Source organism: Dipodomys spectabilis, unplaced genomic scaffold (genome assembly GCF_019054845.1).
Source record: "Dipodomys spectabilis isolate Male_0828 unplaced genomic scaffold, ASM1905484v1 ptg000273l, whole genome shotgun sequence".
Classification (NCBI taxonomy): domain Eukaryota; kingdom Metazoa; phylum Chordata; class Mammalia; order Rodentia; family Heteromyidae; genus Dipodomys; species Dipodomys spectabilis.
The window spans coordinates 580391-708297 of record NW_024870950.1 but is presented as its reverse complement, the minus strand read 5'-3'; the positions used below and the strand labels follow the sequence as shown (position 1 = coordinate 708297).

Sequence of the window (127907 nt, the reverse complement as noted above, 5' to 3'; positions counted from 1 at the left end):
TAAGATGAGGAGGGTGAAGAAGCACCCACAGAGAGAGAGACACACCCAGAGAGAGAGAGAGAGAGAGAGAGGAAAACAAGATAAGCAAGGGGCTACAGGTTAACGAATGCAGGTGGCACTGGAGGCTGGGAAAGGCAGGGAATGGACCCCTGTGCCCTATCTCCAGGAGCCTGCAGACAGAACTCAGCCCTGTCTTGATCTGAGCACTGTGGGGCCCATTTTAGACTCTTGATCTGCAAACTCAGAGGCCGGCACATGCATGATTCAAAAGTCAGTGGCAAGTTTGGTAGCCCTTGGCCACCTCCTCATTGCCTTCCACTCATTCCTGGTCTCCCAGGTTCCCGCTGACCCCTTCTTGTCCATCTCCTGCCCCGCAGACAACGTGGGCCAAGTAAGGTTTATTCACAGATCCTATCGCTTTGGTCCGTGAAGCCTGCCAACGGCACCCATCATCCTCAGAACGCCATTTCAGTTCTTCGTCAGGGTCTGCAAAGCCCTTGGTGGCCTGGTGCCTGCAGACCTCTGAGCACACCCTCCCCCTTGCCCCTGGGAACCCCGCATGGGCCTCTTCGCCTCTCAGCTCTGGGAATCTAAGAAGCTTTCTGCTCCTGGAGTTGCCCAAGCTCTTTGTCACCTGTGGACATTTACTCCTTTGCAGGAGCACTGTCACCCATCTTTGGCCTTTCTGGTCTCATCGGGGGTCCCCTCTGATGCATGCCATGTTCAGGAAGTCCCCCTGTCCTCGGCACATCTTGTCCTAACTGCCTCCTGTGTTTTCTTCCTGGTTTTTATCAGCAACTGAAGGGAGCTCATTGGGAATGCTTCTCTTCTGAGTGTGTGGATGGCAGCGTCTGCAAAACTGTCCTGTCTTTGGGAGCTTCTTGCTGCTTCTCAGTCTTCTAGCACAGGGCGACGGCTCGTCCCCAGCAGCACTCAGCTTCCCCAAGTTCGAGTGTCTAAATGAATGACCGATAAATAAGCAAATGAATGAACATCCCGGTTGGCACCCAGTCCGGGCTCAACAATAGCTGTTTATTGAACGCTGCCCACACTGGCAAGAGCGCAGTGGAGGAGGCAGAGCCGTCAACACCGCCATTCTGCACACAAGCGCAGCTTCCTCATTCACTTCACTCACTCCCCAAAGGGCAGAGCTGGCTAGGATCACGGTGGGTCTCAGCACCCCTCACCAATAGGTTGACAGCCACAGAGGCCTGGGGTGCGTGAGGGAAGTCTGGGCTGGTGGAGCCTGCCGTGGTGGACACAGACCAGGGCAGAACGTCCTGGACAAGCTGCTTGAGTTATTTCAAGTGCAAACAGAGAGGCAACAAGCGCCCACTTCTCAGCGTGCATGTGCACAAACACACACGTCAGCCCGGGTCCCAGGGGCGGATGCGGGCCTCTGCGGGCGGCTCCCTGGGCGCCATCTGGAGCGACCCTCCCATCATTAATACTCCAGGCAGCTGAGCACATGCTTTTTATTGGGATGAGTATAAATAAACTGCAACAGGAGCCCTGAAAGAAATGACCCCCAGAGGAAACCCGATCCACAGGCAATTAGGGCGCTTCTGTTCAGATAATTGACACCGAAACAGCGAGCTGGGTGCCAAGCTGCACCAGGCGCCAGGTCCGGCCACCCCGGCAGATCGCAGCCCCCCAGCCCGCGCTGCTCTGGGAAGGACAGCCTGTGTGCCATTCCCGGCACATCTGTGATGCGCTCCCAAGGGGCAGTTCACACACTCACTCACACACACACACACACACACACACACACGGGACATCCGGCAATGTCTCCAGACATGTTCAGTGCTTCAGGCTGGGTAGAGGGAGAGGTTTTAAACATCCTGCAATGCCCAGGACAGCCCCCACCTCAAAGAAAGTTCCAGCTCAAGCATCGGCTGGGCGGTGGTGAGGCACCCCAGGTGAAGGCAGAAGGTGCAGGCACTAGGGACCACCTCTGTGGAGCGAGCCCTGGGCAGACACGAGCCCATCGCCGAGTCCCCACAATCTTGCCAAGAGGTCTAATTACCACCCTGATTTTACAAATAGGGAAACACAGGCCTGAATCAATTGTTTAGAAAGATTTTAAGCAACTTGTCCAACATCCTACCACGACTCAACGCGGAGCTCAAGCCTGAGCTTTCGCCCAAGCTCGACTGTCACCTACAGTTATAAAGCCAATATATCATCATTGGCGCTAAAGGAAGTGTGAAATTTAAAGCAAACACAGCTTTTGGCTTCCTATGGCTACTCCTGACTGAAATTCAGGGATGTGGAGGAGTGGAGGGCTAGGAGGAAAGCTGGGGGGTGAAGGAGGGAAGGGGAAGGGGAGAAGAGGAGGGGGAAGCAGCTCACCTCTGAGCCAGACAGAACCTTTGAGTCCCGATTTCCCTTTATTCTCTCCAATTTCAGGAAAGGTTGAATTTTGTTGATAGTGAAGACCCATGATCTTCTGCCTTCTTTAAAAAAAAAAAAAAAGGAAGAAAGAAATTTTTGTTAAAAAACACAACAAAACAACAGAATCTGAAAAAATTCTCAGCAGGACTAAGGTGAGTCTACAGGTCTGGGTTGGTGTGGGGAAGAGGACGGGAGCTGCCAGGCTGCTTTGGCTTTGGGCCTGTTAAAGGGTTCAGAAGAGTCTGGGCACATGGCAGCACACACGTGTGCATGCATACACACACACACAGAGGCACACGCATCACAGAAGGGGAAGAGAGTTAATACATGCTTATCACCTTGTGATACTTGTGATACAGCTCTTCCAATTCTCCCACAAACCACTTACGGTCATAGTGCACCCATCTCACTACTGAGGCCTAGAGAGGTTTTATTAATTTTACCGGTTTCACGTCTGGTGACGATGGTGACAGTGCTGATGATAATGATGACGGTGGTGATGGTGATGATGATGATTGTGGTGTTGATTTGCTGTTGATGATGATGGTGGTGATATGTCGATGATAGAGGTGGTGATGGTGACAGCGGTGGTGGTGGTGATGTGATAATGACAGGTGGTATTGATGATGGTAATGGTGGTAGTGATGGCGGTAGTGATACTGGTGATGGGGATGATGATTATGGTAGTGATGATAGTGGTGGTGTTGATGGTGGTAGTAGAGATGATGGTGGTAATATAATAATAATGGTGGTGGTGGTGGTGGTGATGATGGTAGTGATAATGATGGTGGTATTGATAATGGTGGTGATGATGATAATGATAGTGGTGATCTAATCATGATAATGGTGGTATTGATGATGGTGGTGGTGATGGTTATAATGGTGGTGGTAGTGATAATGGATGGTGGAGGTGGTGGTGGTAATGATGAGGGTGGTAGTGATGTTGATGGTGGTAGAGGTGGTGGTGGTGGTGATGATGATGGTGCTGGTGATATGAAGACATTATTAGTGGTAGTCATGATGACAAGGAAGCATAACGGATATAAGAACAGAGATTTGGACTCACTATCTCTGGATTCAAATCCACATTTCACTACTTACTGTGGGACTGTGAACAAGTTTCTTAGCCTCTTTGGATGTAAGACTTTTCCTTTAGAAGCCAAAGCTAATTAAGAGCAATCTCCTAAGATGACAAAATATTTAATAAAACACACAATGCACATAACACATGTTAGTTTTTATTTATAATCTTTCACTGCTATTCAGCCGGGGCATACTATTTCCCAAATAAATGGCCTGTGCAATCTTGCTCTCATTCTTATTGGACAAACAAGGAAACTGAGGTTTGACTCAGTTTAAACACTTTGGCTCTGTTCCCAGAACCAGGGTAGGGCTGTGACTTGAACCCCTGTCACCTTGCTAGCTGCAGGTTGCTTCTTAATTGCCAGTATGCAATTAGAGCTAGAGATTAGCACACTTGCTGCGGCCTGGAGGAAAGAAGGAACATGTTGGTGCCTACTGTGCAATTTGGATAAGTCACTATGCTTTTCAGAGCCTCCCATGTCTCTCCATAAACGATCATGTCAGTCCCTGGAATCAATGACATGGAATCACCAGAGTCAGTAACAAGAGTCCATGTAAAATTGTCCATTGTTCTGGCCCAGAGCAAATGCTCATCGTCACCCACAATGTATGCTAACATCGAATCATTTGGCACAGGCCTGGCAAACAGTCAGTACTCATCGCATGCACCCCCTGCCCACCCAGGAGTTTTCTGCTTCATGAGCGCTAACCTCCACCTCCTTTACATGGGTAGGCCGAGAAGCATGCCACTGCCCCACTGGACACCTCAATGTCCCTCGTGGACCCCCATGGGGAGCTCCCAGCAGCAGGGCTCTCGGGCTCATGCCACTCTTGTGCTGCAGAGCCAGCCCAGGTAGAGGGGACCCGCCAGCCTCCATTAGCACCCGGTGAATCTGCATGCAGATGCTCCACAGAAAACATCTGAAGTTACTGGTGCTCAGCTGGGGTGGGAGCCGGAGAAGGTATTTATAAACTTGGCACCAGCGTCTGAGCCCTCAGGAATCGAAGAGGGCAGCAGCTTCCCTGCCCGGCGGGGAGACCAAGAGAAAAGCCCAATGTGCTCAGCTTTGGACTTCAGTCAAAAGCCAGGGAGGGAGAGTCCAAATGCCCTTCTAAATTTAGAACATTCAGCCAAACCAGTTCTCTGGCTCACCCAGCAGGCGTCTCCCCCTGGGCTGGACCAGGATGTCCTCCTAAGAACCAGATGGAGCCCAGATCCAAACTTACTTGGTCCCCGTTGTTGTTCTCCTCCCATCCAAGGGCCTCTCTCGCGTGTGAGACAGTACTGTGGGGTGAAAGACGTCTGAACTTCAAATGTTGCTGCTGTCTGCTGGCTCTAACTAGTCTAGATTCATAGTGTCTGAGGTTCCCTTCCTCTGGTTTCCTTCACCTATCAGTGAGCAGAACCATGGGCAAGTGGCTTTACCTGAGGGAGACTTTATTCCAGCAAGTTTAAGAACAAGACTTAACCAGGGAGCTTCCTGTCCCTGAGCCTGTTTCCCTGCCTTTCCTGAGGGGAAAACTCACATAAGAAAAATGCCAGTGAACTCAAATACATTGGTCAAGAAGGCCAAATCCAAAGACCTAGATCAAGCACCCAATCTACGTGGGCAGAATTGAGATGGGACCAGGAATGTGAAAGTCCCTATTCTGCACCTTTCTCTTTCCCTGAGTTCAGCACGCTTATTTCAATATTACCAAGCCCTATTACTACTAACCCAGGTTTCTATCCCTGAGGCCATAGTAATTATGACCAAAAGATATTTCTCTATCTGACTTGATTGCTATGGTCTGGATGCATGTGCTCCCCCAAAATTCATGCGCACAAACCTAACCCCCAGGGTAAGGCTTTGGAGAGATTAGTTTATGAAGGCAGATCACTCATCAATGAGATTCATGTCCTTAAAAAAGAGATCCAGAGAGCAGCCTTTCCAGTTCCACCATGTGAACATACCAAAAGGGGCTGTCTGTCTCACAGAAGATGGTCCTTCATCCTACACTGAATCTATCTTCCATGATTTTGAACTTCTTCGACTCCAGAACTCTGAGGACAGATTCCAGTTGTTTATAGGTTACGAAGTTTATAGTGTTTTGTCATAGTAGTGAGAACTGGCTAATACACCTATCCTGAGATGGGAGTCATTGAGTCCATGAACTTTCTGTTTGGAAACTCCTAGTCTATTTTTAAACTCCCTCTGCCATTGATGGTACCATTACCTTTGTTAATAATTATTTTAAAAGATAGTATTATTAGATAAGAGCTGTGGAGCACTATGAAGAGACATGAATTATCGTATAATTCCATTCAGCTATCAATAGCTATATAGCTCAGGACTAGAGTTTACTTGATTCAACTGATATGCGTTGGTAGAGAAGCAGCCAATCAGGGAATTGTGGCGTTTAGAACTTGCAGATGGCAGGATAAACTGGTAAACCAAAACCAGCCTGACAAGGAAATGGGTTCAGGGGGCTGCAAAAGAATGAGGAAGTAAGAAGGACAAGAGAATAAGGAAATACAGATATGAGAGTAAATCTTTACCATAACAACCTTACAGAAAACAGAAGAGACCCATCAATCAGAAAGCCACCCAGTTCTCACTGTTTGACCCAAGGCCTAGCTCTGTAATGAGGAAGATGGCTCCAGATGGCAGGGATGGGCCGAAGTGCTGTCTCTCTATGGCATGTCTAGGCCATGTGCTCTCTTTCTTTGGCATATTTCTCTTCTAACAAACTTTTCTGTCATCATTACTTACGTTCAGATCTTGCCTGAATTCTCTTGTCAGATTCTCTTGGCTGATTTAACTGCTGTAAACTTTCTAGTAACATCTTTGGTGCACTGGGATCAAGTATGTCTCTTTCTGACTTGACTCATTGAACCCAACAATAAAAAGTATAAAGTTGTGATGCCAATACCAATACTTTTATTTTCCGACATGCTTCCCATCAGCCCTGATCACTCTCTCGTCAGTTTAGTTGAGTTCACAGAGGCCTTGAAAACTCCTCTTGGGTGCTCCATGGAGCTATGAAGAAGGCCACTCCAGCTGGGGACGTACCAGTCCCCACTCCTGACGTAGTTTCCCCAGTTACAAAACCATCGCAGCCTTGTGCTCTCAATGCTTTACCCAGTTTTGGTGTGAAGCTGCTCTTTAATTTTTGTTGTTGTTGTTCAGGCCCCACTATACCTGCTTTGCCAGGGGGAATGTCAGTGGGTACCTGCATCTGACTCCTATCAAAGATCAAACTTCTTCCCTATGAATGCTCTTTTCCACGAAGATTCTAGCTAGAAACCTTCATGATGCCATCCACTGTCCTCTAGACTTTCCCCAACTCCAAGCAAATTCAACAAATTATGTCCCCAAGCCACAACTTCCATTCAGAACAAACTGCTGACCAGCAAGTGGAAGCTTCAAATGTCCAGTTGTTTTCCTAGTGCTGGACTGGTTTTATAAAGACTCATGCACAGCCTCTTTGCTTTTTTGTCACTGTACACTGTAAACGTTACAAGCGTCTTTCTGTTTGTTATGATTGTTCAATAAATGCTCCATGATTTGGGTGACACTTTATTCATGCAGTCACACAGTTACAAAATACTCTACTCTGCACACCCAGGGGTGACCCTGTGAGGGCTACAAGGGACAATGTGAAGAGTGAGATATAGCTCTAAGTTTCAAAAATTACATGTGTACATGTACTCATTACATTGTGTGATATGAAAATTCACATAATAGAGCTGGGAGAATCGAATAGTGCAGATGGGCAAAAATATGGCCCCAAATCCAAAGGTAGAAGATAGGAAATGCTGGTGAGGTCCAGAGGGTAGAAGATAGAAGACATCACAGAGGAAACAAGATGTGGAGAAACATGAGAACTCTGGCAAAGACTTAGTTCCTGACAGGCTGAAGGACTTCACGTGGAAGATTAAAAATCAAGCAACAAGAAGGCAACTTCATGACCTCAGCCCTCCAACCCCATGTTCCTGTCTCACAGGGCCAGCAAAAGGAGGACGAGGCTCTGAATTATCCATCAGGAACTCCAAGACCAAGTATGCTTGGGCTCTGCTGTGTTTACGGAACGACTGACCCTTGCTGGGGGCCAGCCTTGCACTTAGTGAGAACAGTGTGGCTTGGAGAAGGGCAGATCCACAGTGTCAAGAGGGCAGTGGGCAGGTGAAATGCTCTTGTGGGCAATAGCCAAAGCTACCGGGCTCCTAGTCAGATGAGTCAGCTCCCCTAGCTACGGCCTGCCACGCACCACCTCTGGAGGGCATGTGCTTGGAAAGTTGGTGACATTAGAAGTTTTGGTCTTAATCAGATTTGTTTTTGGCATTTCTTTTCCGGGTAGGGAGCTGACAATTGGGTATTTTTTTCAAAATTGTCTAGAAGGAATACCACAGAAAATTCCCTAAGCTAGACTTTGCTAAAAACCACAGCTCAAAAAGCTACAACTTGCACATTCATCTTGTGGTTGGAGCATTCACCCCAAGAAAGACGAGACTAAGTAAAAACTAAAGCTAAAAATAACAAAAGAAAGCAAAGAAACAAACAACAAAAGACCAGACCAGAGGCCCTGAAGGCATGAAGCCAAGCTATACTTAGGTTAAAAAAAAAAAAAAAACAAATAAAAATTAAAAAAGTTTCTCTCTCCTACTTTCATGCTCAGCTCTGCCATCTGCCAGGTGTGAGATGGCAAGATCTCTCTCTAGTTGTTTCTCATATTAAACGTTGGGGCAAATTTGATTAGTGGAGCATTTAGCGATTACTCAATATGTTTTAGTCACGATCATCATTTTTTTTCTTTTTTTACTTAAATTTTATTGTTAAGGTAATGTACAAAGGGGTTAGAGTTACATAAGTAATGAGTACATTTCCTTTTGAACAGTGTCACCCCTCCTTTGTTTTCTCCCAGTTTTTCCCCTCCTGACTTCCCTCCTCCCTTCCAAGTTGTAGGGTTCATTTCTAACATAGTGTCTACTAGTTTCACTGCTGAATCGGTCTACCCTTTCTCCCACCATATCTTTGCTTCCCCTTCTCCTCCCCAGATCAAATAAATTTATATACAAGACAAAAAGTACAGAAATCAAAAACAGTGGCAAAAGGGAGAGGGAAATAACTGCAAACAGTACAATAGAAAACCTTCGTTTCCATTTCTTGGGAGTTCAGTTCACTAAGCATTTTGTATGATCATATGTACCTAGCTACTGAATCCTTGTGATTCTCTCCTAAGAATATCTATCCTTCTTTGTTCACACTGTGTGGTTTAATTAATCATGTCCGGGTGTAATTATTGGTCTTTCACATCTATTAGATGTACTTGTAGATTTATAGGCACACCCTAATAGTAATCATCGTGTGTGTGTGTGTGTGTGTGTGTGTGTGTGTGTGTGTGTGTGTTTGTGTGTGTGTGTGTGTGTGTGTGTGTGTGTGTGTTGGTCATGGGGCCTGAACTCTGCTGACCTTTTCAGCTCTTCATCTCAAGGCTAGAACTCTACTACTTGAGCCATAGTGCCACTTCCAGCTTTCTCAGTGTATGTGGTGCTGAGAATTCGAACCCAGGGTCTCATGCATGAGAGGCAAGCACTCTATCCCTGAGCCACCTTCCCAGCCCCGTCAGGATCATTTTGAGACATACTTTGACTCTCATCATCGGCATTCCTCCAGTTATCACATCCTCTTTCCTGTTAAGAAAACTTCTGGGACCTAGAACAGCCAGACTAATGAGCTGCTTTCCTTTGAGTCAAAGTTCTAGACACCTCATGAGTGTTACCTGTCAACCAAGAACTGAGGGACTATCCAATGCAACTCCCAAAGAAGTGTGTTCAAACTAATCCTCTCTTTTCTTTCATGACCTGTGGTATAGAACTGCAGCTCTCAAAGTGTGGTCTAGGTACTCTGTAGGGACAGAGGGAGGTTGTCCCTAAGGCTCTTCCTGGGGACCTACATCATGATGGTATTGTCATATTAATAATAATAGCATGCTATTGTAAACAGTCATCCTAGCTCATGTGTCTGATAGTATATTCTAGATATTACATAACCTAAGATGCCACAACAGATTGAATGTAGAAACTGATATAAAAATCCATCCAGCCTGATGTTAAAGAGATTTGAAAAATTGCAAAAGAATGCCACTCTTCTGTTTTTTTTTTTTTTTTTTTGGGTTCGGTCGTGGGGCCTGAACTCTGGGCCTGGGCGCTGTCCCTCAGCTCTTCAGCTCAAGGCTAGCGCTCTACCACTTGAGCCACAGCGCCACTTCCGGCTTTTTTCTTATGTGGTGCTGAGGAATCGAACCCAGGGCCTCAGGCATGCAAGGCAAGCGCTCTACCACTGAGCCACCTTCCCAGCTCCCTCACTCTTTTCTTATCTGACAGGATACGATGATTTTTCATGAAAAATGTTATGTATAGCTAGGTGCTGTGGTTCATACCTGTAATTCCAGCTGCTCAGGAAGCAAGAGTTCAGAAGGACTGGAGGTGGGACTAAATGTTATCAATAAACCCTGCGTGGTGGTAAGCACCCATGATTCCAGCTACATGAGGGACCATAGGCAGAGGTTGGCAGTCTGAGCCTGGCCCTAGACAAATGCAAGATTCTACCTGAAGCCGGGCGCTGGTGGCTCACGCCTGTAATCCTAGCTACTCAGGAGGCTGAGATCTGAGGATCGCGGTTCAAAGCCAGCCCGGGCAGGAAAGACCTTGAGACTCCTATCTCCAATAAACCACCAGAAAACCGGAAGTGGCGCTGTAGCTCAAGTGGTAGAGCGCTCGCCTTGAGCTGAAGAGGTGAGGGACAGCGCCCAGGCCCAGAGTTCAAGACTCACGACCGACAAAAAAAAAAAAAAGATTCTACCTGAAAAATACATAAGAGGAAAAAATGGCTGAGGTGTGGTTCAAGTGGTAGATCACCTTCTTAGTTATGCTAATAGTATGGGGAAGCATGCAAGGGCTTGCAGGGGGTAGAAAAAAGCTTCATAATCAAACAAAAGTGTAGCTGAGGAGAGATCCCACCTTAAAGACATGACTGTGAGATTCTTTTTTTTTTTTTGGTCGGTCATGGGGCTTGAACTCTGGGCGTTGTCCCTCATCTCTTTAGCTCAAGGCTAGCACCCTACCACTTGAGCCACAGCATCACTTCCAGGTTTTTTTGCTTATGTGGAGCTGAGGAATTGAACCCAGGGCCTCATGCATGCGAGGCAAGCACTCTACAACTGAGCCAACCTCCTAGCCCAGACCATGAGATTCTTAAAAAAAAAAAATTGTCAACCAGGCATTAACCTACAACATCTGAATTTTCCCCTCTTTGTTGCCACCCAATTGCCCGGAACAGCAGCTCATGTGTCTCTCTGTTAAGGAGAGGGTTAACAATGTTATAGGTGGCATCCTGGGACACCATGCACGCATGAAGTTAGACCTACCAGGTATCCTGTCACCTGGGTACCGTGCACTCGCAGAGACAAAGACTCTGTGTTCCACGGTGGCCAGGACCAGCGGTTCCTGCAGTCTCCCAGGTGCACATCGCCGAGTGCCACAGGGATGCTGGCACCCGAATGTCTCTCTGCACATAGAGCTAAACCTACGGACGCCAACCATTCTGCAGCCACAGATCATTTTTAAGTCCCTTAATCTAGGATGTTATTAAGTTACATCCCACAAGGCACCATCTGGCAGGGGGCTTTTCCCGGGGGGGGGGGGGGCGGTCTCCTGACACCCTTCAACTACTTCGGCTTGGGTGTCAGTCCCTGATGGCAACCTTGCGGAGGCGCGCTGTCTCCCAGTTTGCTCCCTGCACTCTTTCCCCCACCCTCCAGCCAGGTTTCTGTCGCTTTTTTGGTAAAGAGAAGATGAATGTGCTCACTCAGAGGATGCTTGCTATGAGCCAGTTCCTCTTCTGGGCGTCCTCCAGTTAGCCTGAATGAGCTTTGTAATAACTATAGTGGGTATTACTGCCCGTTGTCCAGATGAGGAAAGGTGTGTGACACAATCAAGAAGAAAACTAATTGGAGAGCTTAAATACAAGGTTGTTCTGCTCCCAACTATGCTCTTGCTCTCTAGACACTTGGCGGAGTCAGATCTCTACACGGTTGTTCCAACTGATGGCTGGCAGGACGAGTCAGCCTTGATTCACACACACAATGGCACTTCCTGTCCACCTGGTTCCTAGAGCCGGCTCCCGGTCCACAAGCCTGATGGCCGCAGCCCCACCAAGTGCCCGTGTTCTGCCCCACACCTGTCCACGTCACACAGCCTCACAGTGGCTCTTGTCCCTCTGCCACTCTGGGCCCTGGCTTTTCCCAGACTGATGCTCTGTTCAAGTCTCCTGATCCTGACTTTAGACTTGACTCCAGGTCCAGTTTAGGAACGATCTTGGTGCATCCTTGCCTCAATACCACTGCCTCCGTGTCTCCAGGGAGGAGTTTAGATAAAGGAGCATTGACAACTTCTCTAGAAACCTCAGCATGCAGGAGTCGCCAAAGCACCTCTATGGAATCTCAGGGACACACACGCACACCCTGGATCCTCAAGACTCCCTGAGAGAGGCACTGGGAGGTCTAAGTACAGAAGAGAGGAGAAGCGACAGCCCAGCTCTGCCCAAGGTATCCTGCAGTGAAGTCCTAGTGTAGCTACTGCTATTACATGGTGGCAATATACTGTGCCAACAAGTGTCCTGAAGCTGTGGGCGTTTCGATGTATCTGACTACTATTGGTACTTTCAGTCAATCTAATACATAATTGTATGCATATATGTAAACCTCATTTAATTACTGATTACTTGCCAACAACCAACCGTTCTAGACATTTTTATATATAGAAAAATTGCAAGTATGTATGTGTCTCACTTAAATAAACCTTTATGTGTGTGTAAATCTCATGCACATAAAAGCTCACACATATGCACATATGTGTATCTTATTAAGTCATTGTATAACGACTGTTCATAACATAAAAATTATACACAATGACGTATTTTATATGAATCATATGTTCATTAAAAATGACTCCCTGCCCACAAGAGGTTCATATATACAATCAATGTTATTTCCAGACTTCAATACATCTCAAATGTGTGAAATTACACACAGGCACGGACACATCCATACATATGCATGTGTATGTGTAAACTTCCTTTCATCATTCAAAACCTCGCCAGAGGCCCAGGCCACCATCCTCAGGCTGAGCAAGGCTGCACACCTGCTACCTGCTGCCTGAGAAGCCGGGTCTCAGCCCAGCCTCTGGCAATTTCACTCACAGCAACATTCTTTAGTCCCACCTCCATCCCTGCATCGGTTAGGGGAAGTTTCCTCTGCCAGACCCTTGAGCTCAAGCTCAGGTCCACCTGACTGACTCCCCAACTTGCCAACGAACCCACCTGCAAATCTTGATCTGTCATCACCATAGACGGGATCTCACTCCTCACCACCGCCTAGCTGCCTGCCTCATCCCTGGTTCAAGCCCGAGTCAAGGTACAATCCCAAGTCTCCTGCTGGCGACCTTGCTTCTGCCCTCCCTGGTCTCCTCTGCTGTCCTGGAACAAATCTGTGAAAGCTAAGTCAGCCAGGGCCACTCCCCCTGCACCCTCCAGGGCCCCCCGAGTCCTGCTCTCATTACAACCCCCAAAGCCCTACAGCCTGCCTCTCTTAGGAGACTCGCCCACACATTGACATCACTGTTAGAACCTGACTGATGTCTACCTGTAATCTGTGCCTCTGTGCATCCAGAAGGGTGTGTGAGGAATATTCTTCCCAGACTCCTTGGGACTGTTGAGGTGAAAGGGAGATGAGTATTACATAGAATTAATTGACTCAACTACAGGGACTACCCACTGTACACTTAGGAGTTACCAAGAAACCCATGAAATTCTGAGAGTCGAGAATGAACATCTTTGAGGCCCACAGAACAAAACCCCATCTGACATCACCATTCATGCAACATCTTTCCTGCTGTCTGCATCCAGCCAGTAAAGGCAAGCATGTGTCAGCAAAGCTATACTCTTGAATACAGCTGAAAGGACTTCTAAACCCAACATGGTAATTGTGAATGAGTTGAGTCTGTGACTCCTAGAATCTATGAGAGCAGAAAGATCCAGAAGTACATTAGGACTTCATTCTGATCGCAGAAGGACTACCCTGTCGCCTTACTAAAGCAGGCAGACCTAAAGGGACCTGGAGAGGTAACAGAAAGTTGCTTTTGTGCTTATACTTCATTACTGAATCTCCAGTGTACTAGGTATCATCTAATTGTTGGTATTCTGGCCAAGCAGGGAGTTTCAGTTCCATCACTCATTTTCCTCTCTCCTATTGAGGAAGGGGCTCGTTGAGCAAAATATCACATCAAAGAAGCCTTTGAGTGACAGTATAAACAGGGAGTTTTTTTGTGTTTACAGATGTTACAACCAACGTTCAAAACACTCCTCCAACCTGCAGGAGGACCGCAAGACACTGGAGGCAAAGGACTTTCAGGCTTGACTTGGACCACCTACCTAGGATGGAATCAGGACCTTGAAGAGGAAGAGGTACTCATAATCACCACCATGAAGATATTGATGAGGGCACTAAGGAAAAAGGAGCAGAAATGCAGCTGAAAAAGACTGGTCCACACAAACTAAGTGACTCAAGAGAATATGGACCATGAGTGACACACTATCTTCTCAACTTCAAAGGTGATGGTTTCTGAGAACATGCCCTCTGCAGGCCTGGGATGTGGACATCTTGAGAATCACCTTTCATACACGACGAGATCCAAGGTCATTTATACAAGAGCTGTCTGAGGAATCTGCCTCCCAGCACCCGTACCGCTTGATTCACAGTGGATGGGGTGGTCAACAATGATTGCTGCCAGATGGGAGACTGAATGGACAGACAGGTGGACAGGAAGATGGACAGGTGAGTGGGCAGACGGACACATGGGTAATCTTATGCAAATCCCTTTTGCAGTAGCCATTATCTCAACATCCCGAAAGCCTTCCTCTTTCTCGTCCCTGCAGTCCCATGTGTTTGAATTTAGCCCTGGAAGCCAGATCTCTCCTCAGAGCCATGTTGTACAAAGCAATGAGATCATGCCATGAAAGGACATCATCCACAGTGACCAATATTGTTGGTCATATGTAGCAGCTTGGGTTGTATGAAATCAAGCTCTATGGAAGGCTGTCCACACTGAAGAGGGGGACCTGTGTGAGAAATGCTTCGAGTGAGTTAGGGAATAGATAAATGTGTGAGCCCCACGTGTTCTCTCCATTTCTAGGGTCCCCTCACTTCCCCTACAACTATCTCCCTGAATACCTAGAGCTTCAGGTGAGAGCTGGGTAGGGAAGCCAGGGGCCCAGGGCTCGCGAGAATCCAGACATAAAACCAGAGACTTCTCTACTCAGAAACCACAGAGCTTGTTTGTGAGCTTTCAGTACAGACTGCCAAAGTGGGAACACAGCAAATGGAGGCGAAGTTTCAACCTTTTTATTCAAAGCAGCTTCTCACAATGTATAAATACTGCGTATTAGCACACATGAAAAATACAACTTCTAAGGCACCCAGAAATGTGTTCATACACGTTACAGGACCATTCACAAAGAGAGTGTACAATTTGCTCTAGACAGTCAGCAGTTGATAAATCTGATTATTATCCTCAGTACTGCACCCAGTTCAGGGAAGTATTTACAACGTGGTGAGAATGAGCCAGCTGTACCTGCTTTGTAACTCTATGAAGTACTCATACTTACAAGTATTCAGAACTAGTTAAAAGACTTTCTCATGATAATCTGGCAAAATAAAAACAAGTAGCCTAATTTGCAAAGGTCTCCGTGGATTTGGGTGTGTGTGCTACATCCATGATCAAACCCAAACATTCTGAGAGTGGGCTGGATTATGTTTTTGGTAGCCTGCTTCATTATCAGAAGTTTGGTAATAAGCCTTACCAACAGAATAGCACTTCATCAGCATCCTTCAATTGGTTAATGGATCAATGATTTCATCATGAATGGAATGGAGTAACACCTGGTGTGAGAACTGAGAAAAAGCTCTCCTCTGCCAAACAGGAACTGGAATGGGTCCATGTGGAACAAAGAGGTGGACGTCTGGCAGTTGCAGGATCCCACTGCTCGGGGAGACACATCTGCAGAGCTCCTGCTGGAGGCTCAGATGCAAATGGATGAGTCTACACTGGTCATATAACCTGGGGAAATGCCAGACCTCCACTACTTATGATATGAATAAAGACATAGGACTACACAGCAGAAAACATCCACCTGAGATACTGAGTTCCAATCTTAGAAACTCCTCTTTCAGAGCCTTCTCCATGTGACAACAATCCTCTCAGTATGGCCAGCCAGGGGAAAGCAGGAGATTGGGGGAAACTGAGTGGTTTCTCTGTGCCATCAAGCTCACACATCTGTCCAGATGTGCCTATCATCTACGATAACTTAAGTTTTGTTGGAATAATGGAATTCTTTGGTCCTTGGTTTTATGAAAGGCAATTATTTTCACAATCCTGTCAACACAGACATTGGCAAATGACTTCAAGTTGGGACTAATGGCACAGGGACAAAATAAATACTAGGTGGAAAAGCCTGTATCTCTAAACTATCCAAAATCAACATAATGAGGTCCAGGATCAAGAGAGGCATTGGGCCACCAAGTTGAGGTCAAACCAGAGAGACATCAGAGAAGAAGTTTAACATCAGACTTTGGTTCTCTCTCTCTCTCTCTCTCTCTCTCACACACACACACACACACACACACACACATGCACGCACGCACCCACACACAAACACACACACTGAAGAAATGGGAAGCAAATCAGCAAATCTTCATGCAAATGGGTGATAAAGTGACAATGAAAACTTACTAGAGGTGGACCATATGGCTTCAGCTACACTATAGCCCTGGACTAAAGCTCCTACTTAAAGTGTTGGTGAGAATATTCAATGGATGACTACTGGAGTATGGCCAACCAAAAGGAATCATATTTAAATAAAAATAAATGTGAATCTTAATTGGTTTTATGAGATCCCAGACACAGAGAACACATCGCTGATAATTTCATGACTATACTGTCTCAGCCCGAAGAGACTGACACAGCTGGTGTTCCTGTTCTGCATCTAGTCTGCCTTCATCCTGCTCCATTCCACCTTCGTATGGCTTGACACACAGAGACACAGAGGACACGTGGAATGCTGATTGTGGAACGAAAATTGACTTCAGATTGTCTACACAGTAAGACTCATATGTAAACTTTGTTAACATCTCTCAAGGAGTGCTGAGCTCAGCCAGAATGGACATTTCCAGATCATCCACAAGGAACCTGCGGTCCACCACCTGGGTCAGAAGCAGGAAATACCATTTGTTCAAAACAAATGATGAACCAGCATTCCTCCTCATGACCGTCTCTGAACTATGCGAATAGTACGGAAGTGGCTCTAGAAAACCTGTCCCTGGTCCAATCGGAGGGCTAAAGACCATCACTAAGGAATCTACCTGGTCCCTGCCACCATCAATTAAACCACACTCTTCAGATTAGCCATGAATTACAGACTGCACTGAGCCCATTAACATGGTTACATGGAGGAAACAACCCGTATTACCCTATTTGTTAATATATATATCTATATATTTGCAACAAGCTTAAGGCTCTGTTCCCAAACTCCTTCAATAGCCACACAATGAGAACTTATGAGACGACCTTAAACTCTACACATAGTTGCAAAAGTTGGAAAGTTTAACTGATCCTAATGGTAAGGCTTATTCACAAATTCAGTACATTTTCAAATGATACTTCAAACCCAATAATTTCTTAAAAAAAAAAAAAGAAAATTAACCTCTGCTCTCTAACAATATAAGAGCATTATGCTTAAAAAAAAAACACATTGGCACCAAACCAGTATGCTATTTTTAAAAAGAACAAATGATATTAATGGAAAAGATTGCCTAAAACGCATATCTTAACTTACCACGGAAATATAAAAGTTTATATTCTGAAAATATATACTGTATTAAAGTCTGTAAGCATTTTAACCCAAATTTGCAGAAAGAACTAAATAACACTTATCTACAACAAAAGTAGACATGCAAGACAAACCCCAAAGATGTATCTACAAAGGCAAAGTGTAGATTTTTTTAAAGATTTTACAAAACCATTTACAGAGAATAAAATAAAATACTTAAGAAATCTCATTTTGAGTCTTAAATACTGTGTATATTAGCGAGAGTATCTTGACTAATATATACAACAGATCTAAATATCTAAATACAGAAACACATTAGAGACGCAATTCTGCATCTTAACTATTTACTTAGGAAGATCTGCAGATGTTTCTATTTGTTTCTCTTTGTTAAAAAAATTTTCTACAGAAACTAGATTGAAAAACTGCATGAATGTGACTAAATTCCAAATTAAAAAAAGTTTACAAACTTTTAAAAAGTGTCTTTTTTTAGTTTTAAGACCAACAGTTAATAATGGGAAATGCAATTCAGCGTTGGGTCAAGGCTATTTTTAAATGTGGCTATTCAGAGATAGGGTTGCATTGTTCAAAGTCTATTGTGATTACTACTTTCCCATCTTCATACTAAACTTCACGTGGGGAAAATGTATTTTCATGCTTTGGAGAGAACATTTCCTAGTTTAATCTACACCAAACAACAAGACAACGTTTACATTAGTTCTCTACTTCCTTCTTTCTCATAGTAATCCAATTTCATTCTTAGCAAAAAAAAAAAAAAAAAAAACCAACAACTTGGTTTTTATGCACAGACATTATTTCTAAGCAGGAAGGGACACGCATTCGAATATGACCTCCACATTAGGCTCTGGCTTCCAATTGATGAGAATGTCTGAGCATCTTGACAAAAACTATGCAAAAGAAAAAGGTCCTCTGGAACAAGGCTTTCACTCCAATGGCTTCATGACAAAATTATGAGAGAGATCATGAGCACTGAGACAGAGCAGGAAGGAAAGTTCCCAGGGCAGAAAAGAAATGGAGATGGTGGTTTGCTGGGGTCCTTGGTAAATAGAGGCCCTCCCAACTTCCCACCATAGCTGTTTACTTAGGAATTCCACAAGGAATTCTGGGATGGGATTGCTAAATCCAACCACAACTCCTCAAAGATCCTTCCAAGCCCCAGGAAGGGTGGAGGGAGCAGGGGAAAGAAAGGGAAAGAAAGGAAAGAAAGGGAGAAAGCACTCTAGGGGTGGAGAAAAGATACTGGGGTGTAAGATTATAAACAAGTCTGAGTCCTATCATGAGAAAGCTATCCTTTGACACAACCATAGATCTGGTATATGTTGCCCAAACAACTATTTGAAAAGTAAAAATTTTAACGGTCTCGTCTAACCTGGAGCAATCACATTTACTAACTTTTTCTCTGTTGGTAGAACTCCCCTATTGAATTGACTTTATACAAACAACCAAAATGAAGTCTTTAAAATAAAAATCCAATTGCACCCAGAACCTAAAAATTACCAGCATGAATTCTACCTTAAAGAGGGGTTCACACAGCTACCATAGACATTATAAATCCCTGGCGTGTTCATATACTTGGAAATTATGATATGCCCAAAGCTTAAACACTTCCGCTTCTTTCAGCAGAAAACAAAGGTACAGACTGATAAAAAAGAAAATTCAAAACATTCCCTTTCCATTTTCAGTGGGATTCTGTAGACGTCGAACACAAGCACCACCCTCATCAGACGCTAAACAGCAGAGATGAGATACAGCAACGGCGATGAGTCTCTGCCACACATACAAGAATGAAGTTTACCTAAGGGCTTGGGGGGCAGCAATCATGAGCCTCACTCAGGCACTGGGGCAGAAGCAAGCATTTCCCAGTGCTCGTTCCTATGCTCCAGGTACACGGCTCCTATGGGATTCTACAAGGGAGCTAGGCATGACTTCAATCCCAACTTCCTCTGGCTGAACATAGCCAAGGAGGTTGTCTCTTCTGGCCCTCAAAATGGCACAGGCTGGAGGAGAATGGCAGGGAACTTCCTCTTCCCTGGACTGAAAAGGTTTTCTGGTGAAGAAAAGATCATCTTAAGAGTCAGGAGGCTTGATATCCGTGAGAGCCACTGTTTCAAGGGCCGTATCTCTTGCTCTAGGGTAGACATTCAGCTGTGAACTCAAAGCCCAGGACCATGCAACCCCTCTACCTATGCTGCCTGGAGCACCTGGCCACTTGTAGGAAAAGGAAAAAGACCAAAGGACCACAGGAGGCAGAGAAGGCTCCCCCTGGCTCTTCCTCTTTGTAGCCAACCAGCTTCCTCTCTACCAGCTGTGCCCAACTCTTTCGCCACACTCAGGGTTTCAAGAAAGAGCCAAGCAAAGACTGGCAACTCAGAGGAAAAGGAGGACAGAGAACAAAGAAATACTTGAGGTTGTGACTAAAAATGAAAAATCCCATCTCCCTAAGAATTTTCGACTGGTGCAGAGCTGCTCCAGCCTCAGTGCTCATACCGCTCTTCACCGACCCAAACCGCAAACCAAAAACAAACCCCAAACGAGCGCCTCCCTCTTGCCGCAGATCCAGAGACTTTAGGCGGATGGTCTGCGTGCAGATGCTGGAGACCTCTTGCTGTCCAGGGGCACTGGGGCAAAGGTACCTCCTCCTGGCTGCTGCTCTTTTAGGTAAGTGAACAGCTAGAAGCAAAGAGGTATCAATTTCTTTCCCACCTCCTGGAAGGCAAAAACCAGAAATCACTGAATTTCTGCAGAAGGGAGACGGTCTCTACAACCCAAGTTCAGTCAGCATCGCATTCTGGGAAATACACCATCCCCAGCAGGGCCTCCTCTCCTCCTCCCCTAGCACACAGTTAGGGACTGGGTGTGCTCTGGGACCACGCAGGCTGGCAGAAACCTTTGCCTCCTTAAAGACAGCAAGTGAGAAGAAGACTCCACCAGGATTTCTCCTAAGAACAAAACTGCAGAACTGGTATTAGGACATTACAGCTACACAAGAGGGCCTAATGCAGAAATCCTTCTGTTTTCATCTGTCTGAATTATCTTTCTATGTGGTTCATTGCTAGAGTCCACCAAATGACATGAACTTTGAATGGTATTTGGTCCAGGGCACTATGAAAATAAGATCTGTGTGAACATCAGACATCATAATATATAAACAAAAATAAATAAATAAGCCCAAATAAAGAAAAAAAATTTCCTAGTAGTTCACATTTTGCAAAACTAGCTTTACATATAATACACATAAATTATCAGAATTTCCACGTACATTGTTTTAAAAATATATATTTAACAAAACATTTCTAAATGTACAATATCTGGGTTTGTGAATCGCTCAGTTCGGTTTTAAGACCAAAGCCCTAATAGTCACACAGAATTGCATTGGAGAGGAGACTGAGGCCGGGTCTACACAGTGGCTTGCTCACTGGTCTGAGAATTCCCTAAGACAGTCAACCCCTGGCCACAAATCTGCACTGAACCAGAGGTGGCCTCTAAATCAGAGGCACTGTGTAGACACAGCCTGAGTCAGGACAAGGGAGAGTGGTCTTCCCCTCGTGGACCATGGCGGTGCATTCCAGCAAATAGGGAAAGGACAGCAGAACCCAACAGAGCCTTGGGAAGATGTAGCCCTCGACAGCTCTGTGGCAAATTGGGGCAGCGTGTGGGGAGGTCAGGTGTGCTGCGCTTCCTTGTAAAACGAAAGCAAACCAATGAGGAACAACCAAACACAGGAATGGACACAACCCTAGGTGTAAAGAGACACCCTGATGAACTCTTGGCAGGGGCAGGCCCTGGGCTCCAACGGCCAGAACACAGGGCCAAGCTGGAAGTCAGGTGCCCATGAACACGGGGGCAGGTGACCTAGGGCTCTTTAGACCTCGTAGATTTTGTCCTGCAGGTAGCTGAACAGGGAATCCAGGCCTTTAGAGGAGCTCCAGAGCTGCTTGAGCATGAGGCACTCCTTCTCATTCACATCTTCCAGTACTGACTTCAAGAAGCTCCGGACCAGGCATTTGGACTCCTCTAACACCTGGAAGGGAACCGAGAAGCTTGGTTAGCTGGCCCTGGGACTACGTGCTGGCCTGTGAGACCTTGGTCTGCCTCAGATGGAGAGGTTCACCAGCCATGGCCTGGGCTGGCTGGTTCTGGGTTCCAGCAGTGGTTGAATGGCTTCCAGTGGTCAAGAGAGTGAGCCCTCCATCCCCATGATGACTGAAGGGAAGGTGGGGAAATTATGGTACTGTAGACCACAAGAGCGTCGCCTTTTACCCGAGAGAGACATCACCATAGTGCCATTTGCTGTAGGCGCTAGGAGAGTTTAAGACATTTTCACAATGTGTCAGGGGCAATGGCACCTAACTCAGGGTCACTGGGAACCCAGGGTGAGGTGATGAAATGAACTCATGGTTGTCAAAGCAGCCACATAACCCACCCGACAGCAATGGCCCTTTTAGTAGTAAGAGCAGTAGTAATCGTTGTACTGATGAGTGATAATAACTGTAGCAATTATCATCATCATAATTGCCAGAATACACAAAAGTTGCATCGATCAGTAATAATCATGGCAGCACAGTACTAATCAGAGGAATGAATAATACCACAGCAATCACAGCAATGATCATAATAGAGTAGGAATTGTAGCAATGCGTGGTAATAATGGTACCACCGTCCCTTGCTATATCGCAGTTCACTTAGTGTGGCTTTGCTGTATCACAGGTTTTTAAAAGGAAATACAGAAATAGTGATCCCTCACCTATTGTGGGAGCTACGTTCTAGAGATCCCCCATGACAGGTGAAAATCTGTGAAGTAGCAATAAGTGAACCGCAATATGATGGGGGGCGACTATATAATGCTGTTACTTGGGGGATTTTCACCTATCACAAGGGTCTCTGGAGCATAACTCCCCAGATAGGTGAGGGATCATTGTAGTACTCACTATAGTACTGAGTATTAGTAAGGTAGTAATCACCACAGTACTGAGTGATCGCAGTGCTGCATCTACAGTATAACAATGTAATAATCATAGAATGAGTAATACTCGCAGTAATAGCTGGGCACCAGTGGCTCATGTCTACAACCCTAGCTACTTGGGATATGGAGACAGAGTCATGGTTCCAGCCAGCACAGGCAGAAGAGTTCCTGAGATGCCTTCCCTCTACAGGATGCTCATTCTCAGCTGGGCACAGTGGCCTGTAACACACCAGCTACAGCAAGAATCGTCTCCTCCTATACTCAGTTACTGTGGTGAGATAAAATCAACACTTAATTAGTAACTGGCACCTCTGTAGAGGTGCTATTTCTCTTTTCTTCAATGCTTCTTCAGCGTCAAACGGTGGAGTTTAGACATGCCAGGCACTCGGTGCACAGAAGAGACCAAGTGTGGCATCACTGTGTTCTGGGCTAGTCGCTGTGAGCTGTCCCACACCCTGTCCTGTATTTGCCGGGGTTTCTCCTCTCTCTGAAAGCTGAAGTGTTTGGTGCTTTGGGAGGGGGTGCAGGACTTTCTCTTAAAGCAGCACACACTAACCCAGATTATGGAATCTCTTTGATGGGGCACAAAGAATCTGGAACAATGCTGAGCAACACCTGCTGACTTAATCTCTCACCTCCCTTGTCTATGGCATCTGGAACGTCAGTCCCTCGCGCCTGGTGGCTTCTTCCTCTATAAAGGGAATGGGCATACAGAGGGCAGGAACTCACCACGGCACTGCAGGAGGCCATCTCCTTGACCCGCAGCATGACCTCCTGGCTGAAGGTGGTGGGCCAGAAGACCTGGGACACCAGGCCTCTGCTGCAGGCCTCCTGGGCTGTGAGCTTCCGCCCACAGAACAACATCTCGTTGGCCTGAAAGAGCAAAGGCAGGGGTGGGCTGAGCTCCTCAGGGAAGACGGAGACTCCTGTGAGGAGCTGTCTCACAACAGAAGGTTAGTATGCTGGGTGCACTGCACCTGGACACGTGTGACGGCGCGTGTTAAATTCTCAAAGGAGCCAGGTTATTTCCTGTAGCCTTGTGTGCCTAGGCTCGGTACCTCTCCCACATCTGGAGGCAGACTCATGGTCCATACCACGGTCTGGGTCCAGGGTATTGATGTGATGAAGGCAGATGAACCCAATGACAGGGAGAAATGTAAAAGGACAGAAGGAAGAAATTAGAACTATAAAGCCCTCCCTAAAGAGATTTCAGAGCGCCTAGATGGATGGGAGTCATCCTGGTTACGAAATGGGTGGCTGCTGACAGCCAATCAGGAATCAGGGTAGAGGCACCATTTCCTTTCAGTAGGGTGGAAAAGTCGTCAGAAACCCTGGAGTCCTTTCCAAAGAAAGAAAAATTCACAACAGACAGATGCCAGCGTGGAAGGGCGGAAGTCACTCTCCGGGGCTGTGGAGTCAGTAGGGCCTTTGGGCCTGTCGTCTCGGCTGAGCTTTGGCAGCTCTGAGGGGGTCTCTGATGAGCTCAGGTGACTGCTGGAGGGTGGCTGTCAGTCCCTGGGCAGACCGCTCCTGGGGGACTGCCTGCCTAGCTTTGTGCCTCTTGCCTGGCTCCCTCTCATCCATTCTCACTGAATGCTCACCGACCTTCATTCCAAGCCCTGCCCAGCTCACTCTCTGCTCAATCTGACTCCTTTTCCATGTCTATCCAACTGCCTTCCTCCCGGGCCATGCCCAGCCGCGGCACACAGTGAGTGCTCTCCACTGTGACAGCAGTTCCTGACCTTAGTGCTGTGATTGGACACCAGCCCCACTGATCCACCCAGTGACATGGCGTGGCAATCTTAATGGAAGAATCTGCAGCATGGAGTCTGCTGTGTGATCAGCACAGTCCTTTCCCGTCTCTTGCCAGGTGTGCAGCTAAACCATGCTTCCCACCTCCCCTACCAACTGGAGCAGCCACACGATGATGTCATGGCCAGTGATGGAAAAGAAGATGTTCCCTGCAGGCCCAACCTACGAAGATCTCCTGGGTAAGATCTCTCTGTCTTCTTCCTCTGCTAGGGGTGCAGACAGGGGCGCAGGGCTGAGACAGCAACCATTTAGACAGAAGGACTGTGTGTTTTGGGTTATCATACACAGTCCTACTGAGTTACTGTGAGGAATAAGGTAATACATGTATAGTTTCGTGGCACAGAGTAGGTGCGCAGTGAGTGGACCTCCTCCTCCTCCTCCTCCCAGTTCTGCTGTTCCCATAGGCAGATACCTTGGAGACCCCAAGACCAGACCAACCTCAGTTCTGGCTCTTCTGGAGTGGCAGAGGAAGCTGAAGATTCTGCAGGTGGATAGGAACCTGCATTTCATCAATAAGAAGCCACAATGGAAGAAGGATCCTATAAGGAGCCAAGTGCACACACCCTGCGGAGGGAGGTTGCTAGGGAAAGAGGATGCTTACCAGTGCCACGCCCAGGATCTGGGGGAAGGTGTAGGAGGAGCAGCCGGCTGGCGTGAGGCGGATGGTAGCATAGGGTGTCTGGAACCAGGCCTTCTCACTGGCCCACACGATGTCACAGAGGGGCAGGATGGAGGCTCCCAGGCCCAGTGCTGGCCCGTTGATGGCTACCACAATGGGCTTCTTAAACTGGATAAAGGCCTTCACGAAGTCCCTGGACAAGAGAGAAGTCCCTCTTTAACAGATGCCTGCGGTCATCAAGACCGCAGAGCCCCATAATTCTCCCACGCACTACGATGCACATTCTGGTCATCAGAGGTGAGCAGGGACAGGCAAGGGCCTTACTCACCCAGACACAGAGCCACCAGGCTGCGTGATATCTCACAGGGGACTGACAAGGGTAGATATGCATCCCTGTCAGCCAGTTCATGCCTGATATCTCCGAGCTACTCTCAGTTTCCATCACCTGCTCCCACTCTTGAGAGCCATGACTAGAACAGTGAATTACGTGGACACCCCAAATACTGACAAAGTTGTACACATTGAAGGAAGATGACCAGAATGTTATGGTTTGGGGGCAGAACCAGAGGAAGGTATTCCAAAGAGGCAAATTGCAACTCCAAGAGACAAAGAATGTTCTACCACCACTGGCCCAAGGAATGAGATAGCTTTAAGAGGCAGAAATGCCTCATTGCAGGAGTTGTACTTTGGGATTCATGATCACATTTGGCGATGCTGACTAGACAGGAGTTGAAACTTGATGACATCTATGATTTCCTTCAATCAGGAATGATCTGATTCTGAATAATCCACAGGGATACTGAGTCATGGAGGGTGTAGTATTAGAATGGCTTTGTCTAAAACTGAGGAAGGATGCTTGGTTTCCTATGGCATTTGACTTCTGCCCTCATGGCTGGATCAGCCTTTCCTGGCCCTGCCTGTCTGCGCCGAGCAAGCTTACAGCATGCATCTGCACTTATGAAGCAGAGCCACCTGCCACAATCTCATTTGCCTTTCTCTTAGTTGCTAGATAACATCTATAAAATTTTAATTTTCATCTGGAGGTGGAGAAAAGATTCAAGGTATGTAGTAAAGCCAGAATTCTTCATTATTCTCCGATGGAAGGTTGACAGCTACCAAGCACTGACAAGGATAAAATCCAAATGCTCATGACCCTGATCTTCCTTGGCTCGTGTCATTCTTGATCCTGCTGCTCACTGAACATGGCCAAGAAGGCTTCTGAGAGGTCTTACAGTCAATACCATGGTTTGAAATTACCCTGCTAATGATTTTCTTACTTCCTTATCTTTGAGTCCTTTAACACCTTAGGGACAACCACAGATCTACATGAGGCATTGTTTGGCTTCCACCGATATTGAAATTGGCACTCAGTAAGCAGCTACTAAAGAAATACACATGTCCCTGAAGGAGAGTTTCTTGGAGCAAGTATAGACCAGCACTTCACCAAAGCTGTTTTCCCTCCCTCCCTTCTTATTACTGAGGTTACTGGAGGACCACATTTCCTAGCCTTTCTTACAAGTGGCTGAGGTCAAGTCACCAGATGCTAGCCAGCAGAGCGGGAGCAGGAGCCATGTGCAGCTTTTACAGGTACACACGAAGTCCTCCAAGCTAAGTCACGTAGATGAACACAGAAGTCTTGGAAGACCTTGGTGGAGCCATAGAATAGAAAGGCCTGGGTTCATAAATCATGGTTTGGAGGAGAGCCAGGAGCTGACTGGTGAGATCTGGTTTAGATTTCTATATGCAAGTAGTAAATTATTATCACAGTTGAGCCATTCCATATTATATGGGATTTGTTAAAGCAGCTAATACTTAACTAATACAAATATCCTGCTGACTTATCCCTTTCTCAGTTGACAGTGCTCCTCCTTCTAACCATTTTGAAAAGATACAGGTACCATCATGATTTGGTAGGACCTGAGACAGCTATGAAAAGACTGCTTCACATTCTTCTGCATTCTCTATAAAGTCATCAGGAAAGTATGCGGCTTTGACTTAGGCTTACAACATCATGCTGCTTGAGAAGGTAGAAGCACTTTGGTTATGGCTGGCCTCACTATCTCTCCCTTCCCCCCCCCGCCCCCACTCCCGCAAAAGACCAAAAAACAAAACAGAAAAACACAAAATGCAAGTCTTGGTACCATGGCCATCACTCCTGGTTTTTAGTAGCTTTCTCCTGGCTTTAGTGGCTTTCTCCTTAGGATTTAGGATGTGTGATGATCACTGGCTTATATTTTATTTTTAACGAATGCAATCTGGAATCTGTAGGGGACGTGGGGCTTATTGGTAAGTCCTTGAAACCCTGAGCTTTGGGTGATTTTCATCAGAGATCCTTTTCTGAGTGCCTTCATGTAATTTCAGAATCTTAAGACTTCAGGCTTGGGAAAGACAGACTGATCAAGCTAAATCTTCCACTCAGTACAGAATTCCTCCATGCCAGACTGAGAATGGATCGCCTGCCTCTGTCACCTCTCCAGTACCAGAGCCCCTAGTTTCTCCATCAGCCTTGCCATTGGAGGTCTCAGGTGGGCCTCATGTTTTTCTAGAATCAACTGCAGGCCTCACCCTCTTCAGGACCTCAGAGCTTTCACTCTGGTTTCCAAACTAAATAAATGCTATATAAGGACAACAAGAACCCTAGAAGAGCTCGTGCAGAGCGCCACCCCCATCCCCAGCCGCTCCTGTTTCATCCAACCTGCTCCTCATTTCATTTCCTTCATATAAAAATGTGATATGAACACCGCCCCCCCCCCCCCCCCGCACAAGCCTTTCTCTCTCACCTCAGGCAGCAGATCTGTATCACAAGGCCCCATGGACGTTGGAGCCAAACAGCAAACAGGATATTGCATTACAGACCTGTGGCTCAGATACCTGATCTGAGAGCACTGTCTGGCGGGGGAAGGGGGAGGACGGGACTGTATGCCACCTTCCCCAGCACCCAAGGCCATCAGGGGGACACTGACTTTCACAGTTTCTTCTATACAACCTAAGCCCTCTATGGCTCCTGCCTGACCAAGATGCTGCTGTTGGCAGAAAGGACAGGAACTGGAGAATCTGACAGATTTGGGGTCCTCAACAGTGGTCAGACCTTGGAAAAGCTGCCCCACCTCTAGAACCTCATTTTCTCCCTCTGTAACATGGAAATGCTCATGCCACTCCTCACGGGGCTGTGTGAAACCACGTGATACTGTCCATGACACTACCCACGCAGGCCACCAGCACAGTTCCTGATGTCCAGGGAGTGGCAACTGGACCATCACTGTGGGTTGTACACATGTATGTCACAGTGGTCTGTGATCATTCCCAGAGGCTCCTAAAGATGCAGAGCAAGTCTCTGATGGTGTGATGTCCCATGTCACCTAGGGCAATTGTTCCACTGAACCAGAGCCGTAGAAGAAAGTCCTCCCGGGCCAACTCTCACAGCCACACGCAGCCTGCGAGCACCAAATGCACACTGTGATCATCACCCCAGGGCACCCGAGGAGTCTCCAGGAGACCACACCATAGTCAGACTGAGCTTAACTACAACTCTGGCGCTGGAAGTAACAGCTGTCACAGTAACGGTAATCATTCTTTACACCTATTGTAAGTGCTTAGCGTGTGCCAGAAATAGGCTAGGATGGGTATCTGGCTGCTCTTTATCCTAGCAATCCACCAGGGAGGCCAGGCCTATAATTTTGATGGCTTTTGTTTTCTGGAAAATGCAATAGGCTTGACAAGATGATAAGCTCAGAGCTGCACCATGAATGAGCATGGAGGTGGGTGTTGAGCTCAGGTGGCCGCTGAGCTCAGGTGCAGCTAGCCCTCCCCACCTTCCTGAACAAGCCATCACGGCACTGTGCTGAGGGCAAGCGTGCACATCTCCCTTCCCCTCACAACGGTCCTGCGTCCAGGAGGCTGCTGGTGGATGAGTCATCTGTGCCCCTCCACCCCCCACCCCATCTACTCATCCAGCATGTGCAGAGGGAGTCAGGGCCCAGTCCTGTGTGTGCCCTCTTTAAGCAATGACAAAGTCTGGGCAGGAGCACCAGGCCAGGTGCTCATCCCTGAAGAGCTTTTAAGAGAACAAGAGGCATCCATAGGCTATGTGAGATCAAGGACATGCCACGTCCACCCAGTTCTGTTGGATTAAGAACAAACTTCTTTCACAAGAGATTTCTCAGCCCCATAAATACATAAATATACCTGGGGAGGGACTTGTAGCATCAACCAAACTCTCAAGCTCTACTTCTCCCCCGAGAGGCTAGGATTACATGCAAGGTCCTTCTCTTCTGCTTTCATAGGGCAGTTCTCTCTGGGTTTGGTGTTCACTCTAATCCAGGATGATCTCATTTCAAATTACTAACTTCATTACATTTGCAAAGACCTTTATTATGAAATAAGGTCATCATTACAGGTTCCCAATACCTTTGGGAGGTAAGGCAAGGGGTGGGGTTTAACTGCACCCAAGCTTCTCATGCACCTTCTGGAAAGAATTCTGCAGTGGGAAGCAGGTGAGTACTTTGGAGCGGAGCTTCATGGTGGAGAGGGACTCAGAACTCCACACGCAAAACAGCCTGGCATCGCCTCTGTGCCAAGTCTGAAATTTATGCTTAATTCGACAGCTTGTGTTTTTATTTCCTAATTCTGGTGAGCCCAGACAGAACCCCAAAGCTCACCTGATGGCTTCTGCAATGCGAGTGCTCTCCTTCCGCCGGTCACTGGACAGCCGGCCGATCAGGTAGGAATAGTCCAGGCCGCTGCAGAACACGCTGCCCACTGCGCTCAGGAGCAGCAGCTTGCTGTCGTCCGTGGCTGCATTGCACAGTGCTCGCCGCACCTCCTTCATGATCTGCAGGTAGAAATGCATTTGCAGGGATTTCAGTGTCTATCCTGAAAGTCAGCTCGAGGCCTGATCCCCGAAGAGCAAGAGAGAGAGAGAGGGCTACTTTGTTTCTCCCTGTGCAGGGAGCCTCCTGAATGCAACAAGCACATGTCTAGAACAGAGAAAGAAACCTTATCAAAGCCAGAGCCTCCTCACTCCATCCCCAATACAGGCTGAAGAACTGTAGTTGCTCAGGTCTGGGAGTCGTTCTAGCCCTGTCAATCTCTGCAAACCCTCTCCCAACATTTGCTGGCTGAGCCTTTTCCAAGGTGTGGGGAACCATGCTGTGCCCAGCCCAGGTGAGACTGGCCAGTCCTTTCTTGGCTTAATTCTCCCACTGCTCACTCTGAGACGTCTGCGTGGCTTGCATGTGGCCCATAGAGGTAGGCTTGGCATTGCAGCAGAGCCAGGGCTAAGGTCCTGCTGCAGTGTGAAGCATCTGGCCCGAACTGTGGCTCTGTTGTGTACTGGCCATGGAGCCTGAGACACACCGGCCACTGTTAAGTGGGGAGCCAAATCACCCACAGCGACATCACCATAAAGAATAAATGCAAGGACATAAGACATTATGGCTTATGGCCCTTGGCAGGTTCACATTCTTGGGAGGTACAGTGAGTTCTGGATAAAGGCCATCTTGTTCTTCTTAATGTGGCTACAGGAGACCAAACCAGCGCTGGTCTGTGATGCAAATAATGACAAGAAAGATGCTTCTCTGATCCCTCCCTCTGTTCTTAGAGCCTGACACCGTGTCTAGTATCCAGTGAACACTCAATAACAGCTAATTTCATTGTATACTAACTCCTGAAAGTCTTTTCCCAATCACAGAAGAGAACTAGCCAGGCTGCTTCAGTGCAGGCCAGGCTGCTGCCCCAAAGCCACTTGGCCTTTGATCTAAGGTTCTCAGCGGAACAGTACAGTCTAGCTACAGGAGCAGCAGGGCATGAGCTCTGTAGTGCATAGGGAAAAGCAGAGTCTTCTCAAGACTGCAGAAGTCATGATAGAATAAGGGACTCGGCTGCCCGCCCTCCCGCCCACACACACACACACACACACACACACACACACACACACACACAGAGTGCAGAGGCCGCGCGCGCACACACACACACACACACACACACACACACACACACACACACACACACACACACTGAGTGCAGAGGCCGCCCACACACACACACTGAGTCCAGAGGCCGCCACACACACACACACACACACACACACACACACACACACACACACACTGAGTGCAGAGGCCAAAGCACTTTGCGGGACCTCAAAGGCTGGACACAGTGTGAACTGGCCCCTTACAGCCCTTCCACTCCCGGAATCCCAATGGCAGCCTTGCAGCAGACACTGTCCCTGCTGTCTACACCATTTCTTGGGAACTTGGACATTCAGGGTGACACATGACAATAAGGTGAGCCTGCAAAAGCAGACTCAGAAAGCTTGTATTGGAATCCACTGGATGATTAACCGGCATAGCCCCTCCGATCCTTCTGCCACCTACTCCACAGTCAAAACGAGCTACTCAGACAAATTTCTTGTAGGAAAAATTTCCCATGAGAACTTCAAACTGCTCTCTCCACGGAGTTGAAGTTCTAAGTTATCATACCAGACAGGAGAGAAATCCCCAAGTTAAAAAAAAAATTAACATGGAAATTGGACATGGGCTCGTGATATCCCTGAGGTATTTCCCTGAAATGAATGGAAAAGTACTCCGGAGAGAAACAGAAGCCTAGACTGCATGAGAATTGCATGGGAAAACAATCTCTGCTGCAGATGAGCTCACAATTGAAAATCACAAGCACTTGAGGAAATATAAATCAGCACACTCAATTAGTGGGAGGGTTTTAATAATTATAATGTTGATCTAAGAAAGATGATACCATAAAAAATTCAAATAATCAAAGAGAAGAAAGGACACGTGTGAACGATAAAGAAAGAATGAGAGCGAATGGGAGAAATAGATTTTAAGAGGGAAAGACTTCTCACAATAGAAGATAAGGTCTTGGGTGCCTGCTGAGATTACGTGGAGATAAAGGGAGAGTAAGAGAACTGAAAAGTCTGAAGCAACTGCCCTGAATCTACAACAGAGAAATAGAGATGGGAGCTATGAGTGAGAGGGTAGAGACAGGCCAAAGTCAAGAAGGTTTAAAACAGGTGCTGAACCTTCTCTGGAGGCCACAAACAGTGGCAAAAAGGCAATGGCTAAAGAGATAAAGGGAGAGAATGGTCTAGCAGGGCTTCATTCCTATCCCGAGACCTTAAGGGAAATGCTATTTCCTCTAGAGCTCCTACAGATACCTACATTCCTTAGCTCCTGGCCCCACCTTCACAGCCAGCAGTGGTCAGCCGAGTCATTCCCTCTTTACACTTTGTTTCACTCTAACACTGACTCTTCCACTCTGCTCTATTGTTAAGAAACCCCTGACAACACCATGGAGATGATGCAGAATTATCCCATCTTACGGTCATGGATGAGCTTAATTCCTCCTGGCATGGAAGCTAACACATGCCTAGCCTGTGGGGATTCAGATATGGAGGTCTTTGGAGAAGGGATATCGGTCTACATTACACAGACCTGAAACTCCAGAGCTACCACAAAAAGTTAAGTGGAAGAAATGGCAATAAATGAATGCCAGCATCTACCGCTTTAAAATTTCACAATGGCAAAGACAAAACAAGACTTTAAATATATTCTTGGGGGGCTGGGAAGGTGGCTCAGTGGTAGAGCGCTTGTCTTGCATGCCTGAGGCCCTGGGTTTGATTCCTCAGCACCAATAAGCAAAAAGAAAAAAGCCGGAAGTGGTGCTGTGGCTCAAGTGGTAGAGCGCTAGCCTTGAGCTGAAGAGCTGAGGGACAGCGCCCAGGCCCAGAGTTCAGGCCCCAAGACCAGACTCCCCCCCCCCCCCCCCCCCCCCCCGCCGACAAAAACATATTTTTTTTTCTTGGGCAAAAGAAAGCTTACCAGAAAGGACAAACATTTGCCTGGAAGCCATAGTTCTAAAACTGCAGAAATAAATGCCAGAAATAAACAATAGATAATAAATTTCAAGTATCTGTCAAATTCTTGACCTGGCTAAATAACAACTCAAAGGTGAGGGTAAAAATTGGCATTTTCAGCACAATAAAATTTACCCCTTTCACAAAAATAACTGAAAAGGACGTGCTTCAAGAAGAAGAAAAAACTGATATATAAGGAATAACAGACTTCAGCAAAGAAACTGAAAACTGTGGTGTTAAATCAGTGTGAGATCTGACTATAAATAATCATTGAATATATAATATCCAAACTGCAATAGATCCAAAATATAATTTGGATTTGAAGTGTACACCAAACGCTCATATGCTAAATAAAAGACTTGGTTGCTGGTCTGTGGCACTACTGGGAGACTGGGGAACCTTTAAGAGGTAGGGCCTTTTAAAGGGAGGAAGTTAAGCCCTTGAAGAGGTCATGAAATCCTAGTCCTTCCCCTTCTCTCCCCCTTCCCTCTCCACACACCCATCTTTTTCCCCTCCTTGCTCCATCCCATCCCAGCTTCCTGGCCACCATGAGATGAAGCAGCTCTATGCCACCATACACTACTTGCTAATATGTTCCCCCAAGAACATGGAGCTAAGTGATCAGGGACTAGAACCTTTGAAATCACTAGACAAAACAAGCCTCCACCAACTAATACAATCAAGAAGCTGGCACTGACTGCTTTGAAGGAGTCAGTTTTCCGCCTTGCTTTATGCAAGGTGGAACTATAAAATCCATGACAGTGTTGTAAAAGATGGGGGGGGGGGACTTTAGAGAAGAGCACACAAAGGTTATCTACGTTGGACTGGTGTAGATGGGATGATTGCATTTACATTTAGCTTTGTGAACACAAATTAAAAACACATTAATGACGATGAATGAGAAGATGAAATTAATCTCCACTGTAAGATCCAACAGAAGCCAAGGAAGGAGAAAGTAAACAATGCCTACCTGGGCAGAGCTTAGAGTCTATGAGGAGAGGCAGTAGGCAAACAGTCTTTCAAGGGTTGTTATTCATGATTCAGCAGGGCGCTGGAGGAGACATTCTGAGAATTATTCTTTTCAGAGGATCCCACTTATGAAGGACTTTAAATGAATACCAGGATTGCAGCAGGTAACTGGCTCCTCACCTTAAATCCCAAGCAAGATCCTTCAAGGTACACAGCAGGACCCTAATCTTGCAAGGGGTGCAATGGTGACCAAGTGAGGAGCCAACAGCTCCAAATCCAGGCCCACAGCCCTTCACCTTCTACCATTTTGTCCTGCAGGAGAACTTAGAGCAATGCGCGTGTTTCCGTGGAGAAGGCGGGCCAGGTGTGCTTCATCTGGAGACTCTCCAGGCCTGAGCTCTGCTGGGTGGCAGAAGATGCACACTCCTCACTGACAGGGTCCAAAGCACAGAGTACATTCCCAACCGAGAAACAGCAAACAGGCCACTGTCTTGTGGATGCTTTAATCCATCTGCCTCCAGAAATAGACACACTTTCACCTATATATGAACTCTGTTGCTCTGAGAGGCAAATAAAGAAAAGCCAGCCACAAAGAGATGAGCTGTGATTCCCTGTCTGACTTGCAGAGGAGCCCCTGACCAAGGCCAGGCTTGGCCATGTAGTACAAACATCGCCAGACAAGACAGCCACCTCCTTCGTGAATTAAAACTAAATCTGTGTTTTATTGATATAACTAAAGCACAGATTACATTTTTTCGTATTTAAGATTTATACCTAGGACCAGGTATAAGACCCCCATGCCTATAATCCCAACTACATGAGAGGTGGGGAGGACCAAGGTTCAAAACCAGCCCAAGCAAAAAGCGAGACCAACAAACTTGGCGTGGTGGTGTATACCTGCAATCCCTAGAGCTGCAGTTCAACGCTCTGAGCAACAGTGAGACCTTTTCTGAAAAAGTTCACAAAAGCAAAAAGGGCTGGGGGCATGGCTCAGTGGTAGAGCTCCTGCCTCACAAGCAGACAGACCTGTGTTCAAACCCCACAACTGTTCCAAAAATTAACTGGTTAATCAATTAGAAGGATCAAGAAAGAAAAAAAATTATAAACCTTCCCTTTGCTTTTTAAATCTGAAAAAACAGCTGAGGTTCCATCTTCTTGAAGAACCCCAAATTTTATAATGTAAGGTGTTTAAGGTGAAATGTTCTGAAACCACTACATGCTCTTTCCCTCTTTCACATTTGTTCTAGAATATTCTGGCACATGAGACCTAGTGCTCCACTGTTGCCTGCTTGCCTACAACAGCTCCTCTGCCTTAGAGGCCTCTTCCATGTGACAGTAACAAATGGCCACAGATCGCTGTGCATTTTCAAGTCCTAAATGTGTCCTTTACATTTATTGCCCTTGTTAGAGACTTCCCGGCTGCTGCTGCACCTGCTGTTACCGTCTGCCAGGGAGACTCTCCCTGAACATCTTCCAGTTTCCAATCTGCAGAGAGTTTGGCCTAGGTAACCCAGTGTGAAAGGAACCAGACCAGTCCTCTCTGCCTTCATCTGAACTGGCTGACATCCAGGCCCATCTCAAGAGCAATCACTTTCCTGAGGAACTCCCTCAAGTCCCCACCTGGCTGCACACTCCTCTCCTAAGCCCCAAATCCTCTCAGCCCACACTGAGGCTCACAGGGCCCCTCTCAAGCCATAACTACCCATCTCTGCCTCTTGAGTAGCTGGGGTTACAGGTGTGAGTAACTGTGCCAGGCTGGGATGTTACTTCTGAGACCCAGCGCTATCTTAGCCATCTCTTTTGGGAGCTGTTGCTCTGGAGGAAGCTGGCTGCAGGGCGTAAGTAGCCCTGAGGCCCATGTGCTAGAAAGTGATTCTACATCCAGTGAGGACTGAGGCCTGCCGAACACCACACTGGTGAGCCTGGAAGCAGAACCCACCCTACCCCCGCAGCAAAGCCCCCACTGAGACTGGGGCCAGCCAGCAGCTCTACTGTGGGAAACCCTGAACAGGGAGTATCCAGCCAAGCCCCACCCCTATTCCTGACCCACAGAGACTAAAATAATCAATGCCTGTTGTTTGAACATGTTTGAACATGCTCAGTCTAGGGCAATTTGTTACACAGCAAAGGATAACCAATATAATCCCTTAAAAGCTCAAATAGCACTTTTCTCTCCTATAAATCCCTTCTAGTAGCTGGTTCAGAACTCTCCAAGTGGTGGAGTATAACTCATGACTACAGAACTGAGAGAATGTGTAGTCTTTATGCCCCCCAGGCTATGTCATCTGATGGGGGAGGTAATCAGATTTTGAATAAAGTATCACAAAAATACATGTACACGAGTAACTATGAGTTTCCATAGGGAAGATGCTTGTATGAGAGAGATGGAAGGGAAGACTTCATCCTGGAGTGATGGGCAAGCTGAGACCTGAAGAACGAGCATCAATGAACGATGCAAGAAGAGAGGGAAGCTGGTCGGGTTAGTTGTGTGGGCACATGCAATGGTCTTTTGCCAGGTGAGCACGAAGGAAAGCCAGAATGACAGCAGTGCAGAGGGATGTGAGATACCACGATGAGGTCAAACTGCGCTGGTCTCACAGGCCAGAGGAGGGATCTGAGCAATCAGAAATTATCCGTGTGTGTGTGTGTGTGTGTGTGTGTGTGTGTGTGTGTGTGTGTGTGTGTGTAAAGGGGCAACTTGAAAAAGCTTGTTTCCAGCTCATCATTCTCACTACCTAGTGAAGAACTGAGTAGAGAACTTGAAGTGTTAAGGCAGGCAGAGTTCTCAGCATGTTATTACAATGGCCCAGGATAAAATGGATTTCAGTGCTTCTTATAAAAATGGAAGTAAATATAGCAGAGAGGAGGACGCTAAGCATGATGGTACACACTTTGCTACTTCGGAAGCGAAAGTCTACCTTGGAGGATCATGGTTCAAAACTGGCTGGGATAAAGTTAGCCAAAGACACTATCTGGGAAAGAAACAAAGTGCTAAAGGCCTTGGGTTGAGAGGGCTGTGAACAATGATGACAGGGTAACATTGATGAACATGCATTGAACTTAGAAACTCATTTGTTGAATGGCAACCTTTTAGTACAACTACATAAAAGATAATAAAAATATAATTTGAAAAATAAATAAAAGGTCTAAGGCATGGATCAAGTGGTAGAGCTCATGTCTAGTAAGCTTGAGACTCTGAGTTCAATCCCAGTACCAAAAACAAGAAGGAGGAAGGGAGAGAGAAAGGGAGGGAGGGAGGGAGGGAGGGAGGGAGGGAGGGAGGGAGGGAACAGAAGCGGAGGGGAGGCAGAGAGAAAGTTAACGTGCTTTGCGGGTTTGGATGAGAGGATATAATTAAAGGTAGATGGGGCCTCACATGGCTGGGCTGCCCCTAGGGGTGCGATAATGACATTAACTGAGGTTGAAGGCCCTGGAGGAGCCAAGAGCTGGGGCACTGCTCAGGGTCCTCTCCTGGCAAAGAAGACAAGCTTTTAATCATATCTGATACCCCTGCTATTTGCTGGCTCTTTCCTTAGGGACATTTTTGTTAATTTCCCAGTTCTCAGCCATACCCCATACAAGAGAAATTATCGCAACATATCTACTGGCCTCAGAATCTAGTTTAATTCATCCACTAATGTCTGAATTCTGCTTGTGCAGCCAATCCAACCGATGTCACACATGTGAGTAGGAAGAGAAATTCAGTCAGGAAGAGTTCCCTTCCCTCTCCTCCATTAACAAGGCAGGTGGGCCCCAGGGTACAATCTCAAGAGCATTTATTGATTACCTCCTATGTGCCTCTCTGGGAGCTCTGCATGCTTGGATTCTAAAACGCCAAGCTGTTTTCCTGAGGACGCTGAGAAGGGAGAGTAACTTTCCAGGGTAACAGAAATGGCAGAGATGGTGAGGGCGGGATCCAAACCCAAGTCTGCTAGGCTCTAGAATCTGCATCTGCAGTTTAACACCGTCTGTTGATTTACTGGACGTCTTTCTTTCTTTTTTCTTTTTTTTTGGTCGGTCGTGGGGCTTGGCCTGGGCGCTGTCCTTCAGCTCTTCAGCTCAAGGCAAGCACTCTACCACACTTGCGCTACAGCGCCACTTCCGGTTTTCTGGTGGTTTATTGGAGATAAGAGTTTCATGGACTTTCCTGCCTGGGCTGGCTTTGAACCGTGATCCTCAGATCTCAGCCTCCTGAGTAGCTAGGATGACAGGCGTGAGCCACCGGCGCCCGGCTTACAGGACGTCTTTCTCGGGGCTCCCCTACCCAGGCAGTCAGCCCACTCACAGCCAGTCCACTGGGCTGACACAGCTGGGACTACTGGATCAATGACTCTCTCTTTTCCTCCCATCCCGAAGCCGACTGAGGCTGATCAGCCATGGAATCCCCCATCCACCATGGCCCAGCTGGCAGGAGAAGGGGGTAGGGGAGGAGGGGGGGAGCGTGCACACCTCACACCAGTGGAGACCCACTTCGTGGAGTGAGTAGGTATAACAGTTACCATGCAGAGTGCTCCACACAGGCAGAACAAATGGGGAGACATTGTCACCATCGCTCGGTTTACCGAAGGAAAATGCTGTGCCTTTTTAAAGCATGCTTTAAAAAAAAAAAAAAAGTAGTCAAGTAGGAAAAAACCCAAGACGCATCAGCCTCGTGTGGCTGTGTCATGATGAGCTTAAAATAACATGGTTTCCAGGTGTGTGAGCACGTGCAGAACCCATGCTCAGCGCCTCCAAATCCCCCGTTCCACCTGACAGCCTCCGGAGAAAGCTAGGGGAGCAGGGTCCCCCTAAATGTCACTCTTGAAGGAGGGGCAAAAGAAATCCCAGCTCCCCAGACTTCCAAACTATCAGCCGTGGCCCCTCCCTCATGACCTGCCAATCATCCCAGACTGCGTCACCCACAATCCTAGGAAAAGAACTATCGTCTATGTAAACAGTAATGTTCAAGGACACAGCACCTCCCCCCTGGAGCCCGCACCCCTTTGCTGTGTCCCATGGCCTGTGGCTCACCCTCCCTGAATGGGACTATTACTGACAAGAGAATGCAAGGACAGAAGAGGATCTGAAGTTGACGGCCATTCCCCCCCTCGCACCCCCACTCCAGCCCTCATCCTCCATCTACCTCGGGCGTCAGCGAGTTGTTATCCGAGGTCTGGCTGGACAGCAGGATGTGCGTGAACCCCTCTTCCTTCCTCACGACAATGTCGCGAAAGCGACAGTTGCTTTCATTCTGGCGGACGCTGTACCTGAGCCTCTTGTCAAAGACATAGTCCTTCTCCGCCTCCAGCTTCCTCTTCACGGAGCTCTGCAGGTTCAGGCCCCCGTTGGTCAGAGCAGAGCCTTCCGAAATCAGATAAGCAAAGTGAGAAACTGGCCCAGGCCACCATGCCACAAAAGCACAAACACAGAGCGTCTGGATTTTCAAGATGGGCTGAGAGCCATGCAAACTCCCTTCTAGAGGGTGGGAGGCTGATGTACAGTCTGGGGCTTAAATGCTGCAAGTCCAATTCAGAAGAGGACCTGGGACCCCGGCAGTGAAGGGTCTGACCCTCTCTCCAGCATCTCAGCCTGGGAGCACCTCACTTCTACTTGCATTCCCACCAGTAATGGCCACACTGAGCAGGGGAAAGGGGGAGGGGACAGACCTGTCCACAGGACACTTCTGAGTGACAGACAGTGAGCAGCAGCCAGAGAAAAGGAGTGGCCAGCCTTTATCCAACCAGTACTGCATGCTGAGTCCCATCCTAAAGCACTCAGGATGAAAACCTGAGATGGGGACCTGAGACCCCAGTGCTTTCCAGGAGGCTGTGTCTTGGTGAGGACCAAGCAGGTCCTCCTCTGGTCCCTCCTCTCCTTTTCCAACTCAATTGGACAGTGATGCATTTTCATGCCTCACAGATAAGCATTCATTCACAAATGGCTGGAGAGCGCATGGCTACAGAATTGAAAACGAGTAACAAAATGCTGCAGACGTGATGCTTCACCATCCCCAGACTCCCAGCGAGATACATGAGGGGCTCCCGGGTGTCCTAGAGAAAGCACGCACAAGCCTGGGCCCTCGGTGCCCAAGCAGTGAGGCTCTGGAAAGGAGCTCCAATGTGTGTTTTGAGAACACTTCCCAGTGAAGAAAACAGCAAATAAAAAAAGAGAAAGAAAATACAAATGACCAATATCAGATATAAAAGAAGCCTCACTGCTATTGATCCTGTGGGCATTAAAAAGATAATAAAGACATACTATGAGTAACTCTCTGCCTTTTTATTTGACAGCTTAGATGAAATGGGCCAATTCCTTGGAAGACACCAACTTCTAAAACATGTACATGGGGAAATACATCATCTGAGCAGTCCTATAGCTGTGAAATAAACGGAATCAATAATTAATAACCTTCTAACAGAGAAGGCGCTGGGTCCAAGTGAACTGCATCAAACATTAATAGAGGAAATACAACCAATTCTCCACAATCTGTTCCAGAAAACACAACAGGAGGAACACTTCCTCATTCCACGAGGCCAGCACTGCACCATGACAAAATCGAACCAAAGCTGGGTGTGGCAGCTCACACTGTAATCCCAACTCTGTGGAGGGCAGAAATGAGAATGATGTCCCTTCAAGGCCAGACCCCACATTAGCCCATAGGCTGGGTGTGGTGACATGCACCTGCTTGCAGCTAAACAGGAGGCAGCTGGAGGGCTGCAATCCAGGCTGACCTGGGCAAAACAAATACAAGATCCTATCTAAAAAAAACAGTCTAAAGCAAAAAGGGCTGGAGGTGTTGCTTGAGTGGCAGAGCATCTGCCTATTAAGTGCAAGGCCCTGAGATCAAGCCCCAGTACACACTACCAGAAAGGGAAGGCAAGGGAAGGGGCGAGGGGAAGGGAAAGGAAAATGAAAGGAAGGGGAGGGGAGGGAAGGGGAGGGGAGAGAAGGGGAGGGGAAGGGAGGGGAGGGGACGGGAGGGGAAAAGGGAAAGGGAAAGGAAAAGAGAAAGGGAGACAAGAAAGAAGGGAATAACTAATATCTCATGAATAGACTGCAGAACTCTTCAACAAAGTATAGTAAATCAACACCAACAACATAAAAGAGTTTATGCTATGAGAGGAATGAAAGCTGGTTCAACATATCAGTAGGCTAAGGAAGAAAAGTTATATAACCCTATCACATTCTGATGCCAAAAAGACATGTGACAAAATTGAGCAGAAAGCATTTTCCTCAACTTGCTAAAGAACACCACAAAATACACTGGACAAAACAGTGAGACACTCCTGCTACACATCTGCCCTTAGGAAAGGATACTCTCTCTTCAGGTCAGTTCACCTTGGTGGTCCCAGCTAGTGCATAAAGACAAGAAAAGGAGACACTGAGCAGGAAGAAATGAAATTACTTTGGTCTGCAGATGGCAAGATCATTTATGTCAAAAGCACCAAAGAATTCAAGGAAAAGGACACCAAACTCTTTTAGAAAGAATAAGCAACCCCAGCAGGGTCATAAATGCAAATTAATATGCATGTCAGGTACTTTCCCAATACCCCAAATGATTAAGTAGAACTTGACAGTTAGCAAAGAGTACTATTTACAATAGCACCCAAAATGTGAAGTACTTAAATACAAACATAATAAATACATTAAAAATACAAACCTAATGGAGATTCTGATTGTGAGAAATAGAGATTCTGATGGTGAAAAGATACCACAAGAGAGGCAAATAAATGGAGAGTTAATTACACTGTGTTCATGAATTAGAATACTTAACATTTGTAAGTGGTGACTTCTTCCCAAGGTGCCCCATAAGCTCAATGAAATCCCAATCAAAATTCCAACCAGCTATTTTGTAGATGTGGTCAAACCAGTTCTAAAGTTTCTCTAGTTAGGAGAAAGACCAAAAAGTAGGCAGAATAATACTGAAGAATAATAAGAACAAAGTTGGAAAGATAGGATTGTGGCTCAAAGCTAGCCCAGAGAGAAAAGTCCATGAGACTCTTGTCTCCAATTAACCAACAAAAAGCTGAAGGTAACAGTGTGGCTCAAGTGGTAGAGTGCCAGTGGCCTTGAGCCAAAAATCCAAGGAACATTGCCAGACAAGGGTGTGGCTCAAATGATAACACCTTTCTTTTAAGTGCAGGGCCCCAAAAATAAGTAAAGGAAAACAGGTAGGAATAGCACTTGTCTGTATCCCAAAACTATGAAATAAAACCTGCAGCTTTATCCATAATCAACAAAAGCTGGAATAAACCAATATTTCCTTTTATGGTAAGAATGGGTCAACAAACTAGCACAACCATACAATAGAACATTATTCAGTGATAAAGAAATTAGCTGTGCAGCCACAAGATTTGAATGGATGTCAGATGTAAATCGCTAGGTGAAAGAAGCTACTGTGAAGATTCAGTACATTCTGATTCTGATTCCACGACAAGCTTCAAAAGTAAAACTATAAAAACAGTTAAGGGTCATGGATGCCAGGAGTTCATAATAAGAGGAGGGCTGGAGAGGTGAACCACAGGGGAAGGGATTCTTTATGATACTATAATGGAAAATACAAGACTTAAGCATGTGTCAAAACCCAAAGAGCTTCAGAATGCAGAGCACAGCTGCAAGTATGCAAATCTAAAAAAATGTGAAAAGTTGCGGGATCCCAGGATGGACTTCAGAGCGTCAGGGAAGGATGTCAGGGTGTAAAATAGGAAGGTTGGGGGAAGGTGGCAACAGAAGTAACCTTAGAAATGACAGTGTATAAAACTAAAGGAGCAACATGCTGTGTGTGTGCGTGTGTGTGCGTGTGCACGCATGTGCGCGCATGCATGCACTCTGGGAAGCCAGCTCATTCCCGTGAAGGTAGGTAAGACTGACAGTTCTGCTGCAGCTGCTCCTGTGTGCCAAAAGTGAGCAATTCGTGGAAAGGAGGCAGATGGGAGGATCAAGGTCTCCGGCATGGCATGGGAGCGACAGGGAAGGAAAGGGACGGGCTCCAAAGGGCCCTGTGATTGAAGGGTTAGACTCGGTAGGCACACTTGGGCTGGGCCTAATCAGACCAGATGCCTCCATACAGAACTGTCTATACGTGCATGTACATGCACACACAGGTTTGTGCACACATGTGGGCTCTCGCTCTGACAGCTGAGAGGGCCCAGAACCAACACATCACAACAGCAAAGGGTACACCTGAGTCCAGAGCTGGATCCAGTGCCTGACTGCAAGTAGGAGGACTGCAGGATGAGGCCCCGAACCGCCCAGGAAAGATGGATCGGAGAGCAGAGTGGAGGTGGGAGAACGCAGTCCCAGGCCAACCCGGGAAAAAGTGTGAGAGCCTGCCTAAAAACTAACTCAATGGCTTGAGGGATAGAGAGCTTCGGGAACAACTGTGAGGCCTTGAGTTCAAACCCCAGGACTGCCAGAAAAATACACACACACACACACACACACACACACACACACACACACACACACACACACACACACGTATCTTCAAAGATTCCAGCAATGGTTAAACAGCAGCTGGGAGCTGCTTAATAATCCTCATATCATTATTTGGGTAATTTATACCACGGGAGCCTCGTTTTTCTGGTGGCCTCTCTTCGAGGCAGGCCATGGTGCCCTTACGGTCCTGGCTCAGCATACCACCTGTGGCACCTGTGAGCCCACGGGCCCTGTGTCGGACACCTGCAAGTCCCGGAGGCCTCCTCTGGGTGAGGTCACACTCTTGATTTAGACCATGTCAAGGACAGGGACCAGGAAATGCTGACCCCTCCCTCTGCCCTCTCTCCTGCAGCTGGGGTGCTAGGAGGCAGGTTGCCCATACGAGTGGGGGCTGTGCTATCAGAGCCACATGGCACCATGGAGGAGCCATGGCATCTCTGAGCTTCTGAGAAGCCTCATTTTGTACCGTTCGATGTCTCTAAGCGAGCAGGCTTTGTCAACCATCAAGGGGCGGCGGTGACACCTGGCAGGAGGATTTAATGAACTCTGGAGCCTGGACCTGGGCACTTCATTAAAAGGCTGGTGGCCAGGGAGCTGGTTCTTAGGCTTCACCTTGAACCCTCGGCAAGATGGAAGGGTTCTGTGTGCAGAGCGGTCTGTGTGCAGAGGGCTCTTTTTATGGGGGCTGCCTACCAGAGGCAGCCACCTGCTGAGACGCAGACACCAAGACTGTTGGTGTGCCTACACTTTCCAGTATGGGCCAGGTCAGATAAACGCCTGTGGTCTCCTGGGGAGTCACAGCTCTGCTCTGAGATCTTAGGTACTCGCAGCCATTGGGCTCCCTTGAGTTGCCAGAGATTTTAAATGGCAAACGCACGGCTGGATCTCTCTTTCTCTCTGCCTCTCTCTCTTCATTCTTTCCTTCACAACTTAATGACGGGTGGAGCACAGTGGGGTATGGCGCTTGTCACCCCAGCTAGAGATACAGCTGCAGCTGATGCTCGGGAGAATCGTGGTTGGAGGCCATCCTGTGCAAAAAGTTGACAAGACCCTCAACTCTCAACTCAACAACCAAGCTGAGCACAGTGGCTCACGCCTGTGATCTCTACTTGTGGGAAGCATGAACAATAGCACAGAGGTATCTGAACTCATCTGTCCCCTGGCAGGGGCCTGGGCCCCTCTCCCTTCTTGTCACCCAGCCAGGTCCCCCCTCTCCAGGCATCATGCCCCTCTACTCTGAGCACTGCTCCAAGCTGGGAAGGAAGCCCTGTGGGGCACAGGACACACATGGATGGCAGTGTGGGGCTCTGCAGGCAGAGGACATGGGAGTAGCAGCCACGTGTGCTCCGGCTGGTGACCTTGTTCCTGGGAGCCCACAGATTGGGCCCATACTCCACAGCTGTCCTCAACTCCTACAAATTCAATAACTGCCAGCAAGGTGACCGGCACGTGCTAGGCACGGCCCCAGTGTAGACTGAGGGACAACAACAGGCTCAAAACAGCAGAACCAGTGGTGAGTCTTCCATATTCCTGACCAAACTCAAAGTCTGGGCATGGGAAGCCCAGGAGGGACAAAGCACCCTGCTGAGTCCACAGTGGGCTGAAGGTCAAGGCCAGATTGCCTGCATTCCAGTGCCACTTCCCCTGCCTCTTGTTGGCTACCTGCTCACCTGCTGTCCCCTGTGCAAGGCCGGAGACCGCTCCGCCCCACAGGACTGCGGACAAGTGAGATCAAACAAATACCATGAGACAATCTGACGAGGACGTTAAGATAGTAATATTTCAAATGTGCAACGCGGCAGATGCAAAGGAAATACCAACCTAAAACCAGCAAGAAACTCAAATGAGAGCACCAAGAAAAAAAACAAGGGCAGCAAGCAAAATAATGAACATTAAGTTTAAAAAGCAAAAGACAAATAGGAAAAACTGTTTGTGTACTACAATTTAAAAACTCATAACCTCAAATTGGGAAGAGCTGTTCAACACTGAAGATCAGAAAGATTTTTTAAAAACCCTCCAGAAAAAGAAATCAGACAAAAGACATAAACAATATACAAACAAAATGGCCCTTAACGATAAGAAAAGAACTCAACGTCAGTCAAAAGTATATTATAATAGAAAAAATGAAACTACACTGAAAGTACCATCTTGCCCTTCAATTTAGTGAAAACTCAACGTCTTGACAATATTCTGCTATTTAGGAGTCCAAATAGGTATAAAAAGAAATTATTATGGAAGGGAATTTGGTGAGATATGACAAAATTGATCCTCTTCCTAGAAATGTATAACTATAAGACAAAATATGTACACATAAGATTACTCATTAGAACATTATTCATTATTTTCAAGTATTTGAAATTTCCTCAAAGGAAATAGGTAAGTGGAATAACTAAGGTACACTCACACAATGGAATACTGTATAGCCATAAAAAGGAAGAGCATCAATTCTACAAACTAATACAGAGTGATGTTAACAAACACATTTCCTAGTGAAGAAAGGAAAGGTACATAAGGCATGCAGTCATTAGTGTAAGAAAGATGGCAACGTAACATTGTTTTTATTAGGTTTCATTACATGCCATTCTTGTGTGCATATTTATATATAATGTCACTTCCTTCTTAATCATGTGATTTTTTTCTGTATATGCTGTGCTTTAAATTCTTTCTCCATTATATTCTGCATTTTCTTTATTATTTGTCTTTTTATCTTGTTTGGTACTGACAGTATTGGTCAAACTGAGAATTTAAAAAAATTCTACTGGGCTGGGAATGTGGCTTAGTGGTAGAATTCTTGCCTAGCATGCATAAGGCCCTGGGTTAAAGTCCTTAGTACCACATAAACACACACAAAAAATATTCCACTGTTACTTCTTGGAGTATTCCTTTCTTAGAGTTACCCTTTGTACAAAAAGTTAATTTATATTTTATTTGCAGGTTAGTTATGTTTGAAATTAATTTTACTTTTTAAAAATTTTAAATTTACAGAAAACATCATGAAGGACCCCTTTTTAAATTCACCAGTTTTGGTATTTGGCTATTTTAAATTCACCAGTTTTAGTATTTTGCTGTTTGCTTTCTTTCAGTGTATAATAATTACATATGCCTCTTCTATCCTCCATCCATCCACCCACTTACTCATCATCTAGCATATATACTTATATCCATACTTACACCCACTCATCCAACCACTCATCTGTCCATCTATTCATCCACCCATCTATCCATCCATCCATGAATCCAGTTAACCATCCACCCACCTGTGCTATTGGAAAGAAGGGGTAAGGAGAAGATTAAAAAGACTAATAAAAAGGGGTAAATTTGATCTGAGAACATTATACACATAAATGTAATTATCACATGAAAACCCTTTGTATAATTTATGTTAATAAAAAATAAAAAGAACAACAAACTGTTAACAGCAATTTAAAAAGTATAAGGAACTTATTATCAATTCCATCCCAATTAGATGGCCAACACTGTGAATTCAAACAATAAATGTTGGCGGGGAAGTGGGGGGAAAAGAACCCTACAGCACTGTTAGTGGGAATGTAAACTAGTACAACCACTCTACACAGCATTCTGGAGGCTCCTCAAAAACTTAAACATGGATCTCCCCTATAACCCAGCCATACCACTCCTGGGCATCTACCCAGAACATCACAAGCCAGGATATCATAAAGACACTTACACTAATCACAACAGCTAAGCTGGGGAAACAGCCCAGATGCCTTACAATAGACGAGTGGATCCAAAAACTACAGTACCTATACACAATGGAATTTTACACAGCCATTAGAAAAAATAATATTATGCAGGGAGATTAATGGATCTAGAACAAATCATGTTAAGTGAGGTAAACCAAGCTGAGAGAGACAAACAGTGCATGTTTTCTCTCATATGTGGAAGCTAGATCTAAAATACCGAGAAATAACAAATTATACATGACTCTAGGCATTCTACTCCAAGAAATGAAAATGAGAGGTTTATTCTTCTTTGGTGTTTTTGTTTCCTTTTCTTTTGTTCTGTTTGTTTGTTTATATAAGAGAATGCACAGAAATGGAGAGTCAAAGGGTGAATAAATGCAGCAATAGTATTCACTGGACACTATGTTGAAAATGAACTATACAACTTACAGGTGGGGAATGGGAGGGCAAAACTGAGTGAGCATGAGGAAAGGGTTGACACTGTCCAAAAAGAAATGTACTCTTTGCCTAACTGTAACCCTCTGTACATCACCTTTTCAGTAACAATAAAAAAAAATTATTATCATCACAATGCCAAGAGAAAATAGCTGCCAAACAACAGTTTTATACCCAGCTAAAATAGCACTCAAAGGAACAGGTGAATAGGCATTTCCAATATTTCCCCACCAAGACAAGTTATCCTTCTTGAACTGTAGAACTATAGATGCATGGGCTGTCTAGGAGGACAGAAGGTTGAGGGCTGAGGTGTTTGCACAGGTCAGAGAACAGAGCAGACCAAGAATGAACCACAGAGCACGTGCCTCTCATGCAGCATCAGTTCTCAGCAATGTGCTGTTAGAGCTCAGAATCTGTGGCCAAGTTCTCTAACAAGAGCACATCAAGCACTAGGCAAGAGGAACACAAAGACTCCACTACACAGTGGGAAGGAAGGACAAGTGCAGATGTCACCAATGCTGTCCCTAAGTCAAGGATGTGTAGTTGTTCTGATCCCACACATCCTTGTACTCTAGTCCTGCCCTCTGATGATCACAGCATCTGGACTGGAAACCATCCACACTACCCAGGACAACCCAAAGCAGAGACTCTCTGGGTGTCACGTCGGCCACCAGCTCTAGGTCCCACCCCTCAATCCCTGTGCACTGCTGAGTGCCAAATCTAGCTTTCACCTGGGATATCACAATCAGTTCTCAGGACCACACTGTAGCATACTGTCCTTGACCAAAGCCCAAGGCCACACCACAGAGCAGTGCCAGCATGGCATGATAACTTCCAGCAAGATGCTGGACTCTAAACCTTCATGCTGCATGGGAGCCCTGCCATTCACATGAGCTGTAAGAAAAGTATTTCTTTTCTTCCCAGGAGCCCAGTCTACTGCTGAACAAAGCCAAAAAGAAAATAGAAGCCCAGTGGCTGGCCCCTGTGCTAGGTGACATCTTTCACCAAGCAGAGCTCATTTCACTGTGTTCTCTTCATCCCCACACATGCCTGCTGTCACCACCAGATCATGGACTCCTCAGGGGAGAAACCTGAATCTTATACACCTTTGCATCTTCAGCATGGCAGTGCCTAGAATACAGCACATGCTCGGCACACTGTCATCAAGTTCATGAATGAGCAAGCCAGGAGACAGAGAAAACCAACTAGAGCACCCAATGAACCACAATGCCAGTAATGGAACATCTATGTAGATGGCGGGTTCGTTCCACAGTTGCCTCATTCACAGGTGAGGAAACCTCAGCCTCCTGAGCTATGTTCCCCAAGCTCTGCTTTGCCCTTATGCAGGAAAACCTGTGTTTTCTACAAGCGGTTGGCCCTGCATGGTTCGGGCGCTCGCTCACATCTCACTTCACACCTTTGCTTTCTGCCTCACAGCAGCCAAGCGAGATCTCACCTCTTCATGGAGCCCAAGCAGAGAGCACAGGGTGTTGGGAGTAGGTACCAGGAACTTTCCTTCCCAATGGTGGCACTCCGTGGGGCTTCAACCATCAGACCCAGAAGGCAGTCGGGAGACCAGGGTCACTCTCCATCCCTAAACCAATGTCAGCCTCCTTCCCACACTCATGAGAGGCCTTGTCCTTCTTAGTGTGGCTCCAGTGGGACATGCCTGGACATCCTCCCTCAGCAGCATGTCCTCTTTCCTGTTTGTCTGTCCTGTTTTCACAGCCCACACTGTACAATCCTCGGTCCTTTCAGCAGTTCTCAGTGAGCATCTGTGATGCTAGGGTGGCTCTATTTGCAGGCCCCTGGGGTGGCCTGATCAGCAGGACCAGATGTGGATCTACCCTGGACAGCTTCCGTGCACATCCAGCTGTGCACAGCAGAATACTCTGCTAATCATGAAAATGTCCAATGGATGCATGGTCAGAGTAGCCAGTGGCCAAAACAGGCCACTGAAAATTTAAAATTCTTTCATTTTAATTAACTGAAATTCAAGTGTGGCCACCTAAGGCTGAAGGCTTCCTGTAAAGCAGTGAGGATTCACATGGCAGGGTAATTACCATGCATGCCTCCCTGTTTTCGGTTTGCTATTCGTGAACATTTGGCTCCCTCCTGGCCCCCAGATGGATTCCTCAAGGCCAGGACTATCCTACTCATTCTGGTGTCTTCCGAACCACAGGAGCCCCACACAAGACAGACATAGATCCTTGTATGTTGAATGATTACCAAGGGTGAACCTTTCATCTCCCAAGAGATTTTGAATTTTTATATCTTCATTTGTGGATTATACAGAATTATCAACATAACCAGGTGGCCACAGATGGTCATTGGGAACCATAGAGTAAGTGTATGTCTGCCCCAAATGATGTCTCAAAGAAGTGTGGGCAGGAAGGTCAGTCTTGGCTATGATGAGGGGAAGAGGTTGGGAAATCCCTTGGCTTACACCCCCCACTATGTGTATGCATGCGTGTGCGCGCGCGCACACACACACACACACACACACACACACACACACACAACCAGGTGTGGTTCAGAGTGCTCCTATGCACTGTACTAGCTCCACTGTAACAGTACTGGTCATTCCTGTCCCAGCTCCCAACTTGGCCCCCCTGTAGAGAAGCTCAGATCTCAAAGGCTGAATGCACCTGCTGAGCTCAAATTTGCAACTTCTTAGTCACATTAGCCATCCTGTGGCAGGCCATAATTATTCCTGATAAATTCCTGATAAATCCATACACTCTGAATTTCAATGAAGTTGAGGTTGTGAGAGTACTTAGAATGGCTGGGATGATTATATACATCTTGTGATGTTTACTGTCAGCCATCTAAACAGTTTAAACAGCCAAGAAAAGCATGGATTCAAAATGCAAAATAACCTGATTACAAGAAACTATTTCAGAACCAGGTGTTATGGTCCATGCCTGTAATCCCAGCTTCTCAGGAAGCCTAAGTAGAAAGACTAGTCCCAGGTTGACCTTGAGAAATCTAAAGACCCTATCTGAAAAACCAACTAAAAGCAAAAGGGCAAAAGGGCAAAGAATGTGGCTCAAGGGGTAGAAAAAAAAGTCTGTCTTGGCAAACCTGAAACTTGGGCTCAATTCTCAGTACTGCCAAAAAAAGGGGTTGGGGGGAGGGAGATCCTGCTTCTGCAGTTCAAACCTGGACTCCTGCATAAAGATTGTCCAAGGGCCATAGCTACTTAAAAAGTGTTAGGATGTAAGAGCATTAGTGTGCATAAAGTAACTCCACTGAAAACTCATTTTATCCCTTTTCCTCTACTCAAAGTCTTGCACTCCTCAGCCTTCTGGTCTCGATCTGCTCTTGAGCCTTAACTCCCACTACTGCCCTTGAAACACCCAAATTTTCAGGACTATTTGAGGGCCTCAGCACTGCATTTTCCTGTCTCTGGACCACTGCTTCCACGGCCTCTTGGCCAGGATGCTCCACCTTCGCACATCGAGTCCTCCAGAGCCACCTCAACAGTGGTCTTCCTGGAAGCTGCCTCTTCATCCCAAGTGCCTGGGAATGGCTGATCAAGGAACTCAAGGGCCGGTCCTTCCAGAATTAGCATGCATGGCTTTGTAGCAGTCTTAAGGGACCAAGTGACTCCTTCATCCACTTAATTAGCTTCAAATTCTCAAGAAGACCAGGCTGGTCATCTCTGTATCTTCAGTTGTCAGCATAGAGAGGCATAAAATAAATGTCTCTTTAACTGAACGGCAGAGGAAAGTTTATGATCTCAAAAGGCGAATTAACACAAACAGGTTTTTCAAATATAATGTGACTTTCCTCTCTAAGCTTCTGACAAATGGGGGCAGCAGCAGTCAGAGTGTGTGTGTGGCGCTAGATCAGCAGAGCTGAAACCCTGGTGACCACCAACCCACCAGCAGGCCACAGGCCAGTTAGTCCATGTGCACCAGCCTCAGTTTCAATGCCTATAACTTCTTTTCTGTAGCAAATAACTATACAAAACAGGAAGAATGTAACCCATAGGAGGTATACTCTGCTACCAAGGGCACATGGGGAGTGAGCCTGGTCACTTAATGAAGAATCAGCCATGACTGATAGCACATAGACCACTGTTGAGCCAGGTGTGGTTGTTCGTGCCTTTGTAATCCCAGCACTAAGGAGACTGAGGCAGGAAGTTCGTGATTCACAGGCCTGCCTGAGCTACATATAATGCTCCAGACCAGTTAGGACTATAAAGGAAGGCTTTGTCTTAGAAAAAAAAACCTACACATAAAAACGACAAGGTAAAGGGGAACTTTAGCTCCTGTTAATAACCCTGACAGTGTTATCTGCTCTTCATAGCATGGTACCACGAGCAGGAAGCCACAAGAAAACCAAGCAAACACTTGGAACAACTCAAGGAAGGTAAGAGGGGGACCAGGGATCAAGGCTCTGACTAATGCTAGGTGAGTTTGCATGGACCTAGCCTTGGACCCATGTCATAAGTGGAAAGGTTTCTTGTCTTCCTCCTGATCACCCCTCATCCAGCACCCGCTCTGCTTCTTAGCCACCTCTTAGTGCCCTGGCACAATTCAACAATAGGGCTATGAACAAAATTCCAGGCCATCCTTACCATCTCGGGGATCATGACTAAGTGTGGGAGGCAAGATTATGCACAATGGGAGCATTTGACAGGAGAGGTCCCAGCAAGTTCAAGTGTTACACCCTTGGTCTCCAGCCAGTGGCGCTGTTTTGGGAGGTTCAGGAAACTTTAGGAGTCAGAGACTAATAGGGGAAGTAGGTCACTGGGGGTGCGGCCTTTCTTGTACTCTCCACATTCTGTCTGCCATGAGGCAAGCACTCTTCTGATTTCTGCCCAAGTGCATGAACCATCTGACACCACAAGCAGAAATCTTCCCTTAAGTTGCTTTTCTGGGGTATTTAACTACAACAATGCCAAAGTAACTAATATATAAATGACAGGCTGTGACACGTACAAACTGAGGTCCATGCTGTCAGTGAAGACACTTCTACATGGGCAGATGGAAATAGAAGGCCATGTTCCCTGGTAGATGGGCTCCCAGGGGAGGGGTCACTAAAGGGGACATGCAGGATGAATGGCAACCACTATGCATGTGAGGGGTGGTAGGGAAGGGACACTAAGGAGGAGCCACACATGTGGAATGCAGAGAGTAGGGTCCATGGATCTGGCTTCCCCCAGGATGGTCTAGGATGGGTTGAACTGCCATATCCTTTGTGATGTGGCAACATGTACCCCTGTGCTGGTCTTTTACTCTGTGCCCTTGTTACACTCTTTACCACCTCCAGCCATGCCTCTTCTCGATCACTCAGCTGGCCTTATCAGATCCAATTTATGTATCTTTTTCTCCAAGAAGGCTCCCTCCCAGGGTGGCTCTGGTACCCCCACTATTAGCCCCCATCGTGGCTCTCTTGTATATCCTTTGTGGCAGAGCTCTATTATCTGTCTACATGGTTCCTGGCATACAGCTGTCATTCAATGAGTATTGGCAGGTTTAACACTAGACCAAGGGATCAATATACACAATATGTAAAATGCTTTCTAAAGCTGGGAGCCAGTAGCTCATGCCTGTAATCCTAGCTCCTCAGGAGGCTGAGATCTGAGGACTGTGGTTCAAAGACAGATTGGGTAGAAAAGTGCCCATGAGACTCTAATTAACCACTCAAAATCCGAAAATAGTGCTGTGACTCAAGTGGTAGCGCACTAGCTTTGAGCACAAAGAGGCTCAGAGACAGCACATAGGCCCTGAGTTCAAACTCCATGACAAAAAAAAAGCTTTTTAAACAAACAAATAGGAAAATCCAAAGATACAGTTAGAACAAGGGAAGTGAAATAACTGTTAATAACTAAGGAATATCTACCATGTGAAAAATAATATTCTAAGGGCTTTCTATAAATTAATTCACTGCCACTTTGCCCAGTGCTGGGGGCAGAATTATCTGCATTCCATCAATGAAATGGACAGAGAGGTCAGGCGTTTACCTGAGGCAGAAGATGAACGATGGCTTCCCAGCACACTGTGTTTAGCACATGCCTGCACCTGACCAGTTTCCATGGACAGACACAGGGCATGAGAAGATGCTCCCTCAGTGCTAAACTAAAATTAAATCAACAGAGTTTGGAAAAAGCATTACAAAGGCTGGTAATAGATAGCCAGGACTGGCAAGAGCACATGTCTCTGCAGGCTGCCTCAGCCTTGTCAAAGAGAGAACAGTTAAGTCTCTGCACACTGTAAAATCCTCAGCAGCTAAAAGAGGAGAGCAGAGCCACATGTCCTGACCCAGACACAGAGCCAAGGTGGATTTAAAACGGAGAAAGCAAGCTACAGGAAAAAGGCTGTAAATGCCCCAGACATTACTCAAATGTCACCTCAGGGAGGCCTTGGAGATGACAGATGACTAGACAGACAGACAGACAGATAATAAGTATGATAGTTAACACTATGATACATGATAAATAATATAATAAATGATAGGTAATGATAGATAAAATAGATGCTAGGACTGATAGGTAAGATAGATGATATACGGCAGATACAAATAAATATGGTTGATAAACAGATATAATAGTGATAAATACACAAAAAAGAGATTACTCATATTCATATCTCCCTCAACAAATATTTGAGTAAATGTATGATATCTATTACATATGTAATATGTAGTGGGTAATAAGTGAGAAGAGTCCACAAAGACCCATAAGAAACATGAACACTTGAAATAGAATTTGGGAAGAAAGGGAAACAAAAGCTAATCCTTTCCATGTTGTAGGAATTTGTACAATCAGATGCATCAACTTTTGTAACTAAAAATTAAGAGGAATAGAGAGACACAGAGAATTGAGGAGAGGAGAGGAGAGAAAAAGGAAAAGGAAAGAAATAAAAGGGAAATAAAATAATAAAACCCTACAAGAACTTAAAACTATGTCATGTAAGTACTTTTCTCTCTTTTTCAAAGACATTGTAAAAGAGGAGTGCAGAATCTCTGAACAAAAAGTATAAAAATAAAATAAAAAGGAGGTCAACAAAGTCAATGGTGGTCAACATTCTGCCACACTGTGGGTGACCAGTAAACTAATTTTATTCTTGCTTCAAGTCCTCTAGAGACACGGTACCCACTCCACACAATGCTTTCGCTAGGAAGGAAGCATCTACTCCCCACTTTACCCCCACAAGGCTAGACACAGATGACTGGCAACAAGAAAATAGTTCCTCAGACATTTCTTAGGTGGCCAATCAAGAAAAGCTTCTGAGCTGGCAGGGAAAGCCAGCATCAGAATCCCATCCACCCCTTCTAGATGCCAAACCAAACCCCAGGCTCAGGAGCCCACGGGGAGTCCATTTCTCCCTTGGACTTGCCAGGGGTCAGGTTGCTCCCGGTAGGAGAGTCAGATTTTCCATCACAGCCTGGCACTTTCAAAGGATGGAGTGGCCAAGCCGGACAGGGTCATAGCATAAAAGCGTAAATGGGTTATTTTAAGTTCATTCATTAGCACAAAGTACTAACTTGTGACATTTTGAAGCGAAACACAAAACCTTCATAGTTTCTGTTGTTGTTGTTACCGGTTTGGAGAATCCCCTACTTCTAGACACCCAAAGGATGGGTCAGCATTTGTGGACCTGAGAGCTGGGGCTCCGCACCCGTGAAGAGAACGTTGTGCTGGGGAAACAGATGCCTGGGTGGGCAAGAGGCATCATGTGGACACTGGCCTGGACTCATGGGTTGGGACCCTGTCCCAGGACGCTCAGGGCTGTCCTGAGATAGCTGTCCCTGAAAAGCTTCTTCCAGATTAAGCTGGAAGCCTCTAGAAGCAGCCGCAGCTCTTCAGTCATGCGCCGGAACCAACTTCAGGAGGGCCAGAGTGAGAAGCTCCTGGAAGGGTCAAGCGTTGGGAAGGCGTCCGTGGGCTGGGCTCTTCAGAACTGTCCTGCACCTGAGTGAGGCTGTCCTATGAACTGTCTTCCTCCTCCTCTCTCTGCCTGCTTTGAAGTCTAGGATTTCCTGGACTCCATGTGCTCTCTTTCTCTGCTCTCTGCAATCATCTGGACCAGCAGGGATGATGTGTACCATGGGCTTAGATTACCTGCTCTAGAATGTTCCAAAGCGCCTGTAAAATCACATAGACCTTGTGTTCTTTCTTTCAGGATCCTTCTGTGAAATTTCTGATGTCACATTCGATGTAGTTAAATTTTAATATTCTAGGAAATGGACCATTATATCCAAGTTTTCAAACTGAACTGTGGAGAGCTCGTCCTGTAGGCTTACATCATGTCGGTCGGACAGGAAGCAAGGGGGGCTGGGAAGCAGAAGCGGGTCTCAGCAGCACTCCTGTCCCACGTCTGAACAATCAGAGCTTAGGGATCGCTTTTTACTGTCTGGAAGCAAGTTGGGCAGTTCAGTGGCCATAGCTGGAGCACCCTGCCTGGGTCTCTCTGCTGGCCCCAACCTAAGCCCTCATGTAACCTCACCCTCCACTTCTGTCATACAGAGAGTACTGCTGATTAGAACTGCATGATTGCTGGAGCTACTTTGCAAACCTCAAGGCTGTACCTCAGGGTAAGTTCCTATCCTCCAAAACTTCAATTCACAAACATTCTATTCTCCAAGTTTTCTAGAAGCAAACTTTAAGATCCAGAGTACAGACACACTTTACCTCTCTCCCTGTAACAACCAGCATGCAGGAGCCCCTACATATCCATCTTGCCATCATAGCGCTCATTAATCCAGGATGATGGTCTTAAGCATGGTGGGGAGAGAGAAGAAGCAGAGAACTTGATGGAAATGCACATGTGCATTCTTACCCACTCTTCAGACTTACTTCTGGCTCCACCTCTGAGAAACTGAGGCTGGAGAGTGACAGGGCACTCCTCTACTGGCGCCAGCACTAAAGTGCTCCTCTATGAAACAGCTTTGTAACTCAGGCTGGCCTCAAACTCACAAGCCTGCTTTAGCCTCCTGAGTGCTGGCATATGCCACCGTGCCCTGCTTTCCAAACACGGTTCCTGATTTTGACCAATAAAGGAAAAATGATAATCACCTTGAAAGAGTAAGATGCGATAAACAAATATTCTAGAAGCAAAGGCTATGATCATCTTAAAAGATCAAAAGACACAAGACGGCAAAGGTTGCCAGAATCTGTGGGATGACGCATTCAACAGCAGGAATAATGGGGAAAACATAGACTCAAGCGACGTCTGAGATTAAAAGAGTTGGGAGACAGAGGACAGTCTTCAGACTAGGAAAAGACCCTCAAAACTTAAAGCAACGTGGACGTGGGCCATAGGCTTTGGAGAGCAGCAGGCATCTGCGTGTCCTTCTCGGGCTAGAGGGGAAGGGTGAGGTATAGGGAGCAATGTCCCCTCAGGTTAATGGACATGTGGCTCTGTACACCTCTAAACAAGAGAATGACCAGCAGTTCCAGACAGAATGGGAGGAACGAACTAGCCCAACTGCCTCTCCATTCAGGTGAAACCTCTGCTTTAGGTAAAAAGAGAGAGGGTGGGTTCAGGAAAGGGTACCAGAAACTGTCAGGTTTTAAAACTTGGAAGGTCCACATTCCTACATACAGGCTTAAAATCCAAGCAATCAGGGGCTGGGAAGGTGGCTCAGTGGTAGAGCACTTGCCTTGCATGCCTGAGGCCCTGGGTTCGATTCCTCAGCACCACATAAGCAAAAAGAAAAAAGCCGGAAGTGGCGCTGTGGCTCAAGTGGTAGAGTGCTAGCCTTGAGCTGAAGAGCTGAGGGACAGCGCCCAGGCCCAGAGTTCAGGCCCCATGACCAGACCCAAAAAAAAAAAAAAAAAAAAAAATCCAAGCAATCACTCTGGCCCTCCCCTCCTCCAAGGGACCCAGGACTGATTGCTCACAACCTGTGTACACCCACTCTCAGAATTCCGTTGACAGGTAAGATGCAGATCCTGCCCCCCCACCTGAGGCCCCGCCATTTGATCAGGGTGGAGTGAGTTTTAACAAGCTCCCTAAGGGGTACTGAGGCAGATGGTATCTGAACCACAAAGCTATTTGTCATGACCTGAGAAAAATCAGAATTGAGAGCAACACGAGCACGGCATACACCTCATAAACATGGCTGGGGGAAACAATCTGCAACCAAAACACTACCCGCCGGAGCCCCAGTTTAGCATGTCTTCCCACAGCAGAACCTGGGGAAGTCAGCAGCACACGGGTCGCTACTCCATATGCAGACCTATCATTCACCAAAGGAAGTGAAAACCATGGAAAGCACATTGGTGTACACATTGGTGTGCGGCACCTGGGAGAGCCCGTCCCTTTCTGCCAGGGAAAGGGAAGCCTGTGATTGGTATGGCAAGTCTGCAGGCACAGCAGTGGGTGCTGGGAATTGAACCACAGGAGACAGAATAGGGGAGCGGGTAGGAGGAGGACATCAGGGCTCCACCCCAGGCATGGCTACTCCCTCACCAGGGCTGCCCTCCTCCAACAGAGCCTCTTCTCTCTTGAGTTTGTCTGTTCAAGAATCTAGAACAACTCTCTTGGCCATTGCCCTTGCTATCTCTGGCAATAATTTCCAGCCATTTCCTTCCTCAGGTCACCTGCATACCTGAACAAAAAGCTGCATCTAGCTAGAATGTGCAGAGCTGATGGTGGCTGGGACATTCATGGGTGGAACAGTGGCCCCGCCTGTCTGGAACACATGTGTGACCAGCCCCACACACTTTCTCAGCACGGAGCTAGATGCAACCGCTCTAACTCACCAGAAAGTAGACTGTAAGTTTCTGAAGGAAAAGCCCTTACCTGTCTTTTACCACTCTACTTCCAGCAGTAATCCAGGAAGTGCTGGAAAAAAGATTAGTATTGAATCCAAAGTGCACAGATGCCTAATGTGAAATTTAATTGCTACCTCAGGCTACCTTCGAGCATGCGTCAAAATGCAGCAGAGTGGCCATGGGTCTGTCAACTCGCCCTTGGGGTCCCACCCCATGCTTGGTGCACAGACGTGATGAGCTCTCACCGTCTTAAGTGATCTGACACGCATGCAGTGCAGGAAGCACTGGCTTAGCCACGTGGACCTCATGGGCACCATTACGGCACGCTATGAAGCAGTAAGGCCCTCTCAGAGCAAAGCAGAGAGAGGCAGGCAATTCCTCCTGCCCATCCCAGCTGTGCACACTGGAAGCACCAGAGAGATGAGAAGGGGGAGACGTCCAGATAAGCATAGTGGAGTTGACAAGACAACCGTGGCCCTCACCTGCTTCTCCTGGTTGGAGGTAACCTGCCTGACAGCAGGCCAAGACCAGGTTGGCCTCAATGAGAGCCGAAGACAGACAGCAAAGAGTTAGCACTTCTTTAGAAAGCAATTCAGGATGAGGGACGCCACCTTCTTCTTTTTCACACCAGGGTCTAGTAGTATCAGAAAACCACCCTCCCTTGCACCCAGCTGTGTTCTGAACAGGGCAGAGGGTGGCAACAGCCAAGGGTGCTGGGCTTACTCCCCATACCCACAGCCAGAGCCCCAGACACCTGGAGCTGCTTGTCACCCTGCCTGCCATAGGGAGCCGGTGACTGCGGCAGCTGTTACAGGAGCAGCAAACATGGGCGCTTGTGCCAAGCCTCCAGTACCCAGCCCACTTCTCCCCAGGAGCTGCATGTTCAAAACTAACAGCTTTTACATATATAGTAGGCACAGTCCCACCAGCACCAGGGATCTCCAGACGGAAATGTGAGTCAGAGATGGCTAAATGAATCCTATTTGGGTGAATCTCCACTCTGGAGAAGAAAGAACCTCCAAGTAAGGGCTCCCAGCCCCCCAGTAAGAGTCCTTTAAGTGGCGAGCTCACCCCAGTGAACCCCAAAGTTCCATCAACACTCACATCACTCCTCTCCCATCTCAGCATGCCTGCAGGTGCCAGATGGCCCTGCTCTCCCTGGCATGGGTTGTCCATGCCCACACAGGATCCCCCACCTGCCAAGGATCAAGGTATCAGCGAAGAGGACAAGGTACACGCTGGTAGACACGCTGGTGTCTGAGAAACAAGGGAACACACACCAATCCCTGGCACAGACAGCTCCCCGGGAAGACACAGGGCCCCCTAGGACTCAGTTCCAGAGCAATCTACCTGCTGGGGAAACGGCAGGTGTGGGAGCTCAAATTACCTGGGCCATTGCCTCCTCTTTCCTTAGTTTTGCCTGTACAGACTCAGCAGGAGGGTGGAATTCCAGAGTGGAACATGGTGTACACAAGCTGTGTTGCTTCCAGGATGGAGCAAGAGAGTGCAAACTCAGGGAATTAGCCTGGGATGGTGTCAGGATGACACTGTGCACCTGCCGCAGTCTGGATACCAGTGTCCCACACTCCCTTCCCCAGAAATTCCCAGGTTGAAACCTCACCCCCAATGCAGAAGCATCAAGAGGTGGAGGGCTCAGCTCCAGAGGGGTTAGCAGCCTGAAAAGGGCCACGCCTCCCACCCCACCCCCACCCTGTACCATGTCAGGACAGTTCCATGATACCCTCTGAAGAACAGCCCCCACCAGGCACTGACACTGCTGGCACCTTGGCCTTGAACTTCCAGCCACCAGAACTGTGGGAAACCAATTTCTATTGCTGACAGATTACCAAGCCTCCAGATTTTGTTATAGCAGCCAGGGCCTAATTTGGAAATAAGACCCACAGCCCTGGACAAGGGGGATGAACAGAGGGAACATCACTGGAAAGCTAGGAGTCAGGAAGAGAGCATCCTCCCCGTTCCCTAGACTGCAGGCCACCCACCCACCTGACCAAAACCAAACCCAAGGGGAAAGAAAAGCACCAACCAAGCCCATTCTCCACCAGCGCCGAGTGGGTCCCGTCACTGTCGCCGGCCTCCTGCTCTCCCTCGTGGTCATTCAAATCCAAGTCCGGCTGGTGGGACTCGTTTCCAAAATGATTCTCATCCTTCTCGGAGCCAGCGTCCCCATTTTCCAAGCCATTCTGGGCCTTCTTCAGGGGCATGATCTGCAGGCCGCTGGGTGTAGTCCTGTAAGACACTGTCTTAGCTGCCCTGTCGCCACCTGCGGGGGACTTGCCTGAATGCCCCTTCTTGGGCTTGGACAGAGGATTGATGCGCTTCCGCTTGTGGGAAGTCCCTTTGCTCTTGGCGGGCTCTGAAGACCTGTGGGGAAGTTTCTCCACAGCGGGGCCCCGGGAGTCCCGCAGCAGCTTGGAGGTGCCCGACTGCTTCCCTGACTTGACCCGCTTGTCCTTCGACACGTGCAGCCCGTTGAACTCATCGATGAACTCCTCACAGTGCAGGAGGTGGTGCTCCGGCTCCCACGTGTCCTCCGTGCTCCCGTAGCCCTTCCATCGGATAAGGTACTCCCACTTCCCTTTCTTGTTCTTCCTCTTGTCCACAATCCTTTCAACCTGGGTGGAAAAAGTCAGAAAACAGAGAGGAAAGAGAAAGTCAGTCCTGGGCAGCAAGAACACGGAACCTGGCATAGGTCAGCTGGCACAGCCAGGAACATCAGGGACATCACTCAATGAAACCAAAGGCATACAGGTAGGTGGTCACGTCCCATGGTGGCCGGCCGCTATCCCCTGCCAGGGGCCGCCATGTGTCCAGCCATGCTTGCTCGCATCTGAAATCACACTGCAGGCTTGCTTTCCCAAGAGACTGTCATTCTTTGCATAGCAGCAAAATTGGCTTATTTTTTTCCAAAGACCAATTCAGAGTGGGTTTTCCATTCTGAGCAACACTATACACAGCACTACGCTAAGTTATCCTAATTGCAGCCTATCTTAAATGCTCCTGAAAACAACCCAGTGAGGTAGTACTTCCCCACTTTACCAAGAGAGAACTAGGGTTCTGGGAGATGAAGGAACTCAACCAAGTCCCGCAGGTGGGAAGGGCAGAGCTACACAAGGACCATGCTCACACCAGTCCTACTCTCCTACTCTGTGTGTGTGCCATGTGTGCACATGCGTGCACACATGAGAGCGCGTGCACACACACACAAAATGTACAGAAGTAACACACACACACATACACAATGTACAGAAGTACCACACACACACGCACACATACACACACAATGTACAGAAGTACCACACACACACACAAAATGTACAGTAGTACCACACACACAATGTACAGAAGTACCACACACACACACACACAATGTACAGAAGTACCACACACACACACACACACACACACACAATGTACAGAAGTACCACATGTTCATTTCTGCAAGAGCAATGCACTGTGTAGCTCAGAGGACTTCTCGGTGCTCTGTTCGGGTGCTGGGATTTTGTCATCAGGCACCAATCTTAACCACAAGGACAACTGTCTCAGCAGCACAATTCTTTCAGCTCAACCAGAAAGGATTATAATTAACAAAGCCAAGCAGGAAACCTGGTGCACCATAGGAGCACACTTAGAAGGCCAAGAGATAGGACATTTTGGGGGAGCCCACCATGTGGCTAGCAGAGCCCTACGGGGTACACCACAATTTTAGATGAAGAAACCAAATGTGAAGGGGACTCCAACACACGGCCAGGATGATGTCAGGGTGGGATCTGAACCCACCTCCTAGTTTCAAGCCAAGTGCTACTGTCTCTGTATCTTCAAAGTAACAAAAGCTGACCTGAATACTAGTCCTCATGCAAATGGCAGATGTACTAAGCAAAAGGTATCAGACAATTCATTTATTATTCCTTAAACTTTACTGCAGATCTGAGGGTTTTTTAACATTAAAAAAAAAACACAGTGATGGGGCTGGGAAGGTGGCTCAGTGGTAGAGCGCTTGCCTTGCATGCATGAGGCCCTGGGTTCAATTCCTCAGCACCACATAAGCAAAAAGAAAAAAGCCGGAAGTGGCACTGTGGCTCAACTGATAGAGCGCTAGCCTTGAGCTGAAGAGCTGAGGGACAGCTCCCAGACCCAGAGTTCAGGCCCCACGAATGGACCAAAAAAAAAAACACAGTGAAAATTCCCAGTGTTCTACCCCAAAGATGCTGTTTCAATAAAAAAAAAAAATGTAAATGATTATATTCAAAAGTATATTATATTTGAGTGCACATGTAATTGTACGGAATGGAACTGTGATGTAATTAAGTCAACACTACAACGTGGAAACATAGGAAGAAATATGGGAAGAGTAAAGTGGGTGAAGTTAAACTGAAATTCAGGCAGGGTTCATTAGTGGCCTCTGTTTACATGTTTGAATTTTTGTAAAGAGGGATTGTCTCTCACTGGTTTATGCACAACAGAGGCTATGCAAAATAATTAAACAGTTTTTATTGCCTTACACTTAATAAATATGGAAATAGCTAAGCCATGTTTCCTCTTCCCAATACTGCCTCTCATAGACAATTTTGTTTCCATAATTGATTTATCTCCATTTAAACAGGCCAATTAAAATTTCTTTCCTTATAAAATGCTCTGTGGACATCTGCTTGAAATTTACTGCATAATTTACAGATATGCCACACAAACTCTATACTAGTTTGTAAAAAGTAAACTCATGCCCAACTCTTCCAACTTCCAATCTATAGATCAAGGAACACTGGTGAAATATTTGTCAATGCTCTTCAGAAAGCCCAGAGGAGTTGTGGATGGGCTTGTAGCTTTGCTTCATTTTGAGGCCTTTGTAGGGAGAGACCTTCCGCATGCCTGCAGAGGGAGGAAGGTGACAAAGCAGCCCAAACCAGCCTAGAATAGCATCACTCCCAAGGGCGCGGAATTAGAATGGCAAAAGCCCACACAAGTCCTTGAGAACCAGGGAATGTGTATTCAGGAGGTTTTCAGGTTTAGAAAACACACAATCTGATGGGCATGGTGGTTGAAGCCCATAATCTTAGCTACTTGGAAGGTGGAAATCTAAAGGATTGCAGTTCAAAGCCAGCACTAGTAAAAAGTTCTGAGTCTTTATCTTACCCAAAGGCTAGCAATGTGATACATGTCTGTCATCCCAGCTACAGGGGAACATAATGCTTGGCCACAGAGTCACACACCTGTCATGCCAATGACATAAAGAAGCATACATAAATGAATCTCAGCCTAGAGAAGCCCAGGCATACAGCAAGAACCTATCTTGAAATAACCAACAAAGGAGTGATCCAAGTGGTAAAGCACCTGGCTAGCAAGCGCAAGGCCCTGAGCTCTCCAAAAAGGAGAGGGCGAGAAGGAGGGAGAGAAGGAAGAGAGAAGAAGGGAGGGAAAGGGGAAAGGAAGAGAGAGGAAGGGAGGGGAAGGCAGAAAATGCTTGGCTCTCAGATGAGGGAGTATCTTCCCCAAATGAAGCAAAGGAGCATGTTAGACAGATAGCCAACATAATGAATGGGGAGGGGAGGAGAGGCTGATGAAAAGATGGACAGTGAGTGGATGGCTGGATTAAGGATGGACTGATCACTGAATGATGAACAGTGAAATCAGAGGGTGGAGAGGTAGATGGATGAACAGATCGATAACAGAAAGAGAAGTGGATGGTGAGACACATGGACAGGTAGGTGGTGGATGAAAGGATGGAGAGCTGGTCTCTAAATGGATGAGTGGATGGACAGATGTCAGTCACTTAACAAAATGAACTTAGGAGAAAAAATGAGCATAGTATATTCAAGAACACAGGCTTTGGAGCAAGATCATCTAGTTTAAATACCGTCAAGCCTTATCTCATGTTCCTAAGCAAGTTTCTAAACCACTGTGGGCCTCGGATGACTCATACAGCAAGGAGGAAGTAGCACGACGGCTTTGTAGGGCAGCTGTGGAGAATATACAAACATGCATTTTCATATGCAACTCCAAAGGTCTCTTCATCTCACACAGCCTCCTGGGCCCAAACCTTGGTGGTATCTGCAGACACAATGTCTCCCCACACTGCCACCAGACGTCTTAGGACAACCAGCTCTTCCCTGGAAAGAAGCAAAGGAGACCAACCACTCCACGGAGCCTTTCTAAGTCTGAAAGGCAGCTATGCAGATCGGGGCTGCTCCAGAAGCCTGGTGGGGTAGCAAGGACGTGGGGGTCACACAGAGGGAGAAACGCACTTCACTCCTTCCACGTTACTTGAGGTTTCAATCACAGAGTCACAAGTTGCTTTATGGGGGACTTAGAAAGATAACTGCTTCCACCTCTGATCTCATCCACAAAGCCACTGGACACTTGACTATGAATACTACTAACAGGACCATCTCTGATAGCCCGGTCTTTGGAAGGAAAATCTGTTGGCTCTGCCACTTTCTATCCCTAAGACCAGGAGCCACTAGTCAACCTCTCTGGACCTTAGCATCCCCAGCTGTAAAAACAGGAGTTTATAGTAACAACTACCACCAACACAGTTGTTAGAAGAACTGAAGAGATGGTAATGTGGAGCACTCCAAAGCACTCTATGGAAACAAAGGGGTTGCTCTCTTACACAGAACAGTGGACGGGAATGTTTCTATATATCTCATCTAATGCAGCGTTTAAACAAACAAGTGAGTGTTATTCTCAGGTTCAGAAAAAGAATTGCTTCTTGCCAAAGTCCAAAATGTCCACAGAGAAAAAGGAGGGAAGCTGTGGAGACCCTCCTTCACCTCCCATTGGTCCCTCTCTTCTCACAGGTTCTCGGACATCATCTGAATGCCAGTTTGCTCTGTTGGTAATGAAGATCCGTACCTAGAACCTGGCCTTGCTTATGCCGCAATATTCCTCATATAGGGAGTCCTCTCTCCTCCTAAAGCTCCCCAGCATCCTCCTCGGTGTCCTAACTGCACATGCCCGCTGGCCACTCAGCAATGTGCACCAGTCCTGGCAGCTCTGACCCCGACTCATCAGCCTCTCCACCACACAGGTCATGTGCAGTACCAGTGCAAATTAGACCCCTTCTCTTGGACTTACACGTGCTAAAGTATATGAATGATGCTAAGGAAATCGAGCATGCTTATACCTCCACCAGCTTCTTTTCTTCAAAGATGAGCAGTCTGAGACTCAGAACTATTCCTTGGAGTTCAACTAAATCATTAATTAACCGTTACTCTTTGTGATCCCAGACTTGAGACTATTCCACAGCAAGGGGGGGCAGGGAAGCTCTGATGCAATTATTACCTGTGCCACAGGGACCCACGGATGGCTGTGTTATTAAGGATAATAATGATGACAGTCACCTGGATTGGTACATGTTCTAGGAACTCTGATAATCACTTACAAGGTGTCAGGTTTCATTTTGCCCCCAGTATTTCACCTGGGTGTAAATTCTTACCACTGGATGAACAAGGACATTGAGATTTCTAGAGGGCAGATAGGACATGAAGCCATCGAGAAGGTAGGTAGCTTCCCTCCACAGAGTCAGTCAGTGTAGTTAACCAAGACTTGAACCCCACAGACCATCAGGGCACCTGTGGTCCAGTGGGGGACACAGCCGTGAAAAGAGTAGGCACAACATATTCTGCAGAAAGGACTGGGGGAAGAGAGCGGAGTGCCAAGATAAGCACAGGGGAGAGGAAGGGCCTCAAAGGAGCCGGACAAGGAGGCTCCTCTGAGCAGAACAAGTCAATGGAGGCCAAACTGGACGCTCAGAAACGGAGAGACGCTGAAGCAGTGAGACACCCATCCAAGGCCATCTGGCTCCTCAACCTTTCACTGCCAGGCTAACAAAATAGCAACCGCAACATCCAACCTCTCTGTAACACTCACCAAGAGCCAGCCACGGACGTACACAATCCCTATCTATTAGCTCAGTGAATCTTCAAAGTGAGAACATAATTTTCTCCTTCTTGGCAGTACTGGGATTGGAACTCAGGGCATTATTATTCACTAGGCAGTCACTCTATCACTGAGCCATGCATCATGTCTTAAGTGCTTTTCCTGCACTGGTCATTTCTGAGGCAGGGTCTCATTTCCTTCTCAGGTACACACCTAAACCACGATACTCCTATTTTTCACCTCTCCCCAGAGCTAGCCTGACATGTGTGCTGTGCCACACCTAGCTTCTTCTTCTGAGAGGGAGTTTCATGAACTTCTCTGCTCAGGCTAGCCTGAGACTATAATCCCCCCCCCCCCCCATGCAGCTTGGGATGAGACACATTCTCCTGCACTTGGCTATGAGCTGAGATGGGCCTTTGCTAATCTGTCTGCCCCAGGTAGCCTTGAGCCATGATCCTCCTCATCTCAGCCTTCTAAGTAGCTAGGATTATAAGCATGATTCTTCTTACAGAGGATATGGACCTTGTCCAGGGCCCCACCTCTGAGAAATAACCAGAGTACCAATCACCTGGGCTCCGAACCCCACACTTTCAATGGCTACACCCTATCAAGTGGGCCCAACTTGATGAGGTCTACAGTGGTCTTCTCTCAATACCTAGCAGGGTCAATGAACACTTGTGGCACTTTTGTATCATTCAGGACTAACTTCCCAAGCTCGAGTCTCCTGTGGACACAATGCACGCAGTGTGTGCCTCCTCCCTAGTCACCTATCACAGTCCTTACCCCAGCTTCCCATCACACAGGGGCACTGGATACAATACAGTTGCTGTGGACCAGGGTTGCCCAGAAAACACAGAACAGCGCTGCGGCTGATGAGGCTGGCCTGAGAAAATGCATTGTTGGTCTGTATCTTAGTCTCTGGCAGGAAAGAACAAGAAAGTATGGTGCTGTGGCGTTGAGCAACATACCTTGTTTTGGTTTGTGAGTCTTTTTTAATGTCTCTTGGTCAATGTCACTCCTTCCTTCATTCTCCCCTATAGCCTGCACATATGTGCATCAGTGTGGCCATGCTATGTGGCAGACACATAATTCATTCCTGATGCCAAACCACAAACCCCACATCCATGAGGACCATGCCTTGTGAATCCTTTAGCTTCACAGAACAACTCCTTTGTGGGTAGAAGAATTCAGGAACCCCATCATTAAACTTGGTATATATAGCCTTCAAGAAGGAAGAAGATAGAGAACATTCTAGAAGCAACTTGCCATGAGCTGTTGAAGTTACTAGAAGCACTTGCTTCTAGTGATCTGGTCAAAGGAACATAGGAGGCACAATGGCTTCTCTTGCTCATGCCTGGAGAGCCATCCCAAGGAAATGGCTCCCTGGCCAAGATATCTGTCTCAGGACCAGGTCAATCAAACTAACCTCAACGTAAGGTCCAACCAATAGACACGGGCAACATGATGACGGTGACTAAGACAGATGCCCTGACCACAGCTGAGACACCTCACAGATAGAGCCTTGCTCTGATCAGGGCCTGTACATTTTTGAATAGTACTATGGTATGTCTTCCAAGATAATAAAAAATATGGCCTCTGTATTTAAAAGGGGAAAATGATGAAGTGAAACCAACAGGTTCAAAAGGAAACTGAAATGAAAGAAGATCCATTACATAAGAAAGCACATAAAGAAACCAAAAGGAAACTACAAGCAAAAGAAGAAAATTCCCATTGGAACCAGGAAAGGATAGAATCAATATGCAGAAATCAAATCAGTGATGTAGACTACATACACAAAAGCTCTCCAGGAAGGCAGAGAAAAGGCCACAGATTTTCAAGAAAATAGCGAAGAAAGTAAGAATAGATATCTGGGAGAGGTTACACAGATCCAACCAATGTAAGTCCAACAGAGGGAAAAAAATCAAAATGGAACAGAAATACTAACCCAAGACATAACAGAAAAAAATCTCTCATATTCTGAGTTTGCAGGTCAAGAAAAAATCTCAGTGATGGCAGAAAGAGAGGCTGAAAAAATGTCAACTTTCAGGCTGGGCACAAGCATCTTTATTCCAAAATAACAAATGTACGACTATCAGGGGCCATCCAAAATGGTAAGAACAAGAATCAGATCAATTTTACAGACTATTATGTGCCATAATATATGAGGAGTAAATAAATATTTCTAATTCAAGAATTCTACATTTGGTCAAGTGATTCTGTGGTCCCTCGTTTGAGAAGAAGGAAGACATCTCATGTCTTAGAAGACCAAGTATTAAAAATACTGACTCAAACGGGTATTTCAAAAACTGATTTTTCAACCTGTCTTTGAACTTCATACTTAAGAAGGTGCAGGAAGGTTACACATAAGGATTAACACTAAACAATAAGACCAACTGAATATCTACAGTTAATCCTAAATCATTACTGAGTATGATAAAATCAGAAGCAGATACAAAGTGGTTCTCAAAGCATTATTTATTTAAAATGTGAAAACAGAAAGCAAAAATACAAGAAAAAATGTATATATTATTTTTTAAAAAAAACAGTTTCTTAGGCAGGTGGTGGTGGCTCATGCATGTAATCCTATCTGCATAGAAGATTGAGATATGGGGATCATGGTTCAAAGCCAGCTCAAGCAGGAAAAGTCCATGAACATCTTATCTCCAATTAGTTAGCAAAAAGCCATAAGTAGAGCTGTGGCTCAAGTGGTAGAGTGTGAAGGGCTGAGTTCAAGTCCTAGCATTGGCACAAATGATACAAAAATGATACAAATGAGCATAGCATTTTTATTCATAGTAGCCAGAAACCAGAGAAATAAAATATTTTTTGCAGCTAAATAAATTACAGTATAATCAGGCAACGATCTGCTGCTTGTTGACAGAAAGGACAATGGATAAACATCTACTTCGAGCAAACTGCACAAACATCAGCTGAATGAAAGAGGGCCGACCTAGGAAAGCACCTTGCAGGCAAAGCATATCCCCAAGATCAAAGATCAGTGGCTGCAGGATGCTGGTGCGGGGCTGGAAAGGAGAATGATTACAAAAGCCACAAATAAGCTTTCCAGGAGGCAGAAATGCACCATAATTTGACCACTGTGGTCTCCATAGACATCTGTGAAAAATCAACTTTACACTTAACAGTCGGTGAGGTTTGTGTGCAGGTAAATAATGCCTTAATAAAATTGTGTGGAAAACACAGATGAAACGTATAGAAACAAAAATAAACATTTCAAATCAATCAAGAAGATGGAAATAAGACCTACACTGCAAGAGGTATCTTAAAAATGAAAGAGCATTTGAGAATAAGAGCCAAAAAGAATAAAATTATGAAAGCAGAAATAAGAACAGGTACAATATTTACTCAAAACAAAATCCACAAGTGAATTCTCATGCTTGCTTTGCTCATAACTGTTCAAGAGTGGAAATAGCAAAGATATCTTCCAACAAGCTCACAGATAAACAAACCGAAGTCCACCCATATAACACTGGATCACTACTCAGAAAGAAAGGGGGGAAAACACTGACTTGCAAGGCAGCTGAGTGAATCTCAAGTTCATTTGCCAAGGGAAAAAAGACAGACCCAAAGGCTCTATGTTTTATGACTTAGATGAGTGGAGCCAGAAGAGGAGGGAATGATGACAAAGTGACTGCATAAGGGAACTTTTTGGTGACAAAGCTGCCATGTGTGGCACCTCGGAGGTGGATCCATGACTGTGTATCTGTCAAAACCCACAGAGCTACAGACCACAAACACTTAACTTTCTCTGTATGCATTTTTTAAAATATCAGGCAGGATGCTGGGGACCCCCAGGATGGGATGCTGCCAGTGACAACTGACTTTTACTGTATCACCAAGGTGGACACAATTCAAGGGAAGGGATGGGGGAAAAGGCATTCTCTTACTTAAGGGAAAAAAATATGTTTAAAGTGGATACAACAGAGGCCACAGATAAATAAAACTATGTAAAAATACTGCACTATAGTTGGTAAATTTGTTCTTCACAGAGGTATGAAAAATAAAGACATGACCTTACATATAGATTGTTTGAGCCAATAAGCCAATTGTTGGCAAGAGGAATCAGGATCTCAAAGAAGATGAAGAAGTTGTAAAGAAACTAAAGGGAAGACTAGAATGAATGCCAGGATAAGATTTGAGTCACAGAAGTGGTATGAACTGGCTGATTTTAACCATGCATGCACAGACACATACCTATAAATACAGAAATACAGCTATATAAACCATGGGTTAGTGTACACACCAGTATCTCCTCCACCTGTCCTCTGAGAAGACCACAAAAAGAATGCCTCCCTCAGTAGCAATGAACACACCTCACATGTATAACTTGGTTTCTAAACACCATTCTCCAATGAAAGGAACAAGAATCCCTAGAGAAGTATTGGATTTTAGAACTGACAGGATATAGCTCATCCACGAGATGAAGCCAAATGGTCTTGCAGTGCTAACAAGTAAAACATCTCCTAAGAAAACAAATGAACAAACCCACAGTGAGAGGATACGGATGGCACAGGAGCCAGACGAAGGAGCTGCCAGGGGTCAAAGCTGGGATCATTTCAATAACAAAACAATGACAGTGCTGCACTGAAACCTCAACATAGAATAAATACCCAGGGGTCTGTGTAACATAAAATTAATGAACGAATTCATCAGTGCTTGGCAAATTAGGGGCTGACGTCGGCCCGATGCCTATGTTTGGAAACAGTTTTAATAGAATCTACCCAAGACCATCCTTTTCCTTTATGCAATATCTATCCTCAACTTCCAGGGTAGAGTATGACAAAATCTCTATTGCCTGCAGAATCAAAGGGATTTATTATCCCATTACAGATCAAGTTTGTTGACCCTGGGAGAAATAAGCAAAGGGAAAGAAGAGACTCATATTTCTTTCAGAATAATCTCAAATAATAAAGGGGAAAAAATTAGAGAAAATGTGGTGGGGAGGGCAGGTAAGGGGGAGTAGAAGGATGGAAAAGAAAAGAAGGGACGCAGACAGCCAGAATACTAAATGTACATTTGGGATAAAAGGAGAGGGAAATGCAAAGGTGAGATGGGAGAGAAAGACGGAAGGTGAGACATCCAGGAGCAAAGGAAACGCAGATGGGCATGTTAAACTCTAACCCCCATGGGGCTGGGAAGTGGCTCAGTGGTAGAGTGCTTGCCTCACATGCATGAGGCCCTGGGTTCGATTCCTCACCACCACATAAGCAGAAAAAGCCAAAGTGGCGCTGTGGCTCAAGGGGTAGAGCGCTTGCCTTGAGCTGAAGAGCTGAGAGACAGCACCCAGGCCCAGAGTTCAGGCCCCATGACCGGAGGGGAAAAAAAAGCAAACAAACAAAAAACAAAAACAAAAAAACAACTCTAACCCCCTCCTACAACCATTTGAAGTTCAGAAAATTGTTAATAATAATAAGAGAAACAGACAACTCATTATTAGATTATTGTGGTAATAACTGCTACAGAAATGACCTACAAATGGATGTTAAAATCAGTGCATAAAACTTTAGAAAGAACCAATATATATGTGTAACCTCCAACATACACATACAACTTCTGCGGTGATTTTAACCAATAGGAACTGGTTCTCTACCATTTAGGAAAGACAGCTTAATTCTCCTCTCCTCAAATGACTTAACAACCAAGAAAAAGCTAAAAAGGAAAAATAATCTGCTTTTTAAAATACTCTAACAGTGTAAATTAAAAAGGAAAAAAATATATGAAGATCTCAGTAACAGCATTAGAGATAAATACATAAATGATTAAGCTGTTTACAAATGAAACACACAAATGGTTATCTAATATAGAGAGCACTTTATCACAACTATGATGAGGAATGTGAACATAAATTCACTAATAAGGTTCTGATTTTGCCCTTTTAAAGGTGTTTTGAAAATCAGCAGTGTGAAGCGCTGGCAAGGGATGGGAAAGACACTCCTGACTCACTGTTTCGTAGTGATCAACTTTCTGTGGAAGATTTTCACACTAAGTAGCAAGGGCCTTAAAATGTCTCTAACTCATTAAGGGAGTAATATCTCTTCAAAAAAAAAAAAAAAAAAACTGGCAAAGCACTGTGCAAGTTTACTGTAGGTTTCCATGGAAATAGATTAAATGCGACATCGTTCACCAACAGGCTAAAATGAAATATGCATGCTCCAAGTATTAGATCAACAAACAGGTTTTAATAATGCGGGAAAGTGCTGAAATACTAAATTAAAAAACTGTGTTTCCCATTGTCTCAGGGAATCCACAGCACCAATGAATCATGAGTGTCCACAACCCCCTAGCAATTCCTCCTCGTCTCTCCTGCCATCAGGGGTGGACTGTATTTCGCAATCGCTGGATCCAGGCTGCCCCTGTGACTTGCTTTAAGCAACAGAATACAGTAGAAGTGACTCTGCAACTTCAAAGACCGGGCCTTAAGCGGCCCCATGGCTTCTGCTCCCATCACCTGGGTTTGCTGTCTTGACCACATACCAGCCTAGCACATTGGAGGTTGAGAGGATAAGAAACACCACAGCCAGCCACCAGCATCTCATGCTAGGAACTTGGCTAGGGCCACTTGGTCTTCCATCCTAGCTGCAAGGGTAAGACCAGACCAAACAAACTGAGGAACCACCCACCCAGGCCCTGCAGAAGCCTGAGGGATGATCACCTGCTCTTGTCTTAAGCAACCAAGTTGTATCAAGGTGTATCTATGATATTACCATTGAAATTGTATTATTGAATTTGTATTTCAATCACATTAAATATGCACACCCTAGGAAAAATTGAAGACTTTATTTGTAAAATTGTATTTACTACGTAGAACAAATGAACACACACACACACACACACACACACACACACACATGCAAAAAGAGGCCAGCATGCTAACAGGAATGGTATCTCGAGGGAATAGGATTAGAATTAATTGTCTTCCAGATACTCTCCAACTCCCTTCTTTTCCTCCTCACCTTTTTCTCACCCAGGACGAGGTTACTAGTCAATATAACATCCGCCCATCAGCCCATGTTGCCTCCAAACACTCAGCATGGAATTTACAGAATTTACAATACATTTTACAATTATTATTTTCAACTTCCCACTCTAGGCAGCCACAGCTGCTGTTGCAGAACACAAAAGACAAGACTCATTCATTCATTTACTCATTCAACAAACAGTGCATATCACATGCTAGGGATTGTGGTAGATGCAGAGGCATCATGGCAAAGTCGAGTATACTGAGCATCTACTGTATGCTCAATCCTGTGGGGGCATTACAGGGATATGATCTGATACTACAGACATGGTCTAAGTTCTCACAAAACTTGGCATCCAGTGAGGAGAGTCAGTCTTTTCTACTCTGTATCTTTCCCTTGGGAAAAGATATAAACTCAAACCACTGTTGAAGAGCCTACATCAAGTCTATCAAAAATCCTGCAAAACCAAGTATGTCCAACACTTTCCTCTTGGCTGCAAGTCTATCAACTCCCCCAAGAACATCAAAAGGATTACTCTCACAAAAGATCAAGAGCTCCAAACCAAGAAGGCAAGGCTAGATCTACCCCTACTCAAGGCTGGTGTTAACGAGTGCAGCTTAGAAACGAGACAACCTGAACCTGAATCTAGACTCTACTCTAGTGAGACATACAGGACTATAATCAGCCATCTGGGCCTCTCTGAGCCCCAGTTCTCCCATCTGGAGAAGGAATAATGACCATGGCTTTGCATATTGCAGGATCAAATGAGATGGCATTTAGAAAGAATTCACAACTGAACCTGGTAACAATTCACCAACAATGAATTAGCCACCTAGATGCTAGAAGCAACCCCAGAGGGGAACATCCCTCCTTCTACACGTAAGTAATGAACAAGAGTACTGAAAATGCACTGTGTTGTAAGGAAAATAGTGAGAATGAGGTGAGGTGAGGGGGCACCCAGAATGACAAAAGGAAGAAAGGAGCAATGAAGGAGAAACGAGACTGGAGAGGCAGGCTTCCTGTTCTACAAGCCACCGCTTGGGAGTCAAAGGCAGGTGCTAGAAGATCTGGCTCCTGGACTACCTGGCCAAGAGTCCCAGACAAAGCACATTTACCAGCTTGTCTTCCTGCATGAAGTGTAGCAGGGATTTCATCTGGGTTCTGGGAGGTCCTGTGATTTAATGGAGGCATGGCAGGAAGTCACACTGGACCAAGGGACAGGCAGGGAGTAAATCCCCATTTCTAACTCGATTCAGCCAGAGCCACATTCCACAGACTGGAGATAGCCACTGAGGTTCTGCCTGCTGTTGTGACTGGTGCTGAAATGAACATTGTAGATATATGACTCTAGATGCCCAAAGCAAGGTAGCAGCCTCAAATGGCCCAGAACATGAGGCCTCTTCCAGTTGGCTCACCCCAACTCCAGACATCCTAATTGTATCAAGACAGGAGATGGAGTCATTCTGAGTGCTCAGACCCAATGCTGAAGGCATGACCTCTTCCTAATTTTTATCAGACTTGGTGTTTACAAGAAAAGTTTCTGTTTGCAAATAAATGGCTAGATCCAGCAAGCAGAGACAGCCCCAGAGAGCTCTGGGGCTCAGCTTACCTGGACCCTTCACAGGTCAAGGGCTGGCACTTTGAAGGGCTGTCATAAATGAGAAGAATATTTCATCAATATTTACTGGGCAAATTTCAATGAGAGCCTTCGATTCTCTTAACACTAGATCACCGTGAGGTTATCCAGAAAGCAAGACAGGATGCTTTCATACCAACAGAAGAGCCCAGAGGATCAAATTCTCAGGGCTGGGGTAAAGATGGTGCTCTTCACTCCCTTCCACCCATGGAGGGATAGGATGTAGAAAATATTCAGCTAATGGGAAGAATAAGGATTAGGATAGAAAGAAAGAGAGAAGCTTACATGTGTCCAACAGGCACTGGAGCTGCCATCTCCTTTATTTTGCTATAGCCCTACCACTCCCTTGTAAAGGTACCAACATCATCCCATTATAAGGACAAGACTCAGACTCAGTATCTTCATCAAAGAGAAAACTCAGCATGACACTCACCACTGCACAGAGCCTTGTTGGGTACAAAGATACCCAACAAACAATCAATAAATATTATCTGGTAGTCAGATTTCCCTTTGAGATGAATAAGCAAATAAAAAGGCATAGAGTTTTTATAACTTATAAGTTAAAAGTATTACAAGCTCATTTTGTGGTTCAATTTGTTTTGTTCTCAGTTCCAAAGTATGAAGACAGAGCATGCAGGAATCTGGCAGTGAAGGAATATTTATTATAAAATAATGTAGATGCAATTCTTATGAAAATATTTTAAAATACAAAAAAAATGCTTATTATAAAGCAAAATGAGGCAATTACCTATCCACATTCCTGTTTTAAATATAAAGATAAAAACATACTTCTGGCAACATAGCTCCTAACTGCAAGTTGAACAGAAGTGTAAGGCACCAATCAAACAAGAGGAAATAAAAACAGAAAAGTACAGTCAGTACCCACCATTAACTTGTTTTGAAAACACAAATTTGTTCCAACATGATTGATATATTAGGGAATAATTTGAGCTTTTGCATTTGCTTGTGGATGATTTGTCCACTAGAAACAACAGTTAAAGGCAAAAAGCTCTAACCATCTCAACTACATCCCATAGGTACATGTGCATGCATTTCACACACACACACACACACACACACACACACACACACACACACACACACACACACATTCATAACTGTGGTGTTTTAAATTCTGTAAAGAGCCAAGTCACCAAAGAAGAATTTTGAATATGCTAATTTTTGGTTTTGCTAAAAATCAGAAATAGTTTTGCACCACGTATCACATGCCCAGCACACTATTCATTTTGAGATGTGAAGGAAGTAACTTCAAATTTTAGTTTCATGAATACCTATTTTTGTTACAGTGCATATCTGAATCCTGCACCGCAGCTGGTTATCTTCAGTCTGTCTCTAAAGCTGCTTGCTGTAAATACGGAAACAATTCCTCTCTGCAACAGGCACATACACAGGACTCAACACACCACAAGCCTCGGAAAGTCAAGGTGTGGTTAAATGACTGGCAAACTGGACAATGCCGGCACTCTGACAGTGGTATTGGGAGGCAAACTAGGTGAGAGCGCTGGTGTCAAAGTGATGCCAACAGGAAGACAACCTTCTGGACAAAGCCAATGGCCAACAGGAAGTGGATGTTCCCATGGGAGGGCAGGGGGACCTATCAGTGGAGCTGTGATAAATGCAAAGCTCAGATCGTGACGCACTGTGTCAGAAGACAGTGACAGCTCACACTGGGGCAGGAGGTAGGCGGGCACAGACGCATGCACACCTGGGAAAGGGCAAAGATGGATCTACTGGAATGATTCGGAGAAGTCCTGCTTTTATCAACATCTCAAGCCAATAAAAGAGCTGGCTTTTCCCAAGATGAAAAGGTTTCTTGTCCTCTAGCTACCAGAGTGGGAAGGCAAAACCTCCTGACATCCCTGGGGTTTGACTCAAGCTACTTGCTGTATAAACCTCAGCAGACTCCTTTTTCCTGGCCAGGCCTCCTTTTTCTCTCCAAAATGGACAAGTTCTGAAATGGCTGCACTGAAGGCTGAAGGTTTAAAAGAATAACAACATGCCTGTTGTTCTAAAGAATGCTAGCTTAATAATAAAAATAGATCAAGAGGTTGCTGCACACCTGGCTTGTGACCAACACCAGTTCCTGTATCTCATGTATTAGATTAGACTTCCTCCGATTTGCCACAAGTTCTGGCCATTTCAATGAAATAAATCATCTATCCTACTCTTTCTGCTTTTGCAACAGGTCCGGTCTGTTGAACCCCAGCACACTTTTACAACGATGACAACCTGCAAACCCTGAGCAGAAATACCACTTCATTCCACAGTCAACCTAGCTAACTCCTGAGGCTCACCTAGGGCTTCGCAGTGAAATCCATTAGCACCCAAATAAGCCATCATTACATCTGGATCAAAAATTCCATTTTCACAGATCAAATGGAAGCATCAAACTTTGTAGTTTTTTATGCAGATTTCACAGAACAGAATCAATGTGGTGTTCCAATCCATTCTGGCAAGCAGGAGGTAGCCATGCCAAGAGCTGGGAAGCCACTCATCCAGAGACAGAATCACCAAGTTGAAGCATCCATAGACCCCAAAGGAGCAGTTAAGTCCGTGGAAATGAGAAGATGAGTCTTACTTACCTGAGGGAGCAACTGAGATGATATCTACCAAGTGTAACTGCCATGTGGTGCCTGGGGTGCACAAACATAACCAGGGCTTCAGTCCAAGCCATGAGTCTATGAAACTAAGCCTGCAGAGATCAGAGGGTGAAGAGACAGAAACATGTCTGGCGCAGACCCTGAAGAAAGAAGGACCACAGAGTACAATAGAGGATACAGGAATCCTGATGAGCCCCAAGTTAAGACCTCACCACAATTAGCAGTGACTGAGAGCTTTGGATGACTGCCACTACCCAACACCCCAATTCAGCCATCCAACTGGGGAAGTGGTTATTTTGACAGAGATCTGATACTTCTAATGCTCACCGCCCATATCCAAGACCTACAATCCTACCTCCTGAATTGTCTTCTAGACATTTAAGGACATTTATTGTGCTCTATTGCCACTGGCCTAGACACTGGCCTCTTCCATGGCCTCCAAAGGGCAATCCTGCCCTCTCTGGCCTCCCTTTCTCCATTCTCACACTGCCACTAAAAATCTATTAAAACTCTTCAGTGGCTCCCTTTTGCTCACAAAAGAAACTTCATAATCTTAACTTAGCCTTTAAGGTCCTTCACAGTTTGGCATCCATCCTCTCACCCTGCCACTTCCTCCTCTTTCTCAACCCTCTTTAGGAGCCCAGGTGCTCTGGGAGACATTCATTCCTCATCTCTCTTCCTCTCACTAGCTCTTACCTACCCCTTGGATGGAAAAAGTGGATTCTATACCAGGCATTTTGAGCTCAAAATCCAGCTCTGCCACTGACTTGTGGTGCCCTTGGGTAGAGGTCTATAGCTCTGGCTCCATTCCTCATGAGAGGGGATTAAATTATTCCTGCTTCATGATGTCAGCTGCTTCTTCCTCTTCTAAGGATGAAGAGCTGACAAACATAAAGCAGGTGAAATCATCAGAACAGGGCCCAGCACACAGAAACCACTCAGTCAGTATCTGTTAGCTCCTCCTTATCTCAGGTCAAATAGCACTTCAACAAAAAAGAGCCTCCTCTGTAGCTAAGATTTCCTCACAAATGCCTTTTCATTCAAAGCACTTATTGCATCATAATTACAGATAGCTTAATGGGACTATCTGATGGATGACTCTCACCCACTAGTTACAAGAGCAGGGTATTATCTAGTTTTACTTATACCAATGCCAGTACTGCCACACCTTCTGCTATACCGGGTGACTGAGTGGATGGGTAACTACATAAATGGATGAGTATACAGATAGATGATGGGATGGATGGATGACTGGATAGATGAATGAGTGGATGGATGAGTAGATGATAGATAAGATGGGTAGACAGATAACTGGATGCATGGATGGATGCTTGGGTGGGTGGGTGGGTGGATGAGTGAGTGGACAGACAGAAGAGTGGGTAGATGGATAGATGACTGGGTGGGTGGATGGATGAGTGGGTGGATGGATAGACTGGGTAGATAGATGAGTGAGTGGATAACTAGATGGATGCATTAGTGGGTAGACAAATGAGTAGATAGATGGATAGAGGACTAGGTAGATAGATGGATGGACTCATGGGTAAAAAAGATAAGTGGATGGATAGATGGGTAGATGGACAGAGTGCTGTGTGGATAGATGGAAGAGTGGTTTTGTAATAACTGGATGGATGGATAGATGAATGAGTGGATAGGTAGGTAAGTGGTTGGATAGCTAACTGGATGATGGATGGATGGATAGATGAGTGGATGGATCAGTGGGTGGATAGACGGCAGATGAATGGATGAGTAAATGGATGACTAGATGGATGGGTGGGGAGGTGACTGAGTGAATGGATAAATGGATGGATAGGTGGGTGGGTGGGTGAGTGGGTGGATGGATGGGTGGGTGGGTGGGTGGTGAATAAATGGATGGATAGGTAGGTAGGTGGATAGATGTGTGGGTGGATAGATGTGTGGATAGACAGAGGACTAGATGAATAGATGGATGGATGAGTGGATGGTTAGACAGATGAGTGGGTAAATGGGTGACCAAACAGATGGATGATCAATGGCTAGAGACAGAGTATCATAGAATATGGTGGCTATGCAACACTCACTGTCTAACTTTAATCTCACCAGTTTTACCTCTATGAACTACTACCCTAAGTACTGAATTGCCTTGTGCGTTCTATGATACTGAGCATCACAGTTCTCTCCCCCCCCCACACTCACTGTTTTGATGAGCTCCTTCTTACAAAGACATCAACAGGGCTAGATTTACTTGTGGCAGTGGAGTAAGGCAATCCAAATACCACACTAAACACATCCATCACCTCAGGGGAAGACCATTAGTGAGGACAGAAGGAACCTGAGCCATTCCACAAGGCAGCATCCGAGGAGGCTTCTTTATATCTTTATGTGGCACAAACAGAAAAATCCCTGTGTCAAACCGGAGACTGAGCCAGATACTTTGTTTGGTGCTACTGTATAGAAGATAGCAAGCATTCTTGAGACTTGCTAGGCACATAGAATGGGGAAGTGGATAGTTAAAAGGCACCTGCCTTTGGGGAAGATAGCCAGATGTGGTAAAGACACACAGGAAGTAAACAAATAATTACAAGTGTGCAAGGCACAGTCCATCCAGGCAGAGTAGTTCCATTCTATACTAAAAATTCCCTCACATACAACATAGGGCACAGGTCTTAAAACAAGTTTCCCACATGATTTGTGGAAGCAATAAAGGGAGCATTGAGCAGGTCTGGTTCTAATCAGTTTCTCCCTTTGAAAGGCCAAGAGTGTGATGAGCTGTGGTCAACATCTATATGTTGTCTGGCATGTGTGGGCACAGTTACTAAATCACCCAAACCCAGAGGAGGTTATCACCCACTTCATAGATACAGCAACTGAGACCCAGGGAACTAGGTAAGATTCACACGGCTAAGCCAGGAAAAATAAACCAAGACAACCTCCAAACCCATGCTTACTCTGCTACTCCTGGCCTCACAGGGAGTAATTGGATGTGTTTTGTTTTCTGTTGGCAAAAAATTGAAGAAGTTAAAATGTCACTGTAGAATATTCATTGTCAAGGTAGTCTGCCAATGAAATCATGGCTTTAATCTTAAAGATGCCAAATTATCGCCTGCCACGGTCGCCATGACATGAAACATCTCTCGTGCACAAACCTCTTAATTCTTATCAAAGTTTTGCCTCCTTATGCATATCTTTTCACTCAACCAACAGAAGGAGAGACTAGGATATTATAACTGTTTTTACAGATGTCAAAACCAAGGCTCAGAGAGTTAAAGTACTTGCCTAAGGGCCAGGAGTCAAACCCATTCCTATCCCCTGCTTGTATCACCTGACCATGTCAGAGCTGTGCTGACTAAGTGTCCCAAGACAAGGCAGACTGGGACAGTGGTCAGGCTTAGGAGCTAGAACTAGCCACAGAAGGGAAAGAATATAGAGGAAGGAGCAGGAAGGCCAGTCTGACAAGTGTAATCTGACACTCTGGACTAAAAGGCAAGGGACAGCCAACACATATATGGGTCTTGGTAGGAAGAAACTAGAACCATGGGATACAATGCAGCATCAGGAGAGCCTGCCTAGGTATGAAGGGCCCAGCAGCCACTCCTTTGTTAGAAAAAGAACCTTAGTCACCAACTGGAGCAAGCAGGTGTAGGGACTGTGTTGTGGACAAATAATAAGACAACCAAGAAGGCAAGGACTTGTGGCCACAGAACGATGTGGAATCCTGGGCCTAGAACCAGAAAGTCAGACCGAGTTGTTCTTGAAGACAAGACCAGAGATGTCAGAACTATACCATGTGTTCTAGGCTTAAGACTTAATACACCCACAGAACTGGGCAAGGGCTCCTGAGATGCCCAAGGGCCTCAACTCTGCAGAGAACAATACTCCATCATTCCTTCAGCACCTACGTATTGAGCACATGTTCCAAACCTGGCCCAGGCTCAGCTCTAGAGATGCAATACAGAGCAAGACAGGCACGGTACGCACATTGTACACTCAAGAGTTCAAGGCAATGTTTCTCAAACTGCAGTCTGGGAATCTCTATAGGTGCCCATGAAACTGCTCATGTCTGGGATTTTTCCCCAGGCTACGGAAGAGGTTAGGAGCGGGGCCTTGAGCAAGCCTTCCTATTTCTTGAAATCTGTTTCTGCCTTAATCAATGGGACCAGGAACAGGAGTGGCTCATGGTTGCTGTGTGAAAAGACTGTTCTCAGCATAGTTGACCCACACCAGGATAACCATGATCTTCGCCATCTTAATGTCCTGCATCAGCTGCAGGAATGGAGCCTCCTTTCAAGCAAGTCTTCATTTTCTCCATGCCCTGAGACTTGAGAAGCTCTGAACTGAGTTTATAACTGCAGTTCTGTGGGCAGTTCCTTCTTCCAATGTGCAGACTGACCAGCAACTCAACAATCCCAACAGGTAGGTAGGTGTCTGTATCCCGGGGTACCTGGGGGGAATCCAGGCCACCTTGGATCTCAATTCTGAACCTCTATGTGTTGCCACCACTCCTGTGGACCCAGACACAGCAACAGGACACAAGGAGGCTGTCCCTACCAACCTCTAGTCCATGCAGTTCTGGGGCCAAGAAGCACCTTTCTCACTGTCTGTCCATGCAGAGGAAACAGAGAGGCAACAGAATCAATGGGGGAAGGAAAGGGAAGAGACACTGCCTGGGTCTGCTCCATAACCTTCTGCTTCTCCCAATCCCTATTCAGCACCTGTATACCCAAATGAGGAAAAGGTTTAAAAAGCCTTGATATTCCCTAAGGCTAAGTTATGTCCTAACTGTGGCTCCTCACCCATGCTTTGACCTTACAAGGTTACCAGCCTCTAATGATGGAGCAAACAGAGCTGAGACAGAAAAGGGCAAGTGAACTCCAGGACGGGAAGAGAAGGAACCTCATCCTGAGGCTGGAGGGCAGCCAGACCAGGAGGTAAACAGTCTCCACGTCCCTGGAGCCCTCTCCCAGTTCCTCTCAAAGCAAACAACTCTTTGGATATGCCTGGAATCCATGGAAGATCCTGGAAAACACTAAGCAACACCTGAACTCCAAATGCCAAGAAGGCAAGAAAACTGGGCACTAGATTGCTGCGACTATGACCGGTGCTCACCTCGGGCCTGATAATCAGGCAGAGCAAAATCAATCCCCACCCAGAGATGCCTTACACAAACCTGGCCCTCTCTTCCAGCTGATCTCACAAGGAAAAAGCTCTGCCCATAAACACAAGGTCTTCTGCAAGAACAAAGATGGTCACTGGCTACTGATACCTCTTTAGAAAGCTGAGGGTATTGCTCCTTTGTCTATGGCATCCATTCTTTCATTGCAGCCTTTGGAAAGAGATGTTCCTGCTGGGGAAAGATGTCCTGGTATTTCCTGTGCATCCACGGGAGGAGCAGGCTACGGCTAGCTGCAACTTTCATCTATACTCATCATTACCTCCATCCTTAGTACTAGAGACTGAAGACCTCAGTGGGTCCGTCTGAGAGCCTGGCTACCACTTGTAACATTGCTGGTTTAAAAATAAACTGAGTGCCCAGCCGCTTCAGAAACTGAGCATGTGTGGTTGCTGAGAGGCTTTCTTTAGAGACACAAGTGGAGTAACATCCTAAATAAGAGCACAGACTAAAATAAGCCAAGAGAACCCACGTCGGATCATTACAGGGCAGTGACTACAGGCAGAAAACGTTGTGCTCATCCTGAAGAGAACCTAAGCACAAGGGATGCCTTTCTTCTGAGACTCCAGGAAAATGCCTCTTCCTAGCAAGTTAAGAAGCCTCTGTACCTGGCTCAAATGGCAAGCAGTTCAATAAACAGCAATGGAGCTAAGATACCAGGGGCAAAAGGGCACCAAGACCACTGCCACTACTGACTGCCTGAGGGCTGTGTACTGGGCACAAAGCCATGCAGTTCTAGGTAGTAGTTACTCATTTAGTCTTCACAACAGTGCTGGGTGGCCACACGTGCCCCAGTGGCCATCTGACAGGAGAGAAAACTGAGTCTCAGAACAATGAAGGGGGTTTCCAGAAGCCACGTGGTGAATAGGTTGAGTCCAGATTCACAGTCATTACAGAACTCACAAGCCTGAGCTCTCTCCCAGGACCCAAGCAAGTCTGAGCAGGAACACTGTGACCCACAGGGGTGTCTTTCGTATCGTGATTGTTCGAGGAGGTAGTGCTGACTGCCCAAGTCTGTCCTTGTTCTGAGAGTGAAACACAAGCACCAGCGTCCTTTGCCAGCCGCGCTGCTGGCAGCCACCCCCTTCCATGCAGGTGCACCATCCGGCAGAGTCTACTATTTCCCACACATCTCAAAATGCACACATCTTACATTTTATCATCTCTACCAGCAAATCAATGTCTTCCTTTCCATTGGTCCCAGTCAAAAACAAAAACAAAAACATCGAAAGCCACATCCCTAGTCTATGAATAAGATTTCAAATCCACCCACTTCTCTGTATCACCAAGTCACAAAATCCCTCCGCTAGACCTCAATGGCAGTAGCTGCTTAGTCTTCCTGCTTCCACCTTACCTCCAAACAATGCAACCTACAGAGCCAACTCTGGAAAAAAGACCCTGTCACCAAACCCGTTGGCATATTCCCACTTCACAGTCCAGACTGTTTGTCCCTAGACCTGCTCCAGTCCAGCTGCCTTCTACACTTCATACGCCATGGTCAGCTCTTTCCCACGGGAGAGACTGTAAGCAATATTCCCTGTGGCTGGGCATTTTTTACTGTCATACACCTGTCTGCACATGTACACACATGCTCTGTCTCACCAATTCCATCCCTTTGTAACACTTATCACAAAATATGAACACTTACATGGTTCGTGATCACCGTCCATTTTTACCCTTGACTACAAGCCCATGCACCAGGGTGTCTGTCTGTCCCCTTCACTGTGCTGTGCCCCCTGCACAATACCTGATCTCCAGGAGGTACTCAGGAAACCTTTATTGGCTGGCTGGGCCGCCAAAGCCCAGCCTACAGCTTGCAGACCCCACTGTACACATTTCAAGTGCTCATTTCTATGTCTAAGAACTACTCTTAGACCTCGCAGCCTCATCTATAGGCCAAAAACCAGAGATCCACAAAAAATTCTGGCAAGATGTGTAAGTAACACTGTGAGAAGTTTAGCCCCCCTGAATTGAAAAATATCTGGCATATTTTGCTCCTGAAAGCCCAGTAGGAGGGACATGCTTTAGTGACAAGCATGTACCCTGCTCTTTAAGAAGGGCGGAATCTGGATTCCATGGTGCCAATGGATAGAGTCCCATTTTTTGAATCCCCCCATTTGTTACCAATATCCTTGGTGTATCTTTCCTCTTTTCAAATAGACACTGACTTGCTCTTAAGAGGACTGTTGCTCTTAAGCAACTGTTAATGTTGCTTAGGATAAATTTGAACTCTTCCCATTATGTACGTTTGAGTCACCAAAAAGCAGTTCAAATTCAGAAATGATTTTACTAATCCAGAAATATATATATATATATATATATATATATATATATATATATATAGTTTAGATGACAGATTAGCTAGGAGTTCCACCTGCTGAAGGCGGGTGATGTGTTCATCAGAAGGCAACATAAGATTCTCTGTTTGTATGGATGTTTGAAACATTGCACATAAACACTGAGAAATTATTTGATCAGCATTTAGTGATTCAAACCAATATTCGTCCATATGTTTTTCTCCCAACTAAAAGTATTTGCTTTTAAACCATCAGTGAAAAGGAGTTTGTAAAATAGAGATTGATTTTAATAAAACAAACAGCTGTACGATATGCTCCAATTTTAACTATAACACCTTACCAAAATAACATTAAATTATGAATGGATTTCTAACTACTATGTGTTTCAAAAGCTGAAATTCTCATTAGAGTAAGTTTTAAGTAACTGAAAACATGATGTGGGTACTGAGGCTGGCATGAATCTATATTTACTGAATGGAACACCAGCTGAGACATTTTCCTCTATTGAATTGCAACTGGTCTTTAGCTTATGCTAAAAGGAAAGATGTGGGGGGGGGGGGGGAGTGTTAATGATGAGCTGAGTTCAGATTTAGGTTCTCCCCATTCTCTTTAAAAAGAAGCAGTGGCTCTTCAGAAAAGTGGCTGCTTGAGCCGGGTGCTGGTGGCTCACGCCTGTAATACTAGCTATTCAGGAAGCTGAGATCTGAGGGTCCCAGTTCAAAGCCAGACCAGGCAGGAACATCTGAGAGTCTTACCTCCAATGAACCCCCAGACAACTGGGAGTGGCACTGTCGCTCAAAGTGGTAGAGTGCTACCCTTGAGCCAAAGAGCTCAGGGATAACACCCAGGCCCTAAGTTCAAGCCCCATGACCAACACAAGAAAAGAAAAAAAAAAGAAAAAAGAAAAGAAAAGAGAAAGAAAAAGGTGTATGTACACCAGTGACTGGTAGACATACAAAATGAGGCTGGAACATCTTAGAAGTAGCACAATCAACCCAAAATGATGTGAGTGAGCCTTAAAAGCCAACCTGAAAGAGTTCCCAGTGGCCAAAGCTGGAAGAGTATAGAGAGTAAAAACTAAGTAGTGTGCCACTAGTTTATAACCTAAATTAACCAAACAAAAGAGTTCCAAATTATTTATATGGCTATGCCCCCCTCCTCCAGAAGGTAGAACTTAAGCTCTCTGCACTTCAGCATGGTTTGTGCTTAGTGACCTACAGAAGAGGGAGGAGGAGAAAGCCTCTCAGGGCAAAACACAGCCTAGGCCAGGCAGTCTCCACCATTAGCCTTAAGCCATGTGGACAGCAAGTTCCCTTGATAGGATCCAGTGAAAACAGCCATTTTAAGCCAGTCCCAGCAGTTAAGTCCATGACCCTCTCATCTCCAATAAACTACTCAGAAAAGGCTGGAAGTGACGCTGTGGCTCAAGTGGTGAAGTGCTAGCTTGAGCAGAAGAAGCTCAAGGACAGTGCCCAGGCCCTGAGTTCAAGTCCCAGGACTGGCAAAAAAAAAAAAAAAAGAGGCATGTCCTCTAACCTCTCTCTCTAAGACCCATAGCCCAATCTAGTCCAATCTAGCCCAATCAAGCCATGAGATAAACATCACTAAAAAGACTGCAAAATATCTGCCCAGTATTCCTTAAAACTGTCAAGCATATCAGAAATGAACAATCTACCATAGACCCAGGAGGGCATGCAACATGAAATGCAGCACACTGCTCTGCAGAGAAGCTGGGGTTCTAGCAACAAGCCAGACATGTTTTCTGAATATTGGTCCCTGGGCTATTTCTTTGTGCTAGGTTTTGAAGCCCCATGGCACTAAATACACAATTTTATACATTCCATGTTCAACAGAGCCCAAGAGAGCAGTGACCATTCACCACCTGCGTGCTTTGTGCTCCCTGTGAAACTTCACCCAACATCCCGTAGTTGTCGACAAGATAAACACTGTCATTAATGGAGTTCCCCAGTGAGCTGCTGCTATGTTTGGAGCTCTGGGAACCAGAGACTCCCCACTGGGCTGTGGGGTGGCATCCTCTACACACACAGGCTTCTGCCATCTCTCAGTCCCTGGACGGCCCACCCTTCCACCCCGGCTCGTGACGCATGCTGTACTTTCCACGTGCTGTGTCTCATGAGCATGCCTACCACAGTCACCCAGCCTGTGAGTGTGGCCACGCCTCATGGTCATCGTTTTCTCTGGCCAACCTGAAATCCCTTGAACCCCAAAAATCTTGGAACTGAAAAAGGATGTCACAGAAAAGCCCAATGACGTTAAAATGAAGTGTGGAGTTTAGCGGCTAACAGTAACGACGACAGTAATAGTAACAGTGATGATGACGATGATGGATCCTTAGTGATGCCAAATGTGTCACATTTCAGCAAGATGCTAACAGGGAAAACTGAGTGGAGAGCACAGGAAATGCTCTGTGCTATCTCTGTCACTAAACCTAAAACGATTCTAAGATGAAAGTCTGTGTAAGTTGAAAGAATGATTCATAAGAAGGAAAGGTTGGACTTCTGGTATGGCTGGCTGCTTGAGGGATTCAGAAGAGGATGCTGGGGCTGGGAAGGTGGCTCAGTGGTAAGCGCTCGCCTTGCATGCCTGAGGCCCTGGGTTCGATTCCTCAGCACCACATAAGCAAAAAAGAAAAAACCCAGAAGTGGCACTGTGACTCAAGTGGTAGAGCGCTAGCCTTGAGCTAAAGAGCTGAGGGACAGTGCCCAGGCCCAGAGTTCAGGCCCCACGACCCGATAAAAAACAAAAACAAAAACAAAACAGAAGAGGATGCTCTCTTTGGCACGGGGGGGCGGGGGGGAGCCCCGCCAGGGGGGAGATGGGAAGGGATGGAAGGGGAAACAAAGGAGGCAACAATGCTTGATAAGAAATGTACTCATTACCTTGCTCATGTAACTGTAACCCCTCTGTACAGTATTATCATGACTAAAAAAAAAAAAAAAAGAAGAGGATGCTCTCCTGAACAACAAAAAAAAAAGGAAGGGAGGGAAGGAGAAAGGGGAGGGGAGGGAAGGGAAGGGAAGGGAAGGGAAGGGAAGGGAAGGGAAGGGAAGGGAAGGGAAGGGAAGGAAAGGGAGGGAAGCATTTACAGTCTCTGAAAATTGTCCTCGGTGCAGACAGTAAAGTGAGAGGCATTTGTAAGTGCCATCTAGTCAATGTCAGCAGCAGGTGTGGAGAGCTGTGTCACCGCCATGGCTTGTCCTCACGCTCCTGCCCAGCTCTTCACAGCATGCACTACAGGAGATGCCGACAAGGATTGTGGGCTTCTCCTTCCTCCTGGCTGGCTCCACTCTACAGGGAGGGGCTCTCATCTCCTCCCACACAGCTCCCTGCGCCTCAGAGTCCCAGCCACAACTCGGCTCCCGTGGTAGAACACAGGCGCTACGGCTGGCCAGACTGGGGTACAGAAGGCTGGGGCTTTAGCCAGCTCCCCAACCCATCTGGCATGTGGGATGGGCATTTCAAGGAGGGTCAGGCTCAGAGGGGCTACCATCCTGTCTCCCAGGGCCCCGAAAGACAGAGAGGCCACTCCAGAAGATGTGAGCTCTGTCCTCTCTGTGTAGTGGAACCTAGGTTCTACCCAAATGCAAAAAGGCCCTAAGGTCTGGCAAGCAGAAAGCAATGCCTCTGAGAACTGACTGTATTTGGGATGGGGCACAGAGAAGATGGGGCTTGAAGACACTGTTGAAAACAAAGGAGCCCTCGGTGCTGAGCAGTTAGTTCCAAGGGAAACCTATAAATACAGGCTGCACCCACTAGGACGCACTCACTCGAGCCAGATGTGGAAATCACAGCATCATGATTTCACATTTGAATCATGACCCCCACCACTAGCCACCAACAAAAGATGGAGCTTCATTAGCACAACCAGATACTCAGTAATAAACCATGCTCCAAGGCACACCAAGTCCAATGGTAGAGATCTAACCAGCTAAAGAGATGTAAGTGCATCATTCACGAGGAAGAACCTTATGTTGGGACAGGTATCGGTGGCCCACGCCTGTAATCCTAACTATTCTGGAGGCTGAGATCTGAATATCACATCTCAAAACCAGCCCAGGCAGGAAAATCTGTGAGACTCTGATCTCCAATAAACTATTCAGAAAAAGCCAGAAGTGGCTCTGTGGCTCATTGGTAGGATGCTAGCCTTGACCCAGAAAAACTCAGGGACAGCACCCAGGCCCTGGGTTCAAGCCTCAGGACCAGTACCAAGAACAAAAACAAAAACCTTATGTTGATTCAGAGAGACCTGGAAAGCCGGACTAAAAGACAAAATTAAAAAGCTGAGCAAGGAAGGACATAAGGAGCTTTACAATGCAGGGCAAATAAGACTTCACAGAATTGGCTCAGAATAGTTATCAAAAATAAATAAAATGACCAAACAGAAATGGCAAGCTCTGGATAGAAATGGAGGGAGAGAATCACTATCCAAATATGCTACACTGTATTACCTAAAATGTCCAGCTTTGAACCAAAAGTTATGAGACTTGAAAGGAAAGGCAAACTTACAATGAACGCACTGGGTAAGTAGGTAACAGAAGGCAGGAATGGTGAGGCATGCCTGTAATCCAGTTCCTGAGGAGACTGGAACAAGAGGATTGCAGGTTTGAAGACAGCTATTTACTAAGATCCTGTCTCAAAAAAAAAAAAAAACTTACCCCTCCAAAAAAGTAAACAGAAACTGTCTTTGAGGTGGTCCAGCTGTTGAACTTAGTAGAAAAAGATCTCAAAACAATTACTATTGAAATACAAAGCTAAAGAAAACCATATTTCAAGAAGGAAAAGCAAGTAGGATTTTGACAAATCAAATTCAAAGTATCAAAAACGAGAGAAAACAGAAATACCAACTGCAGAGGAGGAACGAGTCCTTTGGAGGCACTTTTCCCCAGGGCTGCCAGGAAGCTCTGGTAAAGTAGCTCCCAGCATGGGAGGAAAATCAGCCTCAGGATTCTCTAAAGACAAAACAAAGCAGCCTCACAGTCTTTGGGAATCTTAGCAGCTTCCTCTGCAATCCTGGGCACCTCGGATGACTTTTCTCTCGACCTGTGGCAGTGACTCCAGCAGCTTTCCTGCAGGGCAGCCTTCCTCCAGCAGGCCCACTCAGCTTCTCACAGCTCTGCAGTGATTGCTCTAGGGGCTACGTCTGTCCAGGTGGCGGACATGCTAGGGTTCACAGCACCACTGGCTTTTTACCAGGAATAAAGGTGGCAGATACAACAGCCAACACAGAAAAAAGCCATAATCAGTGAAGGAGGTAGTACCAACCCCTTCAGTTCTTTTAGGTGCCCGGATGGACAGTCCTAACACTGAATTTTCTAGCGGGCTCTACCAGGACATCCTGTTGAAAAGCCCAATGTTTGAAGACTTTGTTTGACCAATGTGTACATCGGGATGGGCTGAAGAGAGGTTCGAGGTTCAAGATGGAGCTACGGTAGCCAAGGCAACAAGGGCCACGAGCACCTCTGTGCCTGTCCCGTAGGGTGTAAGAAGCACAAGACTGGAATAAAGGTGAGCCACAGAGGGAAGAGCATGCTGGGCACTGGGACTGACGGGGTGAAGCAAGATCCAGAAACCAAATACGCACAGGCCAGAGGACAGCCTCGGTACAGAAAGGCAGAAAAGGGAAGTAGGTTCAGGAGGGTGGATGGGGGACAGCCCCGCCCCTAGGGAGGCTGACTCTTAGGCGATCCAAGGCCTGAGCTTGTGCTCCATTCTCCAGGACTGTTGCAAAAGCTCCAGTGGGTGATGGACTAGGGGCTGGGGGTGGGGGGGGGAGCAGATTTACCTGCTTGCATTCTGGGCAAAAGAGGCGTGGCCTGGATCCTGGCCGCACACACCTTTCCCTGGAGCGCTGGTTTCCCAGTTGTGCAATTTGATGTGACTCTCTCTTCAACTTAAACCAAGGAGGTCATGACGGCACCTCCAGCCACCATCATCCAACCACTGACAGGCAGCAGTCCTCCTGGGCCACAAGGATACGAGGAGGGACAGGCCTCCATTCAGGGGTTCCCAGCAACCCCTGAGCACTGCGCTCCCCAGGCCGGTCCCTGAAGTGCCCTGCCTCCTGTGACCAGAGCATGCACTCCCTGCAAAGCTGGACCATCACCCCGAACATGTGGGTGGCTCTTTTAGCCAAGACACTCTTCACCTCTGCCAGCCATCCAGAACAGGCAGTGCTGGCGGAACAGGACTCGGAGGAAGGGAGCACACAGACTGAGAGCTGTCACCAAGGCTGGGGCCCACTGGACTTACCTTACTCTCCTTTCTCCATCACAGCCTGAGTGTCAGTCACCACTCCACACCTACGTCCACTCGGCCTCTGCACCGAGGGCCACCTACCCCTTATGACCGAGTCCAACAACCCTGCGATCTGGGACCTAGAGCTGTTACTGCTAACGCCCGGCCCAGGGGCCTGGGTGAAAGCCCTGTCTTAAGGAATGCTCACTTGCTCGTTTGTTCTGCTGGCACCATCAGTGCGTTTAGAATTCAGGGCCCTTCATCAACCTTTTCCCACCTGTCTGTTTGCATTTCTCGACAAATCTGGACTTACAACCATGACCTCAGATACAAAACAGATAAGCGAGGCTCGCACGAGCCTCATGTGCAGCCCATTCGACAGTCCACAGGGATGCACTTGTGTCTGAGTTAGTGGTGTGTCACTGACTTGAGTCCTCATTGAGAACCACACGGCAGTGAGGAACAGAGGGACACCGCTGACTCCATTCGTGAAATGAGGGCGGCAAGATGGCACTGTGGCGGAACACCGGGCCCCTGTGTTGGGTTCAGAAAGCGGCTCTCAGCCCAAAAAAGAAACAGGCTGCGACACATGGTAGAGTCTGGATAAGCCAAGAAACCGGATGTCACATGAAAGCAGCCAGCCCCAAAAACTGCACAGGGCAGATGACTCCATCTGGGGGACAGTGCAGGACAGGCACCTCTACAGCGACAGCCAGTGAAAGAATGAGGGCTGCCTAGTGCTGGGACAGGAGGAGGGAGTGGGGGGGCTGCCTAGTGCTGGGACAGGAGGAGGGAGTGGGGGGGCTGCCTAGTGCTGGGACAGGAGGAGGGAGTGGGGGGGGGGTGCCTAGTGCTGGGACAGGAAGAGGGAGTGGGGGGGGGTGCCTAGTGCTGGGACAGGAGGAGGGAGTGGGGGGGCTGCCTAGTGCTGGGACAGGAGGAGGGAGTGGGGGAGGGCTGCCTAGTGCTGGGACAGGAGGAGGGAGTGGGGGGGGGGGTGCCTAGTGCTGGGACAGGAGGAGGGAGTGGGGGGGGGTGCCTAGTGCTGGGACAGGAGGAGGGAGTGGGGGGGCTGCCTAGTGCTGGGACAGGAGGAGGGAGTGGGGGAGGGCTGCCTAGTGCTGGGACAGGAGGAGGGAGTGGGGGGGGTGCCTAGTGCTGGGACAGGAGGAGGGAGTGGGGGGGCTGCCTAGTGCTGGGACAGGAGGAGGGAGTGGGGGGGGTGCCTAGTGCTGGGACAGGAGGAGGGAGTGGGGGGGGCTGCCTAGTGCTGGGACAGGAGGAGGGAGTGGGGGGGGTACCTAGTGCTGGGACAGGAGGAGGGAGTGGGGGGGGGTGCCTAGTGCTGGGACAGGAGGAGGGAGTGGGGGGGCTGCCTAGTGCTGGGACAGGAGGAGGGAGTGGGGGAGGGCTGCCTAGTGCTGGGACAGGAGGAGGGAGTGGGGGGGGGGTGCCTAGTGCTGGGACAGGAGGAGGGAGTGGGGGGGGGTGCCTAGTGCTGGGACAGGAGGAGGGAGTGGGGGGGCTGCCTAGTGCTGGGACAGGAGGAGGGAGTGGGGGAGGGCTGCCTAGTGCTGGGACAGGAGGAGGGAGTGGGGGGGGTGCCTAGTGCTGGGACAGGAGGAGGGAGTGGGGGGGCTGCCTAGTGCTGGGACAGGAGGAGGGAGTGGGGGGGGTGCCTAGTGCTGGGACAGGAGGAGGGAGTGGGGGGGGCTGCCTAGTGCTGGGACAGGAGGAGGGAGTGGGGGGGGGTACCTAGTGCTGGGACAGGAGGAGGGAGTGGGGGGGGTGCCTAGTGCTGGGACAGGAGGAGGGAGTGGGGGGGGGTGCCTAGTGCTGGGACAGGAGGAGGGAGTGGGGGGGCTGCCTAGTGCTGGGACAGGAGGAGGGAGTGGGGGGGCTGCCTAGTGCTGGGACTGGAGGGGGGGTCGCAAGAATAGAGAGGTAGAGGCTAAAAGGTACAAGAATGCCTTTTTGAATGATAAAAATGTTCTACAGTTGTCTGTGGTAATAGCTGCATATTGGGGGGGCTGGAGATGGCAGTATTAGAGTTTGAACTCAAGACTTTATGCTTGCTAGACAATGTTCTACCACTTGAGCCATGCCTCCAGTCCTTTTTACTGTAGTTATTTTGGAAACAGGGTCTTTTTATTTTTTAATCCAGGATATACTGTATCATAATCCCCTATGCATGTATCTTTGATAGCTAAGATAGGCACGCATGCTATTATACCACATCCAGCTTTTTCTGATGAACTAGGATCTCATGAACTTTTGCTTGGATTGACTTTGAGTCACAATTCCTCCCAAGTTCAGCCTCCCACATAGACACGATTACAGTCATGAGGTACCACACCTAGCGTGTGTGTGTGTGTGTGTGTGTGTATGTGTGTGTGTGTGTGTCTGTGTCTGTGTGTGTGTTCTGACTATGTAGCCCAGGCCAGCTTTAAACGCTTCCTCTTCCTTCCTTAGCCTCCAAAGTGCTGAAATGGCAAGTATATGCACCAAGTTTACTGGATTTGTACACTTTTAAGTGCATGAATTACAGGCATGTGGATCACAAATCAAGAAAGCTGTTTACTGACACAGAAACGGGAGACAAATTATTTAATTTCTCCAAGCCTGTTTCCATATCTCAAAAATAGTAGTAGCAAATTTTAAATACTTGTGAAAATCTAGAGAGAAAGTGCTGGCTGTTGGGGCATGGTGACTCATTCCTATAACTTAGCTACATGGGCGTAGACACTGGAAGGGTCATAGTTTGAGGCCAGCCTATGCAAACAGTGTGTGAGACCTCATCTCAACCAATAGAAAGCTGGGCACTGTGGCATGTACCTGTCATCCCAGCCTCACAGGAAGTACAAGTAGGAGGAATCTTGCTCCCTCTATTGATAATTGCTACACAGGACTGAAAGAGTATTCACAATAACCAAAAAGAAGAATCTGCCCAGTTTTGCTATCAATGGATGAGCCAATAAATAAAAATGGGAGGGGGGGGGGGAATGCAATGTCATTTGGAATTGAAAAGACAAGAAATGGTGACACGGGAATGAACGTGAGGGTTTTACACTGAGTGAAATGAACTGATCACAAAAATCCTGCACAACTCCACTGACATAAAATACCTACACCAGTGAGAGCCAGAGAGAGAGCAGGGCAGCTAGGGCAGCTGCTGCCAGAGGCTGAGGACGGGGCGGGGGGGCGGGGGGGGGGGACTGTGCTCAGCAGGGACTGTCCTAGTCTTGCAAGCCGAGGAGCTCTGGATGGACGGTGGGGACAAGTCGTTGAGATGGTAAGTTCTATGTTTACTTTGCCACAACTGACAAGACAAAGACTAGAGGGCTGCCAGAGCAAAGGAGCATGGCAAGGAAGAGAGACAGAGAGGCCCCACAGGACAAAGACCTAGAGTCAAACTCCAGCAGGATAGCTCATCAGAACTGCTCAGAACCAGAGGCTCAGGACAGCCCCAGTACCACCTTCCAGGTGGTGCTAGCCTCGCCCCCTCCCTCCGCCTCACTTCCTGCCAGCCACACCACCACCCACACATGCCCTGGAACAAATGCCAGCTCAGCGCCTGGGGGTGGGAGGTGGAAGCAGAGTGAGTCACTGAGTCACAGAGTTCTGCCCCGAACAGGCACCAAGGCCCCGGCCTTGGCCTTACCTCCTCCCACCTATGTGCGACCTCCACCCACAGAGGCCCTGTGTCTAGTAACTGTAAACATGGCAGAGAAGCCAGCAAGGCTGAGCCACGTCCAGACTCAGGGTGAAAGGCCACAGTTCCATCGTCTGTCAAGGGGGTCCCTGGCTGTGGAGGGTGGGAGGTGGGGAGGCTAGACCAGGAGCAATTACAGAAGAGAGAGCAGCTCAGGAAAAGGCAGATGGACTGGGCAGGGACATGGATCTTGGTGCAGTGCCCCTGTTGATGACCTTGGTGCAGCCTGCAGAGGGGCCTGTCCAGTAAATCGCCAAGGTAGCTAGGAGGTGGCACTTGCCACGTGTTCCCCAGTACGGCCTGACAGTCCTACACTCCAGTTCCATATCTCCAAGTTCTGCACAGTGGACAGTGGAATCAGAATCAGCCAGATAGAGGAATACACCGGTGAATTGGAAAGCATTTGAAAAGGCCTCATGCAGAAGTTCACCCCACAACTCTGCAGGGCCTAAAATTTCACCAGGAAAAACTCAGGCCATTATTCTTAATGTTGTCTTAGAATCTCTAAGTCAGAAAACAAAAAGATAAAGTCACTTATCTGAGAGAATCTAAACACTATTACTTGCATACATAATCATATACTTCAGCATCCCAAGAGAATAAAGTGAAAGATCTTAGAATGAATAGGAAATTTAAAAAAAAAAAAAACACTTGATTACCAAATAAAGAGCCAACAGCAATAAGCAGTTGGAAAATATAATCAGAAAGAATACTATTTAAGGCATGACAGAAATACAAAATGCCTGGAAATAAATGTAACAACAAGTGGGAAGCCAGGCACTGGTGGCTCATGCCAGTAATCCTACCTCATCAGGAGGCTGAGAACTGAGGATTGTGGCTCAGGGCCAGCCCAAGCAGAAAAGTAAATGAGACTTTTATCTCCAATTAACTACCAAAAAAGCCAGAAGTAGAGTTGCGGTTCAAGCAGTAGAGTACTAGCCTTATTAAGCAAAAAAGCTTCAGGACAGTGTCCAAGCCCTGAATTCAATCTCCCAGAACTGGCACAAAAAAAATAAAAGAAAGAAAAGGGAGAGCACATAAAAAGTGGGATGAGGATATGATAGTCACCAGACATTGTGTGGAAATGAACTGGATAGATACCTTATGGGTGGAGACAGGAGGGAAAGAATGGAACCGCGCATCAGAAGGGGAGACATGGTTGCCCAAGAATTGCACTTATTGTACCTGATTCACATAACGGTAACCCTCCCCCCCCGTATATCAACTATACAAATATAATTTTTAAAAAGAAATGTATACAAATGACATTCAAGATTACAACTTCTCTTTTGCAAACCTATCCTAATGTACAATAAAAGAAGTACTACAATCTATGCTTTCTTGATTTCTAAGGAATGTAAGTTTTATTTTTGACAGGTTGTTTCTATCCGTTGTTATCAACAAAATTTGGTGTAAGATCTTCAAAAAAAAAGCTGTGCAGGATTAAATGAAGAAATCCATGAAGTAGTGATAGATACATCTTTAAATGATGGTTACCCCAACTGGAGACACTCACATGTTGATTTTCACAACATTAACTTTAAACTTCACGCAATTTCAATCAAAATTCCACTTGGATTTTTTAAAAACTTGACAAAATTATTTTAAATCAGTAAGAATCAGAAATATCCCCCCCAAAAAAACTTCTTAACAACCAAAAAAAGAAAAAATGGCATTTAGCTCTCACACTACCATTTACATTAGAGTAATGGGGAAGCCTAAAAATTGAATTGCATACAAGCTCAAGAACACACCTATGTAAGCACAATGGGCATATATATATATATATATATATATATATATATATATACATATATATATATATATACACACATACTATGTGCTATGTGTATATACATACACACACACACACACACACACACACACACACACACACACACACACACACACACACACACACACACACACACACACACATATATACATGCTAGAATTTATACATCATAAAAACATCATTTTAGATTCTAGATCCAGCGAAGTTGGTTTGGATAGCTAATTAACTAAAGAAAACCTTATGGAATTTCTACTTCATACCATCAACAAATATGAGTCTGGTTTAAGTCAAGAATTAAATGTAAAAATTAATAAATGCACAGATGTATGTGACTGAGAGATAGAGATGTGATTCCTAAGTCTATGGGGAAAGTTAAAAGCTTTTATTCAATAACTATTTTGAATTTCTAGACATCAAGCAGTGGCATAATCAAGATTTGAAAACATATGAGAACAAGTTTGCAACCTAACTAAAAGATAGTTAAATGCTGAGATGAATCCTGGGCTTGGCAAGCAACACATGAACACGTAACTGTCACCCTTCTGTATATCACCTTTACAAAATTTTCTTTAAATGTCAAAAATAAGTATGCAGAGAAAAACAAACATGAAATGACCAATGAACAAATGAAAGATAAAGGTTCCACAGTAAGAAAAACTACAACAGTGGTGGGAAGGTGGCTGAGTGGTAGAGCGGTTGCCTTGCATGCTTGAGGCCCTGGGTTCGATTCCTCAGCACCACATAAGAAAAAAGAAAAAAGCCGGAAGTGGCACTGTGGCTCAAGTGGTAGAGCGCTAGCCTTGAGCTGAAGAGCTGAGGGACAGTGCCCAGGCCCAGAGTTCAGGCCCACGACTGTACCCAAAAAAAAAAAAAAAAAAAACTACAACAATGATTGTTTCTTTTCTAGAAATCTGCAAAGCTGCAGGTAATGGCCTCCAGGCGAATGCTCAGGCAGAAGAAGCATGCACAGCTACTGCTGGGAAGGTATAACCACTGGGCTAATTTACATGTGGCCAAAGCAGAGTTGAAATAGCTGTTAGTGATTCCATTTTCACAAACTAGCTAAGGCCCTACCCAAGTCTACCTGCAAAGTTTCAACTCTGTTGTCACATTTTATGCACTTACTTCTTATTGTGTACGCAGCTATATGCTTCAAATAGCTTGTGTAATTTAACCCTTCAAAAACAAGTATAAAACAATAGATGAGTGGATCCAAGAAATGAATACCTAAACACAACAGAATTTTACACAACCATCAGAAAGAACAATAACATGTCTTTTGCAGGAAAATGGATGGACCTAGAACAAATTGTGTTAAATAAGGTAAGTGAAAGAGACTAACAGTACATGTTTTCTCTCATATGCAGAAGCTAGATCATAAATACACCAGGTCCATGATAAATTACACAGGACTCTAGTCATTCACACACAGTGAGACCAAAGGAGGATACTCTTAGGGGATGAACGCAAAAACACAATGTTGGGGCTGGGAAGGTGGCTCAGTGGTAGAGTGCTTGCTTTGCATGCATGAGGCCCTGGGTTCCATTCCTCAGCACCACATAAGCAGAAAAAGCTGGAAGTGGCACTGTGGCTCAAATGGTAGAGCCCTAGCCTTGAGCTGAAGAGCTGAGGGACAGCGCCCAAACCCAGAGTTCAGACCCCATGACTGGACCAAAAAAAAAAAAAAGCACAATGTCTATGTACCTCTGATCATATAAAATATTATTTATCAAAATGAAAAAATAATAAATATAAACCCTGGTATGTCGATTTTTTTAAAGATAAGGAAACTGAAGTATAGAGTTTTTGTGAGTCTGTTCTTTTAAATGATACATGTGGCCAAGCCAGGATTCAAACCCAGGCAGCATGACTGCCTAACCAGACCCTCATCCATGGACCCAATACAAGCACTCAAAAGTTCTCGAGGGAAGAATAACCTCGAGACCTCCACACAAAGCCTGTCTTGAGTTGAATGGATCTGCCTCTTCTCCGTTTGTTGGAAGAGAAGGTACATCCCTTCAGGAGACAGGATGGATGGATTTCTTATACAGGAAAAGAACACGGTCTGCAACTTAAATACATGTCCAGCATTCTGTCCAAGATTACCAGGTATACCAAGAAGTAGTATCAAGTGTCAAAATAAACATTAGACCATAGGTACAATTATTGCAGCTTTCAAAATAGATGACAGTCAGTGGATAACTCTAACAAAGAAAAACAAATCAAACTAGTTACTGAAATCAAGAATTCAGTAAAAGTTAAACAGCAATGGAAATTAGTCATGTGAAAGTTGAGGTCAATAAAAACAGACAAGCAGAAACAGAGAGGGGAAAAAAAGGTAGAATTACAAAAAAAAAAAAGGAACCTAAGAGTCTGAGGAACACAGCATTCATACATGTGTGCTAGAAGTCCCAGGAAAAGAAGAAAGGAATAGTGAAGTTAGAAGAGTTGTATCCAAAGAGAAGTTCTAATAAAGAGAACATCAAGTCACAAAGATGTCAGGCAGAATAAGAACTACAAACAAAGAAATCTTCAAAAGTAGCTAGATAAGGGAGGGAGGATTATTATTTTTAAAGGGGAGGGGCAGGAAGAGTGACAGCTCAGATCTCGATAAAAACAAGAGAGATGTTGAAACAAAATAAGTCAGTTCAAACTCTTCATGGAACTATCATGAAATGGACTAAAATAAAGACACTCACATGCACAATAGCAGAATTTATTACCAAGCAGAGGTGTGTTGGTACTTGTTGAACCAAGGAAAAGAAAACCCGAGTCAGTACTGGCTGATTTCTGTGCTGTAAATACTCCTTTCCGGGCCGATTGTAAGCTACTAATGTTCTATCACCCACTACAGAGCCAACACGGACAGTCAGCTCACAGAGGCCGCATGCAGCATACAAATGTTACCCATGGAACTAGAGAAATCTTCGGGAAGAAAAAAAAATGATCCCCTATTGAAAGGTCAAACATGAAAGACAAGGAAAAACGGAAAGAATGCACACATGGTACATAAATCTAAATGAAGACTTGATTCACAGAACAAGGATTAGTGACAGTGACCGGTGGCAATCTAAAGCTATGTAGTAGAATGATGTGCATGCTATGTGCATGATGATATTAACATGAAAGAAAGAAACGGAGCCCATGTCTTCTATGGTCTGGGGGAGGTGCTTCCTAATTTACAATCACTTATAAATATGTGTTGAAATATCTCACTGTACACGAGTGTCTCCACTCCCTGCCCCTGTACATCAGTTCTTTTTTAACTATTAACATGAAACAGACACTGTTCTAGACTCATATCAGAAGTTCTTAAATACATCTACCCCTTGACATAGTTCAGTCAGTAAGAAGGTCTTGGGATAGGCGGGGTACTTAGGGAAGTGTCTCTGCCTTGAGAGTCCCAGCTTCAGAAAAGCAGGCTGAGGATACTGAGAGGTGAGAGAAGGTGGTACATATATATTTGTGAAGAGTCCCCAGGACTCGTCCTGATGTCAGGGTGAGGACTCCAACAAGGAGAAAAAAAGTTGTGTCAGAGGAGGAGTAAGAGCAGGGAGGGAGGCTGAGCTTCAAGACATGGGAGCAGACTGGGAGGGGGGGCTGGGGAGGGAGAGGGGCGGCGTTGGGAATGACGGCGGTCAATACCAGGAGCCCAGTCAGTGTACAGTTCCACAAAGCCTAAAAACACTGGACCCAAAAGGAACTCAAAACTGCTGAAATGTGATGTTGTATGGAGTCATTTCTGACCAAAGGGTAATCCACGAAGACCTCACAGAAAAGAGGCTACCATGACACAAGCTGGAACTGCTGTCCACACTCACTGTTCACACAGTTAGTTCTGCATTGGTTAATTCACCTACTCCCTGAAGTTTATGCCATCCTCACATCAATACTTCAGAGGCTTTGTAGATGTGCAGATGGCCTTGGGAAATGTCTGTGTCTGTGTACACACACACACACACACACACACACACACACACACACACACACACACACATGACCTACATAAGGACAGCAGCGAAATGGCTCTAAGGGAGATAAAAAGCAATCTGCAAAAATGGAGCCCCTCTCTCATACAAGAGAGAGAGACTCAGACCCAGAATACAAGCCTTCTACCACAGGGATGTAGGAAATAAAGTGTTTCCATGTAAGAGTAATTAAGAGATAACCACCATCAACACTAAAATGCTTAGGATAAATAAAAGTGGCATGTTCTATACCTGAATTCACGCCTACTGATTACCCTTGACTCCAAGAAAAATTCATGTGTCCTACATAAATGGTTGCTAAAATTCTCCCACTGTATGTAAGGGGTTGGAGGCATGGGCGTGGCTCAGCTGGTAGGCACTGGCCAATGAGAGAAAGTGTCAATTCTGAACTCAAGTCCCAGTCTCCAACACTTTAAAAAAAGAAAATCTTCCTGGTTTTTACCTAACTGTAGGGAAAAGGCAAAGTGTTGGACTAATACCAGAGACCTGTCTACAAACCACTGTTGTCATTTTCCTTTGGAAATAGAATTTTTTTTTTTTTTTGTCAGTCGTGGGCCTTGAACTCTGGGCCTGGGCGCTGTCCCTCAGCTCTTCAGTTCAAGGCGAGTGCTCTACCACTTGAGCTACAGCGCCACTTCCGGTTTTCTGGTGGTTTATTGGAGATAGGAGTCTCACAGTCTCTCCTGCCTGGGCTGGCTTTGAACCGCGATCCTCAGATCTCAGCCTCCTGAGTAGCTAGGATTACAGGCGTGAGCCACCAGTGCCCGGCTGGAAATAGAATTTTAAAAAACAGAAACCAGCTGGGCACTGGTGGCTCACACCTATAATCCTGTCTACTCAGGAAGCTGAGATCTGAGGATCGTGGTTTGAAGCCAGACCAGGCAGAAAAGTCTGTGGGTCTCTTATCTCCAATTATTCACAAAAAAAACAAAAGTGGTGCTACGGCTCAAAGTGGTAAAGCACTAGCCTACCACTATGAAAGCTCAGCGACAGCACCCAGGCCCTGAGTTCAAGCCCCACGGCCAACAACAACATAAAAACAGAAAGCAATTGTCCATCTTTAGGGTCTGGTAGTATGCTTTTGTTTAAATGTGCAAAGAAGCAGAGATTCTGCCATTCCATAGATGACTCTGATATCCCTCAGCAATGGAGTCCACATCCCCAATCTTATTTACACTTCAGCTTTCTAAATGAGGTTTTAAGCAGTGAGATAAGGAATTGTCCCAGATTCTTACGTCCCAGGCCAGGGCCCATGCCAAGTGCTTCAGATGGGCAGGCCTCTGGAGGAAGGGGAGAGCAAAGCACAGGAACCTGTTGGGGTGGCCTTAGCACCCAGTGACATTGTTATCAGGATGCTCTGAGGTCCAACTTCATTCTGACAACTTCCCCCATCAAAATGAAACAAGCACTGAAAAGGGGCAACCACATAATTACTGTCGGGGGAGTGGTTCGGGGAGCGGCTCCTCAAGGAGTCCGGTGCTGCCGAGTCAGCCATTCCTACCAACAGACCCAGGGGAATGAAGACACCTGTCTGTCCACACCAAAACCTGCACACGCGTGCTCAAGGAGCCACAGAGTCAACACAAGCCCAATAACTCATGAACAATGAAGCAAAATGGTCTTTCCACACAAAATGGAGTATTAGACAACAATAAAAGAAGAGAGATGTTCTTGGGTAATGTCATTTTCACGGAACATTAGTCAAAATCAATCATTACTATTTAAAAAGTCTTCCAAAAATGTTAGGTAAAGGATAGATTTTTTTTTACTTCCATTTTGGTAGTAGAGCTTAAAATTTCCTGTTTCATTGGCCACTTGACTATCCCCTTTGTGAATGCTCTCTTCCTTACCCATGTACAACTAACTATGACTCACCTACTGTATAAATAACCTTTAAAGTAGCAGGTCAGAAGTTTGGAGCACATTTATAGTTGTGCAACCATCACCACAATCCATTTTAGAACATTTTACATCATCTCCTTCCCTCAGACCCTGTACCCATTAGCTGCTGCTCTGTGTCCTGCCAACCTCCCCGTCTCCCTGGCAACCAATTATCTACCTTCTATCCCTTTGTACCTATGGATTTGTCTATTCAGGTCACTTTATATAAATGGAATCAAACAATATGTGATTCCTGGGTGACTGGTCGCTTCTTTACAGTGTTTTCAAAGTTCCTCCATGTTTCCACATGCATCAGCACTGCATTCTTTGTGTGCACGTGTGTGTGTTGTGTGTGTGTGTGCGCGCGTGCGCATGTGCCAGTCTTGAAGCTTGAACTCAGGGTTTGAATGCTGTCCCTTGAGGCTTGTTTTGCTCAAGGCTAGGGCTCTACCACTTGAGCCACAGCCCGACTTTTTTGGCACTTAATTAGAGAGCTAAGAGTCTCACAAACTTTCTTGCCTGGGCTGGCTTTGAACTGCAATTCTCAGATCTCAGCTTCCTGAGTAGCTAAGATTACAGGTATTAACCACCAGCACCCAGTCCCTCTGCATTTTTGCAGACATTAAATATTAAGCTACAAGTCTCAGGACAGGAAAAAGTATGATTTTACTTATTACTTTTAACAGCTGTTTAATACAATTGTGAGAATACTTGCGGCCATGCTTTCTGGGATGGCTAAGACTCCTGCTGCATACAGAACCTCCCCTCAGCTGCAGTTATAGAAAATAGAACCATCTACGTGAAAGGCCATCAGATGGGCATAAAGCGAAACACCTAATGGGAAATAATCCCACATACAACTTTGTGTCGATGCCCAAAGCAACCCCAAATACTTTTCAAGAACGCTCGCAATAGACCAGCACAGGAAGTACAAGCAGCCTCTCGGTGTCAGCCTGTGCCTGTATAGCCACTAATGCCAGAGAGCACACCTGAAATGCTGGCTTGGGCCAGAGAAGTCATTCCACCAGTGCATACCCAGGGCCCCACACATGACAGGCATTGAATATTCTCCATCTTTCCCTAGGTTAGGAAGAGGAACTGCAGTTGAGAATGTCACCAAAGAGCATCATATGCAAGGTGCAGCATTGCTGATCTCTGTGAAGACTAAAAAGTGGCACTCTTCTCTGGAGAGTCCCAGGTACCACCCCCCCACAGGTGTCAGAAGAACCCAGCACCTAACATGACTGACCCAGTTAGTCTTCCTATCGGTCTCATATCTGCTCTTCCCAGACCACACAAGACACCATCAGGACTCAAGAGCTAAAAGCCCAGGCACACTGTCCATGAGGGATGGAGTTGGGGACAGGACCCCAAAATAGACTTCCCAGATCATGTCCCTTGCACTTAAGTCAGTCATGCTGTGAACCATGAGGGAAATGAGGAATATGCTACAGATCCTGATATCTTAAACTTGGAATTTCCTTCATTCCCAACCTTCTCCCTGCGCAGTGGCCATCAGGGCTACGTAATAAATCTTGAATTTGACCTCTCACCACTGTTACTTGCCACAAGTGTTTCTTACCTGCATGTACTTATATTCACACACCTTTATCTTCAGGCTTCTATAACAGAACACCAAGAGGGAGTTGTAGACATTAAGAATTCACTTCCCACTTCTGGAGGCTAGTAATCAAGCTATCCTTGAGCAAAAAAAATGCTCAGGGACATTGCCCATCCCCTGGGTTCAAGCCCCAGGACCAACACACACACAAAAAAAAAAAGTTGGATATGTAATCCCAACATTTGGAAGTCTGAGTCAGGAGGACTCTGAGTTTGAGGTCTGCCTAAGATACCTGGTGAGTTCAAGGCCAACCTGGGCTAAAAGTGATACCAAAAAGGAAAAGAAAAAAAGAAAGCAATGAAGGGAGGAAGGGAAAAAAGGACAGGGAAAAAAGAAGGAAGCAAGCAAGGAAGGAAGCAATCTAGGTCAGTTACAAATCAATGAACAAATTGTACACCCTAAGTACTTAGAAAAAAACTAAACATATAACTAGTGCAAGGAAAGAAACAATAAAGATTAAAATGGAAACAAAATACAGAACTGAAAAATCAGACACTATGGTTTCTTTGAAAAAGATAAAACAAAGTTGACAAATTCTTAGCTAGATTTATTAAGAACAAAAGAGAAGATTCAAACTGATGAACTCAGAAATGAAAGGTCAATGCTAGAGACTTTGCAGAAATAAAAATAATCATATGACCATGAATAACTCTACAACAAATTAAGATAGCCTACATAAAATGGAATTATTTCTAGAAACACACAAATGCCCAAAATTGACAAGAATGAATAGAAAATGTGAACAGACATATAACATATAAATGTAATGAATGAAGAATCAAAACCTCCCAATAAGAGAAATCTAGGACCAGTTGTCTTCTCTGGTAAATTCTACTAAACATTTAGAGAATTAACACCAATACTCTCAAGCTCTCAAAAAAAAATTAAGAAGATTATATTTTCAAACTTACTTTATAAGAACAGCACTAGTGTTGATATCAAAACCAAAGAGACCACACAAAAAGAAAACTGTAGGTCAACAACCCTGAGAATACAATAGCAGATTCTCAACAAATACCAGCCAACCAAATTCAGCAGTATATTAAAAGGAAAAGGGTAAATACCGTGACCAACTCAGTTTATCCCAGGAATGCAAGGATGGTTCAAAATGTACTCATTACCTTACTGATGTAACTAACTGTAGCTTCTGTACAGCATCTTTACAGGAAAATAAAACTTTTTTAAAAATGTAACACACTACATTAACAAGATAAAGGAAAACAAATCATAATCATCTCCACAGAAAAATCTTTGACATCCTTTAATAATTCAAAATCACAAAACTACAAGTAAAATGAAAACTTCCTAGCAAGATGAAGAGTGATATTATTCAATAATAAAAGCTGAGCTAGGGTAGCAGCAGAGAAGAGAAAAATGGTTTCTTAGTGACTTAATTCACTGTTCCACAAATGGAGAATGCACAGGGCTGACTTCAGTTCATTCAATCAAAGCATTTCTCAATAGCCAGCACTATGCCAAAATGGAAGAGATCACCTCTAGTAATTTCAGTAAATGCTACAAGTGTCATTTTGGATCAAGACTGGGATTCTCTAAAGGATATAGAGCAAGTTATTAAGTCAATAATAAAGGAGGCTGACACCAAAAGGTCAATACCACACACAGGAAAACACAAAGGAGAGCTGCACACATCATATCATCTCTACCATGTCTGAGAAGCAATGTGAGAAAACAACCACTGCCAGCTTCAATTCAGAGAAAGTTAGGTCTGCAGTTTTAACAAAGCCCACGTTTTACATCCTAAAAACAGCCACTGTACAGCTCCCTTCATCTCTCTATTAACTACAAAACCTGTTTCACAAGTCTCCACTTATACCAGATTCTTCAAAGTAGATGTGGTATTAGGTCTCAACAGAAACCAAAAAAACAGAAAAATGTAAATGTCAAGACACTCCCATTTTTTACTTCGCTCTTTATATTATTGTGTTTTGGATTCCCTTACTTGGCCTGCCTTCCAACAGTTAACACAAAAGTTTGGATTTCCTGAAAAAGTCTAGATATCAGGATTCCTCATAATGTCAAGACCTGTGCTGTCAGATAGGAGGTCAGAATCTAGCTAGCTTCTATCACCAAGAGAACTTATCAAGACTAAAGGCCATGCTAACCCTCAGCAGCTTCCTTTGCATAATCCTTTGTGTGTATGTGTATGTACCAATCCTAAAGCTTAAACTCAGGGCCTTGGTGCTATCTCTGAGCTTTTTTTTTGCTAGAAGCTAGCATTCTACCACTTGAGACACAGCTTCACTTCCTTTTATTTTTGGTAGCTGGTTGGAGATAAGAGTCCACAACTTTCTTTTCTTGCCCAGGCTGATTTCAATCTCAATCCTCAGATCTCAGCCTCCTGAATAGCTAGAATTACAGGTGTAAGATACCTACACCCACTTATCTTTTGTACAATCTTGCAAAAGAAAGCAATAATGGCATCAATACCTTCAAGAAAACACAGGAAAGGCATAGTCTGTACCTTATATATGACACACTCAGGTGTCAGTGATGGCAAAGAAGCCAGTTTTCACAATGTCTCCTTTAGCACACTAACATTTTTGTAAGTGTCACTCATTTTGTTATCATCTGTTGGAGATGTTTGTGACAAAGGAAACTGATGATTCTCATCAGCTCTAAGATTTTGCCATTCTCTGAAGATGTCCTATGCACTTAAAACACAAAGCTGGATGCTTTCAGTGAGTTTCACTTATTAAAAAAAAATAATGACCACTGATTAACTGATCAATGAAGACATAGAAAACCCACTCAAGAGTTAAGGAAAACTAACAGACTAAGAACTCCTTTCAGCATCATCACCAAACAGGTTATAGAGATATCTGAGGCAATTTCAACTTTACATAAATGAAGTGCTTTTCATGAAACCGATTTGTCTTTGTGTCTTGTAACATACTAAGGACTGAATAAGTCAGACAGAGTCACTACGCTCATAAGAGTCAAAATACACTATAACCAATACAAGTGAGTGCTATCCTGCAAGAATAGGGTTCTATGGGGGTCCAAAGAAGGGGCAGAAAACTCTGATGAAACAAGGAAGCTTTGTCAACAAGGAAGCTTTTGTGAATCCTGATGATGAGCAGAACTAAGCAAGCCAAGACAAACGTTTGTGAAGAGCCATCACAGCCCCAAGGTGGCCACCAGGTTCCATGGAGACTCAGCTGTAACCGTGCATGCCAGCTCTTTATCACCTGTCCAATCCCACCTCCCCCACATCGTCACAGACATGAGATACAAGACATTCCTTAAGAAACTCTCTGGACACAAGGCTCCACTACAATCTAGAATGGATGGTGTCTGTGTAACTGGCCAAATGACGGAAGCTAGAGTAGAGGCAGAGCTGGGGGCAGGGGGCTGAGGCAGCTGCAAACCATAGGGAAGCCTTTGTGTGCGCTCCATGGGAAAGGGGCTGTCACATGTATGAGCTGACCCAGAATGGCTGCTCTCTACCCAGTAGTCACACACAATGAGGAACAAGAACTTGAAAGTCCCAGGGTATTTTTATGGGACTTTTGCTACCTAATAATCCTGTATTGGTCACAGTGGCAAGAAAAATTGAAAAGTAAATTTCCAAAAAAATCTGGAAAACTCTTCTCAGAATAGGGGGAGACTAAGGCACACAGGGAACAAGGAAAGGAAGGTCACTGAAGGGAAGGCCCACATGCCCTGGAAGCAGAGGCTCCAAACATTTTCAATCATTCAATGAGTGCGCTCACCGAAAGGTTACTACATGCCTAGTAGCGGGCCACCAGCTATGGATAATACCATGACTAACCCAGATGATCTCTCTCCCACAGAACTGAGTGTCCGGCAGAGAAAATGGCAAATCTCAGCCACATGTGAAAGTGGATATGTGTGAGAATGTCTTAGCTTGTGATATTCTCAATACAGAATTAACTGATCAGAGAAGTGAATTCAATTTTTGTTAACAGCCAAAACTTTTAATGAATGTTGAGGAAATTTGGAATATTGACAACCTCAATATTCCCTATCTTCCTGCATTTGGCTTGCTCGTACCTAAGGTGGGGGGGAATAGCCTTAGGATTGTTATTTGAAGCCATTAGATGTGGTACCCTAGTTTGCTAGCTTCTGATCCTATTCATTCAATCATGAACTCTGACAGAAGGAAAGAGATGGAAATGTCTGTTTCATGATTGAGCCATTAACACCTAACAACTGCTTCCATTCCTTCTCTCACATTTGAAGGTCAGAGCAGAGGGACCTAGAACTCATAATAAACCCCAACAACATAAGGATACAAAGTGTTGGACATCCTATTATTATCACACATTTCTTATGCCATGCCAGAATTCTGCTTACCACCAAACCTGAACCTAGAATGGCATCTGAGTATTGTGACTTGCTGTAAAAGGGCATTTCTTTGTACAATTTTACAGGAGGAAAAATGGATAGGAATGATTTAAGAATAATACAAAGCTATAACTTAAAAAAAATAAATAGGGCCTGACAATAAAAACCTCAATGAGAGCTGCTGATGGGGGATGGGAGGGTGGAGATAGAAAAAATAGACTCTGTTAAGGAATAGGTGCTAGGGAGATGGGGTTATGCTAACAAGGAGAATGAAAAAGGATGAATACGGTTAAATAGATTGTCTGAAACTATAAAAACAGAACTATGAAGAAAATGGGACTTAAGAGTGTACCTCAAGCGATAGAATGCCTGCTTAACTAAGCACAAGGCCTTGAGTTCAAGTCCCATAGAACCATAAAAGTACACTAACCACAAGTTTTAATATTTGCCAAAATACAAGGAAAAGGAACTGTATTGTGAGGCCTGCTCACAAAAAGAGAGTTGACCTGCGTGTACCTGTCAACATAGAAAACTCTAATGTGTTTTTAAAAAAACTAAAGCACAGCACAGAACTGTCTACAAGTGTTGGCTTTTTCACATTGTATTCCAAGAGAGAATTTAAAAGACACTGAGCTGCAACCCTTGCACCCAGCTAACATAGCTAGCATAGTTCTAGGCACAGAATTAACACACAATAAATATCTGAGTGATGGATTACTGAACCAATGACGACTTTCAATAAAATCCAAACCCACCAATTGCATAGTTCCACCCCTGGTTAATAAGACTCTTGACACAGTCTCTGAAACACTGAACTAGAAGACAAAGAAATGAACATTAAGGGGGAAGGTTCCCTTGTCAAGAATCTGAAAACTGGATGTTGGCTCCTCAGTACAAGAATTCCTTTCATGGCAATGAAAGGCCCACAATCTTAGCCCACAGATGGGTTCCCCCCTAAGCCACTTAAAAAGCAACATGGTGACAGGTCACCACCGGGAGTTTCTCAAAGAGATGGGGCAAGTAGAGTCAAGAGAGAATAACGTGGGCACCCATACCCTTTGTAACAGAAACGGGAACCGAGAATGTTATACCGTCCTCCACAGAAAAACTACTGCTAGAGGATGTGTCTTTCCCTACAGGAATGCCCACTGGAGGAAGCAAACTCTACCCACTGGTAAGCCTAACAGATAAACATAGGAGACGGCAATGGGCTAGCAGAAGAGACAGTAAGAGTTAGATCGGGACAAGAAAAGTGAACTCCTATTAACCACTTTGCCTAACCTCTCAGTGCCAGAAGCTGACTCAAGCAGGTACCACCATGACACAGACATCCAGGCGTGCCATCAGGGGCCTGACCCCAGAGCAACTCCAGTGGGACAGAGCACCCAGCCTGGCAGGTTCTTGGAATTACCTGCTCTGGTCTGGAGCCAGAGCTCTAGACTTATGCTCCAGATTTACATTTTCTCTCCCTCCCTCTCCCTCCCCACCATCCATCTCTCTCTCTCTCTCTCTCTCTCTCTCTCTCTCTCTCTCTCTCTCACACACACACACACACACACACACACACACACAACACTGACAGCAGCAAGGCATTCATTTGAAGAGGTAATTGATTCAATCAGGGAGTTTCCAAAAATACAAGAGCTCTCATCCAACATCGATGCCCATTACTGGGATATATACACTATGTCATTGCAAGGAACTGGCTTGCCTGCTATGGGTTCACCAGACAAGTAGGAAATCCAAGGGGCAAGAGGTCATCAGAAAGACTGGAAACTCTCCAGCACAGACTAACCTGCTGTCTTCAGGCAGAATTTCTAGTTCTAGTCTTAAGGCCTTCTAGCTGACTGATTCAGACCCCTTAGATTATCTTTGACAATCTCCCTTAAAGTCCACTGATGATGTACTGCAATCACATCTACCAAAGATCTTCACAGCAACACCTAGGCCGTGTTTGATCAAATAACTGAGGAACATAGCCAGTAAGCTGCCATCATCACACTGACTCACCAACCGTGATGTGTGTTCTGCCCACCCTGCTTCTCTCAGACAAAACCTGCTGCAGAAAGCCCTTGAGGAGGAATTTTATCTACTTGTGCCCAAGAATTTTTTTCCTTCAGAAAATTTTGTACATTAAAAAGGTTCCATGTTGACTGCATTGTACATGTTCTACTTTTCTTTCTCCTGCTGTCTATGGAAGATATCAGACATGATATCATAGGTCATCAGAGAAAGGTGTTTAAGACTCATAGAAAAATCACATCTGAGAATGTTAAGTCCAGTAATCCAATGTCTTCATCAAAAGCTTTTGTTACCTCTGTCATCCAAAGCAGTAGAGCATGTGTAGAAGGGGAAATGGGGCCGGCAGGTCCATCATCAGACTTTACCCTGGATAGACGTTGACCTATCACACCCAAGATGTCTGTATCCCTGCATTCCACGTCATCAAACCCTTCCTCACCACCAACACACTCAGTGGAAGGGATTCCAAGGGGTTACTGATGATTTCTTGGTTATTCAATCCAAGGACACTTTAACCACACCCTCTTTCTTAAAATATGATTCGTTCATTGCCTTACACCATAGAAAAGACCCTTATTTTTTTCTCCTACCTTTTTTGCTACTCCTTGTAAATCTCATCTTCTTTCTCTTTCCATCTCTAAGACGTCCAAGGTCACATCACTGTCCCATCCTCATGTTTCCAATCGTGAATGAGCCCCAAATCTTTTCTCCATTCTAGCAACAGCTCCTGGGCTTCAGGCGCCTGTTACCTACTGCCATGAACGTATGCCCACGTGTTCCCCAGCACTCCACACTCTGCCCTTTCCACGGCCTCCTTCAGACAAAGCTTCTTCCCCATTCTACCCTGACCCAATGACGAACCTAGAATCCCAGAAATTATCCCTCAACTCCTGCCTTCCCTCATCCCATTCCTACCTACATCCTGCCTGCCAACTTTTATTTGAGGGGGAGAGGTCCAACTGTGGCTAAAAACTGCAGTCCATTCAGGCTTCTTTGCCGCTAGGTATGACCACATGACTCTGGTCATACCAACAAGATGAAAAAGCAGGAGTGTATGGAACTTCCAGACAAGCTATCTATTCTCACCCTCACATCTATTTCTGAAAATGATGACTAGAACTCCAGGGTTACCTTGAAACATGAAGTGACCCTGAGGACAGGAGACAGAGCTGAAGAGGCCATAATAGCCTGTGCTCTGAGAACAGCATAGACCAACAAACCAATCTTAGACTGCCTAACTCTAAACTTCATTTCATGTGTTTAGGCCACTGCTATTGTGTATTTAATTCTGACTGATATACCAAACGTGCTGGTTGTTTTTAAGTCTTGCAATTATGTCTATTTCTCTCCATTCCCATTTCTACTCCCCTAGTTCAAGCCATCATCATCTCATTTCAATTACTAAGACAACATACAGGACTAACCAGTCACCTTGCTCCTACATCTTCCTCCAATCTGGTCACTCATTTCAGATAGGTAACCTGGGTTGTGTCTCAATAGTGTTAAAAATTCTAGTAATTTCTTAGAATTTACCAAGAGGGAAACAGTAAGATATTCAGGTATTCATACAAATGATGATGTTTGTGGGTGCTCTAAACAGCAATATTGGTTTACAAGTGGAAGCAATCTAAATGTCTAGTAGGGAATAGGACAAAGTTATAAATTTGAGGGAAAGTTAAATTGCCATTACAATCCACGGCATGGAGTAAGATGTCAGGGTAAGAGGAAACATGTTCTTCCCTCTGATGCCCTGAACATGGCAAATTTATGTGAAAGTAAAACAGGTTGTAAATAAGATGTACCTCAGTTTGAGTTTCTTAATTACATAGATGTGTGAGAAGAACCATTCCAGTCTTGCTTTGAAAATACACCAAAAAAAGCTGATGTTGTAATTAATTCAGATACCCCGGTAGTACATATTGAATACCATGATATGCTAAACACATAACAAGTTACCATAGGTATATCAATGTATTTTTCTTTTTGCTTTTATTTGTAAAGATACAATTTTAAGTGCTTTCCAAAACTAAAAAGGTAACAATTGTTCTCAATAAATCCTGTAAGCCTGACCATGCTCATTTGCTGAGTTATCAAAAACCATCACCTCCTCTAGAAAGCATTCCCATCCCCCCAGGTTGGGCCACACCCCCCTCAACCTGCTCCAGGAGAGCCCATATCACACTAGAACTACCTGATTTTTTTGTTTTGTTTTAGGTGGTACCATGGCTTGAACTGAGGACTTTGTACCAGCTTGGCTTATTTGCTCATTTGGGGTTCTACCACTTGAGATACTCCTCCAGCCCAGCCTGGTTATTTTTTTGTTGTAAGTTTTTTATTGTGAAAATATGGTACAGAGGGGTTACAATTACATGAGTAAGGTAATGAGTACATTTCTTATCAAGCATTGTTGCCTCCTCCTTTTTCTTTTTTTTTTTTTCAGCCTGGTTATTTTTAAGATGATGTCTCACTTTTTGTCCCGGTTGGCTTTGGACCATGAGCCTCCAGATCTTAATCTCCTAAGTAGCTAGTATCATAGGCATGAGCCACTCGCACCTGGCTCTACCCACTTTCTTAAGTCATCTCCCTGATCACGGGCTGTTGAAAGACCTCATCATTTCCCTATGGCCGGGAATATATTTGGTAACCTGTAAATGTGAAAGCCACAAATAAATGATGCTATGAATTAAGCCAACCTAGACCCCTTTTCTCCATCCAACAGAGGCAGACATACCACTAGAAATGCCATGTCTCCAACACTTCAGACCACTAGTAGTTACCAGGTTTGAACTGCTTCAAGGAGCCACATCAACTTCTTCCAAGGAAAGTTGAAGGCCCCGAAAAAAACGAGTCACTCAACCTAAAAGGCTACTCAAAAATAAGCCATTACGAACCCTGGAGGTGGTTTTAAATAACTTTCAAAGGTGGGAGAATCGCACACTCATTCCATCTTCATCACATGATTACTATGATCAACAATCAACCCAACTCAGCAGATCCTTCTGGGAAGTTGTGTGTCCTCCAACTACTGGTACAGAAATTCAAGATGTTGTATCACCCCATCTATTCCATCAATACACATCTTTGACAGAAATCTCCTTGGATGTGATTGGTAATGAGCAAGAGGGAGAACAAGGAAACTGCATTGGTTAGGATATGACTTCTGCCAGCTTGTCAGTATTTTGCAATAGCCATAGACAACCAAATACCTTAGGACAAAGCTGGGAGAGTGCTGACGTGGATGATGTAGTGGCTTCAAGACCCAATGAGGCTGCCACTATGCTAGCCTGCACGGCGAAGCCGTAAGAACAGATGAAGAAGCAAGGAAGACATTTCTCCCCCCTCCCCCCAGCAGAATGAAGAAAGTCACACATTTAATTCCAATGGAATTGGTCTTTATCAGAAAAAAAGGCCTCATATCATCTACAGAAAGAAGGAAATGCAAGCTCAATGTGAATGCTGTAAAAGATGAAGTGATTTGAGAAGGGTAAGCATCCTTCAGTGGAACCTAACCAGACTATATTTCTTTCTTAGCGTTGTTTTTGTTAGTTTCTGGCTTTTCAGCAGTCTGAGTCAATGCTGCTTTCCCCTAAGCTCTGTTATTTTTAGTGTGTGACTTTGTAGAACACAGGTACATATGTAGTGGTAAAGTGCCTGTGTTCATCACTGGTCAGAGCCTATTTTTAACTAAATTTCTTTCCAAAACCTAAAATCATCCTCTTATTTTTATTTGGAATAAAAAAATCAAGTAACTTATACTGTTTATTATACAAACACATTTATAGAGCTCCATCTACATGGAGGGAGACAAGATATCAATCCCAAAAGAAAGACAAGTCTCACATTTAAAACTCATACTTACAGACCAGGCACAGCAGCTGCAGCCTGTAATCCTACCTACTTGGGAGGAGGATGATGGGATCAAAGTTCTAAGGCCAAACCAAGCATAAAAGTTTGTGAGACTCCATCTCAACTAATAGCTAGGCATATGCACCTATCATCCCAAGCTAGGGGAGTGAAAGCACAGTGGCTTGGGCCAGTGGCACACACCTATCATCCCAGGAAGACACAAATAGGAAGATCACAGTCCAAGTCCGCATGGACATAAAACAAGGCCTTACCTAGAAAATAACCAATGAAAACAGGGGCTATAAGAGTGGCTCAAGAGGTAGAATGTCTGCATAGCAAGTATAAGGCTGTGAGTTCAAACCCCACTGTCACTACCAGGAAAAAAAATAAATAACTTCACACTGTTAAGCTTGAACTTCCCAAACAATTTTATACTTTGGAAAGTATGAGTAAACTCAATGTTGACAAAGAAAGAACTGTCAACTCATCTCCATTTCAAATTGGCCACTACATATTTCCTCTACAAACATCCATGTTCTTGGACCATTTTTTGCTGACAAAGTGGAGCCCTCCTTCACAAGGTCTGTTAATCACAGGGTAGAAGCAGTAAAACACCACTCAACAAGGAAAGCCACATGGTTGAAACTAAAAATTCTTCTAATGAAGAGTAGTCTGTTTCTCTGGTAAAGAACTCGGCAACTCAGTCATACTTCCTTCCAGAGATAGAACTGAGCCACCCTTACTACCAAGAAGCCAAAACTAGAGAAGGAAAGAGATGATACAGAGCATAACACCAACAAAAGCTGCCAGTGCTGGTGGCTCACACCTGTAATCCTAGCTACTCAGGATCACTACTGTGATCTCAAGATCATGGTTTGAAGCTAGCTCCCAGAGGAAAGTCCATCAGACTCATATCCCCAATCAGCAAAAATCTGGAAGTAGAGGTATGGCTCAAGTGGAAGAATGCTAGCCCTAAGTGAGAGTTCAAGCCTCAGTAACAGCATCCAAAAAAGAAACAATAAAGATCACCTAAAGTGCTTTATGTGTACTTATACCAGTCTTCTGTCACTGATACACTCAATGAGTAATGGATAGGATCTTGGGACCTGAAGATGGTCAAGTCAAGAAAACCCGGTTTCTTATTCTACTGACAATATCTTCCTAATACCCAAATATCTTAGCAAATGATTGACTAGCATTGATGGGCTGCAAGCACTAATGTCTACTGGAGCCCCATTAATAACGTCAACAACGAAGGAAAGAGCATGTAAGGCTACAAGGACCACTGGTGATAGTGACCGTCTAGAGATTATATGCTCCATTTGGATTTATTCAAATCCATTTCCTTATTTACCATTGAGGCAGGGTAAGCATGCTCACTTGCACGCATTCATGCACTTACAGGCACAATCTACACCTGGCCCAGAGGCTGACAATTCCTATGGTCAACAGAATATAGCCCAAAGCATCTCAAGTGGAATTTCATTTTCTATCCAGATGGAGACCTACTCAAAGACATTAATAAATGCTTCAGATCACCTTCATAAGGGTGGTACTAAATACATGGGAAGAGGATAGGAACTCTGCTATAGCAGAAACAAAACAGAAAAGGCTGTTGGAACCTGGGCTTAGCTCCATATTTTCTCTATTATGATTGAAGAGTGTCACTGCAGAAATGAAACTTTCACTGTCTTGTGTCTTTTAAATCAGCACCAACTTCTTAAAAATACTAGTTATGGAAGGCTTACTCCTAAGAGTTAAGATTGTCTGAGAGGCCCAACAGAAAAAAGAATCTCTGCAATGTAAATCTCATCTTTATCAGAAAAGGTCATTGAGAAAGCCAGCACACACAGGTGAAATGTATCAATTACAAACACAACCACTTAGCCCATTCAAAATGTGGTTTATTGGTGAAAGGCTATGAGAGGCCATTTTCTGTACACTCGAATATAATATTTAATTAAGATAATACCAAATTGTAGAATGAGATGCTTTTTCTTCTTCCAAGGTCAATCTTTGCACTGGGTATTCCAAGAATTTTCCTTGAATCAACATTCCAATTTTAATGCCTACAACCATTTTATAGTTAGAAATATCTGTCCTAATGTACACTTAGCACTTCTTGTTTTTAAAGTTAAATTTGAACCACAAATTAAATCCCTCTGTATATGTTATGTAATGTAGACACAGGCTCTGAAAATGTTGACATGGGTTATATTCTCATAATGCAATTTAGCCCCTTTAGTAATGACTATGCAAATAACCAGCCACGGGAAAAACCATTTTACATCTAGTGCAATTACCTACTACCGCAGAAGTAATTATTATTATTGTCCTGCTCATTGAACTTCAATAAGAACTCTTGAGGTGCTAAGATAGTTCAAGGCCATTGTGGAACATCCAGTCTTCACACCCAGCTGGCACTATAATTATCAGTGTTAAGGAGGGCAGTTTCATATGAACATTAAGTAAGAAATTATCCCCAAAAGCTTCCTAAGTTCCAAACTTGAAATGGCGAAGTACTGGTGGTTCCTGATATGTGCTCTTAATGTCTTCCCAATACCACTTGTCACCCAGGCAAGGTGAACATCAATGGATAGGAAATTTCCTGATCCCAGAAGGAGGTCAACTTTCAGGTAATGCCCTGGTGGCAGCTGGTTATACTTCAGGAGGCCCAATTTTTCCATTTTGCTGTTTTTCAACATGGTTTCAGAAACATCTCTGCCATCTTGAAAGAGACCAATGAGCTTGTGGTGCATTGACCACCTCTGCCAAAATTCTTCACCGGTTTTCTATCCCTTCTTCTCTGTTCGCTCTGAACTTCTCCACACCTACCCTACCCGCTCCTGCCAGCTGCTGGTCCCTGCCTGGGCCTCACTGGGCCCTGAATCATCCAGAAGACCTTGAGGACAGCAGAGGCCAAGGTGCTGAGTGTCCTATTTACCATCCTCCTCTCCCCACACTAAACAGCAGATCCACTATGTGAAAAGCTTGGGCTGTCCAGGAAGGGGGGGGGGGGGGGGAACGCTCATGGTGGGTAAATCACCTCTGCAGTCCTTACCCCAAAGACGAATTCCACCCTTCTAGGCGCTCATCTTGACCCCAAGCCCTGGGATGGGAGCGGATTTAACCCAGAGACCCCTGGCGCTGGCTTCCGGGAGAATCCGCAGGCCTCTGGCTGCATATGCACATGGCGGGTCTCTGGGCTTCTTCATTTGAGCCTTCTTCTCTTGGGGACCGACACCTCTTGGAGGGGCAATCCCCACCCCTACCCCCAGGGAATGGTGGCTATTTCTCCTTTGTCCTCTTGTTCAAAGCGGGGGACCAGGAATGGTTGCGGTCGAGGGGCAACTGGGCCCTAGCTCTCCCCAGGGGCCATGGGTCTTCCTCCATTGTTCGAGAGATGCCACGTGCACGCCAAGTCTTCCTCGGCTTGGGAAACCATTTCAAAACCTCCTGCACCGGCTCCTCCCGGCGTGGACCTGCCCACGGGCCCCGCTGGCGGGCAGAGGGGGGACGGAGGAGGGGGCGCTCGGGAACAGGGCTTCCATGCCGCCCCTCCGACGACGTTCTCGGCCCTTCCACACGGGGCCCTCCACAGCGCCCCCTCTCGGCCTCGGCGAGCAAGACACCCGCATGGACGGCCGCGGCGCCCCCCCCCCTGCCCCGGCCCCCGCGCCCCGGCCCGAGGGCTCCCGAGCGGGTGGCGGGGGCAGCAGGTGGGGGGAGGGGAGGGTCCGGCGGGGACCCCTGGGGGGGGCGCGGCTTGGCGGGCGTCTCCGGAACCCCGGCCCGCCGCCCCCTCCACCAGGCTCTCCAGGACCCCGCCTCGCCCGGGCCGGGCTGCGCCGCGACGGCCCGCGCCGCCGCCCCCCGCACGCCGGGCCCCGCATTCCCGGCGCGTCCGGCGCCGACTTTTACCTGTACTTTCTGCACTCGGGGCGGCTCGTCGGGGAGAAGCACCTCCCCGGGACCGCTACCTCCGCGGCCCGGCTCCGCCCGGCTCCCTCCCCTCACCCCCGCCAAGGCCCCAAAGTAGAGGGAGTGAGCGAGAGTGAGCGAGAGCGAGAGAGAAAGAGCGAGCGGGCGCGGGCGCCGCGGGAGGCGGGCGGGCGGCGGGGGAGGCGCAGGCGCGCCCGGCCCCCGCCACCCTCCGGCCGCCGCCGCCACCGCCGCCGCCGCCGCCACCGCGGGCTCGGAACTCCGCTCGCGCCCGGCCCGGCGCCGCCCGGGCCCCGCCGCCCCGGCCCCGCCGCCTCCCGCGGGGCTCCGGGGCCGGCCCGCGCCCCCCCGCGGCCCCCCGTACCTCGTAAAGGTCCCCAGAAGCCATGCCAGGCTGCGGAACTTGGCTCGCCGGGTGTGCGCGTCTGCTCGCTCGCGCCCCTCCGTGCGTGTGCGCGCGGGGCGGTGCGCGCGGGGCGGTGCGCGCGCGGGGGTGTGCGCGCGCGGGGTGCGTGCGGGCGTGTGTGTGTGTGTGTGTGTGCGTGTGTGCGTGTGCGTGTGTGTGTGTGCGCGGGGTGTTGAGTAAACTGTGTTTTTGCAGGATGACAGGCTCGGGGGGCGCCTGTGCGCAGAATCAGAGCGGGCGGCGGCGGCGGCGGCGGGGCTGGCGTAACCGGCGGCGGCGGCGGCGGCGGCGGCGGCACGAGCGCGGGCAGCAGCGACGGCCGCGCAGCGCGCCCGCCCGGGAACACGGACGCGGCCCGAGCGCCGCGGGGGGCCCTCGCGACCCGGCGACCTGGCGGCGGTGGCTGCAGCGGGCGACGGCTCGCCCCGGCGCCGCCTGCAGGAAGCCGACCCGCGCCCGCCGCCGGCCCGTACGCTGCTGCCACTGGGCGAGTCCCCGCCCCCCGGGAGCCCGGCCCGGCCCCCGGGCGGGGGGTGGGGAGAGGCGGGGGCGGCTGCGGGCCGCGCCCCGGGGGTGGGGGGCCGAGCCCCGCGCCGGGCCCGCCCCGCCGCCCCCGAAGCTGCCCGCGGGGGGCCCCCCGGGGGTGGCCGGCCAGGTGCCGCCCGGGAGGCCCCAGCCCGGGGCCGCGAAGGGGCGGCCGCGGAGGCCAGGTCCCAGGGCTGCGGTCCAGGGTCCCGGGGAGCCGGCCTGGGGATCCCCGCCCCTCGCCGCCCCCTTTTGGGGAAGGCAGTGGGCGCCACCTTGGGAGACGTGGACCCTCCAGGGGGTGGGGGAGTGGAGGGCACGGCGCCCCGGAAAGCCGGGGCGGCAGCCGGTCCTCCGGAAGAGCGAGGTGCGGCCTGACCTCGACCCCTCTCCCGCCCCTGACCCTCGGCTCATCCCTCAGTCCACAAACATTTCCCAAAGTCCACCCAAGGCCGCGTCTCTGGAAGGCCGCGGGGCCCCTGCCCACGTTGGACTTCGAACTCCCGGAGAGGCGCCTGCGGGCGTGGGGCGTGGGGCGGGCGGCCTGATGGGCGCCAGACGCCAGAGCTGGGCCCCCCAGGCGCTCCCTTCAAACGCAGACCGGCTCTCAGGTGGTCTCTTCCCCTGCTAACTTCAGGGACACATGGCCACCCTGGTGCTTAAAGGCTTCTTGTTATGACTCGTTGTCTTCCAACCAGAGTGGACAGGCTGTTCTGAAAGTGGACCAAAGGGCGTCCTCCCAGCCTCCACGAATGTCCAGCTGGTGTCTCTCCAGATGTGATGTGGCCATAACTCACATGCTCCCCTGGTCGTTTGCTGCTCGTGGGGCTGTGGACGTGGGTGACGTGGGAGTTGGTTGCAGGATCTGTGGGACTTGATGTGGCCTGGCCATCCCCGTGGTCCTCAGGAACAGGAAGCTCATGTCTGACCTTGAAACTGCCCTTCTACAGAACAGGGTGACCAGGGGGCCCAGAAGAGTGGCGTAATCCAGAGATGGTCAAACTTAGAAGTCGCCCAGTTGTTCAGTGTAAAAAGGAAAATCAGTATAATGTACTCCAGACCACGGAGTTTTCCTGTGTGGCCCACACATGTATTTGCGCGTGCTGTTCCCTCTACACACAGAACCCATTTGGAAACCCCTGCCGGGGTCCATTCTATCCACATCACCAACACCTATGTGCATTGCTGATGGAGGTGGATGCACAGTGAATATGCACACTGTGCTAGTGCCATGTTATACCAATTTCTAGCTAAACCCCATAGTAAAGATGGGAAGGGATCATGAAGATGTGGAAACAAATACAAAAGTTTTTTTTTATTATTATTAGAAGCTCAGGGGACTTTTTATTTATATTTTTGTGTGTGTGAATGTGTGTGCACACACCTGCGTGCAAGCCCATTGGAGCTTGAACTCAATGCCTGGATGCTGTCCTTTAGCTTTCTGCTCAAAGATAGTGTTCTACCATTTGAACCACAGTTCCACATCTGGCTTTTGGGTGGTTAATTGAAGTTAAGAGTCACAGACTCTTAACTACCTAACTGGGCTTCAAACCTTGATCTTCAGATCTCAGCCTCCTGAAGACCACCAGAACCCAGCTGGATGTTTTTAAATTTTTTTATTAGCTTTAATCGATTGTACAAAGGGGTTTCACTGTGCTAACCGGTACATGCATGTGATGTACATTTATCTATTCACCCCGTCTGTTATCCTTTCTTACTCCACCTCAACTGTTATAGCAATTGGTTTCTCTCTTTATAACTGATATTTTCCCAATAGACATGTTTTTAAATAAAAATAATAAAAAATATGCAGTTCTTTAACTGTAAATAGCAAAAAAAAAATAGTGATCCTTAATTTGTACAAATGATTTGAAGAGAAGGATGAAAGGGTGACATTGATCAAGATGAACTGTACTTATCAACTGAAATGTTGAATTGAAACCCCTCCATACAACTACTTAAAGACAATAAAATAAAAAGCAATCTGAGGATGGTATGAGGGTATAATTTGAATGCAGAAGACAAGAAAGAAACTAGATTTGGAAATAATTTGTTCAGCCAAATTTAAATATGGAATTCATAGCTTAAAAAAAAAAAACATCAAAAGCTTGTGTTGGCCAAGGGTGGGTGCCATCAGGGAAGGAAATTTGGGAAACTAGTCTAAATAGCAATGGTTTCCAGAAGTCAGAGAAGTGGGTGTTCACTGAGAGTTGGGGTGCTTACTGAATACTTGGGGGAAGAGGTAAGACCCATAGAAAAGGAGAGAGCGTGTTTCAGTTTGGAGCAAGAAGTAAGAGTAGGTAGCAGGAGCCTGGCGGTGGAGGGGTGTGAGAGGGCTGGAAGATGGATCTCTGAAGGTCACAGAACCTTGGATAGTGAATGTGGGTCAGTTCATGGATTCTTGAACACTAAGCTAAGAAGTCTTCTATTTAGCAGGTCCACAGCAAAAACTGAATGAATCAAGAGAACAGGACAATGAAAAGCAGGCTTTTAAAAGCGAATTCTAGAAGAAATAAACTATTGGGGGAGGGGGACTAAATAAGGTTTCAGGCAGGGAGGCCAATAGCAATGTCCCCAACGGTAACAATAAAATGAAGAAGGAAGAACCCAGCTTTCATCCTGGTCACTCCACCTACTTCCACGCAGCATTTGATTCAGACCAGCAGGACTTGGTGACGAACAGGATGTGTGTGCATTGAGGACTGGGGAGGGGCGACAACTAAGGAAAGAAAGGATATACAGATGACTAAGGGTTGAAGCAGCAGCAGAGAGACCCACCACTCGTCACACTATTTTATTTTGGGTTTACCCCCAGACTGCTGCTGGCTTCCAGGAAGGACAGATGCATCCTGCCCAATGAGAGGGACAGAGTCTTCACTGCCTGTGGAGATCAGCCATTGGGTGCCTTGCCCCGAGTCCCTCAGATGACAGAGAACCCACGTTGCTCATGAACAATGGGAGATATTCATCTTCTACCAACTGGCATAGAGGACTCTTCAGATTCATCCTAGCTCAAGGGCAAGAGACAGAAAATTCAATGCATCCCAACTTAGAAAATCCATTGGCTCATATAACTTGGAAAGGAATTGCTTCCAGGACTGTCTGTATTAAAGGTCTCAAGCAATATAAGAAGGCCTAATCCCACTATTTCTTCCTGCATGCTGATATCTTAACCTGTTAAAGACAGGTTTCTTCTATGCAGCTGAGAATATGGTGCCTAGCAGCTCACATCACCTGCTTCTACCTCCTACGCTCATATTTTGACCCAATCACTGTAGCCAGTCATAGATACTACACTATGATTGGCCAGGCTTAAGGCATAACCTACCTATAGGGAATGAAAAAGATGACTGACAGTTTTATCAAAATTACATCATTGGAAGTGGGGATGAGCAGAAGCTCAAAGGAATGACAGAGGAATGCCAGAGAGATAGATGCCCAGTATGGGATTAAATAAATGTAAGATAGAATGCGCCATATAATAATTTAAGATTGGCCAGTCTACTACCCAAGTAAAGATTGCATACGCTCAAATGGAGTCATATTCTTTTTCTGGCATGAGATGTAATCTTCGCCTGTTGTATTGTGTGGTGGGTGAACATGTATGCTCTAGAATCATACTGACTGGAGTCTAATTCTTATGTCCTCACTGTGGGTGATTTGGTATAGACTCTTAATCTCACCATCCTTCCATTGCCAAATGTATTTGTTCTCCATTATGGTATCATAAATGATTCCCAAAACAATAGCTTAAAAGACTTGTCTAAGCTGGGAGTCAGTGGCTCACGCTTGTCATCCTAGCTACTCAGGAGGCTGAGATCTGAGGATCATGATTGAAAGCCAGTCCGGGCAGGAAAGTCCAGAGACTCTTATCTCCAATAAACCACTCAGAAAACCAGAAGTGGCTCTGTGGCTCCAGTGGCAGAGCACTTGCCTTGAGCTGAAGAGCTAAGGGACAGTGCCCATGTCCAGAGTTCAAGCCCTATGACCCCACCAACAACAACAACAAAAACCTGTCTAAATTACGGACAATTACTTGGGTGGTTCTGGCTCAAGTTTGCTCATGAGATTGCAGCTGAGCCACCGACTGGAACCATGGTCATGAAAGACTTGTCTGGGGAGGGAGAACTTGTCTCCAAGATGATCCTTCACATGACTGCTAGCAGCAGCCTTAGCTCGGAGCACCTCAGTCTCTCCCGGTGGTTGCTTAAGTGTCCTTACAAAACAAGACCGTCCAACATCGTTAAAACATTAGCTCTTCTCAGCACGGAGCTGTAACCAAGCTGATGATGCAACCCATGCTAACAAGCCACTTGATGCAGATGGAGAGGTGACTTGATGCACTGGGCCGAGCGGCTGGAGAGAGATGTCATCTGATCCACAGCCCTTGCTTTAAAGATGAGAAAACTCAGCCATGTTAGGTGAGTCTAGAGAGAGCAGCAAGGAAGTCACCGTGTTGCTGGAGATGCTGATCATAGGTGCCAACTCTGATGTGCCCACCAACTGTGCCACTAAGCTAAGGGACACTCAAGAGGCAGAAACAGGTACCTTTTAATGGTAGACCTATGCAAGAATTCACAGACAGATTTGAAAAAAATCACACCACACCTACAAATTGAGGTGATAGGTAGGCCAGAGTCCTTTTGAGAATTAAATGAGACAATTTTCATAGAGCCCCTGACACTGCCAAGAGCTGGACAATACCTTGTAGAATTGCTGTAACAACTACTATTACTTGAAATGTGCCCTAATATCAAGCTTCCTTTAGAAAGGCATGAAATCAAGTAAAACCTCCAAATAAAATAGTTTTCAAGCCATGGAAAAACTCTTCTAATTGAACTTCATTTTCAGTGCTAGATTTTTTTAAATTTTACTTCCATGAGGATAATAACTGAAAAAGTCATACTTACTCAGCGTCTACAGTATGTGAGGTATTGTTCTTATTAAACTAAACATGTGCCATCCACCAATAATACAACTGAGGTGCATAATATACTATTATTTCAAGTAGAGATACGAACCAGGAAGAGAATGAGCTAGATAAAAGACATAGAGGAACCAAGATAGGTGTGGAGAGACTAAGGCTTACTAGTTTAGATAAGGTCCACCAGACCTCGCTAAGGTGGTAACATTTCAGTAGAAAGGCAAACAAAGTGAGGGGACAGGAATCAAGCTAAAAGGCAGAACATGTCAGGGCAGAGTCCAGAGACTGAAGAGGTTTGACATGTTCAAGGCCCAGATACAGTCAGAGAGCTCGCCAAAGGCCTTGTAGGCAAAAAGGAAGAATTTGGATTCTCCCAGATACTATGAGAGGTCATCGGGGTGGAGGAGGAACACTGAGTAGGGAGAATGGGATGATCTAACCCTTTGGCTCTGGGGTACAGAATGGAATGAGAAGGGATACAGACTGGACACGGATACAGAGGTCCAGGTGTGCATCCCTGAGGATGGGCACAAAGAAGGAAGCGGTCATAGTGAAGAGCTGTGGTTGAACCAGACGCAGGATGATAACCCGGGATGTGAAGGAAGAAGAAGAGTTCTACAACTCAGTGTGAGCATCTGGGTAAATGGAGATATAATTTACTGAGAACTGGGATGTCATTTATAGGAGGCAGACAGGCTTGGTGAAGAGACATCAGTTAGTTTTGTTTTAGCGTGTGTTAGTCTTCTGATGGATGTTAAACAGCCACACAGAGGAGAGCAGGAAGCATTCATTGAGTGAGCTGTGAACTCAAGCTGGACACATCTAAGGGTGTGGCCAGCATATTGATGGCAAGGAAAGACCTACAGGAGGAGAAAGCCTCAGATGGAGCACCAGACCACTGCAGCAGGACTGGTCAGGAAGAGGGAGAGGAAGCAGGACAAGAGCCGAAGAAGGGGTGGCTGAGGCAGGTGGGAACCAACAGGGCCAGCTGCTTCCTACCCAAGCAAGGCCTAGCAAGGCTGATGGCTAAACGTCAGTGGGAAGCTGGGTAGGAAGACTGTGGGATTTGCCAGCGTGGGACAGGAAAGTTGAAAGCTGGGCTGAAGTGAGTTAAGGACGCTTGGCAAAGAGGAAGTGCAGATGGCAAGCCCAGGTGATTCATTCAAGGCCTTTTGCTGCAAAGAGCAGGAGGTGGAGAGGGCCCTTGGATACAGGAAGGGATTTTTAATATAAACCTCATTACGGTGCGATTGTACAGTCTTACCGATGTTATAATAAATGTGGGGAAATGGCGGGGCACTAGAGAGAATGGAAAGTTACAGGAGCAGACGCACTGATAAATCCAGTAGAGGAATGCTACAGGCCACAGCGGATGGACTGTACTTAGAAGCGGGGAATTCAAAAGTATTGGGCTGGAACTGTGTTCTCCAAATATTTCCATCTTCCCAGAATCTCATTTACAGATATCATTAGTTAAGGTGAGACCAGAGAGACAGAGGGACTAATCCAATCACTAGTAGAGACAAAAACCCATAGAACCACATGTGAAGACCAGAGAGAGGGCAGTGATGCATCCACAAGCCAAGGAAGACTGGCAGCAGCCACCAGCAGCTTAGAAGAGGAAAAGAACTCTTCCCCAGAGCCTGAAGAGGGAACATGACCCTGACTACACTGCAGTTTCCTGCCTTAGGTTTCCAAAATTCTGACAGAACACATTTTTATTGGTCTAAGCCATTGAATTTGTAGTCATGTGTTATGGCGGCCTTAAGAAACTAATACATCATTCATGGAAAAACCAAGAGCACCTAGCGTAGGCCATAAAGAAAGAGAATTGGCAGGATGGAGTAGGGATATCAGAAAAGGGGAATGTGATTTGCTGGGAGTGATGTTGTTCATCTCTTGTTCCTCCTCTGACCCATCCCCCAATCCTCACCAAGAACTATCAATAGCAATTTTTGCTCACAAAGATATCCAGATTTAGACAGTATGCAAAGGATTTTTACTAGCATTAGATATGTGAGGGCAGATGAGAGGCACAAAAAGTCAGAAGATTGGATAAGCTAGGAATCTGCAACGGCATTGCAGAAGCTACTCGGGGTCCTTGGAGGTTTGTGGTCATAAGCTAACAGTTGAAGCAGTCAAACCATGGTTGTAATTTGTCCCAGTCATACTGTTGTTCAGGGATAGACAGGCTGGAGCACGTGGGTCACTGGATTTCAGCAAGTTTGGGGTTTGCCATATGGACTCAGTAGAAGAGAGGGGTCAGATGGTAGAGTGTTGATAAGAAAATGATTTGTAAATGATAGAATAAACCTAAGCTTGATAAGGACAGATGTGACAACCTGGGATTGAGTGAAGGTGGTATGAACAAAATTGTCTATCCATGGACTGGAACAATGCTTGTTAGACTGGCATCTTTGAAATGGTTCTTCCATGAATAATGGCGGCCACTACTTAAGAGCATCAGCCCTGAGCCACATGTCTTCTGAGTGTGACTTCTGCTTTTCCAGCTTCCTTCCCTCCCAGCACACTGTATGGACCAGCTACTGGCCCACGAGGATGGACACAGGACTACTGTTCAGAAAGTTATGGACATGAAGGATCGAGGGAGAAATTAGGATGGGGGACAGGGAGGAGAAAACACCACAGCTATCAGGACAGGTAGAAAGAACAAGAAAGGCAAGAAGGAGAGCGAAATAGGAAGACCTCCCAGTTATCCGTGCAAGAGGCTCTTTGACCTTAATTAATGGAGGAAATAAGGAAATGCATCACCCTTGCTATGGACTCCAGTAGTTTCTGGTAATAAACTTGACCTTCTTTCTAAGCACTGTAGTTTAAACTCAGTCATTTGGGGCAGACAGCGGTAGTTCATCTTTCCTCATTTAACCAAACAAAGAAACATCACCCCATTTTACAGATGCAAGAAGAAATGTGCATGACCCCCTGGTGGAGCTTTTGTTGCATTAAAGGCTTCTTATCAGCCATGCTCTTTAGGCAAAGTTATCTCTCTCAGTTATTCCCGCAGAGAGAAAGAAATCCCAGTACGAATGAAGAACGGTGCTGTGATTAAGTCCTCAGGACCTAAGATGGGTGGATGGACGCTAGGACGCGAATACCAGCTTTTCAGTTTCTAGGTCATGTGTTCTCTGAAGGGAGTCTGGGAACCCAATGCTCCCTTGTCTAGAAAGATTGAGATGTAATTTTTGTTTATACATAGTAAATCAGTGACAGTACTATGAAACCAAGATGTTCCCAACCAAATGGCCAAACAGCCAATCAGAATTTCTCAACTTTTTGGTCTCAGGATCCAGTGTCATTCTTACACATGACTGTGATCAACAAAGAGCTTTTGTTTATATGAGTTGTATGTGCTGGTGGTATTTAATGTATCAGAAACAAAATTGAGAAAATTTTAGTTCAGGAATATACATATATTCCATTCACTGGTGATGGTAGTTATCCACCATCATGTGCTTCTAGAAAACTCTGTTTGCTCACAGAGAAAATGTGAGTAAAATGGCTAAAATAAATAAATAAAAAATCTTAGCATTAGTAGATATATCATTTTGACCAAAGGAGCCTCAGAGTTACCTAGACCGATCTCAGCAAATCACAACCCCACAGAATCATCAACAAGGCTGCCTTTGTTGTGTATAAAGGCCTTTGTGTGTGCCTTTGAAGATTATATTAAAACTGTTTCTTTTCTAAATAGACTTCTGTTGTTTGCACATCTTGGGGGGGTCAATGTGCATGTTCTCCTTCAAAATGTCTCCCCAGCTGAAGGAGCCCAGGGAGAGTGGACATACTTGTGTAAACTGCCGTGGGGGGCGGGAGGGAGACCCTGAAGGAATGCTCTTAAGGGTATTGGTGCAAAAGTTAAGAGAAAGATACAGTGTCCCCACCTGTACCCATTACCCAGCTACAAGAACCCCAAGATCAACACCTTCTTACTGTATCTCTCCTGCAGCATTCCATCACCACACACTCTAGACTATCTTGAAGCAAGACTCAGATATTCACCACATCACCAGACAATGTGTCCATATGTACCTCCATTCCTTTTTGGTGTTTTGGTGGTACTTGGGTTTGAATTCAGGTTCACTCTACCACATGATCCCATAATTCCAACCCCTTTGGCTTTAGTTTTCA

At 46.2% G+C, this 127907-nt stretch overlaps 1 protein-coding gene across 1 annotated transcript; it reads right to left on the bottom strand.

Annotated features, from left to right (window-relative positions):
* Positions 1-20678: 20678 nt before the first annotated feature.
* Cdyl2 (chromodomain Y like 2) lies at positions 20679-118325 on the bottom strand. The gene is made up of 7 exons (XM_042700872.1): positions 118268-118325; positions 59986-60574; positions 38776-38993; positions 29473-29645; positions 24797-25007; positions 23113-23256; positions 20679-21441 (listed from the first exon to the last, which is right to left on the bottom strand). Exons 1-7 carry the CDS (start codon positions 118289-118291, stop codon positions 21283-21285), a joined length of 1518 nt encoding a protein of 505 aa, XP_042556806.1. The 5' UTR covers positions 118292-118325; the 3' UTR covers positions 20679-21282.
* Between the last annotated feature and the right edge of the window lie 9582 nt (positions 118326-127907).

Coding starts and splice junctions, on each gene's coding strand:
- Cdyl2 (XM_042700872.1), bottom strand. CDS start 118,291: ATGGCTTCTGGGGACCTTTACGAG. Junction 25,008..29,472: donor CGCATTGCAGAAGCCATCAG/GTGAGCTTTGGG, acceptor TCTCTTGTCCAG/GGACTTCGTGAAGGCCTTTA. Junction 23,257..24,796: donor AGATCCTGGGCGTGGCACTG/GTAAGCATCCTC, acceptor TTGCTCTTTCAG/GCCAACGAGATGTTGTTCTG.